Here is a 144,179-nt window from a genome sequence, read left to right on the forward strand (position 1 = left end):
TGCTCAGGGCAGCACTGGAGTCCACCGTGCTGCCTCCAAAGCGATCCTGTGGAGAGGAGGCATTGACCTCCATTGTACCTGGGAGTCCTGGGCATTCCCCACCGACATCTGCACCAGAGGAGACTCCAGCGACTCCTCATCTTGCTTCTCCTCCCTTTGTCCTCGCTTCGGTGGACTTCCAGGAGGAGCTGGACTGCAGGATGCAATAGGCAGTGCTCTGCGCCCTTCAGGGCATTGAACCACCGGCTCTACCGGTACCCCCGGTGTCCGAGTCTGCCCCTTCAATGCAAGCGCCATTGCTGGAGCAACTCAACGTCCTCTTGGGTGTCCTGCCCATGCAGCTGCTACCAGTGCCCAGGAGTCCTTCAATGCCACAGTGGCCACAGAGTCCTCCCGGTGTCATCCCCATCACGTAGTCCTTGGAGGATGTTGCCTCCTGTCTGAGGGCACCATCAGGGGTGCTGGTACCGTGCCCACACACGCCCAGTCCTGTTCCCAGTCCCTCATTGACTTGGTGCCTTCGAGGCCATTGGTGCCCTGGTTCCATCAGTACTCTTGATGCCTTCGGTTCTGAGGCCGGTGTTCTCAGGCAGGGGTCCTCCTCGGGGTGCCCCAGAGGATTTTAGTGAGGAGGAAGCCCCCGTATGATGCCTGGGGGATGATACCTCGGAATAGTCTTCACAGGACTCTGGAGACCTGGGGAGAACTTGGTTGGAGACGAGGTGCGGGATGCTGTGGCTCAGCTGAAAGACCACCATGAGACCCTCCAGCATCTCTCCACCAGCACTTTGGACCCTCTGTCCGAATGTCCTCACATCAGAGCGGCAGAAGGTCTTTTATTGCCAGAGGAAATATCCTCCAGCCCCGAGTACTCATGTACCGCAAGGGAATTCTAGGGGCCACTGTCATCAGCAATGGACTCCCAGACCTCAGTCGGCTCTCCAGCAAAGTCTCACCACGGATTTTGATTGGTCCTGAGGGAGCGTAAGCCCCATACTTGTACCCGGCCTTGGCGCCCCCAGTCAGAGGTCGGCTACAGTCCTTCCAGAACCGATGGCCACAGATCACCTCTGACCAGTGAGTCCTGTCCATCATCTGTCAAACCTTCTGAATGTCCCAACAGACTCTACCTCCCTCTCCCCCCCCCCCCCCCCCCCCCAGTTCATCATGGGACCAGATCCCACATCAGGATGTTCTTTGGACAGAGTTGTCCGCCCTGTTCATGGCAGAAGCGGTAGAACCCATTCCGCAAGGTCAGCAGGGATTGGGATTCTACTCCAAATTCTTCCTGATTTCAAAGAAAACAGGGAGGTTACACCCCCTTAGACCTGAGGGCCTTGAACAAACATCTTCAAAGAGAAAAGTTCAAGATGGTCTCACTGGGCACCCTGATTCCCTTCCTGCAAAAAGGGGACTGGCTTTGCTCCCTCAACCTAAAGGACACCCATGCCTACATAGGAATCTTTTCTGGTCACAGGAAGTACCTACGATTCCTGGTAGGTGACAATCACTTCTAGTACAAGGTGTTACCTTTCGGCCTAACCTTAGCGCCACGTGTCTTCACGGAGTGCTTGGCAGTAGTGGATGCATACTTCTGTTGACTAAGGGTGCATGTCTTCCCCCTACTTGGATGATTGACTGGTCAAGGTGGCCACAAACGAAGGGACGCGTCATTCCCTCAACTTGACCATACAGGTGCTGTATGGTCAAGTTTTGTCATCAACCTGAAGTCCCATCTTGTTCCTTTGGCTGAGTTAAACTTTATCAGGGCCTGCCTGGATACAACCCAGGGCTGGATCTTTCTTCCTCATGACCAAGCACTTGCACTAGTGTCTCTAGTGAGCTTGGTCCGCCACAGCCAACAGGTGCCGGCCCGACTTATGCTTTGGTTGTTGGGTCACATGGCCGTCTCTGTCCATGTCACCCCTTAGCCCGCTTATACATGCAGAGAACCCAGTGGACTCTGCATTCACAGTGGCGTCAGACCTCCCAGGACCTCAGTTAGGGTGCACGTCACGCCACTCCTCCAGGACTCCTTGTCCTGGTGGGAAATTCTGCCCAACCTGGAGCAGGGGGGGGGGGTGTTCTCTTTCAGACCCCTCCATACCAGGTTGAACTCACTCCGGATACTTCCACCCTGGGCTGGGGGGGTGCATGTGGACAGCCTCCGCACACAAGGTTTCTGGTCAGCCCAGGAGGCTTTATGCCAGATCAACTTCCTGGAACTTTGGGCAATCAGGTATGCGTTCTGGGCGTTTTGGGATCGCCTGACCAGTCGAGCGGTCCTGGTCCAAACAGACAATCTGGTAGTGATGTGGTACATCAACAAGGAAGGAGGTACCAGATCGCTCCTTCTTTGTCAGAGGGCTGTCCAAATTTGGTCCTGGGCCTAATCCCAGGGAATTCTGCTCCGGGCTGTATACCTAGTGGGGGTCAGAGGAAAGTGGTGGCAGATTGCCTGAGTCGAGCATTCCACCCCCATGAGTGGTCCCTGAACCAGGTGATGGTGGATCGCCTTCCCCACCTCTGGGGAGTGCTAGACATGGATCTTTTCGCCTCCCTGTGCAGCAACAAGATGAGCAATTTCTGCTCCCTACACAGGGGGATTGGGAGACCAGCCTCAGGTGCCTTTGCCCACCATTGGGACAAGGGCCTTCTGTATGCATATCCCCCACTTCTGCTGGTGATGAAGACTCTCCTGAAGCTCCACCAAGATGGGGGGGGGGACCATGATTCTTTTGGCCCCCACCTGGTGGCCAAGACAGGTTTGGTTCCCAGTCCTTCGGGATCTCAGTCAGGGAACTGATCCATCTAGGGCCCTCCCCCAATCTGATCACACAGGATCGAGGCAGGCTGCGCCATCCCAACTTCCAGGTACTGTCTGATGGCCTGGATGTTGAGAGGTTAGTCCTGCGGCCCCTTGACCTCTCTGAGGACATGTCTCGAGTCCTGGTAGCTTCTCGAAAGCCATCCACCAGGAAGTCATACACTCTGAAGTGGAGGAGGTATTTCATTTTATTTATTTATTTAGATTTATATTCCGCTTTTCGTACTTTTTTCAGCACTTCAAAGTGGATTACATTCAGGTACTGTAGGTATTTCCCTATCCCCAGAGGGCTTACAATCTAAGTTTGTACCTGAGGCAATGGAGGGTAAAATGACTTGCCCAAGGTCACAAGGAGCGACAGTGGGACTCTAACCCTGGTTCATTGGTGTGTCATGAATTGGATCCATTCTCTTGTCCCACTCCCAAGATGTTGGACTACTTGTCATCTCTTTCCGATGCTGGTCTGAAAACCAACTCTGTCAGAGTGTACCTCAGTGCTGTCGGGGCATACCACCATGCAGTGGATGGTTCGCCTATTTCCATGAATCCTGTGGTGAGCCAGTTCATGTTGGGGATGCTTCAACTGAAACCTCTCCTGCAGCCTCTTGTAGTGTCCTGGGATCTCAACGTGGTTCTGGCTCGTCTCATGTGAGATCCCTTCGAGCCACTGCATTCCTGTGAGTTGAAGTACCTGACGTGAAGGATATCTTCTTGGTTGCAGTTACTTTGGTACGCAATGTCAGTGAGCTTCAGGCGTTGGTAAATATCCACCTTACATGAAATTTTTCCACGACAGGGTGGTACTTCGCACCAACCCTAAGATTCTGCCTAAGGTGGTGACTGATTTCCTCTCAACCAGTCATTTGTCCTGTCTTTTTTTTTCCCAGGCCACATTCTCACTACGGCGAGCAGCTCTACACAGCCTGGACTGCAAAAGAGCCTTGGCTTTCTATCTGGAGCGAACAGCAGGCCACAGACAGTCCACACAACCCTTCAACTCCTTCAATAAGAACAGATTGGGAGATACGGTCACCAAGCATGCGTTATCCAACTGGCTGGCGAATTGTATTTCCTTCTGCTCTATGCAGGCGTGCCTTCAACTTGGAGGCCATGACAAGGCTCATTCCGTCCGTGCCATGGCATCTTTGGTAGCCCATTTGCATGCAGTTCCCATGGCCGACATCTGCAAGGCTGCGACATGCAGTTTCCTCCACATGTTCGCAGCCCATTACTGAATATTAGGTGCTACAACCCAAGAAAGAGATCTAGGTGTCATAGTGGATAACACATTGAAATCGTCGGTTCAGTGTGCTGCGGCAGTCAAAAAAGCAAACAGACTGTTGGGAATTATTAGAAAAGGAATGGTGAATAAACGGAAAATGTCATAATGCCTCTGTATCGCTCCATGGTGAGACCGCACCTTGAATACTGTGAACAATTCTGGTCGCCGCATCTCAAAAAAGATATAATTGCGATGGAGAAGGTACAGAGAAGGATAAGGGGAATGGAACAACTCCCCTATGAGGAAAGACTAAAGAGGTTAGGACTCTTCAGCTTGGAGAAGAGACGGCTGAGGGGGGATATGATAGAGGTGTTTAAAATCATGAGAGGTCTAGAACGAGTAGATGTGAATCGGTTATTTACTCTTTCGGTTAATAGAAGGACTAGGGGGCACTCCATGAAGTTAGCATGGGGCACATTTAAAACTAATCGGAGAAAGTTCTTTTTTACTCAACGCACAATTAAACTCTGGAATTTGTTGCCGGAGGATGTGGTTAGTGCAGTTAGTATAGCTGGGTTTAAAAAAGGATTGGATAAGTTCTTGGAGGAGAAGTCCATTTCCTGCTATTAAGTTGACTTAGAGAATAGCCACTGACATTAGCAACTGTAACATGGAATAGACTTAGTTTTTGGGTACTTGCCAGGTTCTTATGGCCTGGATTGGCCACTGTTGGAAACAGGATGCTGGGCTTGATGGACCCTTGGTCTGACCCAGTGTGGCATTTTCTTATGTTTCTTAGATGACTGTAGGGACAGCAACTTTGGTCAGGCTGTCCTGTGGAAACTCTCAGTGAGAAACAACCCAACTCTTTCTGCCTAGGGCCCAATTTTTTGGGCCAGGCTTCTCCCTAGTTTTTTTTCCACATCACCTCAGTTGTTGCACCCGTTGGCGCCAGATTCAGTGACGTGGATCTATGATAAGCTGCAGGCTGCTCCCAAACTTGGTATTCACCCATGTGTGAGGACTACCATCCTGCTGTCCTAGGAGAACACCTGTTACAGGTAAGCAACTCTTTTCTCCTTTATTGCGGTTGTGCATTGCAAATTGAGTTGTCATAACAAACTGTACAAGCATTTCTTGGGAGTTTGGGGGTGGGCATGACTTCAAATTGGCTAAATTATGGGGGGGGGGGGTAGTAAGGAGTTTGATTAAAGAGTGTTTTATACTATAGAGAAAACTAAGCCAAGCTGGCAAACTGCAGAAATGAATCTTTCAGGATTTCATCAGTGAATATCATGAGAGATATGTGAACACATGTGATGCAGAAACCAGCTGGAGTTTGCCATCAGTGAGCTGGCCGAGCTTCATTAACATGATTCCTCTTAATGAGGAATGATGCTGCAGTTATCGGATTACCTAAATTTCCAGTTATGGATTATCATCCTAGGAAGCCTAGGACTAGTTTTAGATCAAACACACATTCCTAAATTCCATAGGATAGGGGATGAAACAGACTGCACTGATGAGCCCAGCTTCGTTTGCAATGTGATTATTATAAACTAAAATCCCTCCACAGCATAGGTCATTAAGGCAAGTTAATGCCTGTTTTTTTGCTTTAGATTAATGTATCACAGTGTTTAATGCTTCTCGGGATGTGTAATGTTCTGGAACAAAAATGAAAAAAAAAATTATTACAAGATGATAATTCTGCGGCCAACTGCCTGTAACAGCAGTTTGCAGTATTATAAAAGCACTGTAAATTATTTATCCAACCAATCTGATTAGTATATCTTGCAGAAATGGCTCGCGGTGATAATGGAGCTCACATAAACACAATCACTAAAATGTTCTTACAGAAACAGTGTTTTATCAGAAGGCTCTTGGATAATTTGCAAGTCGTGGAGAAGGGGTCATTACTGAGATTCACACAAGATTATCAAGGGAATCCTGCTTTGCATTAGTATTATACTAGTGATACTCTATAGTACAGACCAAGTACATGTAGTTCTCCCAGGACAAGCAGGATGGTAGTGCTCACATATGGGTGACGTCATCAGGTGGAGCCCTATTACGAACACTTTTGTCAAAGTTTCTAGAAACTTTGACTCTCACGCTGAGCATGCCCAGCATGCCATGATCCCTGTTTCGACAGGTCTCCCTTCAGTCTCTTTTTTTTTTTTTTCCGTGCTGCAGTTTGCCTCGCGTTTAGGAGCTCTGAATTTTTCTCACACTTTTCCTCACAGAAACACTTGAAGTTTTACTTCACAAATAATTTCCCTACATGGGTCTCCCTTCGCGTACTTTTCATCGACGCTCAGTGAGTACCATGCCCTGTTTTCCGGTCAGTTCCTGTCACCTCACTATCGGTTCCCCCGGGTTACCAACCGAATTGCGGCCCTCTTTTCTCCCTCTGTCTGCCCCACGATGCCCACAAGTGTCCTTGCTGCGATCTTCCACCGGGTCCATCAGGGCTAGAGGGATTGGGACATCCACGATACCCATTACCGCCAGGGCTGCCGTCAATGCCGTCCATGATGCCTCCGTCGATGCTCTCGATTAAGAAACGCTCCATGCTTCGGGTTCTAAACCAGAGCCCTGTGTAATCCTTGGGCGACAGACAATGCCAGGAGCAAATTGCCCCTTCACAGTGAAGGAGTTTGCTCAATATTGCGGGTGCTCAAGGATCCACTGCATGCAAAGATCTGGCATCTATGCCATTCCGGTCTAGGTTGGGCTTCTTTAAGGTTGGCCTTACAGTTGCTTTTCTGCTGATGATGGCCTGGACGTGTCTTAGCAACTCAAGAGTTTGCTTACTCGATTATCCAGAGGAAGAAGAGCCTTTCTGGCAGGTGTTCGCTTTTTTCCCTTCCAGTTCAGACAGACAGGACTTCCTTGCTACAGTTCTCTTACTGGTTGGCTTTGGGGGTCCCTGCACCTCTTAGGACACCCCTGGGACCTGCACTGCTCCCCTGCGGGACAGACTCGTCACCTCTTTCTTTCTGGTACAGAGTTGATATGCACTCCTGTCCTCCGCATTGTGAAAGACCTTGTTGGCATCTCGTTACGCTGACCGGACTTATCAGCCTTTGGACAATCTGTCTCAAAGGTGACTCCTATACCGAATGGTCTGAACATTACCTAACCCCTATACCGAATGGTCTGAACAATACCCTCAATCTCTAGCTTGCCCTTGCTTAGCAAAGCTGGCCACAAACAGCCTGGATCCATATCAGTCCTATCATCCTGCTTGTCCTGGGATAAAGCAACATTGCTTACCCGTAATAGGCGTTATCCCAGGACAGCAGGATGTAGTCCTCACGAAACCCACCCGCCACCCTGCGGAGTTGGGGCCGATCCGTTTATTATTGTATTTTTTGCTAACGCTTATTGCTACACACGAGACTGAAGGGAGACCCCTGTGGCTCGAGGGATCATGGCATGCTGGGCATGCTCAGTGGGCTCATGTGCCAGTCAAATGTTTCTGGTAACTTTGACAGAAAGTTTTTCATGATAGGGCTCCGTCTAGTGACGTCACCCATGTGTGAGGACTACATCCTGCTGTCCTGGGATAACGCCTATTACAAGGTAAGCAATTTTGCTTACTGCCAGTTTTAAGAACATAAGACATGCCATGCTGGGTCAGACTAAAGTCCATCAAGCTCAGCAATGGCCAGTCCAGGTCACAAGTACCCAGCAGATCTGTTTCCTCTTCCTCACTCCCAGGGATAGCGATAGCTTTCCTTAGTCTGCCTAACTAATAATGGGTTATGGACTTTTCCTCTAAGCTTGTCCAGACATTTTCAACCCTACCCTGTTAGTTACAGTAACCATGTTCTCTGGCACCAGATTCCACAGCTGAATTGTGTGCTGAGTGGAAAAGTACTTTCTGCACTTTGTTGTCAGTTTCAGTTGTTAGCTCCCTTTCTTTTAGTATTTTTTGAAAAGGTAAATAACCCATTCCACCTCGCTCCTGATTTTATAAACTTCTATCATTTCCCCTCTCAGCTGTCACTTGTGCAAGCTGAATAGCCTGTGGTCATAGAGCTGTTTCATCCCATTTATGGTTGTTGTCGCCCTCCTCTGCACCTTTTTAGTTCTGCCATGGCTGTTATGAGATGGTGACCGGGCCAGCACACAGTACTCGATACCGAGGCAGTATAATATTTTCCATTGTATTCTCCATTCCTTTTCAGATCATTCCTAACCCTGTATCTGCTTTCTTGACCATTGAGCCGAGGATTTCAATGTATTGTCTACAAGTGCCCCCAAGGTCCTTTTCCTGGGTGGTGACTCCCATTGCAGAGCCCAGCACTGTGTACATGTAGTTGGGATGCGTCACTTTGCACTTTCCATGTGTATTTCATCTGCCATTCAGATGCCCAGTCCTTGTCTCACAAGGCCCTTCTGCAGTCTCTTACAATCTGCTGCTCCTGTAACAACTCTGAATAATGTTGTCTCTTCTGCAGATATTCCCACCTCACTTGCTCTCTTTTCCATATCATTTATGAATGTTAAACGGTACTCCTCTTTTTGGCCCCTTTGCATTTCATGTAGACGAGCCTAGAAGCTTTCACCCCGCTGCGTCTGACCCCTGCTTTTTTGCCCTGTCCCAAGCAATGCTTAGACTGCTGTGTCCTCTCTGGGCCCTGTTCTTTCTTTTGTCCTCATAGCCATTTTTAAGTTTTCATATTGCTTAGGAAATAGGATGTGCACTGCACCCCCAATTTTTAAATTCTCCTTCCCAGAATCCACTCTGGTTACGCATGTGGTCACTCACGCTGTACGCTGTCCTACTTCCGTGTGTGCATAATTTTATGTAGAGTCCTAATGAAGAGAGCTGCTGAGTAAGAATTTCTTCCAGAAATGTAAAGCAGAATGAAGGACTGTTTGTACTCCAAATGCAGGATCTGATTTTTTTTTTAATGCTTTCTCTTCCTTCTGGGTCTACAGGATGAAACCTTAAATCTATTTTATTACGATGCTGTTGCTGCTTTATTAACATTTTGGGTATGTATGGTTTTTTAGTATGGACAAACGTTTTCCCAGCTTTATGTGAATGGCTTCTTGTTTTAGGTTAATCAGCCCAAATTTAACCAGCGCCGCATCAGCAGTGCCAAGTTCTTAGGAGAGCTTTACAACTATCGAATGGTAGAGTCTGCAGTTATATTTCGAACTCTCTATTCATTTACGTCATTTGGTGTGAATCCTGATGGTAGTGCAAGTCCACTGGACCCTCCAGAGCATCTCTTCCGAATTCGACTGGTGTGTACCATCCTTGATACTTGTGGGCAGTACTTTGACAGAGGCTCAAGCAAACGGAAACTGGATTGCTTCCTTGTATATTTTCAGGTAATTGTTTTGTCTGTCTTATTTAAAAAAAAAATTATAGATCACCTTTCAGAATTTCTAGGTGGTTTACAAAATGCAAAATAGATACATTTATTTAAAAGTTTTGTTTATTTAAAAGTTTTTTATATACCGCACATGGGGTCACTTACGTGTCCGTCTAGGCGGTTTACAATTTACATACACAATAAAAACAATAAAACCAGTAGACAAATACATCACAATATATGTGAGAAGAAGTGCTCCAGCAGGCTCTGCACAGGGGGTCTTGGTTACAGGAGTCCCGTGCAGGAGAAGGGGCTTGCTCTGGTCCTGTGCTGTGAATCTTTTCTATCACTGCTGAAGCCGCCTAGGGGTTAGAGCAAAGGCTGCGAGCCAGAGAAGCCAGGGTTCAAATCCCACTGCCTCTCCTTGTGATCTTAGGCAAGGTACTTTACCTTCCACTGCTTCAGGTACAATATAACATAACATATAGTCATTTTCAAAAGCCACTTAGTGCTGGTAAAGTGCATTTATTTACACACGAAAAGCCCAGTTTTAAGCATGTGAATGCTCTTGAAAATCAGGCCTTTAGGTTGCCAGCCTTCTGAGGATAGGGAAATACCAATGGTACCTGAATGTAATCTGCTTTGAAGTGCTTGAAAGGCAGAATATAAGTCAAATAATAAGTAAAATGAAAAGGGGTGGAGAAACCGGAGGAGGACTGAAGCTGCGGTGGAAGAAGCCAGGGAGAGGCAGGATGATGATGATGCCAGGGAGAGGGAAGGAACTATTACTATGCCTGGAGTGTGCGGGTGAGAAGGAAGGGTAGATTATGTCTTCCTGTCCATTTTAATTCTAATGTAGAGTTTCAGAAAATCATAAAATAAGAGCTAGAGGGAGCCAAAAGAAGCCGTCTGATTGACCACGCTATGTAACTCCTTTCCAGCAGGGGTGGGCTTAGTGTCCGTGCCGTGCACCACCATGCGGGAGACCTGAGTTCTGTTCCCGAGCCCAGCTTCTACTCGTTCACAGAGCCCCAGTGATCACAAAACAAGACACCCTGTGGTCACTGGGGGATATTGTATGTGGCCTTTGACCAAAAACTGTCACACGGGTTAAAAATGTGGGAAATCCCCCAAGCAGTTATGGTTGAAGGCTTATGATTATATACCAGGGTCACTTAAAATGCCATACATACACAAAACAATCCAAGAAACATTCCTCTTTTTAAATATAATTAATATTCAAGTTTATATTGGACCATCGTACTAAGCACTGCTGGCTTAATCATCAGTCCGTTACCACATGTTTTTTCTTTTCTATCCTTTTTGCATATAAAATTGTTATCCATCTTATCTTATAATGCCGCTGTTGTGTTAGATTTCTTTCAGTTCTCCCGACGTGCCGCATTTTGAGACTCTCGTCTACATCAGGGGATATTCCATAAGTATTTTTCGTGCAGCATGTTATTACTTATTGTTAGATGCCATCATCCTCTGGTTCTGGTGAGGATGATGGCGTCTAAAAATAAGTGATAAAATGCTTTTTTGACCTGGCAGCTCTAATGGCAAAGCACACTATATTGTGTGTCTAGCTTTCCGCGGAAGCGCCAGCATATCAGCATTGGTTACATAAGATGTTAAAATTAGCTACCTTTGACTTTATTTCGACTAAGACACTGCACCCAAACGACAAAGAATCAAGAAACTATGGGACCCTTTTCTGGCGTTGCAGTCGGCGGAGATCAGGAAAATATTTACTGCTCTCTACTCCGAAACATAGTCTACTCATTACAGTACCTGCCATCTGGTCCATAAGGACGATCATAATCATTAATGATGGGACATTCAAAATTGGTTATTGATATGTATTATGGGATTCCTTCCTGTAAATTCTTGTTGAGAAATGTATTCTGCTTTTTATAGGATCAGTTTATGATTGTTCCACAGTTTCTCTTTAAAAACATACATTGAGAGCTAGTAGGGGAGGGGGGCACAGGGAGAGGGGAATAAAGACAAAGACATTAGACATATCTAAAGTTCAAGGTTCAAGTATATGCCATTGATGGCATACTCTAAAGGTATATTCCAAATTATCTTCACAAGTATGCTATGGATCTTATAGCACCTGGTTTGCTCCAGATTGAGTGTGTCTAGGGTTGACTATGAACTACTGAATGTCTACAAGCACTCGCATTGTATATTGGATTATTTATTCACTGGTTCTGCTATAGTTACTGACATCCATATGTTATGCTTGTCCAGTTTGTTACACCTGTTAACTTTTGTAACCACTCTTTATGAACAAATAACCAATTATGAATCTTAAATAAAAAAGATATAAAACAAAAAAAAGTGATAAAATGCTGCACGAAAAATACTTATGGAATATCCCCTGATGTAGACGAGAGTCTCAAAATGTGGCACATGTCAGGAGAACTGAAAGAAATCTAACACAACAGCGGCATTATAAGATAAGATGGATAACAATTTTATATGCAAAAAGGATAAAAAAAAAAAAAGAAAAAAAATGTGGTAACAGGACTGATTATGAGAAGCACTGAAGGTCTTTTGACAGGTAGTGCTTAGTACGATGGACCGATATAAACTTGAGTATTAATGATATATTTTAAAAAAGGGGACGTTTTCTTGGATTGTTTTTGTATGAAGGTTCTGATACCATAATCCGAGAAGAGGATGATTCTAGCAGAGCTGGAAGTCCACTGGAGCAGGAGGAATCTGCCAGTTTACTATATTTAAAAAAGGGAGTCTACAGTGAAATGAACCCATAGTGCCATAGGGTCAGGTTATGCAGGGGGAACAGATTTGTAAAAGGATCAGTAGGTGTATATGTTGATGATTAAATAATGGCTTTAGTCAGATGCATCGGCCCCATGCCTTTACTCAAGTTGTAGAGGAGTAGCCTAATGGTTAGAGAACCAGGGTTCAAATGACACTGACATTGTTTGTGATCTTAGGCAAGTCACTTCAGCCTCTGCTGCCTCGGGTACAAACTTAGAGGGTAATTTTCAAAAGGATTTAGATGCTTAAAATGGGTTTTATGGGCGCAAGTGAACTTTAAGCATATAAAATGGCTTTGAAGATTGCTACTTTTACACAGATCCTTTTGAAAATGGTCCCCCTTAGCCTGTAAGCCCTCTGGAGAAGGGGAATACTTACTCTACCTGAATGTAATCTGCTTTGAAGTGGCTGACCAGTCACAGAAGCAAAATATGAATTAAATGAATATTTATAGATAATGCAGGAGATGGTTATGTACTATTTTGGGGAGAAAGGGTAGAGGTGCACAGGAGCTTGCAAGTTCTAAAGGGGGCTGGGGAGGTTAAATGAGTCTCAAACCTTTAGAGGTGCAGAAATTGACTTATCTGTGGCATAAATGTAGATCCTTCTACATGGAAATGTGGCTTATACTGTGTGTCACGTGGTCAGTAAAAGTTACTTTGATTTTTATCTTTTTTTTTTTTTTTAATCAGCGATATATTTGGTGGAAGAAAAATCTAGACGTTTGGACAAAAGATCACCCTTTCCCTATTGACATCGATTATATGATCAGTGACACTTTGGAACTATTAAGGCCAAAGATGAAACTCTGCAACTCCCTGGATGAATCAGTCCGACAAGTGCAGGATTTAGAGCGTGAATTCTTAATAAAACTAGGTAAGTAATTACTGTGGCACAGGTCTGGCATTTCGTGTACCTTGATGGTGCACCCCATCTAATGCATGCCGCATTCTTCCGAAGAGCACAGCTGCCTCTGCCCCCTTGGAAATGTTAGATTCAAATTACTGTTCAGCAGGATTCTTGAAGGAACAAATGTAAAAGTGTGTGTCGCTTGGGATGCTCATCTGTATCTGCAGAACGCTGTAAAATGTTATTTGAGGTCTTCGATTCCTAAGCAGAATGGTTACACTGTTAAGTTTTGTCGTGTTTTATGGTGCAGATCACCAAATGAATTTCTCTCCTGACCCAAGTTAAACTGGAACTCGTCCATCCACAGTTGTAAAGCATGTTACACGAACCCATTGTGCTTTGCACAGTTTTTCTCCCACTGCTGCATGCTTTTTCTCTAACCCAAATTAGGAAGGGTTTTTTTCTGGGGAAAGAATCTGAAAGGAACCATGTGCAATAGCATGCAAACTGTAGCTTTTAAAAAGATCTTGGGGTTTTTTGTGTTTGGTTTTTTAATCTATTACAAAGTACCCTGAGCAATGGTTAGGAATGTGTGATCACCAAATATTGTGTAAGTAATTCTAGTACAGAACACAGATATGGGAAAACTTTGCTAGTTGGAAAAGTTTTGTTTTTTTTTGTTTGTTTTGTTTTTCCCTTTGAACACAGTGACATTAGACAGGTACAATTAATATGTAAATGAACATCGTTGCAATCATTTACAAAGTATCCCAAAACCAAATGACCTCCGTTTAAGTCTTTTAGTTCTAAATCGGTGTGATTCTCTTTTGTTCTTTGGCGTAGTTTAATAGCTGACAGTCTTGTGTTTCTGGAAGGATACAACACCAAGTATGAGCAAGCATATTGGGGGCTGGCAGAGAACTGTGCCTCTCTCGCACCATTCATAGGAAGGACTTGTAAGCTACTGGTTAAATCTCTTGGGGCAAGGACCGTGACCTTAGAAAAGTGCCCATGGATCCAGCTGTAATTTGATGATCATTCAGGAGTCCCTTTTTTAATTAACAGGCTGGGAACCACATACCACACAAATACAAAACCAAAATGACCCTGGGACACAAGGACTGAAACAAATTCTGAAGAAGGCTGTGGTTATGTTTACAGTTCAGCTGCTGCCTTGGGGTAGATTTTAAAAGGTGCACGCGCGCATGTTATAAAATCCATGGGCCACGCCGCAGGGTGGGGGGAGATTTTACCAAATTATGTGCAGCGACGCAATCGGGCCTCTCCCCAGGCCCCTGCTCCTAAGTAAAAGAATTTTTGTTATTTTTTTGTACTTGCTGCTCCATTGGAGCAGAAGCAACTTGTGTGCACCGGCCGACTGCTGACGCGCGCTTCCCCAGGACAACAGCTAATGGCCGCTGACCCAGCTGGCCTCCTGCCCACCCCTTTTTCAAGGCCCTGCAATCGAGCACATATTGGCGTTTATGCTCATGGCTGGGCCCTCTTGAAAATGCGCGCACAGGGCCCGCAGCCATGCGCATAAATGCCGATATTTGCGCATATGGCCATTCGAAAATTCAGCCGATAGTGAACTCTTCACCTCTGTAACTGGAATGCCTTTTATGAGTCACTTATATTTTTGGTAATATCTTTTGCTCATTCTATTCTGACCTCAGGAACATTAATTCCTGAAAGCTAGTCAAGAAGTGTATTAAGTTAGTCCAGTAAAAAGGCATCACCTTATCTATTTTTAATATTTATTTTTCTCAGAGTACAAACAGGATGGTAGTCCTCACACATGAGTGATATCATCATACGGAGCCCCGACACAGAAAACCTATGTCAGAGTTTTTAGAACTTTGAATTGGCACACTGAGCATGCCCTAAACCACACTTCCACTCGGGATCCCTCTCCAGTCTCTTTCTGCGGAGCTGTAAGCATCACGGTGTGAGTGAGCTCACTTTGGCTTTTTGGCCTTGTGGAAAACTTTCCCTCTATCTAAAGGACGCATACACTAGCATCGATATCTTCCCCAGTCACAGGAAGTATTTCTGATTTGTGGTGGGAAAATAGCACTTCCAGTACCAGGTGATGCCATTCAGGCTAGCATCAACCCCACGAGTCTTCACAAAATGCCTGGCTGTTATGGCAGCACACCTCTGCAGGCTGCGCATGCATGTTTTCCCCTATCTGGATGATTAGCTGGACAAGAGCACATCTCAGGTAGGGGCCATTGGGTCCATATGCTTGACCATCTGGGTGTTGGAGTCACTAGGGTTTGTCATCAACTACCCAAAGTCCCATCTTGGCCTGTCAACTCAATTGGACTTCAAAGGAGCCCTGCAAGACACGGCTCAGGCCAAGGCCTTCCTGCCTCGTCAAAGGGCTATCATTCTGACGACCATTGAGGCAGAGCCAGCAGGTGTCAACGTGATGTGCTGAGGCTGTTGGGTCATGTGGCTGCAACCATTCATGTCACTTCCTCGGCACGTTTTACACATGCGCAGAGCCCAATGGATCCTGAGGTCGCAGTGGTGCCAGGCCACGCAGAACCTCCTTAACTGCATCAGAGTCACTGGCACTATCAAATCTGGAATGGGGGATCTCTTTTCAAAGTCCTCTTACCCAAATTGTCCTAACCATGGGATGCGTCCACCCTAGGCTGGATAGCTCATGTAGGTGAACTCAGTACGCAGGGTCTCTGATCTACTCAGAAAAGCTGTTGTCAGATCAAGTTACTGGAGCTTTGGACGATCAGGTACGTGCTATGGGCTTTCAGAGATTGGCTGTCCAACAAAGTTGTACTGATCCAAACCAAGGAAAAGGTAGCCATGTGGTATGTCAGCAAGCAGGGACACATGGGATCGTACCTACTGTTGTCAGAAAGCAGTCCAGATCTGGTCATAGGCCCTGTCCCACAGGATGGTGCTCAGGGCCAAGTACCGGGCTAGGACGGAGAACATGGTAGTGGACAGACTGAATCAAGGCTTCAGGCCCCACAAGTGGTTTCTGGACCAGGGAGTAGCGAATCGGATATTCTGCCTCTAGAGGAGCCTGGACATAGATCTATTCATGTTACCTTGCAACAGCAAGTCGCCTCTGTTCTGGTCCCTGTCAAGGTCAGATGACAAACCAGCCTTGGATGCCCTTACTTGTCATTGGGACAAGGGTCTTCTGTACACATATCCTCAGATTTCCTTAGTGGCAAAGACTCTCTTGAAGCTTTATGAGGACAAGGGGACTGTGATCCTCATAGCCTCTTATTGGCCAAGACAGGTTTGGTTTGCACTCCTATGGGAGTAGTCCATCCAGAGACCAATCAGTCTGGGGACTTTCCCAGATCTCATCACGTAATATCAGAACAGGCTGGCATCCCAACCTCTAGACCCAGTCATTCACAGCCTGGATGTTGAGAGGTTAATTCTGCAACCATTCAATCTCTGAATATGTGTCTTGGGTCCTGGTGGCTTCTAGAGAGCCTTCCACTAGAAAGTCCTATGGACTGAAATGGAAGAGTTTTTCCATGTGGTGTGAGCAGAAGGCCCTAGATCCATTCTCCTGCCCCACACAAAAACTGCTTAATTACCTTCTACACCTGTCAGAAGCTGGGTAAAACCAACTCTGTTAAGAGTTCATCTCAGTGCAGTTGGCGCATACCACCAAGGTGCAGATGGTATGTCCATCTCTGTACAGCCTATTGAAGTATGATTCATGTGGGGCCTTCTTCAATTGAAGCCTCCCCCTTTGTCTTGGGACCTCAAACAGGTACTAGCTCAGCTGATGAAAGCTCTTTTTGAGCCACTGCACTCCTATGACCTGAATTACTTGACCTGGAAGGATGTATTTTTGATGGCGGTCATCTCTGCGTGCAGGGTCAGCGAGCTCCAGGCCTTAGTGACTTATTCACCTTGCACTAAGTTTTTTCATGACAGGGTGGTGATGGACTTCCATCTTAACCAGTCCATCGCCCTTCCTAAATTCTTTCCCAGGCATCATTCACACAAAGGCGAACGAGCACTGCACAGTTTGGACTGCAAGCAAGCCTTAGCCTTCTATCTGGAGCGGACAGAAACCCATAGACAGTCCACCCAACGTTTTATTTCTTTTGATAGGAATAGGTTGGGCGTTGCTGTTGCCAAACAAGACACTATCTAGTTGGTTAGCAGATTGCACCTCCTGTTATGCCCAGGTGGGACTGTATCTTAGGTGTCATGTCAAGGTTCATTCTGTAAGAGCCATGGCAGTGTCGGTGGCCCACTTGCAAGCAGTTCCCGTAGAGGAGATCTGCAAGGCTGTGACGTGGAGTTCTCGCCGCACATTCACATCTCACTAGGGTCTGGCCAAACATACTGTTACATCAGCCAACCCTATCCAGTCTGTCCTTTGGAATTTATTTGAGGTGTAGAACTCTGCTCTCCCCACCTAGGGCCTGTTTGAGTTCAGACTATCTCCCCCCCCCCCTCTATCTACCATTACACAGCACCTTTTTGTGTCCATTGGCACCTGGTTGGATGTCTGTTGGGGAGCAGCCTCTAGCTAGGGATTCACGCATGTGTGAGGGCTACCATCCTGCTTGTTCTCTGAGAAAGCAGAGTTGCTTATCTGTAACAGATGTTCTCAGAGGACAGTAGGATGTTAGTCCTCACGAAACCCGTCCGCCAATCCATGAAGTTGGGTTTTTCCGAATTTTTTATTTATATCTAATTTTATGTTAAGATTGGAGAGGACATGTGGTTTAGGGCATGCTCAGTGTATCAAGCCAAGTTCTAGAAATTTTGGCATAAGTTTTCCGTATCGGGGCTCCATCTGATGTCACCCATGTGTGAGGACTAACATCCTGCTGTCCTCTGAGAGCATCTGTTACAGGTAAGCAACTCCGCTGTTTTTCTTAACCTTTATATCTGTGCATTTAACAGTAAATTTTAATATAAAAGGGGTTAAATTTCTGTGGCACTTGTAGTTGTTTGTAAATCAGTTGGTATACTGACTCCAAATAATAAGAGTGATGATAGTTATTTCTTCCTCACCGTTTTAAGGTATTTACAATATCTGAGAAGAAAATGTATTAAACAGTTAAAAAAAAAAAAGGACTTTTCTGCCAGAGAATGGGTAAAGACTAGTAAATTAGCCAAATTTAAAAACATTTTGGCTATGTTTCTAGAAGATAGGTCCATTGACCATTGTTTAGCTGGATAGCCTACAGTGTGTCTGCCTCCCTCTTCATGGAATAGGCTCTTCTGGAGAGAGGATGCTGGGCTCAGTGAACCTCTTCTGTCTCAGCAGAGCACCACTGATTGTCCTCACTGTGTCTCCCAGGAATAAAAGTACATGGTCATCAATTTTTGTTTGTTTCTGGGGACCTTGACGAGTACAGTAATTGAAGAATGTGATCCTAGTCCATGTGGAGATGTATTTGTTTCTGTTTAATTAGGTAATTCACCATCCAGTTCTTCCCTTCTTAATTCCCTAACAGAGGGCTATCAAAAGCACTTATTTACGACTTGTATTTAGCATATTCCATAGTTCAAAGAGGATTCCATAGAAAGATATATCAATAAATGGTAATATATAAAGTAAAAATAAGTAAATTAACAAAAAACAAGTACATGAAACATATTAAAAGAACTAAAAATCATAACAAATAGAGTACAAACATACTGAGACATGAGAACTGCTGGTAACTCAGAAGAAAGTGTAGATGCGTAAGAGCCTAGGCCTGCTGATCCCTTCATCACAAGCCAGAATACTATTATCAGACACTAGACAACGTCCTCCTCAAAAACTGCCGAAAAAGAAATATCTTCAGTGCTTTTTTGAATTGAACAGGGTCTATTAGATGCAATTACTTGGGAAGGTTATTCAGAAATGTGGGACCTGCCACTAAAAAGGCACACACTCAGCCTCAACCAAGTGCACAACCCTGATGATATATGTATAAGAAATCTACTCTTAGAGTGAATGTAGGAACATAGATACGAAGAGTAACGTTGATCCAGGGGGTATTTCAGGTACCCCACTGCTTGAAAATTGGACCTCAAGTACAGAGTCCCAACAAGCTTTGGTGTGGTGCACTTGCCATACCAATCATTTGAATCTGCTATGAAGAAGGCAAAGAACCCACATTCACTCCAAATTCCCTCAGGTTAAAGTCATAAACTTCGGGACAATTTTAGATAGAATTTTTCAGAGGGTATGATTTTTGCTCACAATGATCCATCAGTTTTACACCTTCATGATGGTTTTCAGAAGCTAAAATTATGCCTACCTTCCTCTCACCAGAATACACATCCTCAACCTTTTTTGGGATGCAGAAGAGGATAAGAACATTATTAATTGCCATACTGGGTCAGACCAAGGGTCCATCAAGCCCAGCATCCTGTTTCCAATAGTGGCCAATCCAGGCCATAAGAACCTGGCAAGTACCCAAAAACTAAGTCTATTCCGTGTTACCGTTGCTAGTAATAGCAGTGGCTATTTTCTAAGTCAACTTGATTAATAGCAGGTAATGGACTTCTCCAAGAACTTATCCAAACTTTTTTAAACACAGCTATACTAACTGCACTAACCACATCCCCTGACAACAAATTCCAGAGTTTAAATGTGCATTGAGTGAGAGAGTTTTCTCTGATTAGTTTTAAATGTGCTACATGCTAACTTCATGGAGTGCCCCTAGTCCTTCTGTTGTCCAAAAGAGTAAATAACCGATTCACATTTACCCATTCTAGACCCATCATGATTTTAAAGACCTCGATCATAACCCCTCTCAGCCATCTCTTTTTCCAAGCTGAACAGCCCTAACCTCTTTAGTCTTTCCTCATAGGGGAGCAGTTCCATACCCTCTATCATTTTGGTCGCCCTTCCCTGTACGTTCTCCATCACAACTATATCTTTGAGATGCGGCAACCAGAATTGTACACAGTATTCAAGGTGTGGTCTCACCATGGAGCGATACAGAGCCATTATGACATTTTCCGTTTTAGTCACTATTCCCTTCCTAATTCCTAACATTCTGTTTGCTTTTTTGATTGCCACAGCACACTGAGCTGACAATTCCAAAGATTATCCACTATGACACCTAGATCTCTTTCTTGGGTGGTAGCACCTAATATGGAACCTAACATTGTGTAACTATGGCATGGGTTATTTTTCCCTATATGCATCACCTTGCACTTATCCATTAAATTTCATCTGCCATTTGGATGCACAGTTTTCCAGTCTCACAAGGTCCTCCTGCAATTTATCACAATCAGCTTGTGATTTAACTACTCTGAATAATTTTGTATCATCTGCAGATTTGATTACTTCACTTGTTTTATTCCTTTCCAGATCATTTATAAATATATTCAAAAGCATGGGTCCTAATACAGGTCCTTGAGGCACTCCACTGTGTACCCTTTTCCACTGAGAAAATTAACTATTTAATACTCTGTTTTCTATCTTTTAACTAGTTTGTAATCCACGAAAGGACATCGCCTCCTATCCTATGAATTTTTAGTTTTCTTTGAAGCCTCTCATGAGGGATTTGTCAAACTCCTTCTGAAAATCCAAATACACCACATCTAATGGTTCACCATTATCCACGTTTGTTAACCCCTTCAAAAAATATGAAGCGGATTTGTGAGGCAAGACTTCCCAGATACACTGTAATTTTGATCTTTAGAATAGTTTCTGCGATTTTTTTTTCCAGCACAGAAGTCAGGCTCACAGGTCTATAGCTTCCCAGATTGCCTCTGGAGCCCTTTTTAATATTGGGGTTACATTGGCCATCCTCCAGTCTACAGGTACAATGGATGATTTTAATGATGGGTTACAAATTTTACCTAATAAATCTGAAATTTCATTTTTAGTTCCTTCAGAACCCTGGGATGCATACCATCCGGTCCAGGTGATTTGCTACTCTTTAGTTTGTCAATCTGACCTACTACATCTTCCAGGTTCACAATGATTTGGTTCAGTTCATCTGACTCAACACCCTTGAAAATCATCTCAGAAACCAGTATCTCCCCAGCATCCTCATTAGTAAACACAAAAGCAAAGAATTAATTTAGTCTTTCTGCAATGGCCTTATCTTCCCTAGGAGCCCCTTTAAACCCCTCAGTCATCTAACGATCCAACTGACTTCCCTCACAGTTTTCTTGCTCAGATAATTATTTTATTTGTATTTAAGTTTTTTTATTATGAGTTTTTGCCTCTACGGCCAACTTCATTTCAAATTCTCTCTTAGCCTGTCTTATCAATGTTTTACACTTAACTTGACAATGCTTATGCTTTTCCTATTTTCTTGACATGGATCCATCTTCCAATTTTTGAAGGATTTTTTTTTTTTGCTAAAATGGCCTCTTTCACCTCACCTTTTAACCATGCCAGTAATCGTTTTGCCTTCCTTCCACCTTTTCCTAATGCATGGAATACATTTGGACTGCACTTTTAAGATTGTATTTTTAAGTGTCCTCGCCTGTTGTACTCTTTTAACATTTGCAGCTGCACCTTTCACTTTCAGGTTTTTTTTCTATTTTCCTCATTTTATCAAGGTTTCCCTTTTGAAATTTAGTGTTAGAGCTGTATATTTGCCTATTGTCCCACTTCCAGTCATTAGTTCAAATCTGATCATGTTAGGATCACTATGGTCAGTGGTCCCACCACTGTTACCTCTCTCTCCAAATCCTGCATTCCACTAAGAATTAATCTAAAATAGCTCCCTCTCTGATTTGGTTCCTGAAGCAGTCGTTTATTCCCTCCAGGAACTTTGTCTCTAGCATGTCTTGATGTTACATTTACCCAATCAGTATTGAGGTAATTGAAATCGCCCGTTATTTCTGCACTGCCAAATTGGTTAGCTTCCCTGATTTTCATCTGTCTGACCCATTTTGGCCAGGTGGACGGTAGTATACTCCTACCACTATATTCTTACCCAAAACACATGGGATTTCTACCCATATAGATTCTACTTAGCATTTAGTATCTTGTATGGTCTTTATCCTGTTGGACTCTCTACCCTCAGGACTTAGTGCCACACCCCCATCAAGTTGATCCTCCCTATCATTGCAATATAATTTGTACCCTGATTATAGCACTGTCCCATTGGTTATCCTTCTTCCACCAGGACTCTGAGATGCCAGTTATGTCTGTCTTCATTCACTGCTATACACTCTAACTCTCCCATCTTACTTCTTAGACTTCTGGCATTGGCATACAGACATTTTCAAAGTGCGATCTTTTGTTAACAACCTGCTTTTCAGTCGATAGGGTTAATTTGGAATTCTTTAGCCTCAGGTGATTCTTATAGGCACATGGACTATTTTTTGCTTTTATTGGAACCTCTGTTGGGATGCCCTAACTCTCCTGTTTCATTAGTATCCTTCAAAGATACATTCCTCCGAACCATGCACTGCTGAATAACTTTCGGCTTTCCCCCTTGTTCAAGACACCTGCTTTGTTCTGTGTACTAATCATTTGATTCTGCTGTGCATACCTCTGCAGCTTCCATCGGAGCACACCGCATGGCATGGCGTGAGGTCATCCATGAAAAGCTGATGGACCTCCCGTGCTTGGGAAACAACCTCTTTGGAGAGAAACTTTGAGAAGCAGGCTCCCAGATAAGACTGGAATGTGGCAGTGTAGTCTGTCTCTCCACAGCACCTGAGCTAGTCACTCTGCTGCAGTGTCCATATTATCTATAGAGTCCTTATTTTAACAGACCTCACCATCCTTTTCAGCAGAACAGACTTCCACTGCTTTTGGCCCCAGCAACAACAGCAGCTTCCAGCCAGGCCTAGACAGCGTGAGCGCTGTCAACTGAAACCGCTCAATAGGCCCAGCCTAAACCAGGGCCCCTCCTATTTGATCCCCTCAACCAATCCTCTTCCTTCCCTTTCGGTAGTGAGTTGGATCCAACATGTTCTGGAGAAATGTCATTGACCAAGGACTCCTAGATCCTCAAGATTGTGCCAGTATGGTAACCACTGTATTTCTCCCAAGCCCATCCCTTCCACACTGTTCACTTCCCCATCCTGATCCAGTTTCCTGCGATTGCTTCTCAAACATCAGGCAATGGAGCTGATCCCTTCATCACAACACATGCAGGGTTTCTACTCCAGATATTCTTCGTCGTCAAGGAGTTTACGACCAGTCCTAGACATGATGCTTCTCAACAAACACATTCTGTGGAGACATTCAAATGAACTCGGGATGTATGGATGGTTTCTGTGATGGTGTTTAATATTTATTTTACTTGCTAGTTTGTAGAATGGGTGGTGTTTAATATTTTGCTATGCTGTATTTTACAGGTTTTAGTATGCTTTGTATTTTATATGCAGTGTATTTGGGTTGGAGTGTTTTTCTCCCCTTTTTAGGTTGTGTTATATATACTGCCACTTCCCTAGTGAGAGTAGGGGAAGGGATGGGTCGTTTTACAGTTTTATTTACTGCTCTATATTTTTATATTATGTTATACTTCTGTAATTTTTATTGCTACTAGAATATATTCCACTTGGATTCTTTGTTAAGAAATAAGGTGATACATAAAAACAGAAATACATTTCATGTTTTGGTTAAACTGCTGTTTTAATCTCTGAAAATATTCATGTATATATAAACTGTGACACAATTGTATAAACATACTTAATACGTTGCAGAGTTTTGTAATAGCTTTTGAACTTTGCATCAGTCCAATAACAACAAAGTAAAGCCAAGAGAAGCTCATTTTGATTCTTGCCAGCTTACATAGTGTAGTTACTGGGATAATACATTGGTGAAACGAGTCAGACGTTAGTCAAGAATAAGTCTTTACACACAACAAAGAGCACATCACAGAGAAAAACAAGGTGGCACTTCTATGGAGGGACATTTTTTTCCAAGCCAGACCATTGAATGTGACTTATGATTAGAATATTTATTTCAAAATTTATAAACCACAATTCCAAATATTGGTCAGCATGGTGAACAACATAACTACACATAGAATTACTAAAACAGTAAAAATATAAATAAAATAAAAATCAGTCAATAGAATCATAAGAATAAAAAAAATAAAATAAAGAAGCATAATATAAGAGCACATTCTGAAGCTATTAAGTCCTAGATGAAAGGCTTATTGGAACCAGCATGTTGCTGCAAAGTTTGGTTGTAATTTGTTAAAGGAAGTCTCTCCCATGGGAGAAATGATTGTCTCTGACCAGAACTAGAAAAGGTGCATTCACATGTTCCCATTAGCCTATCCTCCCATGGAGAGTATCTAGAACATACTAGCAATGTGTTTGTTTTCATTTAGTGTGCATTGCACCTTTTATATAGAGACAAGCTAAATGATTTAATATACATCTAAACTTTTAACATACAATAATTTGAGGGTTCAATCCCCACCTCCTCTAAGGTTAGGGACTTGAGTCGGATCTATCATTACGTGCCCGAGTAAAAACTTCATGAAAGACAGCATCTTAAAATTAATGGTCCAGAAACCTGAAACCATTTTTAAATCCTTGAGATTTTTCGCTCTGTGTTGTAAGAATTAACGTTATCACCAGTGGACTCCTGTAACCACCTTTAGATCTCTTCACCAGTGTGAGCATTAATCCTGGTATGAGGGAGCATGTCTCACTAGCTCTTCAGTCGCTGCACTGGCTTCCTGTGACATGGCGAATGACATGTAAGGTGGTGTCCTTAATGGACAAGTTCTTGAACAATAATACCTCTCCTTGGATCTCTGCTATCATGCATTACGATTGGCTGACTGTAATCTGCTTGAGATCCCCCTCATCTGGTGGAAAGTCCCAGGATGGCTATCTGGAATGTGCTGCCCAAGAATCTGCAACTATTATCTTGTAGGTAGATGTTCTGAAAGCATTTTTCTTTACACGGTCATTTGAGGTGTAGGCATCATTATGTTGCTTCCTTACAGTCTCTGCGTTTTTTATTTGGGGATTTATTTTGTTGCAGGTTTTCTCATTAAGTAGTGTTCTGTATATTTTTATTCTCCCTTGCTTTGGATAATAGATGAAAGAGTATAAATCTTTTTAAATAAATAAATGGTTTAATGCGCACTAACGTTAAACAAATGATTTGAAAGGAACAGAGAATAAACGGAAAATATTGATCCATGGTGTGACCGCACCTTGAATATTGTGTGCAGTTCTGGTCACCTCATCTCAAAAAAGTCATAGCAGAACTAGAAAAATTATAGAGAAAAGCAACAAAAATAAGGCTTTCCTTTTATGAGAGGCCATGACAGAAGTTTACAAAATCATGAGTGGTGTGGAACGGGTAAATACAGTTATTTAGCCTTTTAAACACAGTAAAACAAGGGGACACTCCATGAAACTAACAAATTCAAAACAAAGGGTAGAAAATACATTTTCACTCTGTGCTTAATCAAGCTGTTGCCAGAGGGCGTGGTCAAAGCAACTTTCATAGCAGGGTTTGGACGAGTTCCTGGAAGAAAAGCCCGCTTTGATGTGCCTGTAAAACAGAACCTAAATAAAACATTATTAACCGGATAGACTAAAGAAAGCTACTTCTATTTCTGGGAGTGAGTAACCTTAAATAGCTCTCCTTTTTAGGATTCGCTGGATACCTGTGACCCAGACTGGCCTCTCTGAGTCAGGATGCTGGGCTTGAAAGGACCTTGGTCTGACCCAGCATAACATTTGTTACATTCTTATGAGCTGCTGGTGCTGATATTCTTGGCCCCATTTGCTGCTCTATTATCGGTCTATTGCTGTTGGAGCCCCTGGGAGGCTGCTGATAGAGCAGCACTGCTGCCTTAGGAGAGGGCTTGTCACTCCTAGAGAATTAGTGCATTATATTTAAAGTGTTTCCTCCCTTCAGAAGGCTGATCCCTTTCTTTGAGGGCCTGCTTTTAAGCCACCTATATGGACATCATTGCCTTGAGATTTTATATGAAAGGCAGTCTTATAAACCTAGCAAAATAAATACACTCGCACAGCTACAAACATTCTTTGTTCCTCCACTAGCAGGTTAGCTTACATCTTTCTGCCAGGAGAATGACCGCATCCTGGAAGTATTCTGTAATCCCATGGAGGAGGGTCTCGTAGTGCTGTGGGGCCAGTTCAGCTTTTTCCAATGTAAACAACCAAACATTGAGTGTGCAAACATTTTAAAATATCTTCCACTTTTCAGCAGTAAGGAAGAGTCGGCCTAGAATAAAACTGTTCCCTGGTGTGATCCTTGTGCAGAGCTTTGGAGATTGCGGTCTGATTTCTAATGCCTTGCTTCTCGTTGGCCAGGTCTCATGAATGACAAAGACTCCAAAAACTCCTTGGCAGCAGGAGAAACCCTGGAGTATGAAGACGAGGAGGAAGAGGATGACAGGGGAGCCGAGACAGAAGAACAGTCTGGGAATGAAAGTGAGATGAATGAACCGGAAGAAGAAGTAAGAAATCTTCACTGCTCTTTTATTTTGTTTTATATAAAATGACATATTGATGGAAAGACAAAGATAAGCTATGGAAAATATTCTTTAACACACACCTGAGTATGTGTTTAAGAAAAGCATCGCCTTAGAGGTTTTTCCAGCTGAGCTCCCATTTCTCCCATGCAGTCTGTTCAGACCAGAGCTCCTGTGTATGTAGCTGTGGCCATGTTATCTCCTTTCACAGCTGCTTTATCTTGGATAAATTAGTAGTAAAGGCTTGTAAAATCAGTTCCATTTGCGCAGTATCTGTGCAGCAAGCGTGCACTCTTTACCATCCTCCTTGATTGCAGTGTCAATACAGTTTTATTTTATTGCTCATACGCTCACTAGCAGCGGCAGATCAGGATCCAGTACAAATGGTGAATTCCACGCACTGTGCATGGCAGGTAAGCCTGGATACCTGCGGTAGTAGCAGCACATCAGGCCAGCCTTCCATTATCTCCCCGTATGTGGCCATCCTACCATACATAAGGTCATTCCTTTATTCGTATTCCTTGATTAGAAAGTAAGGGACTTTTTATTCCTGAAAATGTTTGTAAGAAAAATCTAGTCTTTAAGGGGTTAAATTGTGGTTTTCAATGTCAGTATGGTCAAGCAATTTGACTTAATCTTCAAAGAGTGACAAATTGCCCCAATAATAGTCATTGCTTGTACCTGAGATATTCTCAAGGATGAGCATGTGTAATTGTGGGGAAGGGAAATTCAAAACCAGCAGAGCAAAATTAAATGTGATTGTGGCATTTATTAAACCTACCTTTGTCTCAAATTGATTAAAAAATTCCGTTTACATCTTTCCCAGAGCAGGGGTGACTAAGGCTGCAGCTGTGGCCCTAATGTCTCCTTTACATAACTGCCTTTGATAAAAGCACAATCGGGCCCATACAGTACAGTTTGCTCCGATGGAGTGCACTGTTAACACGCCATTGGACGCGCGTTTTCCCTTACCCCTTATTCAGTAAGGGGACGAAAACGCGAGTCCAACCCGCCGAACCTAATAGCGCCCGCAACATGCAAATGCATGTTGATGGCCCTATTAGGTATTCCCTGCTGAAAGAAAGAATAGTGAACTATCTACAGTCAGGAGAATTGCTGGACCAGAGGCAGAATGGATTCACCAGATTTGTCCTGACAGACAAATCTGATTGACTTTTTTGACTGGGTAACTAGGGAATTGGATCGAGGAAGAGCGCTTGATGTAATCTACTTGGATTTCAGCAAAGCTTTTGATACGGTCCCGCACAGGAGGCTGGTGAATAAAATGAGAAGCTTAGGAGTGAGTGCCGAGGTGGTGACCTGGATTGCAAACTGATTGACGGACAGAAGACAGCGTGTGATGGTAAATGGAACTTACTCTGAAGAGAGAGCGGTGTTAAGCGGAGTGCCACAGGGATCTGTATTGGGACTGGTTCTGTTAAATATCTTTGTGAGCGACATTGCGGATGAGATAGAAGGTAAGGTTTCTTTTTGCGGATGACACCAAGATCTGCAACAGAGTGGACACGCTGGAAGGAGTAGAGAGAATGAGACTGGATTTAAGGAAGCTGGAAGAGTGGTCGAAGATATGGCAGCTGAGATTCAATGCTAAGAAGTGCAGTGTCATGCATATGGGGTGTGGAAATCCAAAAGAACTGTATTCAGTGGGGGTGAAGGGCTGATGTGCATGGAGCAGGAGAGAGACCTTGGGGTAATTGTGTCTAACGATCTGAAGTAAGCGAGCAATGTGACAAGGCAATAGCTAAAGTCAGACGAATGCTGGGCTGCATAGAGAGAGGAGTATCGAGTAAGAAAAGGGAAGTGATTATCCCCTTGTACAGGGCCTTGTTGAGGCCTCACCCGGAGTACTGTGCTCAGTTCTGGAGACCGTATCTCCGAAGGGACAGAGACAGGATGGAGGCGGTCCAGGGAAGGGCGACCAAAAAGGTGGATGGTCTTCATCAAATGACTTATGAGGAGAGATTGAAGAATCTAAATATGTACACGAAAGGAGGGGCAGAGGTGATATGATACAGACTTTCAGATACTTGAAAGGTTTTAATGATCCAAGGACAACAACAAACCTTTTCCATTGGAAAAAAAATCAGCAGAACCAGGGGTCACGATTTGAAGCTCCAGGGTGGAAGACTCAGAACCAATGTCAGGAAGTATTTCTTCACGGAGAGGGTGGTGGATGCCTGGAATGCCCTTCCGGAGGAAGTGGTGAAGACCAAAACTGTGAAGGACTTCAAAGGGGCATGGGATAAACACTGTGCATCCATAAAGTCTAGAGGATGTGAATGAAGAGAGGGTGGCTTGCGGAAATAATACCCTTATTGAATAAACATACACACGGTTAATGCGACTCCAACATTGCTCTATGCTTCAACGGCAAGAGGAAATGTGGCAAAAAGGATTTGCATTCACAAAAAAGCGGGGAGTAGCTTGCTTGATACGGTGGTTACTACCCCAAACCAAATAAGCCTGATACTTCACTTTCAATGCATATCCAGCGTAGCTCTCTGCTTCAACAGCAGGGGGAATAAAGAAAAGATGATTTATATTCAGACAGCAACCAACAAGGACTGAATTACATAGTCTGGGTAAACAAATAAGCGTGGAAGTAGCTTGCTTATTGTGGCAGTTACTACCCCTAACCAAATAAGCTAGATACTTCACTTAGATGCAGCACTGCTCTCTACATTAAGGCAGGGGTGGAAGGGAAATAGAACCAAAAGGTTACTAAGGGCCAAGAGTAACAGATAAGTATGAGAGAAAAAAAAGTGTGAAAGCTTGCTGGGCAGACTGGATGGGCCGTTTGGTCTTCTTCTGCTGTTGTTTCTGTGGGATTGGGAGTGGAGCGTTTGGGACAGAGGATATGGGCTGACCAGGGACACATGCCAGATCATCTGACAGATTATTTGTATTGTAAACCGTAACATTCACTTGCATGAAATGGTGGCAAATCACACAGACTCAAGATCTTCAGACAGTCATGAACTCTTAAAGCACAAGTTGCTCTCTTTTGCTTCTTGAATTAGTCACATTTGCAGGCAGTAATTTTATATGGACCCAAAAAGCAAATCGGAAGCCGATCCAGTTGGCTGTGATACAGTAAAGACAATGAGACAATGAGAATCGGACGATCAGAAGAAGCCCTTTATTTCAATGCCCGACTCTGGCCGAGTTTCGCTCATAGAGCTGCCTCAGGGGCAATTCAATTAGCAGGACTTAAAATATGCCTGCAGGGCTGCTGTCACACTGTCAGAAGGAATGTCAGAGTGCTCTGCAGACACTAATGATATTGTGACAGTGTGACAGCAGCCCTGCAGGCATATTTTAAGTCCTGCTAATTGAATTGCCCCTGAGGCAGTAATTTTATATGGACAGTTCTAGCCTCATCCATTTTTATGGCATTGTTTTGATACTGTTGGGTGTTTTCCCAGTGTGGTTTTAATACATCTGAACCCTGATTAACCTTTTTTCCCTTCCTCATTTTTTCCCCCCAGTAACTGTGGCCTGGGATTGATTGTATGTAGATGCTGTGTGCATAGAAACATAACAGCAGAAAAAGACCATACAAACTATCTCACATCTACAATCTCTGCCACTCCCTTCGAGGTCCCATGTTACTGGCCCTGCCCTAGCTACTGTTTTCATACATTCAGGGCTCCATCCACCCAAGAGATGGCAGCATGGATGGTTTTAGAAGTATGAAATAGCAAAGTGTGTGGAAATCTTCTTTCAATGAATAGAATCCAGATTAGCAGGGGAGGGAGGGAATGGTTTATCGCTCCTTCACCCCAGCTTTGATTGTTGCTGCTTGATATTGCACACTCATTCTTGGCGAGCGTCTTGGAAATGTCCAGACTATTGGCTCGCCAGTCCCTGTTTAGCTTCCATGTTGCATTGTAGCTGTATCTCCTGACCAGCCTGTAAAGTTACATCTGCCTTTGCATTCTCTGCATAGCGGTGGCTTCAGACACTGGTCTGATCTCCATAAAGTTCAAAGTCTTAATGTAAATTGGTTTCAACTAGTTTTATGGTGCTTGATGTCCTCTCCGAAGTATTTTGCTAGTGTGATGGTTCTTTGGGGCCTGCCATGTTTACTTAACTCGCTAGATAAAACCACCTTTAACTGGTTCTCTTTGCATCTCAGCAATAAAGCCTTGAGAGCCCAGGCTTGCCTTCTATCTTTAGCTGCTGTTAATGTATTTATGAGCCTCACAAACAAGCTGTAATTTCATGTGTAGTATTAAAAGCAGTTAACTGCTTGCTGAGGTCAATAAACCAAACAAATATAGCAAGGGCCTGGCCTTTTAAGTTTTAATTGATGAGAACAGAGGGTACCCTCTGATCATCAGTACGGAGGTTGGCAGCTCTGGTGCACCAGTCTTCTCTGTGCTCAGCTTTCCAGATCTTGACCATTTTTAATGTTATCGCCCCAAGCTGCTCTCTGGTCGTCGTCCCTCCCCTCCGCTCTCTTCTTGCTTTGTTCATGCTCTCAGTATTAAATTATTTAATTTGCCACCAGAGCCTCTGATTACATGAGAAGCAAATCTCATTTTCCTATTGGCAAGTTCTGCTCGGGTCCTTCATGTAACTTCACAGGCAATCCAGTGCTTTGCTTAAACAGAGCTTGCTTAGTCTGCTTGCTTTGGATTTGGTTTTATTTTCAAGCTGTTCTTCGTGCTTTGATAAAATAAAACGGGGGAGACTTTAAAAAGACTTCTTGCATGGCTTACCATTCTTTATGGTGCTGATGGGCTTTTATTCTGCACATGGAAATCTCGAGGTTTATACAACCCATCTGACTAAGCCCAGAGTTTTGCTACATTTCTTTTATCTGCCACCTCCTCCCTCCTCACCAAGATGTCTATTAGTGGGGAAATGAACCACAAAGACTTGAGTCCTAATTGTGAACTAGATGTTTAATGGGTCCACAAGAATTAATTGCCCCAGACTTAGCTTTTTACGAGAGCCTTCCTGGCCCTGGAGATTTTCCATGCGTCTAGCAGTCTGAGAAGGCTGCATTTTGTTTTGCTGTTCAGGTCCTGAATATTTGCCGCATGGAATGAATATCTGCATTGTAGCCACAAATAAGGTTGCCACTGTATAACTTACTATATATGTTAAGTGGAGAGCCACAGCGATTGATTTTGGGACCAGTACTGTTCAATATCTTTGAGTGATACTGTGGAAGGGATAGAAGGTAAAGTTTGTCTGTTTGCAGATGATACTAAGATCTGCAACAAAGTGCACATGCCAGAAGGAGAAGAGATAATGAAAAGTGATTTAAGAAAACTTGAAGAGTGGTCAAAGATTTGGCAGCTGGGATTCAATGCCAAGCAATGCAGAGTCCTGCACCTAGGATGTAGTAATCCAAAAGAGCTGTACGTGATGGGGGGTGAGAGACTACTGTGCATGGACTGGGAGAGGGACCTTGGAGTGACTGTGTCTGGTGATCTGAAGGCAGCGAAGCAATGTGAGAAGGCAGTAGCTAAAACCAGAAAGATGCTGGGCTGCATAGAGAGAGAGATAACTATTATTTATTATTTAGCATTTTTATATACCGAAATTCATGTAGCAGAGTTACAAATCAATTCGGTTTACATTTTAACATTAACATGCATGTAAGAATGCTATTACATAGAACAAGGAGTATATAACTAGCAGGAAAAAGAAAGTGATGATCCTCTTGTACAGGTCCTTGGTGAGGCCTCACCTGGAGTACTGTGTTCAATTCTGGAGACCGTATCTCGGAAGGGACAGAGACAGGATGGAGGCGGTCCAGGGAAGGGCGACCAAAATGGTGGGGAGTCTCCATCAAATGACTTATGAGGAGAGGCTGAAGGACCTGAATATGCATACCCTGGAGGAGAGGAGAAGCAAGGGAGATGTGATACAGACCTTCAGATACCTGTTAGATATTAACGATGCTCAAACTTCAAACCTTTTCCTTTGGAAGGGAAACAGTAGAATTAGGGGTCACGATATGAAGCACGGGGGGAGATGAATCTGAAGCAATATCAGGAAATAAAAACTTGGCTTTTTAAAAAAGCATTCCCAGAACTGGATTAAATTCTCCACCCATCAGCATAAACACAAAAGTTAGTGAACTGTAACAAAAACCCACTAACTTCACACGCAGTGACAACAACATATTATTATACTTCACTACAATTCATATTTGGTCAATCTTTCCTACCCATCTATATTTTATAATTTTATACATATTTATTAATTGATACAGTTGGCTAAAATGTTAATATTCTTTCTTTAATTTCCTCCCCTTTCAGATCCTAGTTATTTTTCCTTGTTTTTTGTAACTTCCTCACATCCTAAATATTGTTACAATGTTTTTATTTGTTAAGTTTCTTATTATTTTTGATGTCGAATTGGGAAATGTTCTACCATGTTACTCTCTGCAGTTATTCACATTGTTAATTGTAAACCGGGTTGATGTGATTCATATCATGAAACTCGGTATAATAAAAATAATAAATAAATAAATAAATTAAATAAATACATATTTCTTCATGGAGAAGGTGGGGGATGACTGGAATGCCCTTCGAGAAGAGGTAAAGAAGGCAAGAACAGTTAATGATTTAAAAAAGATATGGGACAAACTGCAGATCCCTAAAAACTTAAAGGCATAAGAACATAAGACTTGCCATACTGGGTCAGACCAAAGGTCCATCAAGCCCAGTTTCCAGGTCACAAGTACCTGCCAGAATCCCAAGGAGTAGATAGTATCCATGCTGCTTATCCCAGGGAAGTTCACCTTAATGGTTTATGAACTTTTCTGCCAGGAACTTGTCCAAATAGAAACATAGAAATGACGGCAGAAGAAGACCAAACGGCCCATCCAGTCTGCCCAGCAAGCTTCACACACTTTTTTCTCTCATACTTATCTGTTTCTCTTAGCTCTTGGTTCTATTTCCCTTCCACCCCCACCATTAATGTAGAAAGCAGTGATGGAGCTGCATCCAAGTGAAATATCTAGCTTGATTAGTTAGGAGTAGTAGGGGTAGTAACCGCCGCAATAAGCAAGCTACACCCATGCTTATTTGTTTTACTCAGACTATGTTATACAGCCCTTATTGGTTGTTTTTCTTCTCCCCTGCCATTGAAGCAGAGAGCTCTGCTGGATGTGTGTGTAGTATCAGTTTTTTCTTCTCCCCTGCCGTTGAAGCAGAGAACTATGCTGTATATGCATAGAAATTGAAGTAACAGGCTTATTTGGTTTGGGGTAGTAACCGCCGTAACAAGCCAGCTACTCCCCCCTTTGTGAGTGCCGATCCTTTATTCCACATTTCCTCTTGCTGTTGAAGCTAGAACGATGTTGGAGTCACAGTAAGCATGTGTACGTTTATTGAATAAGGGTATTGTCTCCAGGCAGTAGCCATCATTCTGGCGAGTCACCCACTCTTCATTGGCGGCCTCTTGACTTTATGGATCCACAGTGTTTATCCCACGCCCCTTTGAAGTCCTTCACAGTTCTGGTCTTCACCACATCCTCCGGAAGGGCATTCCAGGCATCCACCACCCTCTCCGTGAAGAAATACTTCCTAACATTGGTTCTGAATCTTCCTCCCTGGAGCTTCAAATCGTGACCCCTGGTTCTGCTGATTTTTTTCCTACGGAAAAGGTTTGTCGTTGTCTTTGGATCATTAAAACCTTTCAAGTATCTGAAAGTCTGTATCATATCGCCTCTGCTCCTCCTTTCCTCCAGGGTGTACATATTTAGATTCTTCAATCTCTCCTCGTACGTCATCCGATGAAGATCCTCCACCTTCCTGGTCGCCCTTCTCTGTACCGCTTCCATCTTGTCTTTTTGTAGATACGGTCTCCAGAACTGAACACAGTACTCCAGGTGAGGCCTCACCAAGGACAAGGGAATAATCACTTCCCTTTTCTTACTCGATATTCCTCTCTCTATGCAGCCCAGCATTCTTCTGGCTTTTACTATAGCCTTGTCGCATTGTTTCGCAGACTTCATATCATTAGACACTATCACCCCAAGGTCCCTCTCCTGCTCCGTGCACATCAGCCTTTCCCCCCCCCCCCCATCGAATACAGTTCATTCGGGTTTCCACTCCCCATATGCATGACTTTGCACTTCTTGGCATTGAATCTCAGCTGCCATATCTTCGACCACTCTTCCAGTTTCCTTAGATCCCGTCTCATTCTCTCCACTCCTTCCGGCGTGTCCACTCTGTTGCAGATCTTAGTGTCATCCGCGAAAAGACAAACATTGCCTTCTATCCCGTCCGCAATGTCGCTCACAAAGATATTGAACAGGACCGGTCCCAACACCGATCCTTGTGGTACACCACGTAAAACCGCTCTCTCTTCAGAGAAGGTTCCATTTACCATCACACATTGTCTTCTGTCCGTCAACCAATCTGTCCGTCAACCAATCTTTTTTTAAACGCAGCTACACCAACAGCTTTCACCACATCCTCTGGCAATGAATTCCAGAGCTTAATTATGCATTGTGTAAAAAAATATATATTTTCTCTTATTAATTTGAAATGTATCACCTTGTAACTGCATTTTGTGCCTCCTAATATTTGTACTCTTTGAAATAGTAAACAACTGATTAACGTTTATTCATTCTATTCCACTCATTATTTTATAGACCTTTATCATATCTCCGCTCAGCCGTCTCCTCCAAACTGAAGAGTCCTAACCTCTTTAGTCTTTCCTCATAGGGGACTCGTTCCATCCCCTTTATCATATTGGTCGCCCTTCTCTGTACCTTTTCTAATTCTGCTACATCTTTCTTTTATTTTATTTTATTTATTTAAGACTTTTATATACCAACATTCAAGACGAAAGTCCCATCATGCTGGTTCACAAGAAACAGGAGTGCAGTTATAATAAATAAAACTTAACAACTTGAACAATGGTGCAGAAAAAGCAGTTACATGTAACAAGGGAATATAGAACTTGGATTAAGAAGGAAGATGAAGATCAGATAACTACATATAATAACATTGTAAGAGGTGGCTATTAATGATATTGCTAGCGAAGTGTGTTGATTGATGGGAGTTAAATAATGTTGGAGTTAGGAAAGGCCCATTCTTGAGATGTGGTGACCAGAACTGCACACAATACTCAAGATGAGGTTGCACCATGGAGTGATACAGAGGCATTATGATATTCTCTGTTTTATTCTCCATTCCTTTCCTAATAATCCCCAGCATTCTGTGTGTGTATGATATATGAACACAAGATGAGGATGCACCATGGAGTGATACAGAGGCATTATGATATTCTCTGTTTTATTCTCCAGTCCTTTCCTAATAATCCCCAGCATTCTGTTTGTGTATGATATATGAACACAAGATGAGGATGCACCATGGAGTGATACAGAGGCATTAGGATATTCTCTGTTTTATTCTCCATTCCTTTCCTAATAATCCCCAGCATTCTGTTTGTGTATGATATATGAACACAAGATGAGGATGCACCATGGAGTGATACAGAGGCATTATGATATTCTCTGTTTTATTCTCCATTCCTTTCCTAATAATCCCCAGCATTCTGTTTGTGTATGATATATGAACACAAGATGAGGATGCACCATGGAGCGATACAGAGGCATTATGATATTCTCTGTTTTATTCCCAGTACGTACCAGGATCAGTCCAGACAGCTGGGTTATGCCTCCCCTCCAGCAGATGGAGTCAGAGAGAAAACTGAAAGCACCCCCTAGATATACTGGTGTGCCTCCTGCGGTCCTTCAGTATATTCTCTGACTCCAGCAGATTGAGAGGCATAACCTGCGGTTCTGGTCTGGTCAGTTTCTTGGTACTGGAAAAAAAAAAAAAAAGAAAAGGGGGAGACAAGGGACAAGATCAATTGGTTCGTCTTTTCTGTCCTCTGTCTGCCTGTTTGTCTTTGTTAATTGTCTTGCGCTGCGAGTTTAGTGGTTAAGTGTGGGGCAGGCTCGGAGGGTCATACCCTCCTCTTCTTCCCGGGATAGAGTGTCCGTGGGGCTGGGGGAGAGTTTACCGGTGGGCCGGTCACCCTCCCCCCCCATACCAGGGATTTGGCCCTGAAGGGGGTTTAAAAAAAAAAAAAAAAAAAAAGTCAATCTGAAGTGTCATTTAAGACCTGTTGGGGACAGGCAGTGAGCTCCCCTGCTTAACCCCGAACAAAAAGCCTGCCCGTGCCCTTTCGGACCCCGGAGGGGGTGGCTAGTCCACCCGGCGCGCGTTAGCTTCCGAATTTCTGCTCACCAGAGTTTTTTTCTTTTGGCGCCATTTTCGCCGTCACTTCAGGGCTCACTCCTAGGATGCCGCGATCCTCGGCTTGCCAGACATGTGGGGAGGCGGGGGCGCGACTCTCCCGCGAGGGTCTCTGCCCCCGATGTCTTCCCGGGGGCGAGGGACCCTCGGGGGGGCCGAGCGCTGCCCGCAGCCGCTCTCCTCGCCCCTCTGCGTCGCGGCAGAGCAGCGCCTCAGGCAGCCGGTCTTCGGCCCCTCCTCCCTCGGGGAGGAGTGCGGCGGCCATCTTGGCCACGCGGCAGGAGGATTTTTCAGCTTCGGAGGAGGAGAACTCCCCTCCCCCCTCGCCGGACGCACGCAGCCCGCGCTCTCAGCCCGATGTGGGGTCGCCTCGAGGCCCCCCCTCAGCGGATGCCCCGAAGAAAGGTTTTAAAAGGTCAGTGCCTTTTTCGTCGGAGTTTGTGCTTTTAATGCACAAGGCGTTTTTACAGGCAGAGTCCGGCTGGGAGCTGGAGGTGCCCCCTCCCCCGAAGGTGCCCAAAAAGTCTCCCCTACCCCAGGGGAGTCCTCCGGGGGTGGGGTCTGCCGGGGCTACGGCTCCCCGCCCGCGGGGGGGGGGGAGCTGAGGACCTGAGCGATACAGGGGCCGCTCCAGAGTCCCCGGGGGCTCCGGATTTGCTAACGACGGACGAGCAGGGGTCCGTAGAGGGGGATGACCCTCAGGTGCTCCGTCTATTTGCTAAGGAGGAGTTAAGTGCCCTTATTCTCCACGTGCTGCAGGAGCTAGAATTAACGACGCCGCCTCAAGAGGCGGACTCGTCCACGGGGGATATCGCGATGGCAGGGCTTCGGGCCCCTCCTCAGACTTTTCCTTTCCATCACAAGGTGCTGCAGATTGTCTCGAAGGAATGGGAACTGCCAGAGGCTTCCCTGCGCGTGACTCGAGCCATGGAAAAGTTATATCCCTTACCTAAGGATTCTTTGGAACTGTTGAAGACACCCGCGGTAGATTCGGCTGTCACGGCTGTGGTCAAGCATACGACTATCCCCGTGACGGGGGGTATAGCGCTGAAGGACCTCCAAGACCGCAAGCTTGAGGTCTTATTAAAGCGTATTTTTGATGTGGCGGCACTGGGGGTCCGAGCGGCGGCTTGCAGCAGCCTTGTACAGAGGGCCAACCTCCGCTGGGTTCAACAGCTGCTGACCATGCAGGAGCTACCTCCGGGTGAGGCTGAGCAGGCGAATTGTGTTGAAGCGGCGGTCGCTTATACAGCGGATGCCTTGTATGACTTGTTGCGCACATCGGCTCGTATTATGTCCTCGGCGGTCTCAGCCAGGAGGTTGCTGTGGCTCCGTCGTTGGTCGGTGGATGCCACCTCCAAGGCGAGGTTAGGTTCCTTTCCCTTTAAGGGCAAGTTGCTGTTCGGCGACGAGCTGGACCAGCTCATTAAGGATCTGGGTGACAACAAGGTTTACAAGCTGCCGGAGGATAAGCCTCGGCAACCTCGGTCGTTTGGTAACGCCAGGGCTCGCTTTCGTGGACAAAGGCGTTTCCGTGGGGGAAGAGGAGGTTCCTTCTCCCAGCGGCAGCAGGCGACGAGATCCCAGGCCTGGTCTTCTTCTTCCTTTCGTGGCAGGAGGCCTCTACGTGGAGGCTCTTCCCAAGGCTTTCCTGCCATCAAGCCCGCACAATGAAGGTGCGCGGGCCCACTCCTCCGTGCCCGTTATCGGAGGTCGGTTGTCCCGGTTCTGGGAGGAGTGGGCCGCAATTACTTCGGATCAATGGGTCCTCGACGTGGTTCGGTACGGCTACGAGTTGGATTTTGTACGTCCCCTCCGGGATCTCTTCCTGGTATCGCCGTGCGGGCCCATAGAAAAACAGGTAGCTATAGCCCAAACGGTCGCCCATCTACAGGCTCTGGGGGCGGTGGTTCCGGTTCCCTGGGACCAGCTCAGGACGGGTCGGTATTCCATATACTTCCTGGTGCCCAAGAAGGAGGGCACCTTCCGACCCATTCTGGATCTCAAGGGAGTAAACAAGGCGTTGCGTGTGCCCCGCTTCCGGATGGAGACCCTCCGGTCTGTTATTGCGGCCGTCCACAAGGGAGAATTCTTGGCTTCTTTGGATCTGACAGAGGCCTATCTGCACATCGGAATAAGAGAACGGCATCAAAGGTACTTGAGGTTCATGGTAATGGGGGACCACTACCAGTTTTGCGCCCTCCCCTTCGGGTTGGCCACCGCGCCGAGGGTGTTCACCAAAGTTCTCGTGGTGGTAGCGGCTTCCCTCCGCCGGCAAGGCGTCCTGGTACATCCCTATCTCGACGATTGGCTCATTCGAGCGAAGTCGCACGAGGCATGCACCCGGGCGGTCTCCTTAGTGGTGCGCCAGCTGCAGAGGTTGGGTTGGGTAGTCAACTTCGCGAAGAGCAGACTCGAACCAACCCAACAGCTGGAGTTCCTGGGAGCTCGGTTCGACACCTTGATGGGCAAGGTTTTTCTTCCGCAGCAACGCATGCTCAATCTCATGACTCAGGTACGACGTCTGTTAGAGCTCGAGATTCCCACGGTCTGGGATTATTTACAAGTCATTGGTCATATGGTGTCTACTATGGAAATGGTACAATGGGCTTTTGCGCATATGCGTCCGTTACAAAGAGCGCTTCTATCTCGCTGGGATCCCCGCTCGGAGGAGTACGGGATGGAATTGCCTTTGCTGGAGCCGGCTCGCTCCAGTCTCTCTTGGTGGTTGATTCCGGCCAATCTCCTACAGGGGGTGGACCTCGAACCCCCGTCTTGGTTGGTGGTGACGACGGATGCCAGCCTGTCGGGCTGGGGTGCGGTCTGCCAGTCCCGTGCAGTCCAGGGCACCTGGTCAGCACTCCAGGCGACTTGGTCCATAAACCGCTTGGAGACCAGAGTGGTCCGCCTGGCCTTGCGTTGTCTCCTTCCGCTGGTACGCGGACGAGCAGTAAGAGTTCTGTCGGACAATGCGACCACAGTGGCGTACATAAATCGACAAGGAGGCACGAAAAGCCAAGCAGTAGCGTCCGAGGCGGCGCTGTTGATGTCCTGGGCGGAAAGGCACATAGAGCGTCTCGCGGCCACCCACATCGCCGGCGTGGACAACGTTCAGGCGGATTACCTCAGCCGGCAGCACCTAGATCCAGGAGAATGGGAGATCTCGTTGGAAGCGATGGCTCTCATTGCGCGGCGTTGGGGGACTCCGCGCTTGGACCTCATGGCGACTCGTCAAAATGCAAAGGCGGCACGCTTCTTCAGTCGGAGAAGGGAGCACGCGTCAGAAGGGGTGGACGCGCTAGCCCTTCCGTGGCCTCGTCACATTCTTCTTTATGTGTTCCCTCCGTGGCCGCTGGTGGGGAAAGTGCTAAGGCGCATAGAGTCCCATCACGGTCCGGTGATTCTCGTGGCTCCGGAATGGCCGCGGCGCCCGTGGTTCGCGGATCTGGTCAACTTGGCAGTCGACGGCCCACTGCGTCTCGGTCATCTTCCCAATCTCCTTCGGCAGGGTCCAGTATTTTTCGATCTGGCGGATCGTTTTTGTCTGGCGGCTTGGCTTTTGAGAGGAAGCGGTTGAAGAAGAGAGGTTATTCGGACGCGGTGGTGTCTACTCTCCTTCGGGCACGTCGATCTTCCACTACTCTCGCCTACGCGAGGGTTTGGAAGGTTTTCCATGATTGGTGTGACACGGCAGGTACGTCGGCCAGACGTTCGTCAGTGGCGGATATCCTTATGTTCTTACAGGATGGATTGAAGAAGGGGTTGGCGTATAATTCGCTTCGAGTTCAGGTGGCGGCTTTGGGCTGCTTGAGGGGTAAGGTCGAAGGTTCTTCCCTTGCGAGTCATCCAGATGTGGCTCGTTTTTTGCGAGGGGTTAGAAACTTGCGTCCTCCCGTCAGGCTTCCCTGTCCGTCTTGGAACTTGAACTTGGTACTCCGCGGTTTGTGTGTGGCTCCGTTTGAACCGCTTAAGGCGGCTTCTTTGAAGGATCTCACCCTTAAGACTGTTTTCCTTGTCGCCATTTCCTCGGCTCGTCGGGTGTCGGAGCTTCAGGCTCTCTCTTGCAGGGAACCGTTTTTTGCGCATTTCGGCGTCCGGGGTTTCCCTACGAACTGTTCCTTCCTTCCTACCTAAGGTGGTTTCCACGTTTCATGTCAACCAAACGGTGGAATTACCTTCCTTTTCGGACGAGGACCTACAGTCTGCTCAGGGTCGGGACTTGAGGCGTTTGGATGTCCGTCGGATTCTCTTACGCTATTTGGAGGTTACGAATGACTTTAGAAAGTCAGATCACCTTTTCGTGTTGTGGAGTGGACCCAGGAAGGGTCTTCAAGCGTCCAAAGCTACGATTGCACGCTGGTTGAAAAGTGCTATTGCATCCACGTATGTTGGCTGTGGTAAGCCTGTTCCCGCTGGACTTAAGGCTCATTCTCTGCGTTCTCAAGCGACTTCATGGGCAGAGAATCACTTGGTTTCGTGCCAAGAGATATGCAGGGCGGCCACATGGAAATCCTGGCATACTTTTTCCAGGCATTATCGCCTGGATGTCCGGGGACCTCCTGCAGAGTCCTTTGGGAGCAGTGTGATTCGAGCGGGACTCTCAGGGTCCCACCCCAGTTAAGGCGGCTCGGGTACATCCCAGCTGTCTGGACTGATCCTGGTACGTACTGGGAAAGGAAAATTAGGTTCTTACCTTTGCTAATTTTCATTCCAGTAGTACCATGGATCAGTCCAGACGCCCGCCCTTGGTGCTTCTGGGAGTCCGCTCGTAGTCTGTCGTTTTCATTGCAGTTTTCTGTCTTGTGTCGGTCGCCTCAGTGTCATGGGGCCGGTTGCTATTTTATAGCGTTCTTGTTGTACACTTGTGGTGTCCTGTTTGTTGTTTCTGGTTTTTTTTACCTGTTTCAAGGACGTGGCTACTTGATCTGGTCACTGTTTTAAAAAAAAAAAAAAAAAAAAAAAATTTTTTGTGGAAGGACTTTGTGTGTAGTGCTTCTGCTTTGATATCACATATACTGAAGGACCGCAGGAGGCACACCAGTATATCTAGGGGGTGCTTTCAGTTTTCTCTCTGACTCCATCTGCTGGAGGGGAGGCATAACCCAGCTGTCTGGACTGATCCATGGTACTACTGGAATGAAAATTAGCAAAGGTAAGAACCTAATTTTCCTTTCTCCATTCCTTTCCTAATAATCCCCAGCATTCTGTTTGTGTATGATATATGAACACAAGATGAGGTCGCACCATGGAGTGATACAGAGGCATTATGATATTCTCTGTTTTATTCTCCATTCCTTTCCTAATAATCCCCAGCATTCTGTTTGTGTATGATATATGAACACAAGATGAGGTCACACCATGGAGTGATACAGAGGCATTATGATATTCTCTGTTTTATTCTCCATTCCTTTCCTAATAATCCCCAGCATTCTGTTTGTGTATGATATATGAACACAAGATGAGGTCGCACCATGGAGTGATAGAGACATTATGATATTCTCTGTTTTATTCCCCATTCCTTTCCTAATAATCCCCAGCATTCTGTTTGTGTATGATATATGAACACAAGATGAGGATGCACCATGGAGTGACACAGAGACATTATGATATTCTCTGTTTTATTCTCCATTCCTTTCCTATTAATCCCCAGCATTCTGTGTGTGTATGATATATGAACACAAGATGAGGATGCACCATGGAGTGATACAGAGGCATTATGATATTCTCTGTTTTATTCTCCATTCCTTTCCTAATAATCCCCAGCATTCTGTTTGTGTATGATATATGAACACAAGATGAGGATGCGCCGTGGAGTGATACAGAGGCATTATGATATTCTCTGTTTTATTCTCCATTCCTTTCCTAATAATCCCCAGCATTCTGTGTGTGTATGATATATGAACACAAGATGAGGATGCACCATGGAGTGATACAGAGACATTATGATATTCTCTGTTTTATTCTCCATTCCTTTCCTAATAATCCCCAGCATTCTGTGTGTGTATGATATATGAACACAAGATGAGGTCGCACCATGGAGTGATACAGAGGCATTATGATATTCTCTGTTTTATTCTCCATTCCTTTCCTAATAATCCCCAGCATTCTGTTTGTGTATGATAAATGAACACAAGATGAGGATGCACCATGGAGTGATACAGAGGCATTATGATATTCTCTGTTTTATTCTCCATTCCTTTCCTAATAATCCCCAGCATTCTGTTTGTGTATGATATATGAACACAAGATGAGGATGCACCATGGAGTGATACAGAGACATTATGATATTCTCTGTTTTATTCTCCATTCCTTTCCTAATAATCCCCAGCATTCTGTTTGTGTATGATATATGAACACAAGATGAGGTCACACCATGGAGTGATACAGAGGCATTAGGATATTCTCTGTTTTATTCTCCAGTCCTTTCCTAATAATCCCCAGCATTCTGTTTGTGTATGATATATGAACACAAGATGAGGATGCACCATGGAGCGATACAGAGGCATTATGATATTCTCTGTTTTATTCTCCATTCCTTTCCTAATAATCCCCAGCATTCTGTGTGTGTATGATATATGAACACAAGATAAGGATGCACCATGGAGTGATACAGAGGCATTATGATATTCTCTGTTTTATTCTCCATTCCTTTCCTAATAATCCCCAGCATTCTGTTTGTGTATGATATATGAACACAAGATGAGGTCACACCATGGAGTGATACAGAGGCATTAGGATATTCTCTGTTTTATTCTCCAGTCCTTTCCTAATAATCCCCAGCATTCTGTGTGTGTATGATATATGAACACAAGATGAGGATGCACCATGGAGTGACACAGAGCCATTATGATATTCTCTGTTTTATTCTCCATTCCTTTCCTAATAATCCCCAGCATTCTGTTTGTGTATGATATATGAACACAAGATGAGGATGCACCATGGAGTGATACAGAGGCATTATGATATTCTCTGTTTTATTCTCCAGTCCTTTCCTAATAATCCCCAGCATTCTGTTTGTGTATGATATATGAACACAAGATGAGGATGCACCATGGAGTGATACAGAGGCATTAGGATATTCTCTGTTTTATTCTCCATTCCTTTCCTAATAATCCCCAGCATTCTGTCTGTGTATGATATATGAACACAAGATGAGGTCGCACCATGGAGTGATACAGAGGCGTTATGATATTCTCTGTTTTATTCTCCAGTCCTATCCTAATAATCTCCAGCATTCTGTTTGTGTATGATATATGAACACAAGATGAGGATGCACCATGGAGTGATACAGAGACATTATGATATTCTCTGTTTTATTCTCCATTCCTTTCCTAATAATCCCCAGCATTCTGTTTGTGTATGATATATGAACACGAGATGAGATCGCACCATGGAGTGATACAGAGACATTATGATATTCTCTGTTTTATTCTCCATTCCTTTCCTAATAATCCCCAGCATTCTGTTTGTGTATGATATATGAACACGAGATGAGGATGCACCATGGAGTGATACAGAGACATTATGATATTCTCTGTTTTATTCTCCATTCCTTTCCTAATAATCCCCAGCATTCTGTGAGTGTATGATATATGAACACGAGATGAGGTCGCACCATGGAGTGATACAGAGACATTATGATATTCTCTGTTTTATTCTCCATTCCTTTCCTAATAATCCCCAGCATTCTGTTTGTGTATGATATATGAACACGAGATGAGGATGCACCATGGAGTGATACAGAGACATTATGATATTCTCTGTTTTATTCTCCATTCCTTTCCTAATAATCCCCAGCATTCTGTGAGTGTATGATATATGAACACAAGATGAGGTCGCACCATGGAGTGATACAGAGACATTATGATATTCTCTGTTTTATTCTCCATTCCTTTCCTAATAATCCCCAGCATTCTGTTTGTGTATGATATATGAACACAAGATGAGGTCGCACCATGGAGTGATACAGAGACATTATGATATTCTCTGTTTTATTCTCCATTCCTTTCCTAATAATCCCCAGCATTCTGTTTGTGTATGATATATGAACACAAGATGAGGTCGCACCATGGAGTGATACAGAGACATTATGATATTCTCTGTTTTATTCTCCATTCCTTTCCTAATAATCCCCAGCATTCTGTTTGTGTATGATACATGAACACAAGATGAGGATGCACCATGGAGTGATACAGAGACATTATGATATTCTCTGTTTTATTCTCCATTCCTTTCCTAATAATCCCCAGCATTCTGTGAGTGTATGATATATGAACACAAGATGAGGTCGCACCATGGAGTGATACAGAGACATTATGATATTCTCTGTTTTATTCTCCATTCCTTTCCTAATAATCCCCAGCATTCTGTTTGTGTATGATATATGAACACGAGATGAGGATGCACCATGGAGTGATACAGAGACATTATGATATTCTCTGTTTTATTCTCCATTCCTTTCCTAATAATCCCCAGCATTCTGTGAGTGTATGATATATGAACACAAGATGAGGTCGCACCATGGAGTGATACAGAGACATTATGATATTCTCTGTTTTATTCTCCATTCCTTTCCTAATAATCCCCAGCATTCTGTGAGTGTATGATATATGAACACAAGATGAGGTCGCACCATGGAGTGATACAGAGACATTATGATATTCTCTGTTTTATCCTCCATTCCTTTCCTAATAATCCCCAGCATTCTGTTTGTGTATGATATATGAACACAAGATAAGGTCGCACCATGGAGTGATACAGAGACATTATGATATTCTCTGTTTTATTCTCCATTCCTTTCCTAATAATCCCCAGCATTCTGTTTGTGTATGATATATGAACACAAGATGAGGTCGCACCATGGAGTGATACAGAGACATTATGATATTCTCTGTTTTATTCTCCATTCCTTTCCTAATAATCCCAGCATTCTGTTTGTGTATGATATATGAACACAAGATGAGGATGCACCATGGAGTGATACAGAGACATTATGATATTCTCTGTTTTATTCTCCAGTCCTTTCCTAATAATCCCCAGCATTCTGTTTGTGTATGATATATGAACACAAGATGAGGATGCACCATGGAGTGATACAGAGACATTATGATATTCTCTGTTTTATTCTCCATTCCTTTCCTAATAATCCCCAGCATTCTGTTTGTGTATGATATATGAACACAAGATGAGGATGCACCATGGAGTGATACAGAGACATTATGATATTCTCTGTTTTATTCTCCATTCCTTTCCTAATAATCCCCAGCATTCTGTTTGTGTATGATATATGAACACAAGATGAGGTCGCACCATGGAGTGATACAGAGGCATTATGATATTCTCTGTTTTATTCTCCATTCCTTTCCTAATAATCCCCAGCATTCTGTTTGTGTATGATATATGAACACAAGATGAGGATGCACCATGGAGTGATACAGAGACATTATGATATTCTCTGTTTTATTCTCCATTCCTTTCCTAATAATCCCCAGCATTCTGTTTGTGTATGATATATGAACACAAGATGAGGATGCACCATGGAGTGATACAGAGGCATTATGATATTCTCTGTTTTATTCTCCATTCCTTTCCTAATAATCCCCAGCATTCTGTTTGTGTATGATATATGAACACAAGATGAGGTCGCACCATGGAGTGATACAGAGGCATTATGATATTCTCTGTTTTATTCTCCATTCCTTTCCTAATAATCCCCAGCATTCTGTTTGTGTATGATATATGAACACAAGATGAGGATGCACCATGGAGTGATACAGAGGCATTATGATATTCTCTGTTTTATTCTCCATTCCTTTCCTAATAATCCCCAGCATTCTGTTTGTGTATGATATATGAACACAAGATGAGGTCACACCATGGAGTGATACAGAGGCATTATGATATTCTCTGTTTTATTCTCCATTCCTTTCCTAATAATCCCCAGCATTCTGTTTGTGTATGATATATGAACACAAGATGAGGATGCACCATGTAGTGATACAGAGGCATTATGATATTCTCTGTTTTATTCTCCATTCCTTTCCTAATAATCCCCAGCATTCTGTTTGTGTATGATATATGAACACAAGATGAGGTCGCACTATGGAGTGATACAGAGGCATTATGATATTCTCTGTTTTATTCTCCATTCCTTTCCTAATAATCCCCAGCATTCTGTTTGTGTATGATATATGAACACAAGATGAGGTCGCACCATGGAGTGATACAGAGGCATTATGATATTCTCTGTTTTATTCTCCATTCCTTTCCTAATAATCCCGAGCGTCCTATTTGCTTTCTTGGCTGCTGCTGCCCACTGAGCAGAGGATTTCAACGTATTATCAGCGATGACTCCTGGATCCTTTTCCTGAGTGCTGACTCCTAATGTGGAACCTTGCATTTTGTAGCTATAATTTGGGTTTCTCTTCCCTAAGTGCATCACTTTGCACTTGTCTACATTAAATTTTGTTTGCCATTTGCAGGCCCAATCTCCCAAGGTCCTCTTGCAATTTCTCACAATCCTCTTGTGATTTGACAACTTTGAATAATTTTATGTCATCAGCAAATTTGATCACCTCACTTGTTCCCATTTCCAGGTCATTTATAAATATATTAAAAGGCATCTGTCCCAGAACAAATCCCTGGGGCACTCAACTCCATTGGGAAAATTTAAATCTATTTTGCTTATTCTCTTTTTCTGTCTTTTAACCAATTCCCAATCCACAACAGGACACTGCCCCCATCCCATTACATTTTAATTTCCTAAGATGTCTCTCATGAGAGACTTTGTCAAATGCTTTCTGTGTGGTATGATATAACATTTCTGCATGGGGTAACCTGCATGGAGCAGCAGTTATTATCCTTAACATAATGCATGGGGTAACTTGCACAGAGTGGCAGTTACTACCATAAGCGAATTGCTGGGCAGAGTGGATGGACCATTTGGTTTTTATCTGCCGTCATCACTGTGTTACTAGGTTAGTTTTTTAAGGATAATTTTTTTTTCACAAGGTTGTAATTCACTTTGGAAGCTGAACAGCTATGAATTGGAGAGTGAGAGGTATTGTGTAAGCCAAATTCTGTACATAGGGTGCATAAAGGAATTGCACTGGGGAATCTCTCAGAAGTAAATCATATCCTGTCTAGGCAAGAGGGTGAACCTGCACCTGAGAGAGGATGTTCAGGAGCAGAGTGCCTGTCTGTAAAACACTGCCTGTAATAGAGGCAGAAACCCAGATTTATTTGCCAGGCACTGTGAAAGCTGATTTATTGATAACAGTACTGGGGCAATCTGTGGAACTGCTTATGTCACCATAGTTTCTCTGTCCTCTTCCATATGTTCAGACTGGGCTGCCATTAGTGGCTGTGCATCGGTCTATGGCTTAGTAAAATGTGATTTTTCCAGTTATGTGATAGGTTTAGAAGTCAGACATACCTATTACAGTATGAAATCTCAAAGATTTCATACTGTAATAAGCCATCTTAGCCACCCTAACATATTCGTGTCTCTCTGGGGATTAATGGTGTATTAAAATGAGTGTGGCTGCTATCAGGCATGGTTAGTGAATGTAGCACATAAATGTGAAACCGAGGGCAGCTGATGTCAGCAGTCAGTATTATTGGAATTTAATATTGCACAGAAAGAAAGCATCTTGTCATGTAAAACTCTGCAAGTCTTGGGGCGGGAAGCGTTCTCAGGTTTGCACAGTGCCTTGAGTCCCCAGAGGGACACAGTAAACACCTCCAACATCTGTCGGCCCCACCCACTTCTTCCAGGCCTCCAATGTAAATAACGCTCACTGCCCTGCGTGCTTCTGGCTTCTGCGCTTCAGATGTGATTTCATTCCGTGGCAAAGAAGGCTTTTGGCTGTTGCTGCCTGTGGCAAGACTAAACAGGGTTCCAATTACAGCAGATTTTTGTAAATAAGGAAACTACAAAAGGTCTTTGTGTACTTTCTCGGCTCAGGTCCCTGTCGTTTGCTTCCACACAACAGAATGTGGTGAAGGTAGTCCGCCCACGTTACTTTACTCTTGTGGGTGAAGATGTGCACGGCTCAGTTACACCCAAACTTCAGCACCGTTTTCACTGTTCTTGCATAACAAAAGGCACAGGGCTTGATTTGCCCCACGTCTGGGGCTTAGAAAATATTCCTCAGCTTGGGTGAGTAAAAATATTTATGAAAACACAGCTCTGAGATCCTGCATATCTCAAAGGCTGGATAAAGCTGTCGTCCTCCCAAGTTCACACAATATTTTTCAGCCTCATTATACTATTCATGACGGTCATTGGCCCTCTTTAGTCAGTTGTTCCCCTGGTCACCAACATCTGGAATTGGGTAGAAGAGCTCAGAGCATGCAACTCGCACTAAGGGCAAGAAACCTAAAGCGCTTTTCCACTACCATCATAGGAAGAAATGAATCTAAGCGAGCAATAGAACTCTGTGCAAGAAACTAAAAGCACTTTTGCACTACCATCGTGGGAAGAAATGAATCTAAGCACATTCCTAAGGCCGTAGTTACTCAGGCGCTGAGAAAGTGTCCTCATGTATGGAAGTCGGAAGGTTCATGACAACCTGCACACTTTGGCAGGAGCCTGAGGCAGAAAAACTTCAGTGAGCCTCTCACGGCAAAAGGATGATTTCAAGAGGCCAGAGGTGCAGTGGGCACCATGTCAGCACTCCGTTCCTCTGTTCATTTGCTTGCTCAGAAGACTTACATTATCATTTACAAACACACAGGACACATTGCTTAAATAGTGCCCTCTACCTTTCCTCACCATCTACATGCAAGGACTCATTTTCTACTACACATCTCCAGGAGAACCTCACCCCAAGGGTCACATATTCATGTTCATGTGGAGGTTGTGCTTAACATATGGGCTTAATATCAGGATCTAGGAGACTTAACCACTGCATCTTTCACCTAAGGTGTTGTGTAAGGAAGGGTTTGCATTATGTATGCATATGTTAGCTTGATGTTTGAGAAATGATTGTATGGAGTAGTGCTAGCTAGTACAGTAAGTAAGCAGTATGAATTTGTCCTGTTTATCAGTGTAGCTGTACAGTATTCTAGTACTATATGTGCCTTTTAATAACCTTCCATTTATGGGGATGCATAGTCCCATGAATGTGTGCTGTGGATGAGACTAGTACATGTTAAAAAGGGTTTGCATGCATTCAGAAAGTGTGTAGCGTGTGTATGTGGGAGATGTGACTGGCTCGGATTCACATGTTTTCTCATAGACAGATTGAGAATATTTCAGAGCAGAGGTTCTCAACCCCAGTCTGGTTTTCAGGATATCCACAGTTAATATGCATGAGCTAGATTTACATATAAAGTATATCTCACGCATATTTTTTGTGGATATTCTGAAAACCCAACTTGACTGACTGTGTCTATAGAATGGATTGAGAATCAGACCTTCTGTGAGCGAGAAGTAGAGCTGTAAAGTGCAAGCTGAATTAGATGCCAAATAGGATGAAATATGTTTGTGTAGGTTAATGTAGTCATTGAAGTAAGCCAGAATAGTTTGTAATAAGCAAGTGTGGAGACTCTTTAGCAGTATTTAAAAATAAGGGAAGTTTTGTGATAAAGTGTTAATAGAATCAACCAGTAGCTGGCTGTGTCTGGCAGGCTGCAGGTACAGTAATAACTAGAAGTCCTGGCAGAAAGCAGGTACTCATGTAACTGGCTGTCTGGCAGGCTGCAGGTACAGTAATAACTAGAAGTCCTGGCAGAAAGCAGGTACTCATGTAACTGGCTGTCTGGCAGGCTGCAGGTACAGTAATAACTAGAAGTCCTGGCAGAAAGCAGGTGCTCATGTAACTGGCTGTGTCTGGCAGGCTGCAGGTACAGTAATAACTAGAAGTCCTGGCAGAAAAGCAGGTGCTCATGTAACTGGCTGTGTCTGGCAGGCTGCAGTACAGTAATAGCTAGAGGTCCTGGCAGAAAGCAGGTGCTCATGTAACTGGCTGTGTCTGGCAGGTACAGTAATAACTAGAAGTCCTGGCAGAAAGCAGGTACTCATGTAACTGGCTGTGTCTGGCAGGCTGCAGGTACAGTAATAACTAGAAGTCCTGGCAGAAAGCAGGTGACTCATGTAACTGGCTGTGTCTGGCAGGCTGCAGGTACAGTAATAACTAGAAGTCCTGGCAGAAAGCAGGTGCTCATGTAACTGGCTGTGTCTGGCAGGCTGCAGGTACAGTAATAACTAGAAGTCCTGGCAGAAAGCAGGTACTCATGTAACTGGCTGTGTCTGGCAGGCTGCAAGTACAGTAATAACTAGAAGTCCTGGCAGAAAGCAGGTGCTCATGTAACTGGCTGTGTCTGGCAGGCTGCAAGTACAGTAATAACTAGAAGTCCTGGCAGAAAGCAGGTGCTCATGTAACTGGCTGTGTCTGGCAGGCTGCAGGTACAGTAATAACTAGAAGTCCTGGCAGAAAGCAGGTACTCATGTAACTGGCTGTCTGGCAGGCTGCAGGTACAGTAATAACTAGAAGTCCTGGAAGAAAGCAGGTGCTCATGTAACTGGCTGTCTGGCAGGCTGCAGGTACAGTAATAACTAGAAGTCCTGGAAGAAAGCAGGTGCTCGTGTAACTGGCTGTGTCTGGCAGGCTGCAGGTACAGTAATAACTAGAAGTCCTGGCAGAAAGCAGGTGCTCGTGTAACTGGCTGTGTCTGGCAGGCTGCAAGTACAGTAATAACTAGAAGTCCTGGCAGAAAGCAGGTGCTCGTGTAACTGGCTGTGTCTGGCAGTTTATGTAGTCCTTTTCGAATGAGTCTGTGAAGCAGGATGGTAGTGGTGCAAAACTGTTTGGAAAGGCCTCAGGATCCAAAGAGGCTGATTTTCTATGCAGTGGCCCTGCTGCTATTAGTAAATGTTTAGATTATTGCAAAGCTTTGTGGTTAGACACGAGAAGGGGGAGATGTGCTGAGGGTGATTTAAATAAAAGCTTTCCATGAAGTGGTCACTTTTAATAATGTTGGAGCCATCCTCTGTGGTATTAATGGAGGAACTGTAGAGCCTCAGTCTCAGATATATGTAAAGTTTTATCCTACTTTTTATTTAACTTGATTTTTTTTTTCTTTTAATTTCAGGATGGTTCAGAAAATGAGGATGAGGAAGGAGAAGAGGAAGAGGAGGAGAACACAGATTACCTAACAGACTCGAACAAAGAAAATGAAACTGATGAAGAAAACACGGTGTGCGGTGTTTATTTCATTTATTACATTTGATTGCCTGCGTTTAAATTACAAATCCCTAAAGTAGGTTAAAACAAAATCCTAATCAGTAAAACATTCATTGCAATCATTAACACATTTTCTCAGCAGACAGTAGACCTCACACATGGGTGACATCAGATGGAGCCCCAATATGGGAAAACCTTTGTCAAAGTTTCTAGAACTTTGACTTGCCACACTGAACATGCCCATCATGCCCTATACTACACAACCACACAGGATCCTCCTTCAGTCTCTTTTTCTGAGGAGCTGCAATGTCACAGTTTGTGAGCTCACTTTTGGCCTTCCTTGGAAAACTTCACTTTTTCACGTAACACAATTTTCTTCATAAATAGCATCTGCATTCAAGGCCGAATCCCCCTCTGTCATCCCTATAGTGTTCCTAGTAAGGGTTTTTGACATTTATTGGTAAGTTTCTTTCATGGTCGATTCCCCGTGGCAGTGGTGCTTCGATGCCTGCTGGCCATCGATGCCCATTGCCATCAATTTTGATGTTGCATCCCGTTTATTTCATCCCATCATACCGCATCCAGGTTTAACCAATGCCCTCGCTGGCCGAGAACTGTGTCCATCACTGATCCTCATGATGAATGTGTCCTCTGCCTGGGGACATCACATGACTTCCAGGGTTGCCGGAAATATGTCCAGATGACCCTGAAAGGGATGTAGTCTTTGTCTCGACAAGATGTAGTACATCTTCAGGTCGAGGAAGTCGGGGCCGTCGTCATCAGCGGACCACGGAGTTGCACTGATGGATGCTGAGCCATCGACATTGGTGGGACCATCGTTGCCGACAGCTGATGGGGCGCTAGAGACCACCATCTGGCTCCTTCAGGCTGAGGACAGCTGGTTCCTTGTCATCAACCTTCGCACCACGGAAAGACCATGTCTAGCATCGGGGAAGCTGAAGAAACATCTGCATCATTCTCAGTTGACCCACAGTGCCCGGCACGGGGATATACCAGCTCATGCTGTCATGCCCCCAAAGTGATCCCTGCAGCGAGGAGTGCCGGGGCTCCGCAATGGTCTCCACTGGTCCAGTTGCCAGTTACCGATCCTTTTTTTGGTTCTGAAAAGGATCTCTCACCCTTTCTTCCTCCCATTCGGTGTTGGCATTGGCAGTGTTTGAGGAGGAGCTCAAGAAGAGAGTACAGTACAATGAAGTGGGACATTGGTTCCCTGGCACTGGAGCCAGCACGGTCCGTCTTGGAGTCGCTGTTGGAGAAACTCCATGCGCTTATCAGCATGTTACCAACCCAGCCTGCATTGGTTCCCGGGTTGGCATCAGTGCCCATCAGAGCACTGCAGCCTCACCCTGCTGATAAGGTGGTCATGGCCGGTTCCTCAGAGGAAGAAGCTCTGTCTAGGCCGGCTGAGATGCTGAGGCCTGCAGACTCCTGTCATGCCCTGCCAGTGCTGTACCTCTGGATGAAGGCCAAGCACCTAGGGCCCTATTCTCTGTCAATATCAGTGAGAATGAGGGCCCCTATGACCACTGGAGGGATGACACCATGGAGTCCTCCACCAATGGCTCTGAGGGTCTCCCCTCAGACCCTTCTCCTCCAGAAGAGCGAAGGAGGTCCCCGCCTGAGGAACTAACCTTTGCTGGTTTTGTGCAGGTGATGGCGGAGGCCATCCCTTTTCAGTTGCTGACAGAGGAGGATGCCAGGCACAAAATGCTTGAAATCGTCCAATTCGTGGAGACCCAAGGAAGTTGTGGCAGTCCCAGTGCACAACATCCTTAAGGAGTTACTGCTGAGGATGTGGGAATACCTCCTCACAGTGCCTCCCATGAATAAGAAAGCTGGGGTTTACCTCATCCAGAATGCTCCTGGTGGTTGAGTGACAGCTTCCCCACCGATTGGTGGTAGTCTAATCCGCTCTCAAGATCCAAGTGGTCTCAGACCCATTCTTTGGCACCCTCAGTACAGGATCACAGAGTGATGGTCGCTCTTGGGAGAGACATTTTTTAGGGAGTCATGCTCATTGCCACATAGCTTCCTACCAGCTCTACATGAGCCAGTTCTCGCAGGACATCTAGAAATAGGTGCAGGAGATGGCCAAGCAGTTGCCTCAGCAGCAGCAGGACACCCTCGTGTTGCTGGTGCATAAGGGCCTGGAGTGCAGAAACAAGAGACCTAAGATGTTTTCGAAACTGCATCAAGGGAATCTCTCCAGTGGGAATCAGCGCCCGCAGAATGGAATGGCTGCAAGACTCTGATCTCCAACCAGAGGTACAAGAAAAACTCACTGATGTGTGTGTGTACTAGGGAGAATCTCTTCGGTGATATGGTGGCCCGAAGAGATGGCCCAAATCCTGGACCACCATGAAACTCTCCACCAGCACTCTGGACCCGTCCTCCTCTGCTAGGAGGTCTGTGAGATCGGGGTAGAAGTCTTTCTTTCACCTGAAGAAGTACTTACCTCTGCCCCCTCATTCCTATCAGCAGCATCAGGACTTCTGCAGCCGACCCAGGCAGCAGAAAGCTCCCAAGGCCCAGCCAGCACCTCTAGTCAGTTCCAGGGATGGGGTTTTGACTGGATCGTAGAGAGTGTAGTCCAGTTACGCATACCCAGGGTGATGGATCTGCCAGTCAGGGGCAAGATGCAGTTCTTTGCGAACCAGTGGCCCAGTATAACCTCTGAGCAGTGGATTCTTTCCATCGTCCATCAAGGCTACTGATTGAACCTATTGGATGCCCCGCCAAATTGCCCGTCAAGCCCATTTTGGGGGCCAGTAGCACATTAGAGAGGTGCTACCAATGGAGCTCTCCTCCCTCTTAATGGCCAGAACGGTCAAGCCTGTTCCATCAGGGCAAAGGTAGCGGGGATTTTATTCCAGGTACTTCCTGATTCCAATGAAAACAGCAGGACTCTGTCTCATTCTAGATCTAAGGGCCATGAACAGAATTATCAGGAAAAGTTCAAGATGGTTTCCTTGGGCACCTTGATCCTCGCCTTTTATAAAAAGGGAACTTGCTATGTTCCCTCGATCTGAAGGACGCATTCACCCATATCGAGATCTTCCCAGGTCACTGGAAGTATCTCCAGTTCATAGTGGGAAAACAGCACTTCCAGTGTTGGGTTTTGTGATTTGGGCTAATGTTAGCTCCACGGGTCTTTGCAATATGCCTGGCCATGGTGGCAGCACACCTCTGCAGGTTGGGGATTCATGTTTTCCCTTATCTGGATGACTGGCTGGTCAAGAGCACAGCTCAGGCAGGGGACGTCGAGACCATGTGTTTGACCATCCAGGTATTGGAGAAACTAGGGTTCATCAACGATGATTATTTGAAGTCCTGTATCAGCCAGTCACTTCAATTGCACTTCATTGGAGCCCTACTAGACATGACTCGAGCCAAGGCCTTCCTGCCTAATCAAAGGGCCACCCCCCTGATGACCATCGCAGCAGAGATTCAACAGAGCCAGCAGGTTTCAGCCTGGCACATGTTGAGGTTGTTGGGCCATGTGGCCGCAATCATTCAGATCACTCCCTTGGCACGACGGTACATGTGCAAAGCCCAGTGCACCCTGAGGTCACAGTGGTGCCAGACCACACAGAATCTCCAGGGTTGCATCCAAGTCACCTCACCCCTCCGGGACTCCTTGTCCTGGTGGCATGTACTTTCAAATCTGGAACAGGGGGATCTCTTTTCAAGGTCCTCCTATCCAAATCAACCTAACCACGAAGCGTCCACTGGGGAGCTCATGTAAATGGGCTCAGCACCCAGGGTCTCTGGCCTATCCAGGAACACTGTTGCCAAATTAGTTTCCTGGAGCTTCAGGCGATCGGTACATGCTGTGGGCTTTCAGAGATCGGCTGTCCAATAAAGTTGTCCTTATTCAAACAGACGTCCAAGTGGCAATGTGGTGTGTCAACAAGCAGGGAGGTGTGTCAGGACAAGGGAACCATGATCCTGATAGCACCTCACTGGCCACGCCAATACTTCAGGACCTCTCCATCCACAGGCACATTCCCTTGGGAAAGAACCTGCTTCTGATCACTCAAAGCGACGAGTGCCTACAACATCCCAATCTTCAAGCCTTATCCCTGACAGCATGGATGTTGAAAGGTTAATCCTTCAGCCACTTAACCTTTCTGAGCCAGTTTCCCGTGTCTTGATTGCTTCACGGAAGCCTTCCACAAGAAAAGCTTACTCTTACAAATGGAAAAGGTTTACGTCATGGTGCTCTTCTCAGTCCCTTGACCCCCTTTCCTGTCCAATCCCAAAATTTCTGGACTATCTCTGGCATCTATCAGTCAGGTCTTAAGATTTCCTCCATTAGAATGCATGTCAGCGCGGTAGCCGCCTTCCATATCAGTACACCCCCTTGTAACACGTTTTTTGAAGGACTTGCTCCACATCAAGCCTCCGCTACATCCTCCAGCCCCTTCTTGGGACCTTAATCTAGTTCTGGGTCGGCTCATGAAACCACCTTTCGAGCCTCTTCACTCTTGTGACCTTAGATATCTCACATGGAAAGTGATTTTCCTTTTGACAATCACTTCCGCTCGCAGAGTTAGTGAATTACAGGCTCTAGTTACCTATCTGCCTTACACTAAACTTCTGCAGGACTGGGCGGTACTCTGCACTCACCTGAAATTGTTACCTAAGGTAGTTTGGGATTTTCATCTTAATCAATCCATCATACTACCTACCTTTTTTCCCAGGCCCCATGCCAACCCAGGAGAACAGGCTCTGCATACCCTTGACTGTAAACAGGCTCTAGCGTTTTACCTAGACCATACAGCTCCCCACAGGGAAAACACTCAATTGTTTGTCTCTTTCCACCCTAACAAGTTAGGGAAGCCTGTGGGTAAGCAGACTCTCTCCTCCTGGTTGGCGGACTGCATATCCTTTTGCTATCAGCAAGCGGGCATTCCATTCCAAGACCGTGTTAAAGCACACTCTGTGAGGGCCATGGCAACTTCAGTAGCGCACCTACGCTCGGTGTCGCTTCCTGACATTTGCAGAGCTGCCACCTGGAGTTCTCTCCACACCTTTGCAGCCCACTATTGCTTGGACAAAGCCGGAAGACAAGATTCCATCTTCAGCCAGTCTGTCCTTCGTAACATGTTTACTACGTGACGTACCAACACCCTTCCGCCTGCCTGGTGGGGTTCAGGATGCCCTCTACCAAATTCCACCCCAGTTGTGCCTGTTGCACGCCATTGGGTATCTTTGGTGCATGTTCGGACATCCTCAGCTCGGTTCTCACCCATATGTAAGGACTACCATCCTGCTTGTCCTGTGAGAAAGCAAAATGTTGCTTACCTGTAACAGGTGTTCTCACAGGACAGCAGGATGTTAGTCCTCACGAAACCCGCCTGCCACCCCACGGTGTTGGGTTCGTAACGTTTTGTTTTATTTTTCGGCACTGCCTGTAGCGTTCAAATAAGACTGAAGGGGGACCCCTGCTGGCTGCAGGGTTAGTGCCATGCTGGGCATGCCAGTAGGGACCAGTCAAAGTTCTGGAAACTTTGACAGAAGTTTTCCGTGATTGGGTTCCATCCTGATGATGTCACCCATATGTGACATCATCAGGATGGAGCCATATGTGAGGACTAACATCCTGCTGTCCTGTGAGAACAGCTGTTACAGGTAAGCAACATTTTGCTAACTGCAAGCAGGGCTTGCTGAGATGATCTTTGGGACTAGTGCAACACTTTTTTGATTAGAGAAACCTAAAAAACGCACAGAGAATATTCCTTTTCTGGTCCACTGTAACTAATACCCATGTTTGAACTAAGAGTAAGTGAAGCAAACTTCACCGTACCACAGTGCTGTATTCCCCATTGACACTTACCACCCGCACACAGGCTCATTACATTATATGTTAGAGACTGTCAGCAAGTAAAGATGGAGACTAGTAGGAGTCAACACATTTTATCATAAGGTTCATTCATTGTATTTATTTATAATTTACATTTCTTTTTTTTCCATTTAAAATGTATTTGGTAATTAAAGAAACCAGCACAGCTTAATGTAGAACAATTCCAAAAAAAACAACAAACCACAAGAAAAGATTTTTTGTACATTCATATTATCAAACCCCTCTCAAGGCACTGTGTGTAAGCAATCATGAACATAGAGAAAAAGATCCCCCGAGTTCCCCGAGACTCAGTAAAATAGTACAGACATAAACACAAGTTATAGGTGAATAACAGGAGCAGGAAGCTAATAATAGAGCATGCACCCCCTTCCTCCCCCTAACTACCGTAAGATATCCCCTATACCTCCCCCTACCTTATTTCAGTTACATCCCTTTATTTGCAAGCAGATATAATGAGGCCACTTCTTTTCAAATGTATCCGCCAGTTTATGTTGCATCGCAGTTAACTTGTTCAGATAATGAGCTCTACTCAATCTTTGAATCACCCTTTGTAAAGGCAGAATTGTGGTCTCCTTCCAAGCGTGAGCAATCTCTCCCCTGGCAGTGAGGATTATTCTGTATAAGGAATATTTAAAAGAAAAAAATAGCAGGTCCTTGGGTATTTGCTCTCCCACCATCTCTGGGCATTCCCGCCACATGTGGGAAAAGGTCCCTACCATCCCACCCCCTCGCCAGCATGAATCTCCCAGTCCAGGAGACAATATGGACACCCAGCCGCTGTAAAATACCACCTAGAAAGCAACTATAGTAGCTGAAATTGAACTCAGTTTAGTACCGAGGAGAGACAAATCCCATTTCCTTTCCCCAAGTGCCCCTTTCAGATCTTTCTCCCAGCCCACAGAAGTAGCTTAAGGTCTTTATGTAATAAGTTACAAATTCTGGAGATTTTATTTATTTATTTATTTATTTATAAGCTTTTATATACCAACAAACATTGGGAACATCTCATCGTTTCACATCCCCTTGTCACAAAGATCCCCTTGTCACAAAGCCCATCAAAGAGAGATTTACCCTGAGTAAGACCTTCCCACACCCCTCTCTGAGGAATGAAGTGACGCACCTGAAGGCAGCAAATGAAATGCGTGCATTACCTCCTGAAAAGATGTTAAGCACTTTACCTTCCCAGCATTTAACCAATACTAAAGAGCAACCAGGAATGATTGGAAATGTTTTTATAGGTCTCCTTATCACCCACCTCTCCCAGACTTTGAATGTAAGAGCAATGGTTGGAGGGAGTACGCCCTGGCAATTCACGAGCCGAGACTGGTGAACCCACCTCCTACCCTCCCCGCTTCTAACTTACATTTCTGGGGTGCTTCTGCAGGATTGATTGGCTGTAACTCCTCTGATTAAAGTACAAGCTCTGAGGAGATGGGGACTTCAGCGCGTTGTAAAGGGGAGCAGTGTAGGAGTGAGAGGGTCTGCAGTAGTGTGTCCCTGTTTTGCGAAGATCCGCTCACGTTTGGGGAATCTGCGTTCTAAGAATGTCTTGCTTATCACAGGATAACAGCCCGAGTGATAGCTGGAACCTGAGGAAGGGAATAAGGAAAAGTGACTGGCAGGTATTCTGAGGCATGCTCACATCTTGGATGGAAGGGAGCCGGCTAAACAGATCTAAATCCAGAACAACAATTTCAGATCAGCCTCTCCACATATCCTGCCCTTTTTCTCTGTTACAAAGCACAACTTTAAGGGACTGCTAAGTTTTGCTACCAATCTGTTAAAAACGAAAAGGGTAATTTTCAAAGACCTCCACAGAGTCCCATGTATGCACGTATACGGCCGCGTGGAGATCTGCTACAGTATTTTATAACCTGCACAGATTGTAAAATGCACAAATGCCTGAAATGCATTGAAAGTGTATACACCTCCTACCTACATATGCGCGTGTGTTTTTATACACGCAAAGAAAAGTAGAACTTGCTGACGTAAACCCCTGATTTATCTGCAGAAGTTGGTACATTTTCAAACGTGTGCATAATTGAAATCACCAGTTTGCTGATACCTCCACCAATTCACCCAGACCTTCTCCAGGTCATTGAGACCCTCCTCGATCTTTTCATCCTGAACTCTCCCCCCCTCCTCCCCGTTATTCAGACCTCCCATCCGACAGTAGATGAGTTTATCAACTGCGCTGCTTAGCTGCTGTAAAATTGTGCAGATAAGTTGCCAGATGTACTCTCAGAAGCCTGTAATAAAATAACCACTTGGGCGCATAAGTCTTGGCCCTGCCTGGAATGCCGCTTATTTGCATATGTAAACCAAACGTATGCGCATGCTTTTGATAATCTAAAATAGCAGATGCACAGTTACAAGCTACTTATGCACATCTATGCTAATTTTGTGTGCATTAACTCTGAAGGGTGACTTCATATTTCCTATTTCACACACACCCCGCAGCGTAAAAAGGTCGTCTTTTCTGCATGTAGCTTCATATTGTGTTGTGAAGCTTTCCTCAGGGATCCATCAGGTACAGCCTCCATTGCTTTTTATTCTTTTCTCCCACGTCTCTTTCATACAGTGTAGCAGCCACCATGTAGAGAAATGTTCACTGCTGTCCTTTCATCACTGCCTGGTTTATTTCGCTTTCCATCTCGAGCCCCTCACCCCCAGGAGTTGGAGCGCACAGGACAGGAGCTTCCCAGAGGGGTTGTATGGGCTGCCGGTAGAAGCCACAGCTCCGGGTTCTGCTTCACATTAGGGTTTCTCTCATTGCCTGAGAAATAGCAGTCTTGCTTTTTTTTTTTCCCCCTTTTTCATCCTTGATGAAATAAACTTTTCAGAGCCTTAAAGAAATAAGTTCATTAAAGTAAATGTATTGATCAATAGTCTGTTTAATCCAGAGGATTTTATTTACTATGAGGATGTGTAATTAAGTGCTTTGAATGCACTGACTCATGGGTTTCACTTTCCCCTCCCAAAAAAAATCTTTTATTTAAAGTATCCATAACAGATTGTGCCCTAAATACAAGCTAACTGATATCTCTGGTTAGGTTTCTTATGGCCTAATAATGAAACTAGGGGGGGTTTCTGTTTTCTCCTAGGAGGTAATGATTAAAGGAGGCGGGATTAAACACGTCCCCTGTGCAGAAGATGAAGATTTTATCCAGGCTTTAGACAAAATGGTGCTGGAAAATCTGCAGGTATCCACACAGTTAATCTGTTCATCCTACTACTACTATTTAACATTTTTATAACACCCAACAACATACTCAGCGCTGTACAAACAGACAGAAAGACAGTCCCTGCTCAATAGAGCTTACGGTCTAATAAGACAAACATGCAGGACGAGAGACTTGGTTAAAACACAAAGTTAAGACAAAAGCAGACGATCAGGCATACGATTTAAAAACCTAGGATACTGAATTTTACAAATTGAGATATTTGTTTACCTGGCACTGTACTGGAGAATTTCCAAGGGTGCAGTATGCATTTAAAACTAATTTTTTACCACAACATTACAAACAAAAAAGCCAGTATCCTGTCCCAAAGAGTTTCGTCTAAACTGTGAACAGATGGAGGTTTAGGGACTTTTCAAGATCAGTATTTGGTAAATGGGAAACAATGAAGAGAGAACTCCAGTTTTATGGCTTTCTGCCTTCACATTACACTTTTTTGAAAGTCATTACGTAGATAAATACGTCTTCCTTGCCCAGCTGACAGAAGTACAATGTATCTAGATCCATGGGTGATATCACAAAAATTGCTCGCACATCCAGGGTAATAGCAGTGCCTTTTACTCAGAGCGAGTTGGAACATTTTCAGCTGCAACATCCTGTGCAGGATAAGAGCACCTTTGGAGATGGCCTGTAACAGGCTGTGAAACTGAAGCTGTTTACTTCCTGTGCCACGGTTTAATGGAAGCTTTCACCCCAGCCTTGTTGATGGGTGTCACAACTAGAAGATCAGACGTGTTAAAGACAAAAGTATGTCTGCTGATCCCACCTGTGACTTGTTCCAGAACCTAGAAACCAGTAAAACCTTGGTCCACTTGGTTAGTACTATGGCATCCCATTTTTATAATAGTCCTGAGCCAACCTACATTTTATAAAGTTATTTTATAGCAGAATTTGATGATGCAAGAAATAAAATACAGTAATTTCTGTACAGAGATTGCATTCCTTTTCCATAAAGGAGATCTCGGTTTTTTTAGAGTTTGCCTGTCCTGGAGCTGCAGCCTTGCAGTATATCAAGTAAACAAGCTAAGCCAGCATCTAATTATCATCTCAGTCATCCACCTTTTTAGGCCCTAATAAAAAGAGACACTGGGGCCATAGTTTTTCTGGTTCTTTAAGCCATCTTGGTTAGAGGAATACTGAAAGCAGAGTGCTGCCAGCTCGGTCTCACAGGTCAGATATATTAGTCATTATCTTACATTGAGCAAGTTGCTTACCCTCCCTTTGCTCAAATTTAGATTATAAACTCTTTGGGCTAGGACATGAATCATATTATATCAAGCTCTGTATACATGGAAACTATATCAAAAATTGGTATAGGAAAATTGGTTCTTGCCTACTAATGTTCGTTCCTGTAGTACCACAGATCAGTCCAGAGTCCTGGGTTTTGCCTCCCTTCCAGCAGATGGAGACAGAGAAAGTTTTGTAGGCACCGCCTCTTAACCCACTGTGCTACCTGCATCTCCTCAGTATTAATCAGTACCCAAGCAGGAAATAAAAAAAAGAAAATAGAAACTTTGAACCAAGCCCTACTCTAAAACTTAATCAGAACAAGCAGGGTAACTAATAAAAACAATTGATCAGAGAAAACTAGTACCATCCTTCAGAATTACGCCCCTGATAAAATAACCAGGTTGAGCAGATTTTCCATGTATTTTCCCCTTCCATTGGGCGGAACTCTGGACTGATTTGTGGTACTACGGGAATGAAAATTGGCAAGTAAGAACCAATTTTCCTTTCCCTGTACATACCCAGATCAGTCCAGACTCCTGGGATGTACCAAAGCTTCCCTAACTGGGGTAGGACTACAAGAGTCCCACTCGACTGGCACTTTCATTGAAATTACCAACATCCAACAAGTGGACATCCAACCGGTAGTGTCTGGTAAAGGTATGTAAAGACTTCCAAGTAGCCCCTCTACAAATCTTTTGCAGTGACACAAGCTGACACTACCCAGGAGGCTGCCTGCGAACGGGTAGAATGAGCCCTTAATCCCTCTGGGATAGGACAACCAGAACAATATGTATGTGGAACAAATTGCTTCCTTCAACCATCTTGCAATCGTTGCCTTTGAAGCTTTCTGCCCCTTTTTGACACCACTCCAGAGTATGAAAAGGTGATCCGACAATCTAAAGCTGTTAGTGATCTCCAGGTATCGTAACAAGGCTCTCCTGATGTCCAAATGGTGCAATTCCTTGGCATGAGGTGAGCCAGCCTCCAAATTTGGAAAAGCTGAGAGCTGCACTGACTGACTCAAGGGAAACTCCGACACCACCTTCAGTAAAGGATTTCCTCAGCCGACAGCAGCTGGATCCAAGACAGTGGGAATTATTGGAAGAAGCAATAACTCTCTTCTGGCGCAAGTGGGGTAAACAATGATATGCCAGAATCTGAAACTCTGAGAAGATTCCCTGCGTGAGAGGGCTTGCAGCTGTATTCGCCTGGCAGAGCAAATAGCCACCAGGAAAACTACCTTCAAAGTGAGGTCTTTAACTGTAGCCCTCTTCAGAGGCTCAAAAGGCGTGGCGCACAAACTCCCGAGGATGAGGTTGAGACGCCATGAAGGACAAGTCTTACGAAAGGGGGGGCCGCAAATGTTTGGCTCCTCGGAGGAAACGCACAACGTCCAGGTGCGCCGCTAGGGTGAACCCACAGACCTTGCCTAACAAGCAATCCCAAAGCCGAGACATGAAGCTTCAGGGAACTAAAGGAAAGGCCTTTTTGTAAAAAAAAGCTAGAGCCTGCACCACTGACGTTTTTCCAAATGTCCACACTGCTCTCAGCATACCAAGACTCAAAATCTTTCCAACCCTGACATACACCAAGGAAGTAGAGATCTTTCAAGCTTTTAGTAAGGTAGAGATGAAGTCCTCCGGGTAACCCCTCTTTCTTAATTTCCTCCTTTCTAAAGCCAAGCCACAAGACAAAAGTGATCCGCTTGATCTGAAAATATAGGACCTTGACTCAGAAGGTTATGCAGAAGACCTAGCTTCAGAGGCCTGTCCACTGCCAAGTTGATCAGATCCACAAACCAAGGCCTCCTTGGCCACTCTGGCGCCATGAGAATCACCCTTTCTGGGTGAATCTCTACTCTTCTTACAACCTTGCCCACCAGGGGCCACGGAGGAAACACGTACAGTAGAATCTCGTGAGGCCAAGGCAGTACCAGAGCATCAACCCCTTCTGCTCCCTACTCTTCTGCGACTGAAAAATCACGGTGCTTTGGCATTCCTCCTGGTCGCCATCCGGTCCAGATGAGGTTTACCCCACTTGCGCCAGAAGAGATTTATCGCTTCTTCCAATAATTCCCACTGTCCCGGATCCAGCTGCTGTCGGCTGAGGAAATCCGCCTATGTGTTGTCGGATCCTGCTATATGCAACGCTGCTGTCAAGGCCAGGGCATTAGCATTTCCGCTTTCAGAGCAACCGCTGAGCTCTTGGTTCCTCCCTGACAGTTGATGTAGGCCATCATCGTCACATTATCCGAGAGGACTCGGACTGCGCAATTATGCAGGAGGGGGAGAAATTCCAGGAGAGCCAACCGTACTGCTCTTGTCTCTAAACAATTGATGGACCAGGACACTTCCTCCGGTGACCACTGTCCCTGTACGAACTGGAATTGGCGAGCAGCTCCCCATCCAGACAGGCTGGCATCGGTGTCACCAAGATTCCAACAAGGCCTCCACAACAGACTGGATCGGGCAGACTCCAAAAGCGGCAGGAGAAGGTGAAACTGTTCCGACTTCGTAACCCACTGGGAAAGTAGGGCTGTCTGAAGTGGTTGCATGTTCCCAAATGCCCATGGGACTAACTCCGAGGTGGAAGCCATGGATCCGAGGACCTGCAAGTAATCCCAGACCGTGGGAACCTGGATCTCCAATAGCCTCTGAACTTGCAACTGCAATTTAGAAATTTGATCTTCCGTGAGAAAAACCTTCCTCACGCAGGTGTCGAAGTGTGCGCCCATAAATTCCAAGACCTGCGTTAGCGAGAGCTGGCTCTTGGTCAGATTTACCACCCAGCCCAAGGACTTCAGGTGGCATAATACCAGGTCCACTGCCTGAAGGCAAAGCTCTTCAGACCGCTCGAATGAGCCAGTCATCCAAATACAGGTGAGTGCTGCTGCCACCTCTTCCGTGACTTTGGTGAATGTTCTCGAAGCTATGGCTAGACCAAAGGGCAGAGCACAAAACTGAAAATGCTCCCCCAGAATCATGAACCTCAAATATTGCTGATCATCCTCGCTTATCCCAATGTGCAAATACGCCTCCATTAAATCCATGAATGCCAGAAATTCTCCGTTTTGGACAGCTGCTATGACCGATCTCAGAGTTTCCATCCTGAAACAGGAAACCTTGAGCATGATGTTCATCTTCTGCAAGTCTAGGATGGGTCGAAAGGTCCCTTCCTTTTTTGGTACCACAAAATAAATGGAATAACCTCCCTTCCCCCACCCTTGCAGGGGTATAGTGACAATGGCATCCAACATCCTTATTCTTTGGATGGTTTGGCAGACGATAACTTTCTTTGCTGGGGATGCACAGGGAGAGGACATGAAAAGGTTTCGAAGAGGCTGAGCAAATTCTAAAGCGTAGCTGTTTTCTATTATACTTAAAACCCACTGGTCAGACGTGATTTTGACCCCACTCACCATAAAACATGTCAACCGACCTCCGATTGTTGGCACTGGGGAGCGAGCCAGCCTTTCCTCATTGTGAGGGTTTGGGTCCACTGGATCCCAGGCCTGAGCCATCATGACTGGCCCTCTGGTTCCAAAAGGACTGGGACCAGGACTGCAACCTCCCCGAGGTCTGCTTCTGACCAGTGCTTGGAGCTCTGTTCTGTTTAAATCGTCTCTGGTTCCAAAAATGGGAACAGACTGGTTGAAATCCCTTGGACTCTTTCGGCTTATCTTCCGGTAACTTATGCGCCTTATTCTACCCCAAGTGGCAGATGAGCTGTTCCAGGGCCTCGCTAAAAAGCAATTTGCCCTTGAAAGGAAGTGCTGCCAACTGTGCCTTTCAAGAAACATCCGCTGACCAGTTGCGCAGCCACAAGAGCCTTCTAGCGGAGACCGCTGATAACATAGTTCTTGAAGTATGAATGGGGTCATATAGAGCATCTGCCCCATAGGCGACTGCTGCTTCCAAATGCCCTGCTTGTTCCACTTCTTGGGGCAACAAGATCATGGCATTCTGTAATTGCTGCACCCATCTCAAGCTTCTGCAGAGCATAAAGCTACTGCATACTGCCGACCTAATGCCAAGAGCGGATACCTCAAAGATCCTGTTGAGATATACTTCCAGCTTTTGATCCTGCAAGTCCTTCAGAGCAGCCGCGCCAACCACTGGAATGTTGGTCCTCTTCGTAACCGCGGATACCGAAGCTTCCTCCTTTGGTACTCTGAGGAGTTCCAAAGTCTCCTCTGGAAGGGGATAGAGCTTGTCCATAGCCCTACTGACTTTCAGGCCAGTATTCAGAGTGTCCCACTTCCTGACCACCAACTGCTTCACCATTCTGTGAAAAGGCAACTTTGTGGTAGGACCTCTTGGACCCACAATGACCGGGTCCACTGTGTCTTGGTCTTGCTCCTCCTGTGGAACCGTAATTCTCAACTCCACAAGCGAATGAGGGGACCCAGTTCTTCTCTCTGAAAAAGGCGCACTACCTTGGGGTCATCACCCTCCAAGGACTGGGGCTTCTCCGAACCCTCATCCTGAGGGCCTTGGGAGCCTGTGGGTATAGGAGCCTCAAGAGGGTCATTGAGGGCCACTCCTTGGTCCGACTCCTCTGAAGATACGACGTCCGCCGCACCACATCCACCCAGCGCCTTGACCATTCAGATCTTATTGGCTCCCACAAGGTCCGGATCTTTGAATCTCTTACTTGATGGGCTCCCAGAAGGTCTGCTTTTAAAAGGATAAGACCGTTTTGGCCTCCCAGGCCATGTAGGCCTGCTGCAAGAGTAAGATGAAATCTAGAGAAAAGGAAGGAAAATCCTGCCCATTCCCCCTCCAAGGGATCCAGCTTCTCATCCTCCTGCCCCTCCATGCCTCCCCCCGGGGCTCGAAACTGCTGAGGACAGCATTGGAGGGAGATCTCTCTCCCCCAGCTGCATGATCCTCCCAAGCAGAAACAGTCTCTCCAAAATGGCTGTCATTCCCGCGCTCAGTGGGACAGGTCAGTTGCGCTGCCTGAAGCAGCTTGCAGCTGACAAGGACCATGCTGCCGCAAAGTGGCTATTTCCAATCCCCACGAGGAGCCTTCTCCACCAGGGAGGCAGCGGGAGCACATCCCAGCATGAGAGAGCCGCGTGCCCAGCTCACCACATGCTGTGCAGTGGCTGGAGCGCACCATGATCGACCTTTGGGGAATCTCGCTCTCAGCACTGGATACCCACATGGCTGGAGGAAGACAGCCACAGTAAACTCCTCACCCCCCACAAGCCTCCTGGAGAGGAAAGGATCTGAAGTGCCGCTGCGATCCCGCAATGAACAAGCGCCTCAGTCAGGTGTTTGGTTTTTTTTTTTGTTTATTTTAAACTTGAATAAACTTTAATAAAAATGTGTACTTCCCTGAAGAAGAATGGTAGCAGTGTCCCAGTCAATAGTGCTGAAGAGGGAGGGAGCCAGACCATGGGCTGTCACTTCCGGCACCGAGACCCCGAGAAAACTTGGGGTCCCCAAGCCCTGCTCATTCTAGCCTGCCACCAGGAGGGATGGTCCCATCAGGACCTGCCAACCTCCTGGGAGGCACCTTGATCCAAAAAGTCTAAAAGCAAAAATCTGTGTTTTGTTTTTTTGGGGGTTTTTTTTAAATCAGATATAGAATAGCAGGTTTTGCACCACCTCCATCTGCTGGAGACAGAAACACTGAGGAGATGCAGGTGGCTCACCGGGTTAAGAGACGGCGCCTGCAAAACTGTCTCCATCTGCTGGAAGGGGAGGCAAAACCCAGGAGTCTGGACTGATCTGGGTACGTACTGGGAGCTAATGTTTGTAAGTATTGAAAGTAGAAGAACTCAAACTTATTGTTATAAGGAAATTGATTTTGTAGCAGGTTTTGTGATTTTGTCATCTTTCGAGTTTGTCCGAAATGGAAGATGCTTCAGACTGCGCTGTGTTTGCCACCCTCAGCAACGCAGCGGGGAGTCTGTGAAAGTGCACCAGCTGGACGTTGCCATTCCCCTGCACTTGAAGAGCCAGCTGAAGAAAGGCCCTCCTCTGGGCAGCGGGGAGGGGGATCCCGAATCTGCAGATACCATGCCGTTCGTCATGCTCACCCGAAGAGGCAACAAGCAGCAGGTAAGAAGAGAGGGCGTGAGTGACTGCTCCACGCCTACATTTTCAGGTCTTGAGAACCCAGCAGTGTGCGGTCTTCTTGAATCACAACTAATGCTGCTGTCTGAGCTACAGGGATATACGATGACAGCAAGAACCTTTAGCGGTATGTCGAATATCTGAGGGTATTTCTTTGAACAGCACTAACTAACACAAAGATGTCCCAGGTCTAGATACAAAGAAACAGTCAAGGGGTCAGTAAGGGTAGACCTCAATAAAGCCACCATAAGAGCTGTCACGCTCTGCAGAAAGACTGAAGACTGGCTTGAGGCAGAGCTCCTGAAATAATGGGGAGTTTCCTTAGTTTTCCATGGTTTAGTGAGTTTGTATGTTTGCTGATCACAATTCAACAAATGCAGTTCATGGGGGGAATGCCTGGATTACAGACTGGGTTTATGATCTCAATCACTAGTCTCAGTCACTGGACACATCTGCAACATGGGGTCCATTTAATATACTGCTAGGAGGAGGTCTGTAAAGGCAAGGGGCATCCAGCTCTTATTCTGAGATTTATTTATTTAACACTTTTCTATACCGACCTTCATGGTTAAATAACCATATCAGATCGGTTTACATCGAACTGGGTAAATTGTAACAAAAACAATCATATAAACAGAAGAAGCAAAGTTACATTCAACAAGGAGAGGAAACTTGGAAGCTTAAGCAGCTGGAAAGAGAGGCCTAAGAGGGCAGTTAACTAAGAACATAATACAATTGAGGAATAAGGACTAGTGCTTATTTAAGTACTTAGAAGAGGTAGAAAGTTCCATCGCTCATGAAGAGTGTTAGATGCACTAGAAGATGGGATTAGTGGTGAAGGACTTGGACATGTCTCCTCTAGGTTTGGCAATTAGTGCTTCACTTGCTGGTGTGAAAACATCTCATTGCAAATAGACCTTTTGCTCGTGTGGGTATGATAGCAAAGTGCTTGAGAGGAAATGGGGCAACCTATTAATGCATAGTCAGTGGAAAGGAAACGCTGGCCTTTGTGGGCTGAGAAAGAAGGCAGACCTTGTTCTGGAGAATTTGTTTGAATGTTTGCTTTAGGGAGTAGGTCCTTTCTGGCAGAACTCCTCTGTTTTCCTAGAAATGCAGACATTTGTAGGCTTACAGAAATGCTTTTTGAGTCTTGAGTTAATGAAGGATGTCTTTGTCCACAGCTGATGTTTTCAGAAGTAACACTGTATGTATGTTTTCAGTAGCTCATTGTATGCCGGGCAGACTCTGAGGTGTGTCCTCTTATGTCAGTGTAGCCTTAAGGAAGTCAGTGGAGTCTTTTCTTTCATAATTCTCATTTGCATTTGTTTCCATTTGGTTAGCAAAATTTAAGAAATCTTATGGCTTTAAAAAGCTTTGATCTTCAGTCAAGAGCAGGGTTTTTCACTTTTAGGCTATATTTCACCGACAAGCTTCTGTCTTGAAACTTTAAATGTTAGTTTAGATCAGTAGTCCTTAAAGGACTTAATAATCAAACTATCCAAATAAAGCTTTAAGCTCGGATTTCCTGCAATAATCAAAGCAAAATTATGCAGTGTTGTTTAGATGATTGCCCCCACCCCCTTTGAAAGTCCCACCGGCGGCTGAAGAAAGTAGAGGCCCAAGAGGCCACCAGTGGACACCATCCCACCAGCGGCTGAGAAGAGAACCCCACCAGGAGAGAGCCCGGTTGACTACTCCTCATTTATTTATTTATTTAAAGTTTTTATCTACCGACATTTGTGCGATCATCATGCCAGTTTACATCGAATAGTTAACAAAAGAGATGAAGTTACATAAAAACTAGGGTGGGAAGAACCGGGGATGCAAAGAGAGACAGGGATATCAAAGTTATGACAGAAAGTAGAGGATATAACCAAGTAAGTTCAATAAATTAGTTATTTGAGTATTTCAACCAGAAGATAAAACAATCAATAACCATGTAACAGTAACCATGTGCCGGCCCCACAGAATTCCAAACTCTTGCATCTACCACATGCTCTATGCTAATCTCGTGGGGGGGGGGAGGTGTAAATGGGAGGCTGCCTCGGGTGTGTTGGTATGAATGGGGGAGGTGAATGGGAGGCTGCCATGGAGGGGTGAGTTGTGAATGGGAGCCTGCTGTGGGATGGGACGGGAGTGTGAATGGGAGACTTCCTGGGAGAGTGTATATGAGAGAGAACATGTAGGAGTGAAACCTTATGTGTGTGTGTGGGGGGGGGGAGCACGTATGTGTGGTAGTAGGAGCCTGCATGTGAGAGCATAAGAGTAGGAGCCTCTGTTCGTGTGGGAGTGGCAGCCTTCTTGTGAGAATGAGAACCTGTGTGTGTGAGCCTGTGTGTTTGTATGGGAATGTGAACCTGTGTGTGAAAGAGAATGTACAAGTGAGAGCTTGTGTCTGTGAGATGGAATGGGAGCCTGCATGTGAGAGAGAGTTTGTGGGAGTGGGAGCTTGTGTGTATGTGAGAGAGAAGCATGCAAGAGAAGGGAGTGTGTGTGTGTGAGAGCACATGTGAGCAAGTGTGTGTGTGTGTGTGTGTGTGTGTGTGTATGAAGGAAGAAGGAAAGAAGAGGAGAGAGAAGAAACAAGATATCCTGAAAAAGGAATTACAAAAAGAAAGACAAGGGGGAACAAAGAACCTGGGACCAAACAATTAGAAAAATAAAACAGAGCAAAAAACAAAAATAAAAACGTTGGGCTTTCAGTGATTGAAATGTGCCATCTTCGGGAATATGCATTTCTTATATATTTGTATTTTGCTGTTTCTTCACAGAATCTAGTTTCTCATGCTTTTCACTTCATTTTTCTCCGCTTATTTCTAATTTGCAGTCCCTTATTCTGTATTAGGTAAGGATGTGTCTGTATTGCACATGTGTGACAGAGGGACAGTATTTTGGCTGGTGTGTAGTTTCTCTGTAGGGGGAGCACTTAGGGATGACAAAGCCATAGCAGAGACTAAATGAATTCTTTGCTTCAGTATTCACGGAGTAAGATGTAAGACACACCAGAAATGATATTCAAAGGTTATAATTTAGAGCAGGGCTTCCCAAACTGTGGGTCGGGACCCCAAATGGGATCGCAGGTGCTTCAAATGTGAGCACTCTTCAGGTGCCAGTAGCATTAATAGTGGGAGTCAGCACGAGGCCTATGCGCGAGCACATGCTGATAGGTCCTGCAGTGGCACTGGCTTTGCCTGAGTTTCTGTGGTAACAGGAAGCCCTGCATGAGGGAGGGATCAGGGCTGCTGCAGGCCCCATGCTGACTTTCATTAGTAAAGCTGCTGCAGATCAGTCAGGTTTGGGACTAGCCATGAGGGGAGAGGAGGAGGTTGCCACTGCTCCTTTCTCCTCAGCCCTCACTAAATCCACCCAAGTAAAATGTTGCTTGCCTTCTATTCCCACCAGTTGTCATTTACCTGTGGCCCAGGAACCAAATGAAAATGTTGCCACTGCCCCTGGCCAGGGGGGATGTTTGGCGAAAGGAGATGGATGAAAAGCAGGAGAGGTTTGAGAGTTGGATAAAGTGAAGAGGGATTGGCTGTGGAGGGTGAGGGAGGGAGGGAATGACAGAAGAGGTGGGAGTAAGAGGGGGATGTGCTGCATGGAATGTGAGAGAGAAGTCAGAGGGGAAGAGGCTCTCTTGGATGATGTCAGCAGCCCAGTCTTATATAAATGCTCTTCAGACCTAGCTGCTTTGCCTCAGCAACATGTCTCCTGCCTTTGCAGTCTATGTGGCCTTGAGTTCCCAGTTCCTGTCTCCTGTGTTCCTGATTCTTTATCCTGCCTTGCCTCACCTTATCTTCCTTGTACAGCCTGCCTTGCCCTTCTGTATCATCCAGTGTCTTCAGTGTGTATTTGTCTACCCCTGGCCTGACCCTTCAAACCTTGACCTCTTGCCTGGACCTGACCATGATTGTCTGCTGACTGGACCTGACCATCTTTTAGCTGCCTGCCCTGATCTTGGTGGTCTCTGACTCCAGTAAGCCGTTAGACTCTTGTTCTTTTCACTGCCCTAGGGACCCACATAAGTCCTGTTGGCTACCAGAACTCAAGGGCTCAACTTGCAGGAAAGGAGGCTAGCATAAGTGAAGCTCACCTATGAGGCTGTGGCACTACACTGCAGCGCAAAGAACTCACCCCCACACTACCTTTCACAGAGGAGGGTCCACTGGGGAGAGGAAGGAACCTCCTCTGTGAAAGGTAGTGTGGGGGGTGAGTGCAGGCAGGGTAAGAAGGAGAGATTGATGGAGGGGTTGCACTTCTGATAATTTGTTTTGGTTATCATTTGGGGTCATGTAAATTTTCAAGTGCTAAAATGGGGTCACATCGACTAAAAGTTTGGGAAGCCCTGATTTAGAGGAACTGAAACAAATCTCAGTGAACCTGGAAGATGTACCAGGGCAAATTGACAAAATAAATAGTAGTAAATCACCTGGACCAGATGGTATACATCCCAGAGTGCTGAAAATACTGAGAAATGAAATTGTGGACCTGCTATTGGAAATTTGTAATCTATCAATAACATCATCTATGGTACCTGAAGACTGGAAGGTTGCCAATTGAAATTACAGACCAGTGAGTCTGATGTCTCTGCAGGCAAAATGGTAGAAACTCTCATAAAGAACAAAACTGCTGAACATATAGATAAGCAGAGTTTAATGGGACAAAATATCATGGATTTAGCCAAGGGAAGTCTTGCCTCACAAATTTGCCACTTTTTTTTTTGAAGGTGTAAATAAACATGTGGATAAAGGTGAGCCAGTTGACATAATGTATCTGGATTTCCAGAAAGCATTTGACAAAGTCCTTCATGAGAGACTTATTAGGAAATTAGAAAGTCATCGGATAGGGGGCAGAGACCTGTTGTAGATTGGAAACTAGATAAAAGATAGAAAACAGAGTGTAGGGCTTTCCCAATGGAAAAAGGTGAATAGTGGAGGGACCCAGGGATCTGTTCTGGGACCGATGCTTTTTAACATATTTTTATAAGTGACCTGGAAAGGGGAACAACAAGTGAGGTGATCAAATTTGCCAATGACACAAAATTATTCAAAGTTGTCAAATCACAAGAGGATTGTGAGAAATTGCAAGAGGACCTTGGGAGATTGGGCCTGCAAATGGCAAATGAAATTTAATGTAGACAAGTGCAAAGTGATGACTTAGGGAAGAGAAACACAAATTATAGCTGCACAATGCAAGGTTCCACATTAGGAGTCACCATTCAGGAAAAGGATCCAGGAGTCATCGCTGATAATACGTTGAAATCCTCTGCTCAGTGAGCAGCAGCAGCCAAGAAAGCAAATAGGATGCTCGGGATTATTAGGAAAGGAACGGAGAATAAAACAGAGAATATTACATCTCAAGAAAGATATAGCAGAATTAGAAAAGGTACAGAGAAGGGTGACCAAGATGATAGAGAGGATGGAACAATTCCCCTATGAAGAAAGGCTAAAGAGGTTAGGACTCTTCAGCTTGGAGAAAAGACGGCTGACGAGAGATATGATAGAGGTCTTTAAAATGAGTGGAGTGGAACGAGTAAACGTTAATCAGTTTACGCTTTCAAAAAGTACAAAGACGAGGGGACACTTAATGAAGTTACTAGATCTATTTAAAACTAATAAGAGAATTTTTTTTTTTACTGAACGTATAATTAAGCTTTGGAATTCTTTGCCAGAGGATGTGGTGAAAGCTATTAGTATAGCTGCGTTAAAAAAAAAAAAAAAAAATTTTGGCAAGTTCCTGGAGGAAAAGTCCATTAACCATTATTAAGGCAGAGTTGCAGAAATCCACTGATTAATCTTGGGATAAGCAACTTGGAATCTCTCTGCCCCTTGGGAACCTGCTAGGCACTTGTGACCTGGCTTGGCCACTGTTGGAAACAGGATACTGGGCTTGATGGACCCTTGGTCTGACCCAGTATGGCAAGCCTTCTGCTCTTATTTGTAGTAAGTGGACTTGTTTTGTTTGCCTACTAGGTGGTGTATTAGTGTTGGAAACAGAGAGTAGGATTAAATGGGCAATTTTCTCAGTGGAAGGGAGTGGGCAGTGGAGTGCCTCAGGGATCTGTATTGGGACCCTTACTTTCAATATATTTATAAATGATCTGGAAAGAAATACGACGAGTGAGACAATCAAATTTGCAGATGACACAAAATTGTTCAGAGTAGTTAAATCACAAGCAGATTGTGATAAATTGCAGGAAGACCTTGTGAGACTGGAAAATTGGGCATCCAAATGGCAGATGAAATTTAATGTGGATAAGTGCAAGGTGATGCATATAGGGAAAAATAACCCATGCTATAATTACACAATGTTGGGTTCCATATTAGATGCTACAACCCAAGAAAGAGATCTAGGTGTCATAGTGGATAACACATTGAAATCGTCGGTTCAGTGTGCTGCGGCAGTCAAAAAAGCAAACAGAATGTTGGGAATTATTAGAAAAGGAATGGTGAATAAAACGGAAAATGTCATAATGCCTCTGTATTGCTCCATGGTGAGACCGCACCTTGAATACTGTGTACAATTCTGGTCGCCGCATCTCAAAAAAGATATAATTGCGATGGAGAAGGTACAGAGAAGGGCAACCAAAATGATAAAGGGGAATGGAACAACTCCCCTATGAGGAAAGACTAAAGAGGTTAGGACTTTTCAGCTTGGAGAAGAGACGACTGAGGGGGGATATGATAGAGGTGTTTAAAATCATGAGAGGTCTGAACGGGTAGATGTGAATCGGTTATTTACTCTTTCGGATAGTAGAAAGACTAGGGGGCACTCCATGAAGTTAGCATGGGGCACATTTAAAACTAATCGGAGAAAGTTCTTTTTTACTCAACGCACAATTAAACTCTGGAATTTGTTGCCAGAGAATGTGGTTCGTGCAGTTAGTATAGCTGTGTTTAAAAAAGGATTGGATAAGTTCTTGGAGGAGAAGTCCATTACCTGCTATTAAGTTCACTTAGAGAATAGCCACTGCCATTAGCAATGGTTACATGGAATAGACTTAGTTTTTGGGTACTTGCCAGGTTCTTATGGCCTGGATTGGCCACTGTTGGAAACAGGATGCTGGGCTTGATGGACCCTTGGTCTGACCCAGTATGGCATTTTCTTATGTTCTTATGTTCTTATGTTCTAAGGTTTGGTATAATGCTTGCCCTAGCTGTCTTTTTATAGATAAGGTTGCTGCTGTTTGAGTCCTGAGAGTTACTGCTGTTATGGTATGGCAAGGTTTTAGGCGTTGTGTTTTGTTTTTTTTTTGTACAGTTTTGTCTTACTTCACAAAGTGTTTGGCATTGGAGAGAGTTTCTTTTGCTGTGACTGAAGTGACACCATGATTTGAATATATTTTTTTTGCATGTCCTAGTTCTGTTCTGCACCTTTTGCAAATCTTTAAGTTCTCATGATGATTATTATGATTATTGCTGTTTTATTTTAGTTATGGTATTATCTGCACTTTTGGAAAGGATTCATAAAATAATACATTTTGTTTATTACGTGATTGGATCTGATGTTTCTGTTAAGTTTTTCTTTTCACAAGATGTGTATTTATAAACTGCAATAAATATAAAAAATATAGATAAAATAAGGTATTGTTGATGCTGGTATGTGCTTGAAATAATAGAATTAAAATATTTTAAAACTTTACTCATGATGAAACTATTTAGAAATCCATTGTCAGGTGCACTGTAAGGCCTTAATTATTGATAAGATAACTAGTAAGGCCCAGCCTGTATGTCAGTTACCCACTCATGTTAACCTCTGGCCCCCTCCAAAAAAAGTTAATTTCTGGCTATGCCACTGGGCAAAACATGTATGAGTGTTTTTTTTTTTCTTTTTTAAATATTCAATACAGTAGGCAGAGTTGCCTCCCCAGACTCAACCTCACCCTGGGAACGCCCATAAAATACATGCACTGTTGACATTCATGTGTACTTTTACCTGCATAGAGGGTGGGCAGTAATCGAACAGCCCATTTCCATGGATAAAACAGTGTTTTACATATGCAAATGGTTTTCAGTATTGTCCTTAACCAGCCGTATTTTAGCTGCTGTTTGCATTAGTCTGCCCCTCAGGTGAGATGTAACTGAAGAAATAAAACCTGCAACTGCCCTGGGACTTCTAATTGAAGAGTATCTTTTACTGAGGTCCTCAACTTTCTGCTGGAATATTTCATCTTCTGGACATTCATCAAGTATTGTTGCAGCACAGCTCATTTTATTCGGAGAAAGTTCTTTTTCACTCAACGCACAATTAAACTCTGGAATTTGTGGCCAGAGGATGTGGTTAGTGCAGTTGGTGTAGCTGGGTTTAAAAAAGGATTGGATAAGTTCATGGAGGATAAGTCCATTACCTGCTATTAAGTTGACTTAGAAAATAGCCACTGCTTTTACTAGCAACAGTAACATGGGATTGACTTAGTTTTTGGGTAATTGCCAGTTTCTTATGGCCTGGATTAGCCACTGTTGGAAACAGGATGCTGGGCTTGATGGACCCTTGGTCTGACTCAGTATGGCATGTTCTTATGAATGAATTTTCAAAGATGTTTCATGGTAACAGTAACATGTATGCATGTATGTTAGGTTATAACCCTCAAGTACCCACATAAGAACCACTATACTGGCTCACACTAAAGATCCATGAAGCCCAGTATCCTGTTTTCCAATAGTGGCCAGTTTACATCACAAATACCTGGCAGGATTTCACATAGTAGGTAGGTTCCATGCTGCTAATACTCAGGGATAAACAGTGTCTTTCTTCAAGTCTATCTGGTTAAGAACAGTTTATGGACTTTTTCTCCTGGAACTTGTCCAAACCATTTTTTAAACCCAGTACACTAACTGCCTTTACCACATCCCCTGGCAATGAATTCCAGAGCTTAATTGTGCATTGAGTAAAATAATTTTCTCTAATTTGTTTTAAATGTGCTACTTACTAACTTCATGGAGTGTCCTCTAGTTTCTGTGTTTGGTGAAAGCGTAAACAGCCAATTTGTGTTTACCGTTCCACTCCACTTAAGAATTTATAGACTTCTATCATAACTCCTCTCAGCCATCTCTTCTTCAAGCTGAACAGCTTCTTTAGCCTTTTCCTAAATACCTAAAGTACCTGAATGTAATCCACTTTGAAGGGTCTGAAAGGTGGAATATAAATCAAATAATAAGGGAGCTGTTCCATCCCCTTTATCATTTTGATTGCCCTTCTCTGTACCTTTTCTGTGTCCGTTATATCTTTATTGAAGTGCAGCGATCAGAGTAATACAGAGGCAGGCATTATGATATGCTCTATTCCTTTCCTAATAATTCCTAGCATTCTGTTTGCTTTTTTGACCGCTGCAGCACATTGAGTCATGATTTCCATGTATTGTCCACCACACTGCCTAGATTCCTTTCCTGGGTGGTGACTTCTAATACTGATAAGTGTGGGAGCTTGCTGGGCAGACCAGATGGGCCGTTTGGTCTTTTCTGCCGTCATTTCTATGTATTTATGTATGTTTCTATGAATCTAACATGGTGCAACTGCAGTTTGGATTATTTTTCCCTAATTACATCACTTTGCATTTGTCCACATTAAATGGTATCTGCCATTTGGATGCACAAGGTGGTCCTGCAATTTCTCACACTTCGCTTGTGATTGAACAACTTGGAATTGCAATGTGTGTCGCACATTTACTGGAGTGAAAGAGGTGTGGGGTGTTCGGGGACACGGTTCGGAAGGACACGCGTGTTTCTATTTTGTAAGAGGTATACTTGCATATATTACTGAACATCTATAAAATAGGTAGAGAAAGTAAGCGTCTTCTGGCACTACTACAACATACATGCATGCTTTCAGGGCAGAAATATGTGGCACCCACCATACAGTTTAGAAAGCATTTTCAGGAATCTCTCTGCATGCAAATTGTGTACAGCAGATAGGGGGGTTTTTTTTAAAAGTTGGGCTCAGTGTGTCCTTTATGCTGGTAATTTTCAGAAGCATTTCCACGTGCACAATGCGGCTTCCTGCCCACCCAATATGCGGATGAACTTGTGCACCTGTGTCCTGTATGCACATAAGTTTGTGCCCTGAGCATCCTTTTGCATTTCCAGCAGTTTGCATGTAAAAAACATCTGTACACAATTAGCAGATGTAATCTTGTGCTGGTAGTTTTGGCCAGACAATGCAAATTTGTTTCCTTTGAAAACTGGTGTTGTTTTCTGCACATATTTAACTTAAAACGAATGCAGGCTGTTACAAAATGATCCCCTTTTATATGCTAGAAAACTGCCCAGAGATAGTGGAATCCAGAGGTCCATGTGTGTTCTTCTACAGCTCTGATCAGCAACTCATAGGGCAAAGGGTGCCCTGTGATATCTGTTAACATGCCACCTTGTTCTTGGCCTGTACAAACTGAACAAAAGCATTAAACCAGCAGCACTAGGAATCTGTGTATATTCTTCTGTGTCATTGGGGAGTTAAACAATATTCATAAGTCTTGTTTTTCTTTGGTTTTGAATTTTATTGTTCAGGAGATGTTGGTGTTCAGTCTTTTAAAGCTCCTCTTACTCACATTTCTTACCAATATGACTCTAAAGTGTATAGTGGTGCTGCTGTGCTAATAATCATCAGAGCCACATTCAGGGAGGGTAGTATTTGGAAGCCATTTACCTGTGCCTGTTTGAATGTCCTTGCCCCTTACCCCCAGGTAAAAGTAAGCACGAGGATCAGCAGCAGACATGCTGAAGCAACGCTCAGATTAGATTTTCAATTATCCCAGGACAAGCAGGATGCTAGTCCTCACATATGGGTGACGACCCTGACGGAGCCCTGTAGCGGAAAACTTTCTGTCAAAGTTTCTAGAAAACTTTTCACTGGCTGTGTGAGCCTACTGAGCATGCCCAGCATGCCATAATTCCTCAAGCTACAGGGGTCTCCCTTCAGTCGTCTTTTTTCCGCGCTTCTTTTAGCCTCGCGGTTAGAGAGCCCTCTGTGGTAATTACCACAATTTATTTTCCTTAGCGGAAAAACTTTTAAAATTTATCCCTCTACAAGAGTCTCCCTTATTTTATTGGTAAAAAAACTTTTTTGATCGGGACAGTTTTTGACTAAAAGTTTAGTCAGAAGGCTGTTGATGGCTGTCCGGCCTTTACAGTGGCCACAGGTTTTAAGAAGTGCCCTAATTGTAATCGCACTATGTCCATTACGGACCCACACTCTGAGTGTGTACTTTGTTTAGGCGAAAAACATGACATCTTAACATGTCCTCAGTATGCTGAAATGACATCAAAGGGCAGACTGGCTCGTCTGGAAAAGATGGAGCATCTTTTTCATCTCCAATTGCTGCCATCGACTTAGACGTCCACGCAGTCATCTCCGGCCGGAGTGGCAAAAAAAGTTAGTAATAAAAACAAAATGCCGTCCAGATGGAAAAGGTGATCGAATATCACAGACTTCTTCTCGGTCGTCTGTCAAATCCACCGCGATACTCGAAAAGAAGGTCGTTGAACACGGTGAGAGGCATCAACATCATCGTCCTTCGATTCCCGATCCGACTCCGGTGCTCGATACACAACTAGAGATGAATTTCGTTTTTTACTACCGGGTCGTTTTTTTGAGTCGGACGCTTCAGGGTAAAGCTCGTTTTTCCTCAGTTTTTTGGAAAAACGAAACTGGCCCAAAAAAAGGCGCAGGAAAACGAAGCTAAAAAAAACCCACCCCAAGCATTAAAATTCACCATAATACATTAAATACAACCCCCCCTCCATCCCGATCCCTCCCCAAGACTTACTAACATCCCTGGTGGTTCAGTGGGGTCCCGCGAGGGATTTCTCTCTCCCTGCTGTTGAGCTGTCTGGCCTGCCTCGCTCAAAATGGTGCCGATAGCCTCTGACCTATGTCACAGGGGCTTCCGGTGCCATTGGTCAGCCCCTGTCACATGGCCATCGGGGCCATCTTGTGCTCCTACCATGTGACAGGGGCTGACCAATGGCACCAGTAGCCCCTGTGACATAGTATGGGCAAAGGCTATCGGCGCCATTTTGATTATTGGCAGCCGACGGATAGATTGCTCCCAGACCCCTGCTGGACCCCCAGGGACTTTTGACAAGTCTTTGCATGGTCTTCGCAAGTCTTCGCATGGTAGGGGCACAAGATGGCGCCGATGGCCATGTGACAGGGGCTGACCAATGGCACTGGTAGCCCCTGTGACATAGTAGGTCAGAGGCTATCGGCACCATTTTGAGCGAGGCAGGCCCGACAGCCCGACAGCAGGGAGGGAGAAATCCCTCGCGGGACCCCGCTGGACCACCAGGGATGTTAGTAAGTCTTGGGGAGGGATCGGGATGTGGGGGGGGGGGTTTGAATTATACTAAATTTTAATGCTTGGGGTGGTTTTTTATTTCAAAAAATAAAATGTGCTCCTTCCCCCCATACAAACCCGAAAAACAAATTTTTTTTGGAGTTCAGGGCAAATCTGTTTCGGAGGGTGGGGTCCCCGAACAATGACGAATTAGGCAATTTCATTGAAATTGCCTAATTCATCAAACAAATGCACATCTCTATACACAACTGCTTTTCATCAAGCAGATGTCAAAGAAACCTCTGATGGAGGACTCCTCGGTGCTTTCAAAGCCCAGCACTCCCAAGCCATCCCCACCGATATTGGTGCCGGGTACCACAATTCCACAGGGCTCTGTGGAACACCTGGTTGGGCCTTCACTGTACCCCCTATAGCTGCTCTGACCTCACCAGCTATTAGGGCGGAACTGGTCGGTTTCATCCACCAGGCAGTCCTCGAAGCTTTACGGGAGATGCTATCGATGCAGACATCAATGCCAATACAGGCACCGATGTCGATTCCACCGGTTCTGACTCCACCGCTGGCACCGTTGGTTTTACAGACTCCGATGCCGATTCCTGCATCAACACCAATGACAACACTACCATCGATGCCGGATCTTTCTTTATTAGCACCGATGCTAGCTAAGCTAGATGCCCTTATCGATGCCTTGCCGGTGCGCCTGCCACCATCGGGTGCAGAACCTCAATCTCCGATGCCCGATCCACTCCTGGGGCCATCGGGGATTTCGCAGCCAAGACCATCTTTTTCGCCTCTCCTTTCATCAATGCCACAAATCAATCCATCGATGCTTTCGGTGCCGCCATTCCACCCTCGCATGACTCCTCCACGACATTTTTCTCCAGATGTCTTGGATGATGGAGACACTGACACTTCCTCAGAGGACATATTGTCTAATCCATCCCCTCCACAGGAGACAAGGAAATCACCACCGGAGGACCTTTCCTTCTCAAATTTAATCAAGGAAATGGCAGATACCATTCCATTTCTACTGGTAACAGAAACAGACACCAGGCAAAAAACCTTAGAGGTTCTTCAGTTTGTGGATCCTTCTAAGGACATTTATTGCAATACCAGTTCATGAAGTGCTCGTGGAATTGCAACACAGATTGTGGGAACATCCTTGCACAATTTCACCAGTCAACAAATGTACTGATGCTACTTACCTTGTGCAGCAAATTCCAGGTTTCCAAAAACCTCAACTGCCGCACCAATCTATAGTGGTTGAATCCGCTCAGAAAAAAATCCAAAAGGATCAGGCCACACTCATCTACTCCTCCAGGGAAGGATCCATGTTAGTTTCCAGAATTGCGTCATACCAGTTATACATGACGCAATATCAGCGTAATCTATGGAAACAGGTCCAAGAATTTTCAACTTCACTTCCTCAACAATATCAAGAATCCTTTCAAAGCATCATGTACAAAGGATTAGAAGCAGGAAAGCACGAAGTCCGTTCAGCCTACGATGCTTTTGAAACCTCATCTAGAATGGCTGCAATGGGCATTAGTGCTCGCAGATGGGCCTGGCTCAAGGCTTCAGATCTTAGGGCAGAGGTACAAGAAAAGTTGGCTGACCTCCCTTGTAAGGGAGATAATTTTTTTGGAGAAAAAGTGCAGGATGCTTACTGCAGTTAAAGGAGCATTCTGAAACTTTGAAACAGCTATCTTCTGCTCCATCAGAAACACAACCTTCTACCAGATGAACTGTTAGGATACTAGATGGCCATATTATCATCCAAGACGATACTATCCTCCAGCAACTCGTGGCAGGGCATCAAGACCACCTCAGAGGAGCCAGACTAGGCAACCTAGAGCTCCTAGAACTCAACCTCCTCCTCAGAGAGGGCCTGCATTGGGATTTTGAGATATTGCCAGAGAACAACAGTCACGCCTCAAATCCATTTCCATACCTTCCTGTAGGAGGCAGGATTTCACATTTTCATTGCCAATGGTTGAGCATCACCACAGACCAGTGGGTACTCTCAATTGTATCTCATGGTTACCATCTCTATTTTCTTGAAATTCCAAACGACAGTCCACCAGGATCACATTGGCTACATCATCATTACTCCATACTTCCACACACAGAATTTTCCACCCTCCTGAGAGCCAGGGCTATAGAACCTGTACCTGTTATTGTTTGTAAGGTTTTGGGTGGACCCTTGGACACTGTGGTTGCTGACCACGCCCATGGGGGAAAGTCCCGTGAGGGGCCACAGGTCAGGCTCAGCTTAGGACACACAACACAGATAGATCTTTTATTAACAGTATTGAGGAGCCACCAGAGGTGGCAGTAGTGAGCAGAAATGAAGCCCGGCTGGGCTTGTAGTCCCTCAGGCTCTGGAACAGCGATCTCACAATGGCTGTGCTGTAGTGAAGAGAAACTGAGATAGTGAGTACAATGAAGTATATGCAGGGTTCTGGAATAGAGCCTCGTTGGTTGAGTACTCATACAGCGGTTTCTCTTGGTAGGAATCACAGGAGCTGGAATGGAGGCAGGCCCTCGAGGAGCGAGTACCTGGTTCCAGGGAACAGCTCTGAGAGAAGTAAATGGTAACTTACTGTTGGTGTAGGCAGCGGTATCTTCCAGGCAGACATGAAGTCCAGTCAGCGAGTCCGGGAACATGGGCCCTCGAGGAGCGAGTACCGGTTCCAGACAGCGACCTGAAAAAGAAGAGTGAGGCCCCCGAGGAGCGGGTACCCAAAATAGAGTAAGTCCAATAATGGAGAGGCAGAGTAGCTAGGTATGGAGAGCGAATCCCATCCGTAAGGAGTTCCAGTACGAATACCTGTCCTTGCTAACTCGATTAGCTAGCAGTAGTGTAGGCTTTTTGTATCCGGGATGCGTGACGTCATCACAGGGGGACACCCCTGAGGTTCGCGCCAAAGAAAGTATTTGAAGCAGGGCCGCATGGCGCGTGTGCCCTAAGGCAGCTGGACAGCATGGCGGGAGGCAGCGCCCAAGCCAGACCAGGCAGACGCCGTGGCAACCAAACATCCATCAACCACAGGAGGTGTCGCCAGAGAGGTAAGGAGGGCGGAGTGGAGACGTCGGGCAGCGACAGTTGAAACAATACCCCAACCTCGACAGGACAGAGGATTCTATTCCCGTTATTTCCTCATTCCAAAGAAAACCGGAGGCCTTCATCCCATCCTAGACCTTCGAAAACTCAACAAGTTTCTATGGAAAGAAAAGTTCAGGATGGTTTCCTTGGGTACAATGCTTCCTCTTCTTCAAACAGGAGATTGGCTCTGTTCTCTGGATCTTCAAAACGCATATGCTCACATCCCAATATTCCCTCCTCATCGCAAGTACCTACGCTTTTTGGTGGGACATCAACATTTTCAATATCGAGTTCTACCATTCGGCCTTGCCTCAGCACCATGGTTATTCACAAAATGCCTAGCTGTGGTAGCGGCACACTTGCGCAAACAAACCATCCATGTATTTCCCCATCTCGACGACTGGCTCATCAAAAGTCTTATCAAGAGACTTTACACTCAACTCGCTGACATATACAATCACACTACTTCACTCATTGGGATTTCTCATAAATTACAAAAAATCCCATCTTCTATCATCTCACATTCTTCAATTCATCGGCGCAGACTTGAACACCACTGTGTCCAAGGCCTTCCTTCCAAAAGACTGCGCACACATTCCTTTGACTTTAGCAAAAACTCTGCGTGCACAGAACACAGCGACAGCCCATCAGTTCCTCACTCTACTCGGTCACATGGCCTCCATGGTACATGTAACTCCCATGGCCAGATTAGCCATGAGAGTAACTCAATGGACATTGAGATCACAATGGCTCCAAGCCACTCAACCATTGTCACATCAAATCTAGATAACCCACCAGTTACATCTGTCCCTTCTCTGGTGGACAAACAAGGACAACTTGCTAGCAGGAAATTCTTTCCAGCAACCAGATCCACAAGTGACTTTAACTACAGATGCATCCACCTTAGGTTGGGGAGCTCACATAGGCAATCTCCAGACTCAAGGTACTTGGACAAAACTCGAAGCAACATTCCAAATCAATTTCCTGGAGCTTCGAGCTATACGTTATGCGCTTTGTGTTCAAGGACTGCCTTTCACACAAGACTGTTCTAATACAAACCGACAACACAGTTGCCATGTGGTACCTGAACAAACAAGGAGGTATGGGCTTGTATCTCCTTTGTCAAGAAGCCGCACAAATTTGGGGCTGGGCCCTGACACATTCCATGTTTCTCCAGGCCACTTATCTGGCGGGCATTCACAATGTAGTAGCAGACCGTCTCGGTCATCAATTCCAACCTCACGAGTGGTCCCTGGATCCTTTAGTAGCGACCAGGATATTTCAACAGTGGACCTCTTTGCATCAGAACTGAATCACAAAGTGGTCAACCTTTGCTCCCTGCACAAGCAGAGAAACCAGTTAGCCAAGGACACCTTTGCTCGCCACTGGAATGCAGACCTTCTATACGCGTATCCCCTGATACCGCTAATAACCAAGGCTCTAGTAAAGCTACAACAGGACAAAGGGGTCCATGATACTCATATTGGCCTCGACAGGTATGGTTTCCCATACTTCTCGATCAGGGAAACCATTCGCCTGGGCACAGCACTCACTCTCACAACTCAGGATCAGGGCCGGTTGTGCTATCCCACCCTTCAGTCCCTATCGCTGACTGCCTGGATGTTGAAAGCTTGATCTTGCAACCATTCAATCTTTCACCCAAGGTTTCTCAAGTGCTTGTAGCTTCATGTAGACCCTCCACTCGGAAGAACTATCATTCTAAGTGGAAAATATTCACCATGTTGTGTACATAAAAAGTATTGACCCTTTTTCCTGCCCCATATCATCTTTACTAGACTATCTATGTCACCTTTCAGACTCTGGTCTCCAGACCTCGTCAGTGCGAGTGCATTTAAGTGCAATCTCAGCTTACCATCGTACAATAGGGGATGCACCAGTATCAGTTCAACCTCTTGTTAGTAGGTTTATGAGAGGTTTAATTCACCTTAAACCCCCTATACAACCACCAGTCACAGAATGGGAACTAAATGTGGTGTTGACAAGTTGACAAGGCTCATGCATTCTCCTTTTGAACCCATGGCATCCTGTGATATTAAATTTCTTACATGGAAATCTCTCTTCCTAATAGCTATTACATCTTCTAGACGGGTTAGTGAGTTACAAGCACTTGTCACATACTCACCCTATACAAAATTCTTACATGATAGAGTGGTACTCCGTGCACATCCAAAATTCCTTCGCAAGATAGTTACGGAATTGCACTTAAATCAATCCATAGTCTTGCCCACATTCTTCCCAAAACCTCACACTCATCAAAGTGAGAGATCTTTGCACACCTTGGATTGTAAATGTGCACTTGCTTACAACCTGGATCGCACTGCAGTCCTCAGAAAATCCTCTCAACTCTGTTTCTTATGATATAAACAAACCGGGGTGGCAAACAAACACTCTCCAATGGGTTTTCACATTGTATAGAGCTCTGCTATGAAAAAGCAGGCCTTCCTCTCCAAGGGCGAGTAAAGGCACATTCAGTACGAGCAATGGCAACCTCAGTAGCACACTATCGTTCAGTGCCAATAGCTGACACATGTAACGCTGCAACATGGAAGTTCTCTTCACACCTTCGCAGCCCATTACTGTTTGGATAAAGAGGGACGACAAGATTGGACCTTCGGACAATCTGTCTTGAAGAATTTGTTTCCAACATAATCCCAACTCCTTCTACATCCAACCTGCTGTGATTCAGGCTGCCTCATTTTTCCCAACACTACACCACTTGTTGTGCCTGTTGCACAAGTTGTACGCTGTTGGTCCATTACAAATATGACTCAGCCTGTAGCTTGCTAATCACCCATATGGGAGGACTACCATCCTGCTTGTCCTGGGATAAAGCAAAATTGCTTACCTTGTAATAGGTGTTATCCCAGGACAGCAGGATGTAGTCCTCACGAAACCCACCCGCCACCCGGCGGAGTTGGGTCCGATCCGTTTTATTATTGTATTTTTTGCTAACGCTTATTGCTACACACAAGACTGAAGGGAGACCCCTGTGGCTCGAGGGATCATGGCATGCTGGGCATGCTCAGAGTGCCAATCAAAAGCTTTCTAGAAACTTTGACAGAACGTTTTCCGTAATAGGGCTCTGTCAGTGACGTCACCCATATGTGAGGACTACGTCCTGCTGTCCTGGGATAACACCTATTACAGGTAAGCAATTTTGCTATCTAAGTGCATTGTTTAAGGGGAAAAGTGGGTGCTTTTTCCTAGACTGGTTTTCGAAGGGGAAGGATGCCTGTGCGTTCCCTCTGGGAACTGGTGCAAAGTCTGGGAGTAAATGTTCCATGGTCTTTGCATCTTTTCAGAATTGCCCTGGTACAGTATTAGTACAGGGCAGACTCGGGAGCTTTAGAAACAGGTGGTGTAGCTAGGATTAGAGAGACACATTATGGGCTTTTTGGCTTTCTTTTTACCCTTTTTCAATCTCCCCTTCCCTCGGATAGCATACGCTTGGCAAATGCTGGAGAGGCTCTTCCTCCAAGACACCCCCTCAGTACCAGCCTCTGACCAGTAGGAGCCACCACTGCAATAGTCCTTCCTCTGTCCTGGGCCAAGCATATCCAGGCTCTGCTTGAGCCACAAGGTTAGCATGGGATGCAGCAAATGAAGCGGCCTGGGAATAAAACCTAAACAGGAAGCAACTGAGCAAAGCTGTTTCTGTAGCCAGTGTAGATTCTAGCAGCCTTTAAGTGTCAGGTTGGTCAGCACCAACTTCTATGTTCTTGCCAACTCTCTCAAACCACAAACTTGAGGTGGCGATGCAGGTTAGTAGGGCAACAAAATGCAAGAGCAAAGACTGAGATTGATTGACGTAAATCATATGCCTTCCTGTAAGCAGGTTTATGCTACAAAGGGGCCTCTGGGAGCCCTTAGTTAAATAACTTTATGGGAACCGTATTTCACCAAGTGGAGCATTGCTTATCAGAGCCATGGGATCAGTACATCACTTCTTGCAAGTGTGCAACACCTCACAGGGGAGAATACAGGCTTACAGAGAGTGGAGAATCAGTTAGGATGGATGGAGCATAACATCCAGTCTTTGAACGCTCTTCAAATAGTTATCCCTGCTTTTAATCAACAGGAAGGCTTAAAAAAAAAGTACAGTATAATCTGTTTCCAGTTCTTCCACACAGTGAAGGAAACATTTCTTCCTGACCTTAAGTAGAAAAATCAGTGCTTAACTGGTTAGGTTGGTCAGTGTAGCTGGGTTTAAAAAAGATTTGGATAAGTTCTTGGTGGAGAAATCCTTAAACTGCTGTTAATCAGTGGGGAATGGCCTCTGCCATTACTGGCATCAGTAGCATGGGATCTTCTTGGTGTTTGGGTACTTGCCAGGTTCTTGTGACCTGGCTTGGTCACTGTTGGAGACAGGATGCTGGGCTTGATGGACCCTTGGTCTGACCCAGCATGGCAGCCTCTTATGTTCTTATGAGTCTAATACATTGATAAACTCATTGATAGTTTTCCTTCCAATTAGGTGTTGTACTCATGAGTGTCTCCGCTGACAAAATATTCTGTGAATTTTCTTTCCTCCTTTGAATGAAGAATTGCTTTGAAATTGTCCTTCCACAGGCTCCATGTCTCTCAGTTTGTAGCGTGCCTGAATTCTCTGCCTGAGGAACAGTCCTTCCTGCTGGCCCATGAGGGTTTCTCTGTTTCCAGAGCCTGTAGTCTCTAAAACAGTCTGTTCACATAATGTAAACTGCCGAGCTCGTTCTCTTAGGGAAGGTTTGATGTGTCTCTCACCCTTTTTTTTTTCTTTCTTTCCAGTTTAAAATCCTTAATGTGCCCATGTCTTCCCAACTGGCTGCGAATCACTGGAACCAGCAACAGGCTGAACAAGAGGAGAGGATGAGAATGAAGAAGCTTACGCTGGACATCAATGAGCGGCAGGAACAAGAGGATTATCAGGGTATGCTAGAATTTACATAGCTCAAATACATCAGCTGTCGAGTTTGTCGTCTTCCAGTTACCTACATTGGGCCAATTAGTTTCCAGTTATCCAGAGAAAGACACAAAGCAGAACTTAATCCAGATGCACAGGTTAAAGGAGTGTGGCTGCAGCTCAGCACCGAGGCTCACAGAGGGGAGGAAGGGGGCCTGCGCTTCACTGACAGCCAGCGGTGCTGAGGAGGGGAGGGTGTGATGGGGAAAATCACTAGATTATAGAAGAGGTTTGTGACTGCACTTACAAGCTCATGCTTTTTGGCTCATCTCTATAAATCGTGTTTAGCGGACACTCCTGAATACCATTTTGAATAAAAGGATCAAATCTGTTTTTGTTGTAGGCTGTTTTGCTTTGACTTGAACCTGAGTAGCTTTGTGACGTTTCTAATTGTTGTTCATTAACGATTTTAATATAGTGGCAATATGATTGAAATTGGGCTACTCAAAACTTAGTCTGCTGCATTTTAACCATCATTGTCCAATTCAGTTCCAGTATTTGACTTGTTAAAATGTTTTCTGGACGCTGGCGATTTGGATGCAAGGATGCACCCAGTCGGGCACATGGCAGGAAGATGATTCTATAGTACAGCACAATGTTTCCTGATAAAGGATAACGAATGAAAAGTGCTGTACTGTAATGCAGGATCTGGTCATATCCTCTCAAAGAGGCAGGTGTAGGAAATGTTTTAAATCCCTTCAAAGTACTGGAAGAGCTGCCCATTTAAGTGGGAAATGGATTGGTTTTAATTAGTCCCAGAGTTTACACTCAAGGCTTTATCTAGGAAAGTTATTGGGTTACATTAAGGGATTTATGCTGATTTAACATGGTTTTACCTTGTTTGTGGTTTGTTCTGCAGGTTTATTGATGTGTTGGATTATATCATGGTTTTGCATTTACTCATTGTAATCCACCTTGTTTATTTTTTGTTTATTTTTATTTTAAAAGATGAAATATAAATCCCAGAAATTAAATCAGTGACAGAAATGGAGGTGAGGGGGCTTTCATCCATCCATCCATCCATCCATCCATCTGAAATGTCACCATGAAGAAGGGCATGAAAAGATAGACAATATTAATATCCCCAAATAAATAATGAAGCATGGGAGCCTCTTATTTTCCCACAAACCTTTCTTGGCTAGATCTAATGATGTGCTAAATAGGCTGGGATGCAGATCATCATATACACAATGATTCGTAACATAACTGAGTAAAATATTTAGAAGTCTTAATAACTTGCATGTATTTAGTGACTTTTATCCAATTAAGATCTTAAAATGCTTTGCAACATAATACATCAAAAAAATCAGGAGCACATTGCTGAGGCCTGGACTTCCTGAAAGCATGCGGAGAGGCACGGGGAAAAGAAAGCGTGTTCGTAATACTCAAGTACTGTTGGGTAATGTGAAACACTAGAGGAAACGGTGATGTCACTGCTGATAAAGAGGCTTGAAGCTGTACCTCAAGAGTTTTTCCAGTTTGTATTTCGCTACCTTTATCACCGGTGTGCTGAAGAGAGTAGCACGCAGTGACGAGGCGTGATGTATACGATAACTCCAAGGAGCGAGATGAAAGAATTACCTGCTTTGGTTTGATTCATATAGGCTGGGATTTCAGTGTTGGCACTGGTTTACTTGCATCTATTCATACTCGTCGTCGTCATCCATTGGTAAAGAAACAGTAACTGAAGAGGGAGCAGAACCGAGCCCATGCATGGACGGTAAAGCAAAGAAATTGATCATTAAGGCGCTGGAATATGCAATTGGAAAATAAGGGGATAATCTGAAAGGGAAAGTAGATGCAGATTTTTCCTTTAGAGAGGATGTAAATTAGGTACTGCCAGAATGCATCATCCAAAACGGCTGAAGTTTAATAAAGTGAGACACCCAAGGGGGTACAAACTGGTGGCAAGAACTTTCTAAGACAACTAGAAGGGGACAGGAAGTCTCTGCTTGAGACCGAGATATTTGGAGCAGGTCAGAACAAGGCATAGGATCAAAGGGGTCCATTAACTGCCCCCAATTTCTCATTTAGGTTCTGAGAATAACTGGATCTTCTCCCCTGCTGGCACTGCCTAGCACCATCCCCACTGCTGCAAGTTGTCCCCCCACGCTGAACGGCCATGTCAGTCTCCCCCTATCAAAAATAGGGAAAAAGCCAGCATTCCCCTGGCTTTGAAAGTGCAAAACTGAGCGTGCGTTTATCTCCCCGCTCCGGGAATGCCTCAGAGCGCGTGCAGGGCAGGACTGTTTCCCCAAGGTACATAGCCGTTTAAATGGTGTGCTTACATTTCTCTCTTGGATCCTTTTACATTCGGGAAATACAGACGTTGCGTTGGACACTGTGGGAGTTATAGAGCAGCAAAGCTTCCCACTGCGTTTCTAAGATACTTTAAATGCGTGTCTCGAGCGGGATTACTGGAGATTAGGAAAACAGGCAGAAAAGACGAGTAAACTTGTCATGTAAGCAGATGAGTCTCTGGCACGGGATCAGGAATACTTTAACACAATTGAGTGACTGTCAGAAGAGAGCAAAGGGGCATTTCACATCTCTGACAATTAATACAACTTCATTTATTAGCATTGCTGTCTGTTTTCTCAGTTTTCTAAGACCTTCTGGACAGCATTTCCCAATCATATTAAGTCTGAATGGAAGATTGAATGAAAAAGGATAAAACTAAATGAGTTTTCTATTTGGTTACATTAAAAAGAAAACCAGTAAAGTTGGGTTGCCAAAGAAAATACCTTAAAGCTTTCATCCCCAAGCCAAGAAGTGAGAGGCGGGAATATTTATAAAGAGGCAAAACTCCTGGGTAATAACGAAGGAAGCCTCATGGCTGGAAGGTGCTGCCAGGCCTCAAATAAACCATTGGAGCTATCTCCTGTAGTGAAAAAACAACAGATGGCAAGGTGCCGGACTGGGAGGTGTTAGCTGACTTTTTTGTACCAAGCTAACATGAGCTTGGTACATCCATCAGCCCAAAAAACTCATGGACTGAGTCTAACTGCTCAGAAGGAAGTAGATGGTAAAGTTTGAGCTTTGAAGTCCATTTATTCAGTGTTAGATCCCTGTCGCTTTTCATCATTAAGAACGAGATGATAAAAAGGATGGTAAACAAGTCTGAGTGACGGTGAGGTCTTCGATAAGACCTATTAAGAAAGACCTTAGTCTCTCCAGCTGAGCTGCTGAATTATCATCCTGTTTCAAGCTTGCCAATAGCACACATTGTAGAGAAGATAGTATTGGGTCAGTTGGAGGATTATGTGAATGAAACGCTAGTCTTGAATATTAGTCAGTATGGGTTTCCGTAAAAATCCTAATACTGAGTATTTCGTGCTGAGCCTGTTGGACTTTTTATGATGCTGTCTAGGTCATGGGGGTACAGGTATTCTCATTCAGCTTGATTTAAGTGTGGCGTTCGACACAGTTCATCATGAAACACTACTCCAGTGCTTAGCACTCTGTGGCCTGATTGGGTTAGATCACTTCTCACTAACAGGGTTCAAAGAGTGTCCCAGGGATCTGCTCTTTCAGTATTTTGTGTAATATGTATTTATTCTCCCTGGGAGGGCATTACCACACTCTTTATAGGTTTAAGTATGTGATTTATGCTGCTGATATTATTTTTTTTCCATGTGGTCCCAGAATGTAGGCTGCTGATTATTTTTAGTAGGGTAACAGAGTGGTTGACTGATCACTTTCTGTGAACATAAAGAAAACTAAGATTTTATGTGTTTGTCCTCCTAAGGTGCTGTGCCAGTTCAGACAGAGGTAAAATGTCTGGGAATCGTTTTAGACTCCCAGTTGTCATTGAAGACCAAGTGTGTCATGTAGCCAAAGTAGCATTTTAGAAGCTGAAGATGATTAGGCCACTGAAACGTCTTTTGCCCTCTGATCTTTATCGGACTGTGGTTCAGGCTATCGTGTTGAGTACCACCAGAAAAGTTAATTCATGTTCCTCAGTTAGTGCAAACTGCCGCCGCTCGGGAGGAGGCTAGAGAGCTGCACTGCTTACCAGTAAAATGGAGGCAAGATTTAGACGGCTGACTATGGTTTTTAAACAATTTTTAAATTGTTATTATATTTGTTAAGTTTCATTCTATATGTGACGTTGAATTGGGAAATGTTTTTACTATGTTACTCTCTGCCTTTACTAACATTGTTAATTGTAAACCGGGTTGATGTGATTCCTATCATGAAACTCGGTATATTAAAAATAATAAATAAATAAATAAATAAATAAACTGCTAAAAAAAAAGAATGCACAAGCTTGTGTTTTAAGAAATGCAATAGAGCTGTGTACCCCAAAACGGGCATTGAGATCAGGGAGAGCCTTGCAGTTGTGTGTTCCCTCGGCTAATCGGTATAAGTGCATACAAACCAGATTGGGAGCTCTCTCTTCAGGAGCAGCGATGGAATGGAAGAAATTGCCAAGAAGTCTCTGTGAGCAGCAGGATTTAAAACTGGTGAAAAGAGGGTTTTCTGAAGAAGCTTTGGATTGTTAGTGTATTTTATTTTTGTATTTTGGAAAGTATTTGTAAGTGTATGCTGCGATATATTTTAAGATATTTCTGTATGTTAATTTTGTAACCCGCACTGAACATACGATAGGAAGCTGCGGGCTAGAAGATATTTTAAATAAATAAAATGGGGAAAATGCTTTCCTCTTAAAATGTGTGTTATCCTAATAAAAGTATCCTCCCAGCCCTAAAGCAAGCAATAACAGGCCCAGGCCTCTCTTTGAGGTGGGGATTTGGCACCTTCAGCGTTTTGTGCCCTAGGATGGACAGAGCTCACTTATGTTTCATTATTGTCTTGGAGCGTGGGAGCAGCGTCCAGACGGTGGTTGAGGATTCGTAATATTTAACCTCCTTTTGACGGGTTTCCCTGTTGTAATTGAGCAATAATGATGACGTTAGAATCGCTAAGAGCATGGTGCACTTTGACCCCCTCTTTGAAAAGAAAAGTAATAGATTAATCCAAACTCACCATTAGAGTGTGTAAGAGAGAAAAGTGAGCATTTGTCCTTGTGCTTGGATTACAGAAATGTTACAGTCCCTGGCCCAGCGTCCGGCTCCAGCAAACACCAACCGTGAGCGGCGCCCTCGCTACCAGCATCCCAAGGGAGCACCAAATGCAGATCTAATCTTTAAAACTGGTGGGAGGTAAGTGGAGAGCCCAGCCCCTCTCTCTCTCCCCCCCTTTCCTCTAACGGACTAAGAAAAGTGAATTCTCTGTAAACTTGGAGCGTTGCTTGCAGGGGCTGTGCAGCCTGCTCTCTGTTAGGATCTGTTTGCAAGGCCCGACTCCCAACAGAAAATAAAATCATTTGTTGAAAGAGAGAGTGTGAGCAACTGAACGTTTAGAAGGTCTCTTATCTGAATATCTGGAAGTTCTTTATGAATGATAAATGGTAGTAATGGGGTCCTTTCCAACAGCGTTTCTGCACCTTATCCTCAACAATGGGCTTTTCCCAAGTCGTCCACCTGAGATGCAGGTAAACCCACCTAGGCCCAGTGCTGGGAAGAGGTTTACACTTACCTGTGCATACTTCTGCGTTTTCAAAACTATGCCTATAAACTTTTCTAGAAAACAGTCTGCGCACAAATAAGCAGGTGAACAACGTGCAAGTAAGAACATAAGAACATAAGAAATTGCCGTGCTTGGTCAGACCAAGGGTCCATCAAGCCCAGCATCCTGTTTCCAACAGAGGCCAAAACCAGGCCACAAGAACCTGGCAATTACCCAGTAGTTTTGGTAGAATAATTTTGGAAGGGAACGTATGCACATGCTTTGGAAATTGGGCATTTGATTTAAAATATATATATGCTGTTAGAAAACTGTCCCTTTAATTATCAGTTGTATAGGATGCAAAGTGCACTCAGTTTAAAAGGAACCAAAGTGATTTTTTTCCCCCTCTGAAGATATAATGTGCTGCATGTTCATGTCAGTCTGGCCCCTCTACTTATTGATAACCTGTCAAAGGATAATCTCCCCAAGTTAACTTTTCCCTTTTGCTCCTCCTTTAGGAGACGCTGATCCAGCGGCAAGGGTCGTTTTCACTGGGCCCTGAATCTCTGACGTTGTGGATAGTGGAATAGTGGAACCCTCCAGGAGTTGAGATGAGAGCAGTGGACACACCTCAGCATGTCAGTCAGCCGAGAGAGTTCAGAGCAGAGCCCTGGGGCAGGCTAGGGTTCATCTGGAGCAGAGACACCAGCCTCGGCTCTCAACTGAATAAGAAGCAGCTCCCAGCCTTGACAAAACCACCACCACCACACACACAAGCAAGAAACTTGTGAGGGTTAATCATCTTAAGAGAAGGAAGTGAAGCAGTGAGATGCTTAACTTTATTAGTAAGCAGTTAAGTTAAATATAGAAAGCAATTTTTTTTAAGTAAGGAAGCAAATTGCATTTCTGTTGAAAAAGTTTGGATGGCGTGGTATGGAAGGAATCAACTTTATAAGCTTTCAAGTGTTTAAACTTGATTCAGAGGTACAGGACATCACTGTATGTGGCAGAAAAAAAACTGAAAATCAGGGCTCCAGAGTGACAGCGGAGGAGCATGGAGTGGATTCGAAGCAGCAGAATCTCGCAGTAAACTGGAACATGGCAGAACGAACGAAGCTCGGAAGCAGAGATCCACAGGCAGCAGATGTGCTGCCCAAGAAGGCTCTGCTCTTTCACGATAAAATCAAAGCAGAAGGAGCACATTTTACCAAGCAAGGGCTGGAGAGAGAAAAGGTTGCTAATAAGGTAAATCCAAGATGTGAAGCTTGTTTGATTATACAGTGAATGTTCATCCAGAGTTCTTGCCCAATACCAGCCAAAACATAGGGGATGTACTCGAGGCCATTGCAAGTATCCTTGAAAACCAAAACGTGACAGTCAGCATGTCAAGGAGCAGTAACAGGAGAAGATCATCAGAGGGTTTTGTTGAACTTCATGGGTTTACTACCTTAATGTTTAAAAAAAAAGAAAAAGAAAAAAAAAAGACGAAAAAACCTTATGAAAACATAGTTTATATTTTTTTCCTTTTCTAAGTAGAAATTAAGAAGTCTGTTGGATTTCTTCCTCAGTTTGACAATCCTGTTATTTATTAGGCTAGTTGTGGCTTTCTTTGCTTTCATATAAATCTCATCCATTTACTTGGAAGAGAACATCTGGATGCTACTACATGATTCACTTTTTTTTTTTTTTTCAGGCTATTTTAAATTTTTGTTTCACCACCGTTTTTTGTTTTCTGCATGTAGAATGACACGTATAAAGTTGTAACATTTCACCCAGAAATGCTGCACGATCCTCACCAGCTTCAAAAATCCTACTTTTGTCAATGCTGCAATAAAGTGTTGTAATATTCCACTCTCGTGTCGCTGCCTTTCCTTTCATTTTTTATTCGTGCAAAACCGCACCCTATACGATACAGCTGTATTGCTTTCCCTTCGCATGGCACTAGGAGTGCACTGAATCCAGTGGTGGTGTGGAGGCAGACCCTGGCCCCTCTCTCTGACAGAGAGAGGCTTACTGACTGGCTGAAGGATGGTCCTGACAACTGATCTGAAGAAAGCCGCAGAGTGACTGATGCCTAACCTGAGGGGAAGAGAAGGTGGTAATGGTTTATTTAAATATTTATGTGCCTTAATCTATGTAATACCAGTTGTTGACTCCACTCTAGCCCTTCCCGTCTGGGCCCAACCCATAACAGAGCTGCTCTTGAGGCAGTTTTCCAAATGAGTGTGCGGCTCTAAATGTCAGACCTCAGTTCTGATGAGTAGTTGAAGTGAGGAAGAACGTGCAGTGAAAAGACTGGATCCAAGCATGTCTGACTGTGCAAGCATATTGTGACCTTACTACTTATTTACTACTACTACTACTACTACCTTATTTACTACTTATTAAGTAGTACTTACCTTACTACTTTAAGACTTATTTACTACTACTACTACTGCTACCTTACTACTTACTTACTAAGCAAATGTTTTACTGCTTCAGTCCTATTTGTGGACAATCGCCAAATCTTTGGTGTCATCTAATGAGAGCCCCACCTGTTCTGAAACATTGAGTGGATGTTTTAATAACAAGAGCCTGATTCGCAGCTCCCCAGCAATATGTAACAGCAACATCAATTGACCAAGATTGGGAGAACGGTTTACATGGCTCTGGGGAAGGTCGTAGTCTGTGGCTGAGGATTGTCGTTGGGCTAAACAGGAGGGGGAGAGTTAAATTGGGGGAGGGAGGCCCCAGGTTGCTGTTAATGAAGGCTCATGACACCATAGCTCTTGTAGGAGCAGGTCTCAGTTCAGCTAGAAGCTGAAAAGGAACAGAAGGATGTCAGTGGGAGCACTGAGAGGAGAGGATCACCTTGCTGGTGGCTGAAAGGAATCAGTAAGTTTTTGCTTGGGGCAGGGTCTTTTTTTTTTTTTTTAATTAAGGAGCGCAGCTGGAATCAGCATTTCCTGTAAGAACTTTGCACCTGTTTAGTGTTCACTGTGATGCCTCTCTCCCAGTCTCTGACCAGTCAGAGACTCCCCAATGGATGCCTGCCCCTACCTGCTAGGGCAAGGAGCTCCAAGTATTGGGGCAAAGTTAACTATTTGGGAATATTATTTAGTGTGTTTGTGTATTTGTGCTTTTAATAGTAAGGTAGCAAATAAACAGAAGTTAGACTGTTTTGTATTTTTTTTTAATAGTAAGGCAGCTAATAAGCAGTAATTAGTGTGTTTATTTTTAATAGTCTGTAAGGCAGCTAATATATAAGCAGAAGTTACAGTGTTTGTATATTAAACAGAAAAAAAGTATCCAGAAGCTAGAAATAAGCTAGGAGCAGTGTATACCTAAGTAAAAAGGTTGAAAAGTTCAGATCAGTTACTCACCTTGGAAAGGTGTTAAAGTAGTGTGATTTGGTTTGATTATGTACCAACATTTGTTAATCAAGAGAACAGTGAGTCACTCTGGCTGACTAACTGAAGTTAAACTGTTTGTATTTCCCAACCCTCCCACCCCTCATCCACTGACCCCTAGCTCATCCTTTAATTTATAGGCAAGTGCCACTTTAAAAAAAAAAAAAAAAACAACCTTATTGAGTTTGATCATTCCCCTGTAGGGCCCCTACTAGACATATAGTGAATTTACTAATACATTTAAAGGACATTAAACACATTCCTACTCCCATAGCAACCTAAAACTTAACTAGGAACTGATCAAAATTGAGATGAAGGCAGCAGTCCAGCAGCAAGAGAGGGCGCGTTCTAGTCTTTTGCATCGAGTGGCACATGTATGATTTTTTACCCACCGGTGAGAAGTTGTACATGTGCATGCGATGCAAAGAGCTCCTGGCTCTCAGAGAACTAGTCCGATCTCTGGAGGCTAGAGTGGCAGACCTGGAGGAGCTGAGGGAGACAGAGAGGTATATAGATGAGACCTTCAGGGACATAGTAGTCAAGTCCCAACTTCAGACTGGCAGCCCTGGTGCTGCCTTGGAGGAAGAAGGTCTCATGATGGGAGAGCATCAACCGGGTGCAGCAGAAAAGGATCCTGCAGCGAGGACCTGCTCTCCAGGTGATGCATTGTCCTTTCGCACCGAGGATATCTCCCCAAGGCCTACTGCCCAGGAGGGAAGGGTTAGGTCGGCCGTCATAATTGGTGATTTGATTATTAGGAATGTAGACAGCTGGGTGGCTGGTGGGAGTGAGGATCGCCTGGTAACTTGCCTACCTGGTGCGAAGATGGCGGACCTCACCCGGCACCAACGACAGGAAAATGTGGGAGGGAAGTTCTGGAAACCAAATTTAGGCTCTTAGGTAGAAAACTTAAATCCAGAACCTCCAGGGTAGCATTCTCTGAAATGCTCCCTGTTCCACGCGCAGGTCACCAGAGGCAGGCAGAGCTCCGGAGTCTCAATGCGTGGCTGAGACGATGGTGCAAGGAAGAGGGATTCAGTTTTGTTAAGAACTGGGGAACCTTTTGGGGAAGGGGGCGTCTCTTCCGAAGGGATGGGCTGCACCTTAACCAGGGTGGAACCAGACTGCTGGCGCTAACCTTCAATGGCAGTGGGAAAAGGGGAAATGGATTCATACAGCAACCAACAAGGACTCCAACTTTTACAGTTTGGGGAACAAATAAACATGGGAGTAACTTGCTGGGGCGGCTTTTACTGCCCTTAATCACTAAGCCTGATACTTTTGATGCGGCTCCATCATTGCTCTCTGCTTCCACAGCAATGGTTGAGGGAAATTGGATTCAAACAGCATCTGAGGGCCCCGACGTTTTACAGTCTGGGAAATTGATAAGCACGAGGGTAACCTGCACAGTGCAGCAGATACTGGCAAAAGCCTACTGGGCAGACTGGGTGGGTCATTTGGTCTTTTTCTGCCGTCATTTTTATGTTTCTATATATGTTCAGGTTAGTGATTAAAATTCACTTTTTTATACATTCAGGGTTTCCTATTCAGTGGCTGGCCAGCTAGCAAAGTTAGCTGGATAATATCCTCAGCTAACTTAAAATTAGCTGAGTAAGTTTATCTGGCTAAGTTTAGGGCAGCTCTGAAAACCGGCATTTATCTGGCTGGATAGCAGAATCCAACCATCCCTAAGTTAGCTAGATCATTGGTTCTCAGCAGGTGTGTCGCGAGGTCCTGGGAGGTGTCGCAGGGCCAGCAGATGGCTGCCTCCTTATCAGCCCGGGTGGGAGTTGGTGGGTGACTTCTCTTACATTGGGCCTGATGGGCGGTGACTCTCACTTCCTTCTCTTCTTTCTGGCCCACTGGGAGGCTGTTTCCTCCTTCACCCAGATCAGAGTGAGACATTGCCAGCTCCTGCTGTTCTGGGCCTGATGGGATGCAAACTTTATCTTCCCCTGCTGAGTCTGGGAGTGATGCTGCGGATGATCTCTGCATCTTGTGGAGGGTGGAGGAAAGGAGGTTGGGGATACCGGGAAGATGAAGGTGGAATGGAGAGGGAGTGTGGGGGCTGCTGAGCAGGAAGGGATTGGAAACGGGAGGCAGGGTAGCTGAGAGGCAGGGAGATGGGATGAAGGGAGTGGGGAGAGTCAAACAGGAGAGAAGGAGCACAGAGAAGAGGATGAGGGTCAGGAATGCTGGGCAGGGATATGAGTATGAGTGGGTGATTGAAAGGGAGTAGTAATCGGGGGAAAAGTGAAGGATGATGGAGGGGGAGTGACGGGGTGCAAGAGCCATAATATGTCAGTTTGGGGAATGTGCATTTCTTCTCTCTTTGTACTTTGCTTAGTGTAGGAGGGTATGTATTTCTGTTTCTCTTTTTGAGGTTTCCAGTCCAGATTTTGTCGCCACATTTGTAATTTGTGGTCTCTTATTCTGTATTTGGTGAAGGTCGGCTCTGTACGTGTGACGGAGGTGTGAGGTATTTTACTAGTAGGCAGGGATTTGGATCAATCTTCTTTGTTGCGTTTTCTCACTCTCAGTAGGACATGCATTGGTGCTGCACTGCTGCCTCTTCATAGGAAGGGCTATTGCTGTTTGAGTTCTGGGAATTAGTGTTGCAATGGTATGGAGGTTTGCTACCCAGGTGCTGAGTGTTTTTATCTTTCAGGTTTTGTATTTTACAATGCGCCTGGTAGTAAGGGAGTTTGTGTCTCTGTTACTGAGATAGCACCAGAATCAGAATATCTTTTTCATACGGCGAGTTGTATTTGAAATATCCTAGATCTGCTCTGCATCCATTGTTTGGGGATGGGTTCCTGTGGATGCAGGGTATATGTTTACATTTAGCCCCATGATGATCAGATGTGTCATGCCTGCCAGGTGTGTCCCAACAGTAAAAAGGTTGAGAACCACTGAGCTAGATAACTTTTCAGCTGGGTAAAAAGTTAATCTGGCTAACTCAGAGGCAATGCGGCAAGTTTCAAATTCCACCATTTTTCCGGCTGAGTTTGAATTTAGCCAGAAAAATGGCACTGGCTAGTAAAATGCCTTGGGAGACTTGATTATTGTTTGTTTAAAATGCGTGCGTCATTAGACAGTACTGCACTAATATTGAACATTGGCAGGTCCTGGAAGAAACTTCCTGAGCTTTTCCACGTTAGTGCAGGGGGTTTTTAAAGTTTGATAGTGGATGTTCCGGGTCTCTCGGCCTCTCAACTCCCTAAAGTCCTTACTATGTGCGAGTGTGTGATTATTTATATAGATCGATATCAATGATGCATATAATTTTTTTTTTTCACAGGACATAAACACCAAAATCATGTTTCACAAAAGAAAGAAAAGCTTAAGTTGTCAAGTGCAGGGAGTTTGCCTGCACAGTGGGGAAAAAAGGCCTGCTGGATCTGAAAGGGCACTACTGATCAGCCGTCTTACGTTACCCTGCGCCACAGTGCAAGAAGAAGAAATGTTAATGGAGCTTACTGGTTCTCAGCTTTTGTTTTCTGAAATAGGATTACATCCAAAAGTCTTCCAAAAGATGGTAGTCAACTGATTGGCAATTTAGATCTTCCCAAAGACCCTGTCCTCGCAATTTAAGAATCCCTTACTCTTTTTTTTTTTTTTCATTTCTATTATTTTAAGTACTACTTGACAAAGAGGCACAATAGTAATTATAATAATGTGAGTTAACCAAAACCAGATATGCCAGCTTCATTCAAATATCCACAAAAGAGAGGCGGGCCAAATAGAAAACCTGGGAACACCAGTAATTAAAAAGGAAGACTGATAAAAAAGCAATCTATTAATAGGAGAGAGCTGCCCCATCCTTAATTAGAACTGCTAAACAAAACGCAGGGCTTCTTCTGGTGAAATAGCCAAAATGGTGAGCTTATCAAACACAAACCCACTAGTGAAGGCCTATTAACGGTTATGGACTGGGAACAATCTGTGTCGGAACCAACCCATCATCTGGGGTGTACACCAGATCTAATCTCTCCTGAGATTAAGATTACTGGAGTGTTTACCACTTTTTAGATTACAATTGAGGGGATATTTTGGTCAGGCAAATAATGTTAATTGTGTGCAATATCCAAGGTGTAACCACATTGATGTAGACGGGCTTTGCTCCTGCTGGTTACCCCAAATAGACTATTCTGACTAAAAATGTTCACGAAGCTAACTGTTGGCATGAGACATTGCAACATGCACTGGATGAAGCTGCACCTTTAAAAAATGTTAAAAGTTAAGAAACTAAGGGGGGGCTGCATGATTTTCACAAGAAATCCGAGATGCAAGGCTCCATCGGTGCCCCCTTGAATAGTGATGGAGGAAAATGTGCTTAGATAATTCATTGGCACAGTTTACATGTGCCCTGAGCAATTACAGAGAGACGATACTAACTAAAAAAAAAAAAAAAGAAATTCAAAATGCTGTAGGAACTCTTGTGAGCTTTTTCAGGTGATCTTACATTAATCCAATATCCTAATAGCACCATGGCAGCGAAACCTGTCTACAAATCAATTATGTCCAGAGCAATCTGCAATCTTTTTTTCAAAACAAAATCTGTGATTTATGTTCAGAATTCAAAACCGTCTTTCCTAAGGCAGCTGTACAATGCCAGACCATCGAATCTAGGTGGGAGCATTTTGCTCCAGTATCTAAGAAGCAAGTCGTCATACTAATCAAAAGGATATTTGTGGCCACTTACTACATTTACTGAGCATCTCCTTAATGAAGGGACACTTGCCATCATTGCAAAAAAAAAAAAAAAAAGAGCCTTGATAAAACAGTTACTGAAGAAACCTAATCTTCATAAAGCTGATCGGGCAAATTTTTGCCCGATTCAATCTCATTTCTGGAAAAAAAATACATAGAAATGATTAGAGATGTGAATCATGTGATCGATTGTCTTAACGATCGATTTTGGCTGGGGGGGAGGGAATCGGATTGTCGTGGTTTTGGTTTTTTTTTTTAATCGTGTAAATCGTAAATCGGGGGAGGGCGGGAAAACCGGCATACTAAAACAACCCTAAAACCCACCCCGACCCTTTAAAATAAATCCCCCACCCTCCCGAACCCCCCCAAAATGTTTTAAATTACCTGGGGTCCAGTGGGGGGGGGGGTCCCAGTGTGATCTTCCACTCTCGGGCCACAGCTGCGTTAATAGAAATGGCGCCGGCGCTACCTTTGCCCTGTCATATGACAAGGCAAAGGTAGCGCCGGTGCCATTTTGGTTCCTGTCCCCCGACGTCACGAGTGCAGGAGATCGCTCCCGGACCCCCGCTGGACCCCCAGGGACTTTTGAAAACTTGGGGGGGCCTCCTGACCCCCACAAGACTTGCCAAAAGTCCAGCGGGGGTCCTGGAGCGACCTTCTGCACTCGAATCGTATTGCAAAATGGCGCCGGCCATACGGCCGGCGCCATTTTGCAATACTCAGGCCTGTCATATGACAGGGCAAAGGTAGCGCCGGCGCCATTTCTATTAACGCACCCGTGGCCCGAGAGTGGAAGATCACACCGGGACCCCCCTACTGGACCCCAGGTAATTTAAGACATTTTGGGGGGGTTCGGGAGGGTGGGGGATTTATTTTAAAGGGTCGGGGTGGGTTTTAGGGTTGTTTTAGTGTGCCGGTTTTCCCGCCCTCCCCCTTCCCCCTACCCCTTCCCCCGATTTACGATTTTTGACGATTTAAATTATATCGGACGATATTTTAAATCGTCAAAAAACGATTCACATCCCTAGAAATGATGGCAGAAAAGGACCAAACAGTCCATCCAGTAAGCTTTTAGGAGCATCAAAGTATCAGGCTTATTGGTTAACAGCCGCAGCAGCAAGTTACCCCCTTGCACTCTTTTCTTCATTTCCATCCTCTAGCCTTTAGGCATCCACAATGTTTATCCCATGCCCCTTTGAAATCTTTCACCGTTTTTGTCTTCACCACTTCCTCCAGAAGGGCATTCCAGGCATCCACCACCCTCTATGTGAAGAAATATTTCCTGATGTTGGTTCTGAGTCGTCCCCCTGGAGTTTCATTTCGTGACCCCTAGTTCTACTGATTTCTTTCCAACGGAGAAGGTTTGTTGATTGTGCATCATTAAGACCTTTCAGGTATCTGAAGGTCTGTATCACATCTCCCGTGTACATATTCAGATCCTTCAACTTCTCCTCATAAGTCATTTGATGGAGAGCCGCACTATTTTGGTCGCCCTTCTCTGGACCGCCTCCATCCTGTCTCTGTCCCTTTTGAGATAGTCTCCAGAACCTGTACAAGGGGATCATCACCTCCTTTTTCTTACTGGTTATTCCTCTCTATGCAGCCCAGCATTCTTCTGGCTTTAGCTATCGCCTTATTACATTATTTTGCCATCTTCAGATCACTAGACACTATCACCCCAAGGTGATAGCACAATAACCTTTCACCCCCATCACATACAGCTCTTTTGGATTACCGCACCCCAGATGCTGACTCTGCACTTCTTGGCATTGAATCCCAGCTGCCATATCTTCGACCACTGTTCAAGCTTCCTTATAATCACGTCTCATTCTCTCTGCTCTTTCCAGCATGCCCGCTCCTTTGCAGATCTTAATATCCACAAATAGACGACCTTTGCCTTCTATCCCTTCTGCAATGTCACAAAGATATTGACCAGAACCGGTCCCAACACCAATCGCTGTGGTACTCCACTTAACACCGTTCTCTCTTCAGAGTAGGCTCCATTTACCATCACACGCTGTCTTCTATCCATCAACCAGTTTGTGATCCACAACACCTTGGTGCTCACTCACAAGCTTCTCATTTTATTCATAAGCCTCCTGTATGGGACAATATCAAAAGCTTTGCTGAAATCCAAGGACATCATTGAATCCACTTTATTAAAACAATTTCTTAGGTCAGTATAATATCTTGGACCCATACTAATTTTGATTCCAGCCTAACTACAGTATAGAAGCACCAATGATTTCCAGTTGGACTATCTTTATAGACAGACATGGTGTTGATATGGATACAGAGCATATACTGGTTCTGTTTGACTTTTCAGCTGCATTTGATAACCCTAGATCATGATTGACAATCCAGTGGGAGCACTGAGAGGAGAGGATCACCTTCCTGGTGGCTGAAATGAATCAGTAAGTTTTTGCTTGGAAAATTTTCTTTTTTAAAAATATTGGGGCGAAGTTAACTAATATGGAAATATTATTTAGTATGTTTGTGCTTTTAATAGTCAGTAAGGCAGCGAATAAACAGAAGTTAGACTGTTTGTATTTTTTAATAGTCAGTCAGTAAGGCAGCTAATAAGCAGTAGTTAGTGTTTGTATAGTAAAAACAAAAAAAAAAGTAGCCAGAAGCTAGAAATAAGCTAGGAGCAGTGTATACCTAAGTAAAAAGGTTGAAAAGTTCAGTTCAATTACTCACCTTGGAAAGGTGTTGAGGTAGTGTGATTTGGTTTGATTAGGTACCAACATTTGTTAATCAAGAGAGCAGTGAGTCACTCTGGCTGACTAACTGAAGCTAGGGTAGCATTGTCTGAAATGCTCCCTGTTCCACTCACAGGTCCCCAGAGGCAGGCAGAGCTCCGGAGTCTCAATGTTTGGATGAGATGATGGTGCGAGGAAGAGGGATTCAGTTTTGTTAGGAACTGGGGAACCTTTTGGGGAAGGGAGGAGTCTCTTCCAAAGGGATGGGCTCCACCTTAACCAGGGTGGAACCAGACTGCTGGTGCTAACCTTTAAAAAGGAAATGGAGCAGCTTTTAAACTAGAACAAAGGGGAAGGCTGACAGTCGCTCAGCAGCGCATGGTTCGGAGAGAGGTATCTTCAAAGGATACTAATGATGCATTAGAATTAGGGCATCCTGACAGTGAGGTTTCAATAATTAGAAAAGTAGTCCAAGTGCCTGTAACTAAAAACTCACCTGAGCTAAAAAATTCTAACTCATCCCTATCAATTAAAAAGCAGAATGAAAATACAAACAAAAAACAAACTTTGAAATGTTTGTATGCTAATGCCAGAAGTCTAAGAAGTAAGATGGGAGAATTAGAATGTATAGCAGTGAATGATGACATAGACTTAATTGGCATCTCAGAGACATGGTGGAAAGAGGATAACCAATGGGACAGTGCTATACCGGGGTACAAATTATATCGCAATGACAGAGAGGAGCACCCGGGAGGCGGTGTGGCGCTTTATGATCAGGATGGCATAGAGTCCAACAGGATAAACATCCTGCATGAGACTAAATACACAATTGAATCTTTATGGGTAGAAATCCCTTGTGTCTGGGAAGACTATAGTGATAGGGGTATACTACCGTCCACCTGGTCAAGATGGTGAGACGGACAGTGAAATGCAAAAAAAAAAAAAATAGGGAAGCTAACCAAATTGGTAGTGCGATAATAATGGGAGAATTCAATTACCCCAATATTGACTGGGTAAATGTATCATCGGGACATGCTAGAGAGATAAAGTTCCTGGATGGAATAAATGACAGTTTTATGGAGCAATTGGTTTAGGAACCAACAAGAGAGGGAGCAATTTTAGATCTAATTCTCAGTGGAGCACAGGACTTGGTGAGAGAGGTAAAGGTGGTGGGGCCGCTTGGCAATAGTGATCATAATATGATCAAATTTGATTTAATGACTGGAAGAGGAACAGTGTGCAAATCCAAGGCTCTCGTGCTAAACTTTCAAAAGGGAAACTTTGATAAAATGAGAAAAATAGAAAAAAACTGAAAGGAGCAGCTACAAAGGTAAAAAGTGTGCAAGAGGTGTGGTCATTGTGAAAAAATACCATTCTAGAAGCACAGTCCAGATGTATTCCACACATTAAGAAAGGTAGAAAGAAGGCAAAACGATTACTGGCATGGTTAAAAGGGGAGGTGAAAGAAGCTATTTTAGCCAAAAGATCTTCATTCAAAAATTGGAAGAAGGAACCAACAGAAGAAAATAGGATAAAGCATAAACGTTGGCAAGTTAAATGTAAGACATTGATAAGACAGGCTAAGAGAGAATTTGAAAAGAAGTTGGCTGTAGAGGCAAAAACTCACAGTAAAAACATTTTTAAATATATCTGAAGCAGCCTGTGAGGGAGTCAATTGGACCGTTAGATGATCGAGGGGTTAAAGGGGCACTTGGAGAAGGTAAGGCCATCACGGAAAGATTAAATGATTTCTTTGCTTCGGTGTTCAGTGAAGATGATGTTGGGGAGATACCCGTACCGGAGAAGGTTTTCATGGGTAATGATTCAGATGGACTGAACCAAATCACGGTGAACCTAGAAGATGTGGTAGGCCTGATTGACAAACTGAAGAGTAGTAAATCACCTGGACCGGATGGTATACACCCCAGAGTTCTGAAGGAACTAAAAAATGAAATTTCAGACCTATTAGTAAAAATTTGTAACCTATCATTAAAATCATCCATTGTACCTAAAGACTGTGGAGGGTGGCTAATGTAACCCCAATATTTAAAAAGGGCTCCGGGGGCGATCCGGAAACTACAGACCGGTAAGCCTGACTTCAGTGCCAGGAAAAATAGTGGAAAGTGTTCTAAACATCAAAATCACAGAACATATAGAAAGACATGGTTTAATGGAACAAAGTCAGCATGGCTTTACCCAGGGCAAGTCTTGCCTCACAAATCTGCTTCACTTTTTTGAAGGAGTTAATAAACATGTGGATAAAGGTGAACCGGTAGATGTAGTATTACTTGGATTTTCAGAAGGTGTTTGACAAAGTTCCTCATGAGAGGCTTCTAGGAAAATTAAAAAGTCATGGGATAGGTGGTGATGTCCTTTTGAGGATTGCAAACTGGCTAAAAGACAGGAAACAGAGAGTAGGATTAAATGGACAATTTTCTCAGTGGAAGGGAGTGGGCAGTGGAGTGCCTCAGGGATCTGTATTGGGACCCTTACTTTTCAATATATTTATAAATGATCTGGAAAGAAATACGAGTGAGGTAATCAAATTTGCAGATGCTGAAAAATGGAGCCCTTTTTGTAAGTTTTACAAAAAGGGCTCCATTTTTTGGCATTTTCGGCATTTAACTCGTTGCAGATTATTTATTTATTTATTTGTATTTTTCTATACCGGCATTCACGGAGTTCGTTTCATGTCTGTTTACATAAAACAAGGGGTGAGAAATACATTATAACATAAATAACTAATAACATAAGAGTATACATTAAAAAGTAAAACAAGTGCATGGAAGAAAAAAGTTACAATAAAATGGGGGTCATTCTAACTGGGATTAGAGTTAGAGGAAAGATAAAAAGTTTAACGAGAAGTAAAACATTGTAATGATTGGTAGATAGAGACTGTTTCAGTTTAATAGGAAATGTTCAGTAATGCTGCATTTGATGGTAGTGAATCTTTAAGGGTCCGGAAATGCTTTCATGAACAGCCATGTTTTCAGTCTTTTCCTGAAGGTTGGAAGACATGGTTCCTGTCTTAGTTCTAGGGGGATGGAGTTCCACAGTGGGGGACCTGCTGTGGAGAAGGCCCGATCTCTCAATGTTATATGTTGGGTGGTATTGGCGTGTGGTACCTGTAGATATTCTCTATATGCTTCTCTGATGGGTCTGTTGGAGGAGTGTTTTTTAAGAGCTATTTGTAGATGGAGTGGAGCCAGTCCATGGATATTCTTGTAGATTGTGGTGAGGGACTTATGAATTATTCTGTAGTGGATTGGCAACCAGTGTAGGTCTTTAAGGACTGGTGTAATGTGATCTCTTCTTCTTTTGTTTGTTAGAATTCTTGCTGCGGTGTTCTGTATCATTTGGAGCGGTTTAGTATGTGATGATGGGAGGCCTAGTAGGATCGAGTTGCAGTAATCAATTTTCGCAAATATTATTGCTTGGAGCACTGTTCTATAATCATGGAAGTGAAATAGGGGTTTTATTCTTTTTAATACGTGCAGTTTGTGGAAGCAGTCTTTGGTTGTTTGGTTGATAAACGATTTCAAATTTAGCCTGTTGTCTATGGAGACTCCTAAATCTCTTACTTTTGAGGTTTGCAAGTTGGCTGGTGGGTTTGTAGTGATTTTGCAATTATCTGGAGAGATTAGAATGAATTAACTTTTTGATTGGTTTAGGATTAGATTTAAGCTGGATAAGAGCTCGTTAATTTCTTGAAAGCAATTTTCCCAAAGTTCTAGTGCTTTAGTGATGGATTCTTTGATAGGGATCACAATCTGGACGTCGTCGGCAAATATGAAGTGTTTTAGGTTCAATTTGTTTAGCAGTTGGCAAAGCGGGAGAAGGTATAAGTTGAAGAGTGTTGGTGAGAGAGAGGAACCCTGAGGAACTCCTTGTGATGGGTATCTGGAGGATTCTTTGTTGTGAATTTTAACTTTGAAACCTCTGTTTTCTAGGAATGTTTTCAAGGACTCTGTGTTACGTTAATAATTTCTGTGTTAATAATTTCAAGGACTCTGTGTTACGTTGTAGTGAGGATAACTTTTGAGACCAGCACACATAGCTGACCGTATCCGATGAACTTTGTAAGTGCTTTCCTGTCTACCTATAGCCATATATTAACTTGTAAGCACCTATGCGACAGCAACAGGCTCATTCTCATCCTTACTCTTTTCTGTACAGCATTGACAGGCGAGCTGTCCACACCAGAATAACCTTTACTCACAGGTAGCAGCATATTCCTGAAGCTCCCTGAAGAAGGAGTTGCCTACTCCGAAACCCTGCAGTGTTGAGAATTCAAGAACACAGTATAAGTGACCGATGATTAAATCAGCCTCTGTGCCTTAAGGCTTCCTCTGTAAGCCGTGCTTTGAAGGCTTTTCCCACAAGCCGTTCGCACAAAGAGACATTATATGATGGTCACTTTATACTTCTTTCGAAAGATGTGATAAGAGCCTTATATTATTAGCAGAATATTTATTATTTTCGTTACAGCAGTGGATAGCAGGATCCCTTCTTTATGGGGAGGGGGGGGGGGGGAATTTCAACCTTACCAGATATCTGTTTTTAGATAAGTGTGGAGGAGGCAGGGGGCATTCACGGCTTAACAGAAAGGGTCTGAAAGTGCTTATGGCAGAGGGAAACTTGGTAGACATGTGCTGCCTCTTCCATCCCTCGGAGAAAGATTATACTTTCTATTGGAAGACAGACAAGGCTTATTCTAGGATTGATTTTTTTTTCTCATTGACAAAGCTTTGGTCAATAAAGTGAAGACCATGAGGATCGAGACCATAACGTGGTCCAACCATGCAGCTATTTGGCTTTCCTCTAAGGGATTGGGAGGACAAATGGGGAGAGATTTTGGAGACTCAATGAAAGTCTATTGGATGATAGCGATTATTGCGAAAATCTGAGCAGGGAAATGGGGGCAGTATTTAGAGGCGAATGAAACTGAGGCAGTATCTGTTGGCAGCCTATGGGGTTGCTTTAAAGCCGTTGCTAGAGGCAAACTAATGGCAAGAGAATTATATTTGAAGAAAACTAAGGAGAGGAAAAGAGTGGACCACCTGGCACGATTGGGTGAATTGGAAATTAGACTTAAGAGAGAGGCAGATCCCCACATTGGTTGAGGGTGGAGTTGTGGGATTTAGGGGTGAGGGAGATTAGCCTTATCCAGCTGAAAAACAAACAAAAGCTTTTTGAAGGAGGGAATAAAACTGGTGGATTTTTGGCCAGGAGGCAAAGCTAGGGAAGTACATAATCAAATTCTTAAAATTAAGGCTCGATCAGGGGCAATGCCGTCAGACAGCAACAGTATTAGGACTAGGTTTACTCACTTTTATCAAGAATTATATGCCAAACGTGAAGATATTTCCCAGGTAGCTATAGACGCTTATCTGGCAGGAATTAATATGCCCAAGATGGACCACATTCAGCAAGAGTGCATTAATAACGAAATCTCCAATTTTGAGGTCACCCAAGTTATTAAAGAGTTGAAACCCGGGAAATCCCCAAGTGGGTTTTCAGTGGGTTTTTATAAGAAATTGAGTTCTGTGGTCGTCTGACCCCTTTTAATAGCTTGTTAGGGGATGGCCATATAGCAGATGATGTAAACCAGGCAGGAATTACCATATTAGCCAAACCGAGTAGGGATGCCACTTTATGTGGATTGTATAGACCCATCTCTCCCCTACATCTGAGCCTAAAAATTCTGGCTAAAGTTCTTGCTAATCGATTAAGCAGTATAGCATGCAACTTCTTACATCCGGATCAAACGGGGTTCGTGCCCGGTGGATTAGCTGCAGACAGCATGAGAAGAGTGATCAACTTAACCTGGTGGGCACAAGAATCTAAGATTCCTTTAGCTTTGTTCACAGAGGAAGCCAAAAGGCTTTTGATTTGGTTAATTGGGAGTATTTGTTTTCTGTTGGACAAATTAGGGCTGGGTGGCAATTTCTCACTTAAACAGCTTTGCCCTTTCCTGAATGAAGTAGATTTTATCAAAGTAGTCCATGCATTAAATCCTGCTAGACTTGACTTTTACGTACTTCCCTTTTGCTTGGCTTACCTTCTAAATATGTTCACTGTCTACAGTTTTAATTTAAAACATTCCTGCTGCCTTTCTTGGCTGCAGTTACAGCAGCTTCCATGTCCTTGATTCTTGCCTGTGTCAGGTTGTTTAAGATTTAAGATCACCTGCCTGACATTCAAGACTTTTTTTGAGGATGGGAGTGCCGCTTATTTACAAAACTGGCTTGCATCTTGTGAATGAAGAGCAGCTGGAGAGAAGGTGTTGTAGACACCACCTCCTGGAGTGGCACAGGGCTGGGAACAGAGTGTGAATAGTACAGTGAGGCTGGAGCACTGGAATATGGTACCAGCTGGGCTGAGTGCTGGTACAGGTGATACTGGAAGACAGGAACAGAGTGAGGGTAAGCGTGGAACTGGATGGAGGGAAGCGTGGAACTGGAACAGGAGCTGAGTGCTGGTACAGGTGATACTGGAACAGAGTGAGAGTAAGCGTGGGGCTGGATGGAGGGAAGCGTGGAACTGGAACAGGAGCTGAGTGCTGGTACAGGTGATACTGGAACACAGGAACAGAGTGAGGTAAGGGTGGGGCTGGATGGAGGGAAGCGTGGAACTGGAACAGGAGCTGAGTGTGGTACGGGTGATACTGGAACACAGGAACAGAGTGAGGGTAAGGGTGGGGCTGGATGGAGGGAAGCATGGAACTGGAACAGGAGCTGAGTGCTGGTACAGGTGATACTGGAACAGAGTGAGAGTAAGCGTGGGGCTGGATGGAGGGAAGCGTGGAACTGGAACAGGAGCTGAGTGCTGGTACAGGTGATACTGGAACAGAGTGAGCATAAGCGTGGAACTGGATGGAGGGAAGCGTGGAACTGGAACAGGAACTGAGTGCTGGTACAGGTGATACTGAAACACAGGAACAGAGTGAGGGTAAGCGTGGGGCTGGATGGAGGGAAGCGTGGAACTGGAACAGGAGCTGAGTGCTGGTACAGGTGATACTGGAACAGAGCGAGCATAAGCGTGGAACTGGATGGAGGGAAGCGTGGAACTGGAACAGGAACTGAGTGCTGGTACAGGTGGTACTGGAACACAGGAACAGAGAGAGCGCAAGCGAGGAACTGGATGGAGGGAAGCGTGGAACTGGAGCAGGAGCTGAGTGCTGGTACAGGTGATACTGGAACACAGGAACAGAGTGAGCGTAAGCATGGAACTGGATGGAGGGAAGCATGGAACTGGAACAGAGCTGAGTGCTGGTACAGGTGATACTGGAACACAGGAACAGAGTGAGAGTAAGCGTGGAACTGGATGGAGGGAAGCATGGAACTGGAACAGGAGCTGAGTGCTGGTACAGGTGATACTGGAACACAGGAACAGAGTGAGCGTAAGCATGGAACTGGATGGAGGGAAGCATGGAACTGGAACAGAGCTGAGTGCTGGTACAGGTGATACTGGAACACAGGAACAGAGTGAGAGTAAGCGTGGAACTGGATGGAGGGAAGCGTGGAACTGGAACAGGAGCTGAGTGCTGGTACAGGTGATACTGGAACACAGGAACAGAGTGAGAGTAAGCGTGGGGCTGGATGGAGGGAAGCGTGGAACTGGAACAGGAGCTGAGTGCTGGTACAGGTGATACTGGAACAGAGTGAGAGTAAGCGTGGGGCTGGATGGAGGGAAGCGTGGAACTGGAACAGGAGCTGAGTGCTGGTACAGGTGATACTGGAACAGAGTGAGCATAAGCATGGAACTGGATGGAGGGAAGCGTGGAACTGGAACAGGAACTGAGTGCTGGTACAGGTGATACTGAAACACAGGAACAGAGTGAGGGTAAGCGTGGGGCTGGATGGAGGGAAGCGTGGAACTGGAACAGGAACTGAGTGCTGGTACAGGTGGTACTGGAACACAGGAACAGAGAGAGCGCAAGCGAGGAACTGGATGGAGGGAAGCATGGAACTGGAGCAGGAGCTGAGTGCTGGTACAGGTGATACTGGAACACAGGAACAGAGTGAGCGTAAGCGTGGAACTGGATGGAGGGAAGCGTGGAACAGGAGCTGAGTGCTGGTACAGGTAATACTGGAACAGAGTGAGAGTAAGCGTGGGGCTGGATGGAGGGAAGCGTGGAACTGGAACAGGAGCTGAGTGCTGGTACAGGTGATTCTGGAACACAGGAACAGAGTGAGCGTAAGCGTGGAACTGGATGGAGGGAAGCGTGGAACAGGAGCTGAGTGCTGGTACAGGTGATACTGGAACACAGGAACAGAGTGAGCGTAAGCGTGGAACTGGATGGAGGGAAGCGTGGAACTGGAACAGAGCTGAGTGCTGGTACAGGTGATACTGAAACACAGGAACAGAGTGAGAGTAAGCGTGGAACTGGATGGAGGGAAGCGTGGAACTGGAACAGGAGCTGAGTGCTGGTACAGGTGATACTGGAACACAGGAACAGAGTGAGAGTAAGTGTGGGGCTGGATGGAGGGAAGCGTGGAACTGGAACAGGAGCTGAGTGCTGGTACAGGTGATACTGGAACAGAGCGAGCATAAGCGTGGAACTGGATGGAGGGAAGCGTGGAACTGGAACAGGAGCTGAGTGCTGGTACAGGTGATACTGGAACACAGGAACAGAGAGAGCGCAAGCGAGGAACTGGATGGAGGGAAGCGTGGAACTGGAGCAGGAGCTGAGTGCTGGTACAGGTGATACTGGAACACAGGAACAGAGTTGAGCATAAGTGTGGGGCTGGATGGAGGGAAGCGTGGAACTGGAAGACGAGCTGAGTGCTGGTACAGGTGATACTGGAACACAGGAACAGAGTGAGGAAAGGGTGGGGCTGGATGGAGAGATGCGTGGAACTGGAACATGAGCGGAGTGCTGGTACAGGTGATACTGGAACACAGGAACAGAGTTGAGCGTAAGCGTGGGGCTGGATGGAGGGAAGCGTGGAACTGGAACAGGAACTGAGCGCTGGTACAGGTGATACTGGAACACAGGAACAGAGAGAGCGTAAGCAAGGAACTGGATGGAGGGAAGCGTGGAACTGGAGCAGGAGCTGAGCGCTGGTACAGGTGATACTGGAACACAGGAACAGAGTGAGCGTAAGCGTGGAACTGGATGGAGGGAAGCATGGAACTGGAACAGGAGCTGAGTGCTGGTACAGGTGATACTGGAACACAGGAACAGAGTGAGGGAAGCGTGGAACTGGAACAGGAGCTGAGTGCTGGTACAGGTGATACTGAAACACAGGAACAGAGTGAGCGTAAGCGTGGAACTGGATGGAGGGAAGCGTGGAACTGGAACAGAGCTGAGTGCTGGTACAGGTGATACTGGAACACAGGAACAGAGTGAGCGTAAGCGTGGAACTGGATGGAGGGAAGCGTGGAACTGGAACAGGAGCTGAGTGCTGGTACAGGTGATACTGGAACACAGGAACAGAGTGAGAGTAAGCGTGGAACTGGATGGAGGGAAGCGTGGAACTGGAACAGGAGCTGAGTGCTGGTACAGGTGATACTGAAACACAGGAACAGAGTGAGCGTAAGCGTGGAACTGGATGGAGGGAAGCGTGGAACTGGAACAGAGCTGAGTGCTGGTACAGGTGATACTGGAACACCGGAACAGAGTGAGCGTAAGCGTGGAACTGGATGGAGGGAAGCGTGGAACTGGAACAGGAGCTGAGTTCTGGTACAGGTGATACTGGAACACAGGAACAGAGTGAGAGTAAGCGTGGAACTGGATGGAGGGAAACGTGGAACTGGAACAGGAGCTGAGTGCTGGTACAGGTGATACTGGAACAGAGTGAGAGTAAGCGTGGGGCTGGATGGAGGGAAGCGTGGAACTGGAACAGGAGCTGAGTGCTGGTACAGGTGGTACTGGAACACAGGAACAGAGTGAGAGTAAGCGTGGAACTGGATGGAGGGAAGCGTGGAACTGGAACAGGAGCTGAGTGCTGGTACAGGTGATACTGGAACACAGGAACAGAGTGAGGTAAGGGTGGGGCTGGATGGAGGGAAGCGTGGAACTGGAACAGGAGCTGAGTGCTGGTACAGGTGATACTGGAACAGAGTGAGAGTAAGCGTGGGGCTGGATGGAGGGAAGCGTGGAACTGGAACAGGAGCTGAGTGCTGGTACAGGTGGTACTGGAACACAGGAACAGAGTGAGAGTAAGCGTGGAACTGGATGGAGGGAAGCGTGGAACTGGAACAGGAGCTGAGTGCTGGTACAGGTGATACTGGAACACAGGAACAGAGTGAGCGTAAGCGTGGAACTGGATGGAGGGAAGCATGGAACTGGAACAGGAGCTGAGTTCTGGTACAGGTGATACTGGAACACAGGAACAGAGTGAGAGTAAGCGTGGAACTGGATGGAGGGAAGCGTGGAACTGGAACAGGAGCTGAGTGCTGGTACAGGTGATACTGGAACACAGGAACAGAGTGAGGTAAGGGTGGGGCTGGATGGAGGGAAGCGTGGAACTGGAACAGGAGCTGAGTGCTGGTACAGGTGATACTGGAACAGAGTGAGAGTAAGCGTGGGGCTGGATGAAGGGAAGCGTGGAACTGGAACAGGAGCTGAGTGCTGGTACAGGTGATACTGGAACACAGGAACAGAGTGAGCATAAGCGTGGAACTGGATGGAGGGAAGCGTGGGACTGGAACAGGAACTGAGTGCTGGTACAGGTGATACTGAAACACAGGAACAGAGTGAGGGTAAGCGTGGGGCTGGATGGAGGGAAGCGTGGAACTGGAACAGGAGCTGAGTGCTGGTACAGGTGATATTGGAACACAGGAACAGAGTGAGAGTAAGCGAGGAACTGGATGGAGGGAAGCGTAGAACTGGAACAGGAGCTGAGTGCTGGTACAGGTGATACTGGAACACAGGAACAGAGTGAGCGTAAGCGAGGAACTGGATGGAGGGAAGCGTAGAACTGGAACAGGAGCTGAGTGCTGGTACAGGTGGTACTGGAACACAGGAACAGAGTGAGCGTAAGCGAGGAACTGGATGGAGGGAAGCGTGGAACTGGAACAGGAGCTGAGTGCTGGTACAGGTGATACTGGAACATAGGAACAGAGTGAGAGTAAGCGAGGAACTGGATGGAGGGAAGCGTGGAACTGGAACAGGAGCTGAGTGCTGGTACAGGTGATACTGGAACACAGGAACAGAGTGAGGTAAGGGTGGGGCTGGATGGAGGGAAGCGTGGAACTGGAACAGGAGCTGAGTGTGGTACGGGTGATACTGGAACACAGGAACAGAGTGAGGGTAAGGGTGGGGCTGGATGGAGGGAAGCATGGAACTGGAACAGGAGCTGAGTGCTGGTACAGGTGATACTGAAAAACAGGAACAGAGTGAGGTAAGGGTGGAACTGGATGGAGGGAAGCATCAGAAGGGTCAGAAAAAGAGAGGCCACGGGCAGGCCACCAGGCAAGGAAGGTCAGAAGGCCCGCAGGTCACAGAGCAAGGCTTGGAACAGAAGGCCCAATGGCCACAAGATAAGCTGGGAATAGAAGGTCCAGAGGTCAGAGGTCAGTGCATAGGAAAAAGCAAGGCTGGAGTCAGAAGGCCCGGAGGCCACCAGACAAGGCTAGGAATAGCTTGAGAAAGCCACACGGCAGAGAGGGTTAGAGCAGGGAGCCAAGAAGGGACTCTATGCCGAAGCATTGAGACATGCAAGAGACAGAGTTAAGTAGGGCTGGAGTCTGGGTGTGCTACAGGCAGGGGAATGAACGCGTGGAGGCCCCCTGCTGGTGTGAAGGCAGAAGCACAGGCTGAGGACTGGAGCCTGAGAATGCTGGAGAACTCTTCAGAGCCGGGCTCGCTGGGGTTCTCTGCTGGAGAGGAGGCCGCGCAACAACCTTACACCCCTATACTTTTATTCTGTGTGCTCTCTTAGAGAAGCCTTCCTTGTTAAAAGATACCAGGAAATGGGCTGCTTCTTGAACGCCCCTCTGTTCTGGAACCACTCGCCGTCTGAGGCTCATCTGGCCCCCAATTATTTGCTCTTAAGGAAACCGTATAAGACTTTTTTTCTGAAGCCTTGGGATCATTGTTTTCTGCTTCTTTTGTTCTTGTGGTTTTTACTGTTGTTGGATGTATTTTGTTCAGTTTTGTTGCTATCTCATATTGCTGATGTTACTTTTTACTTGTGTCTTTGAACAAATGGGCATGTGCCAGATTAAATTTAAAAAAAAAAAAAAAAGTTTGTACTGTCCCTATAACCACTCCTAATTCTCTGCCTATAAATAGAAAACCAGTGAAAAGAATTCAAGAATTACCCTTCTCCCAGTTTCTTAAGTGAAGACTTTTCTTTGACTGAACTTCCTTTTAACCTGTGCAAAAGGTCAACACTTTGTAGCTTTAAATCTGACCTAGACGAATATTTGATAAACATGTTTGCAGAGCTCTTTGATAAGCTCTGTATGTAATTGTTAATATATTTCATGCATCTCCCAGGATGTCAATGAATCTGAATGAATGAGTCGACATCTCCTGTGCCCCACATGGCCACTGATATATGTTAGAGACTGAGTTATCTTTAAAAACCTGGTACTGTATGTAGAGTAATAAATCAAATCTTTAAATTGGATACTTTTCAACAATGTGCCTAAGCAGGTGCGCCTAAGGTTACACCTATGTTCTCCGATGGCAGTACTCACACATGGGTGACATTAGATGGAGCCTGGCACAGAAAACGTGTGTCAAAGATTCGAGAACTTTGAGCCTCTCTGAGCATGCTCAGCATGCATTATACCATGCATCTATGCGGGGTCCTCTCAGTCTCTTCTTTACCATGGAGCCTTATTCTTTCTTTTTCTAACTTAAAAAGTTGCTTTTTTTTATGTGAATTTTTTTTCATGGTTGCGATCCCTCCCATTTCTCCCCTTATCTTTAGCCAGGTTTTTTGGCATTTAGAGTAAGTTTTCTTTCCTAGTCACTCCCTGGGGCAGCGATGCCTTTGGTGCCCATCGGCCATCGTAGACCACCATTATAGAGTTTGATATTTCATCCCTTTTGTTTCGAGTTGACATGTCCACATTGGGTTTAAGCCATGCCCTTGGTGCTTGAGTACTATGTCAATCACAGACCCCCCATGATCAATGTATCCTCTGCCTGGTGGCATCACAACATCCAGGGTTGCAGCAAGTGCACCGTCCTAGATGGACAACTAAAGGACGTAAGATCCGGCTTGGTAAGATGGAATGACTCTTCGGGCCAGAAAAGACTAACCTATTGGCATCAGAGACATTGGCATCGAGGAGCTATGGAACCACACTGGACACAGAGCCATTGACATCAGTGGGATCATCAGTTCCATCAGTGTCTGTGGCTGCTAGGGATGCAGGAGACAGGCCATCGTCTGCATCTTCCAGGTCAAAGATGAGTTTGTTGTCTTCGACCTTGGCACCAGGGAAGAACAGATCTGAGCATTGAGGGAAGTAAAAGAAGCACTGGCGTCGGTCCCTGACAAAGCATGTGCCAAACATGGAGATCACAAGTTTCTGCTGTGATGCTCCCGAAGCGTCCCCATGATGAGGAGTGCCAATCTTCCATCGATAGCCAGGGTACGCAACAGTCTTCACCAGTTCCGTTGCCTGCCACTGATCCTCCTCTCAGTTCTGAAGTGGATGTGATTACACCATCTGGATTTCAGTCATTCTTGGCATTGGTGCTGTTTGAGGAGATGCTTGAGAGGTGTGTGCAGTTGGATGTGGAGAAGGTGGTGCAAAGCCTCTTAGGGCACTGACAACACCAGGACCAGTACTGTCACTCCTCAAGCCACTGTTAGAATCTCTGCATGCGCTCATCGACCGACGCAGCCTTTGTTCCTGGAGCGGAATAGACACCCAGCGGAGCATCAGTAGCACCACCAGCTGATCCGGTGTTTGTCCACGGTTCCTCATGTGTCTTCACAAAATGCCTGGCTGAGGTGGTGGCACATCTTTGCAGACTGGAGTCCGTTTTTCCTTACCTGGACACTTGGCTGGTTAAGAGTTCATCTTGGATAGAATTGAAGGATCCATGCGCTTGACCATCCGGGTGTTAGAGTTATTAGGGTTCGTCATCAACTACCCCAAGTCCTATCTCAGCCTGCCATTTCAATTGGATTTCATAGGAGCTCTGCTAAGCAAGGCTCAGGCCAAGGCCTTCCTGCCAAGACAGAGGGCCACCACTTTGATGGCCATCGCAGCAGAGATTCAAGTGAGCCAGCAGATTTCAGCATGGCACATGTTGAGGCTGTTGGGCCACATTGCCGCAACAGTACATGTCACTCCCTTGGCACATTTACACATGTGGAGAGCCCAATGGATACTACGAAACCAGTGGCATCAGGCCACTCGGGGTCTTTGGGACTGCATCTGAGTTGCACAGTCCCTCCAGGGCTCCTTGTCCTGATGGCAGGAAGATTTCAACTGGAACTGGGGGGAGGGGTCTTCTTCCAAAGTTCTCTGGTCCAAATTATACCGACAATGGATGTGTCCTTCTGGTCTGGGGAGCTCATGTAGATAGGCTCAGCACCCAAGGTCTCTAGTCTGCCCAGGAACAGTTGTCAAATCAACTTCTTGGATCCCCAAGCAATCAAGTATGACTGTGGTCTTTCAGAGATTGGCTGTCCAACAAAATTGTGTTTATACAAACCGACAATCATGTGAAAATGTGGTATGTCAACAAGCAAGGAAGTGTACGGGTTCTTATCTCCTGTGTCGGGAAGCAGTTCAGATAGGGTCATGGGCCCTCTCCCAAGGGATGGTGTTCAGGACCATGTATCAAGCTGGAATGAAGAATATGATAGCAGACAGTCTGAATCATTCCTTTTGACCCCACAAATGGTCTCTGGACCAATGGGTAGTGAGTCGGAATCTTTGACTATGGGGAAGCTCAGAGGTGGATCTGTGTGCTGCTCCTTGGACAGGAAGGTTCCTCAGTTCAGTTCCCTGTACAGGTCACTCGCCATTGAAGCGAGAGCCTCCTGTATGCATATCCTCCAACTCCAGTGGTGGCAAAAATTTTGTTGAAGCTTCGCGTGGACAAGGGGACTATGATTCTCATAGCCTCTCATTGCCCGAGACAAGTCTGGTTTCCACTCCTCCAGGAGATGTCTGTCAGGAAACTGATCAGGCTGGGGACTTCCCCAGATCTTGTCACCCGGAATTGAGACAGATTGTTGCATCCTAACCTCCAGGCCCTGTCGCTCACAGCCTGGATGTTGAGAGGCTGATTCTACAACCCACATGATCTCTCAGCTAGTGTGTCTTGGGTCCTGGTAGCTTCCAGAAATCTGAGTGCAATTAGCACATATCACCATGGCGTAGAAGGTAAGCCCAGCTCGTACAGTCTATAGTTGTACAGTTCATGCAAGGTCTGCTTCAGTTTAATCCTCCCCTAAGGCCTCCTGCAGTGTCCTGGGACCTCAATATGGGGTTAGCTCAGCTGATGTAAACTCCCTTAGAGCTTCTGTGCTCCTGTGACCTGCAGTACCTGACCTTGAAGGTCATATTTTTGATGGCGATCACTTCAACTTGCAAGGTCAGTGAACTCCAGACCTGAGAATCTTATCCACCTTACACTACGTTTTATCATGATAGGGTGGTCTTGCGTACGCACCATAAATTCCTGCCTAAGGTGGTGACTGATTTCCATCTTAACCAATCCACCGTCCTGCCATCATTCTTTCCCATGTTTCGTTCACACCAAGGTGAACGAGCCCTGCACAGTTTGGACTGCAAAAGAGCTGTGGCCTTCTATCTGGAGAGGACAGAAGCCCACAGACAGTCCACCCAACTTTTTGTTTCTTTTGATCAGAACAAATTGAGGATCACCATTGCCAAAGCAGCTGTTTTCCAATTGTTTAGCGATGATTGTGGGGATGGATAGCAGTGCTTTGGTGGGGATGGTATCAGAGCTGTGAGTTGCAGGTTTGATTTTTTTTTTTTAGTATGGATTCGATTTCATTGGCAGAAGTTAGGTTGAGTGACACTAGGTTGGCATTGGGATTTTTAGGGAGAGGGTTTGTCGGTGGGGGGTAGTGGGGAAATGGAGTAGGCTATTTGCTATTTTGTTTTTGAAAAAGTGGGCGAGTTCTTCGCATTTACTATTGGCTTCTTCGTCGGTGATGGGGGGGAGGGCTGATTTAGTGAGTTCTGTCACACATGCGAATAGGGCTTTTGCATTGCATTGGTCGTTATGGATTTTTGCAGCGTAATAGTCACGTTTAGTCTGGAGAGTGGAGAGTCTGTAGGCGTGAAGAAAGGATTTATAAGTGGCTGAGTGCCTCGGGGTGGGGTTTCTGGAGTAAAGTGCTCTTGCAACGGGCATGGGGGCGGGATCTGGAGGACGGTGAATGGGACCAGATCTTTTCTGCTATTAGTAGAAGCTCAGTGTCCACCACCATAAAAGAAAATGGATATAAAGTTCTATATCGCTGGTATCCCACACCAGAAAAAGTCGGCAAAATATACGATGGATCAAGCAGCACTTGCTGGCAAGGGTGCGGACAAACCGGGACTTTCTTGCACGTGTGGTGGGAGTGTCCGAAGGTAACAAAGCTGTGGGGGGAATTATCCGAGATTCTATATGTAAGACGGCAGGAGTAACTATACCTGCAGATCCAAAAGTGTGTCGTCTACGAGTCTCGTTTGAGGCGGGCTCTAAATCTGTTAAGATGGATACATCGGGTCTTTTCTGCGGCCACGTGCGAAATTGCTCTTTGGTGGCGCAAGGCTGATGTGCCATCCTCGAACCGCTTACTGTCCCGGCTGGCCGCTGTATTTCATATGGGGAAGCGAACAGCTGTCAGATGTGACAGATTACACAACAGTTTTGAAAAAATACGGAAGCCTTACCTGTTCTGGAAAGAGAGGGGTCAGTCCACTGCCGTAGGCTGGCTATGCGTAGCTTGTCCTACCTTACTACCCACCAATCCCCTCTGATATTAGGAGCTTGGGCCTTTGTTTATGGGGAAGTGGGGGGTCTCTTCCCACTAAGCTTGGGCTACCGATCTCTGATATGATTTGGTAACACACAGCTCTTGTTCTTTCTTCCATTCTTTCGTTCAGCGTGAGTGGCGCGTATGTACCTCATTGGGGGAGAGTCTATTTGCTTGCACACAGGTTGTAGAGTAAATGAAAATTGACACAACACTCAGTTTTGACTCCATGCTCTTTTATTGTATCCAGTTTTAACAATATATATTCATATTGCTGTCAGGTACAGTACGTTATCACTGTTTTTCTCTAGGTTATACATGACGTATGACAGGTTTATATGTAGGGCATGTATTACATTAATGCCACTTTGTTTAATATGTCATGTTGTATTCTCAATAAACTTTAAATTACAAAAAAATAATAATTGTAATGTGTGCATGTAATAATCCTCAGCACTGATGAGGGATAACCCACCCTTCACCATATGCTCTAGGTCCCTACCCAAAAACTGCAAACAAGCCAGATTTAATTTCTGTGACGTGATTAGCAGGTGTGAAAGCATGCATGCAAGTTTATAGTTTATTGATATTTATGTACCGTTGTATCAGTCAAAAACCTTAACGGTTTACAATAAAAAGGAAGCAATGAAATACAATAATTCAATAAAATATATAAATAATTATAAAATAATAAATTCTAAGAGTAATGCAGGTTAAGATCATAAAAAAGATATAAGAACAATGAGGTTTATGTTGTGAGTCTAAAATACAAATGAGAAAGTAATCCTTCGAGTTAAAAAGTTTCTAAAAGCTAGAAATCATTTATTAGTTATGTCTGCATGCGCACACTCCAAGAGCCATGTCTTAAGTTCGGTTTTAAATGTTTTTCTATCTGTTTGAAGCCTTATCTGGGCTGGTAGGGTGTTTCAGAGCTTCGGGCCGGCAATTGAAATGGCTTGATCGCGGACCTGACTGAGGTGTGTGTTAACTTTATTGATGGTATTGTTAAAAGGGCCTTGTTTGCCGACCTAAGGTTTCGCTGTGGGATATGCAATCGGAGAGCCGTAATCAGCCATTCTGTTTTTTTCACCATAAATTATATTGTGTATATTTCGTGTAACGTAATAAATATTCACCAACTGCACAGTTCATGTACTGTGCTGACCTTGCAATGACCTTCGCCTCCATGCATACTTTTCCAAGTGGCACTGGACGTCCATGAGTACTTGCAGCCTTCTGAAAACTCACTTGCCCTGCACAAAGGTTACGTCTACGCATATGCTGACCTTGTGTACACAAACCCCACGTAAGTGTTTAAAAATTCATCCCCGTATATACTATTTATGCCCTCCTGCTTGATAGAGGAAAGTTGCACACCCTCACGTGGGAATGGAGTGTGGTCTATATCAGATTCCCATGAGTGACTGTGAAAATATTTGATAGCATCTCCCAAGCAAATTCTATGAGTCTATTGAAGCAAGAGAATGCTTGGGAGATTCTGTACAGTGATATGACATGGCCTGGCGAAGGCACAAGGTCCGGCCAGGAAAAAAACCCAAGAGAAATGCCAGAGGGAGTGCGAATCAATTGGTCCTTTTGTTTTTTCTATATGATTGCCTTGCCTACGGAATAAGATTCTAGAAAGTGATCATATCTTGGATTCCTAGAATAACGCCAAGTTGGTCTCTCTCAAAAATTGGGACTGCTGGCTGTTAGGATACATGAGACTTTGGTCTCCTATGTGCTGACCGCAGCATCACGTACAGTAGCCAGCTTTTGGAAATCTTATAAAAAAAAATTTAAAAAACGTGGTTTTTGCAGCATTTGGGATACCTGTACTATACAAAAATTGATATATCCATTAATACGTGTCCTGGCACTGTGGTGGCTTTTCCTAGTGTTAGTGCAGGAAGGTATAGAAGCAGACTGGGCTCATTGCGTGGATATTAAACCACTCGGGGTGTGGTTCCTGGATCCAGGAATTGATTCTTTATTGCTCTCTGGTCCAGTGGGAGGAGAGGTAAGGTGGAGAATGTGTTTGGTGGGGTTTCATCTGAGCGCTATCTGTGGAACGTTCTGGCTCATTTTATTTCTTACGAATAGATCTTATGTGAGCTTGTTCTATAAAGATTCTGACTTTTGCACTGTCACTTCTTCTAAACTTATGAAAAGGGGAGGCATAAGCTTGGCAAGAGCCTGCTACCGTGTACCGAATGGGATGCATTTAAGGCTGGTTTGGATTGCTGGGCCTCTTCTTACACCTCCACGGCTGGGGATGTGGCCCAACATCTGCCCCTCTGTGCCAGCAGCTCCAAGCCTCTGCGTGAATGTCTCATGGATTTGCTGGTAGGTCACAAGCATAAAGCCCCATTACAGCTGCTTAAGCAGGGAAATCTAAATTACAAAGCAGAGCACCCTCTGCATGATTCATGCAGGCTGACGCGTCACTGATGTACTTCTTACTCACGTTTCCCCCTCCGCGCCTAGGATCTGTCAGAGAAAGCGCACACGTTCTGTACTGGCATGTAATCGCTTTCTGGAATGTGGTGCCAGTGACGGTGGCCTCTCGGCTAAGAGTGGTGGACTCAGCACATTGGCCTGCGCTTACCTGTAAGACACATGCACGCCCTCGTGTTGCAGTGCAAACATTTTAAGGTTATGTAAAGAACTTGGCTCCTCCCAGGTTTCCTGTTTAGTAATGGCTTCCTTACACTTGCTGATAATGGTGACCCATGCTTATTGGGTAAGTGCTTCTGAGTTATGTACAAATGTCAGGGAAAAGGTTCCCCTGGATGGTTCTGAGTGGGGATTTCGGGAAACCAGATGTAGATATTCTGCATCCTCCTTACCCATGTGTGTATCCCTGCCTGGCATGCTTTCTCTCATCCCGCTTCTGTAGGGCGATTGTGCAACCTCGTCTTTACCTCTTAGTCTATTGCACGAGTCACACAGCCTCCCTCGTGTCATAACTTAGGTTCTTTGCACGCACCGTTTCTCCCAAATGCTTAACGAAACACCACTCCCCCTTTGCAGGGCAGGGATAGTGTACCCTGAGCAACACATTCCTAGCATCGCAGCTGTGCCAGTGCCATCCTGCCTCTGCTTTCATTCCTAGATCTTTTATCCCCTTCTACTAAAATTACTACCACCACCCCCTCTTCCCCAATGCCTCTGTTTAACATTCTCTTTCCTGGTGTCTCCTCGGGGGCGGGGGGGAGAAGAGAGAATCTCTATGTGGGTAACTACCCTCCATGATTTACTTCAGCACCTCCACCATCACTGAGACACTCATCTCCGCAGCAATTACATTGAAATCAGAATACAAAAATGGGATCATAATAATTTTGTTTAACTGATAACTGAAATCTCTGAAAACTGTTTATGCAAGTCTTATTAAAAGAAGGAAAAATTGTCCAATCCTCCTCCTCCTAGGAGTGACAGGCTGGGTGATTGCACCTGCCCCCATGAGCTTCCTGTGTGTTCATGCCGAATACAGTACGGAAGAGGTCATTACTTACATCTCATGCCAAGGCTGCCCGAGGCTTGACTCATGAGAAGCTACATCTAAAAGCTGTGGCCCTCAAGCTTAAGGCTTTGTGTGAAGGCACGAGTCCCTGTTTATCTGGCCTGGGTAATAACGGAGAGGAATTGCAGGAGGATTCTTTGCTTGTGTGTAAAGCATAATGTTGGCATTAACTTCTTGTCTGATGAGTCTACGTTGCATGCTGTGCTTGTGCAATCTCCTCCACCTGCAACGCTGGGGCCTTCTCATTCAGCAAGGCTTGGTTGGTTGGGTGCTAAGCAGGAGGCAGTGGAAGGATTGTGCTGGCAGCCTGTGGTACTGCCGCAGGAGGGTGAAATCGAGCTGAGTCATTCCACATGCCGCAATCCTCGGGAGGCAGTGGCTGTGCCAGCAAGAGACGCCACCATGTAATAAATATTATTAGGTAATAGGCACTCGAGTAAAACTCCTAACCCAATGCAATGCAAACGAACCAACTGTCTTAAACAGTGGTTCTGTTGCTAAGAAAAAAAACAAACTTTTATAACCATTAACTCTAACACTAATTTAAAATTCTCCAATCATACACTGTCTTTTTTTATTTAAATTTTATTAAGGTTTTTTAATCATATGATACAAAAAGTCAGAATATCAGGAAATAATGATATCATACACAAACAATGCTCATTGTTCTTGATTAAGCCCCATTATCTGGAGCTGCTAGTGAAAAAGAGATATCTAAACAGCCAAAATAAAAACCAAACCCTGATCTATCCTTTGAAATACTCAATAATCCCATCAATCATGGAAGAGGTATTTGATCAGTAACGAAGGTTTGCAGGTGCATTGGATCAGCAAAGATTGATTGATTGATTTAAGGTATTTATATACCGGCATTCATGAAGCGATCACATCATGCTGGTTTACATATAAACAGGGGTGCAATAAATACATTAAAAACATAAAGATGAACATGTCATAAGATGAACGTGTTACCTTCATAGGTAACTATACATTTACATGGAAACTTCGAGAAGAGCGTAGCCCCTAGAGCCAATAACCTAGGTTTCAATTTAAAACAGAGTTTAAATAGGTAGTTTCCCCCCTGTTTACCAATTTGGGTTTCCACCAAATTCAGCCTCTCATCCAAATCAGAACATTTTTTAGAAGCATCTACTGTGTAAGTGCGTAACTGGGAGACTGCAGAGGATAAGTTATTCTCCATGCAGGTAACTACCCTCCATGTATCTCTAAGGGCAATGCCTCCAGCATCATCTATAGCATCAGTGCCACTTCCTTGAACAAGCCACTGGCAGGCACTGGTACGTGAAGATCTAAAAGTTCCTCTGAGAGAGGATCTTGCAAGAACACAGAAAGACGTTTCAGGAGCTTTTCCCTTCTGAAGTGCTTGTGGGATTGGAGGCGGCAGACTTGCCCTGGGACTGAGAAGATGTCCAGTTCGTTGCTCAGATCGGTCTGCAGTGATGAACTCGGACGATTAACCTGAAGATCCATAGCCCTCTGGGTGGAACGGACATCTGTGGAGAGAGAGCAACTCTCACTTTTCTTTACCTGCCCATTCTCAGGCATAAGAGGTGCGTCCCTTAGGTGCACCGTGGGACCCCAAACGTTAAGGCCCCTGGAGCTTGATGATGTCAGCGCCGGGTGGCCACAGTGGTCCCGGTGTGGGGAGGAAGGACCTCACACTGTCTCTTTTATAATTACAGTTCTAAAAATATAAAGACAGATAATTATCCGGAGCCTCCAAAACACAGTATCTAGCTGATCAAATGTTGCCTTTACAACTGTCTTGGTTGCATTTTGAATAAACCCACGTACTGCATGGTGTATTGTGGAAATGTCTGATGCCAGTGTAATTCCTTTAAATTCTTTCTTTCTTAGGCAGGAATAATGCACGCAACGTCCAGTGCTTCTGGGGTCAATGTTCACCCTCCCCGGGGGTTTGAAAGAGGACCGTGCAGTCCCCTGAAATGGGCCCTAGCACAGGCGTTTGCCCCTGGCTTTTATAATGTGCAGAGACTTGAAAGTGCAGCTTGTGGTTATATTCCAGTCCTGCCCAAAGCAATGCCCACGCCCCTCCCCTGGCACTCGTTCCCTAAAGGGAGCCAAACTTACACGGGCGCTCGAACAGTGCACGCAAGTAAAAAAAAACCAAACCCAGATCAATGGGCTCGCTTGCCCAATCATTGAATAAAAAAATTCACATAATTTGCCCCACGCTAATTGATGCTCATGAATAAACCCACAGAGAAGGGCCAGAGAGCAAACTGTAGCCAGCGCGTTTCCCGCGGGCTGATGTGGTGTGGACGTGTTGCGTTAGTCCGGGACAAAGGCAAGGCCCGTAACTCGTTTGCCGGCTCTCTGTTTCCATGTATTGCACTGGAGTAAATCGACAGGCACGGTGCTTTGCTCCTTTTACAGAAAATGTCCATTTCTCAGCATGAAGGCTGTCAAACAATTGCCTAGGCTAATATCCAGTATTTGAGGGGGAACTTTTGCAGTGTTTGGGGATGGAAGGCTGGCAGCAAGCAGATTTGTAGGGTTTATGATATCCCACAACAGGATCGGCTGGGGTGATTTCATGGAAGAGAGGACTTTTGTGTTTGTCTGAGCCTTCCTCTTATTAAGAAGAATTTTGACAGCCCTATTGTGTGTTCCTTTGTGGGCCTGTCCTAAATATGTGGTTACTATTTTATGTTTGATACCTGGAAACCTCCAAACTAGCCCCCAGAGTCCCTGGCACTTTTCAATAGCAGGAGTTTAGCCCCCCAGGGAAGGGAGCCCTGGTGATGAGCTAAGCCAGGCAGGGGAGAAATTGCTAGGCTGGCCTTCCCAAGATCAGGTTTCTGCTCCTGCTCCGTTTCTGCCCCTCAGCCCAGCTCCCAGAACAAAGGCAGGCCTGTGCTGTTTGTGCTAAGAAGGTAACAGCATCCGACTGCACAGGGCTGGGTCAAGCGCCAAGAGCAAAAAAAGCAAGAAAATCAAGACAGGGGAAGTAGGCTGCAGTGCTGCCTGCTCAGTTCTGTGCCAGAAATACAGGCTGACCCCGAAGCCCAAGGAAATTGTAGGGTTTCTATGCCCGGCCAGCAAGGAATAGAGCGGGGAGACTGCTCAGCCGGCGGCAGCACCGTCCCTGGTTTGGCCACAGGCTGGGATGCATTCGTGCTGAAAGGGGCGCAGAGTCCAGCAAGATATTGGGCAAAGATTGTTTGCAATGAGAAGAGAGAGGAGCACAGGCTGCTGGATGCAAGGGCACTTCGGACACCGTGTGACCTTGGATTAAGTCACTTTCGCTCCTTGTATATCGGATTCAGATCACTTATTAATTAGCGTGACAAGTTTACATCTGTTCCCAAAGTAATACCCAGAGTGATTGCAATAAGAGAAGGAGAAAATTACAAACTGAGTCACGTGATGGTGAGAGGGCAGCAGCGGGCCCGGGTCTCAGATTCTGGTGCTGTTTGCTCTCTGTTGTCCCTCCTCAGGTTTCGTTTCTGGCCCTGCTGCAGGATGCCACAGACTTTGCTGCAATAGCTGCTGCTTTTCCTCTTTCCCACAGACTTCAGGGTCTCTTTTTTTTTTTGGTGGGATTTTCTCTGTGTATCTCTGGTCCCTTTGTATTTTCATGGCACAGGAGGGAAATGCATTTCTGTTTGTGTGCAGTGCAAGACTAGAGAAACAGAGGGTTTGGATTCTTGGCGTTTCCAGCCCAGTTTTTGTCTGCCTCCTCCTGTTTCCAGTCTGGGATCATGTATTCTCTATAAGGCCGACACAGTACAGTGCGCTCCGGCGGATTTGGACGCGCGTTTTCAACATGCTAGCTTTACCCCTTATTCAGTAAGGGGTCGAAAACGTGCGTCCAACCCCCCCCCCCCCCCCGAAACTAATAGCAGCCGCAGCATGCAAATGCATGTTGATGGCCCTATTAGATATTTCCGCGCGATTCAGTAAGTAAAATGTGCAGCCAAGCCGCACATTTTACTTTCAGAAATTAGCGCCTACCCAAAGGTAGGCGCTAATTTCTGCCGGCACCGGGAAAGTGCACAGAAAAGCAGTTGTACACCCTCTGAATTAATATCATGGCGATATTAAGTCGGAGGTCCCAAAAGTTAAAAATAATTTAAAATTAAGTAAAAAAAATTTTTTAAATCGGCCCGCTGCTCGCGGGTTGAAAACCAGACGCTCAATTTTGCCGGCGTCCGGTTTCCAAACCTGTGCCCGTTTAGCGGGTTTGAGAACAGACGCCGGCAAAATTGATCGTCGGCTGTCAAACCCGCTGACAGCCGCCGCTCCTGTCTAAAAAGAGGCGCTAGGGATGCGCTAGTGTCCCTAGCGCCTCTTTTTACCGCGGGCCCTCATTTGAATACTAAATCGCCCGCACAGGAGAGTGGCTTTTACTGTATCAGCCCGTATATTAGGTGAAGGTCTGTGTTTTGCACCTGTGTCTGAGGTGAGGGAGTCTGCCAGCGCGTGGTTTGCACCTGTGTCTGAGGTGAGGGAGTCTGCTAGCGCGTGGTTTGCACCTGTGTCTGAGGTGAGGGAGTCTGCCAGCGCGTGGTTTGCACCTGTGTCTGAGGTGAGGGAGTCTGCTAGCGCGTGGTTTGCACCTGTGTCTGAGGTGAGGGAGTCTGCTAGCGCCTTTTTTTTTTCACCTGTGTCTGAGGTGAGGGAGTCTGCCAGCGCGTGGTTTGCACCTGTGTCTGAGGTGAGGGAGTCTGCTAGCGCGTGGTTTGCACTTGTGTCTGAGGTGAGGGAGTCTGCTAGCGCGTGGTTTGCACCTGTGTCTGAGGTGAGGGAGTCTGCTAGCGCGTGTTTTGCACCTGTGTCTGAGGTGAGGGAGTCTGCCAGTGCGTGGTTTGCACCTGTGTCTGAGGTGAGGGAGTCTGCCAGCGCGTGGTTTGCACCTGTGTCTGAGGTGAGGGAGTCTGCTAGCGCGTGGTTTGCACCTGTGTCTGAGGTGAGGGAGTCTGCCAGCGCGTGGTTTGCACCTGTGTCTGAGGTGAGGGAGTCTGCCAGCGCGTGGTTTGCACCTGTGTCTGAGGTGAGGGAGTCTGCCAGCGCGTGGTTTGCACCTGTGTCTGAGGTGAGGGAGTCTGCCAGCGCGTGGTTTGCACCTGTGTCTGAGGTGAGGGCGTCTGCTAGCGCGTGGTTTGCACCTGTGTCTGAGGGTGAGGGAGTCTGCCAGCGCGTGGTTTGCACCTGTGTCTGAGGTGAGGGAGTCTGCCAGCGCGTGGTTTGCACCTGTGTCTGAGGTGAGGGAGTCTGCCAGCGCGTGGTTTGCACCTGTGTCTGAGGTGAGGGAGTCTGCCAGCGCGTGGTTTGCACCTGTGTCTGAGGTGAGGGAGTCTGCCAGCGCGTGGTTTGCACCTGTGTCTGAGGTGAGGGAGTCTGCCAGCGCGTGGTTTGCACCTGTGTCTGAGGTGAGGGAGTCTGCCAGCGCGTGGTTTGCACCTGTGTCTGAGGTGAGGGAGTCTGCTAGCGCGTGGTTTGCACCTGTGTCTGAGGTGAGGGAGTCTGCTAGCGCGTGTTTTGCACCTGTGTCTGAGGTGAGGGAGTCTGCCAGTGCGTGGTTTGCACCTGTGTCTGAGGTGAGGGAGTCTGCCAGCGCGTGGTTTGCACCTGTGTTTGAGGTGAGGGAGTCTGCTAGCGCGTGGTTTGCACCTGTGTCTGAGGTGAGGGAGTCTGCTAGCGCGTGTTTTGCACCTGTGTCTGAGGTGAGGGAGTCTGCCAGTGCGTGGTTTGCACCTGTGTCTGAGGTGAGGGAGTCTGCCAGCGCGTGGTTTGCACCTGTGTCTGAGGTGAGGGAGTCTGCCAGCGCGTGGTTTTGCACCTGTGTCTGAGGTGAGGGAGTCTGCCAGTGCGTGGTTTGCACCTGTGTCTGAGGTGAGGGAGTCTGCCAGCGCGTGGTTTGCACCTGTGTCTGAGGTGAGGGAGTCTGCTAGCGCGTGGTTTGCACCTGTGTCTGAGGTGAGGGAGTCTGCCAGCACGTGGTTTGCACCTGTGTCTGAGGTGAGGGAGTCTGCCAGCGCGTGGTTTGCACCTGTGTCTGAGGTGAGGGAGTCTGCCAGCGCGTGGTTTGCACCTGTGTCTGAGGTGAGGGAGTCTGCCAGCGCGTGGTTTGCACCTGTGTCTGAGGTGAGGGAGTCTGCCAGCGCGTGGTTTGCACCTGTGTCTGAGGTGAGGGAGTCTGCCAGCGCGTGGTTTGCACCTGTGTCGGAGGTGAGAGAGTCTGCCAGCGCGTGGTTTGCACCTGTGTCTGAGGTGAGGGAGTCTGCTAGCGCGTGGTTTGCACTTGTGTCTGAGGTGAGGGAGTCTGCTAGCGCGTGGTTTGCACCTGTGTCTGAGGTGAGGGAGTCTGCCAGCGCGTGGTTTGCACCTGTGTCTGAGGTGAGGGAGTCTGCCAGCGCGTGGTTTGCACCTGTGTCTGAGGTGAGGGAGTCTGCTAGCGCGTGGTTTGCACCTGTGTCTGAGGTGAGGGAGTCTGCTAGCGCGTGGTTTGCACCTGTGTCTGAGGTGAGGGAGTCTGCTAGCGCGTGGTTTGCACTTGTGTCGGAGGTGAGGGAGTCTGCCAGCGCGTGGTTTCTGTGTTGGGGAATCTTTACCACTCCAGCGTGTTCTGTGATTCAGTTTGCACCTCAGGGCCCGTGTAATAAGCAGCAGTAAGACATCTGTGTGTTTTCCACAGGGGGATTTCGGGGCTAACCTTACTCATGCATGTAATAAAAGATTTTAGTGCTGAAAACCCCCCACGGTTAAGTTTAGCATGGGTCCATGCAAATGGCCTGTAAACGAAGCCATTGGGGGTAATGCAGAGAGCCTGCTCCCAGGGAGACCTGTTACTGCCTTTTTTTTGTGTGAGTTTTTAGCACCTGGGTCAGGGCAGGAGAAAAGGATAAAACAAAAAACAAAAAAAACCCCCAACCAAATGAAAAAAAACCCAAAAACCAGATCTGTGGCCATTTGACTCCGTTACTGGCATTTGTGCGCTTGTACGTAAGACGCTCCTCCTGGTGTAATCATGGACTATGTGCACACCTGACTCCGTTGCTGGCATTTGTGCGTTTGTACGTAAGATGCTTCTCCTGGTGCAATCATGGATTATGTGCACTTTATTTTGGGGGTCAGCCATAGATGCCTGCCCCCACCTTCTTTCCTCCCCCTCCCTCACCTCCTTCCCCATCTCCTCTCTCTGGCTGTGCTCATTCAACCAATTCTCTCACCAGACTCCCATCTAGTCTGTCACTTCTCGCTCATCTGTCACAGTCATTCTCTCACCCAATCGCACCCCCCCCCTGTCCTGCTCCATTCTCACCACAGCCACAAAAACTCCACTCTTTCAGTAACCTAAACAGGCAATCACAGACCAACCACCAGATGCACTCAAAAGAAAAAAGGAAAGGGATATACAGCAAGGGAAAACCCAGCAGCACAAAAGAGACAGCCATCGCAAACCAACTCCAAACAGCAGCTGCAACCACTGACTCCACCCAACTCCTGCCACCCACCACCCAGCCCTGGAAGAAGCTGCCCAGAACATCTGATGGACATCTCTGCACACCAATCGCACTGCAGATTGGCCCATGTCACTTTAAACAGCCAAGAAGGAACGCTGCAGCATTTTTTTCGTTTTGCTCCGATTTTTAGTGCCTGTTTTTCCCCATGAGTTTCTGCGTTGGGGCTTGCGCGTGTTGTTTGGCGAGCGCTGGTTTTTAGCGCAGGTCTTATATGCAGATCGTTACATTATTACCTCCCTGGCTGCCTGTTTTACCGTGCACGCTATCAAAAATACACTCAAAGGAATAGGGCTGAGTTTGGCACGGCTTTCATTACATCAACCCCAATCTGAGGGGTATTGCGGCCTCACTATTCAGCTCTGCCAGATTTTAACACCTTTAAGATAGATCTGTGTCCCCCAAAGCAGCACAATGAAGGAGGGTTTGTGTCAGGTGCCAACTGCCTGTAAAAGCCGCATTGCCAAATCTTTACTATCCCTACTAAAGTAGGCTTCACTCCTTTAATATCCTTGCATAGGAAGAGGATGCAAAAAAAATCCCAGGATTTTCTTCACTACTGTGGTGAGTGCAGACTCAGATGGAGTTCACAGAATGAATACATAGAAATTAAGAAGGCACTGGGAATGCAGGTGGAGGGGGAAAAGCCTATAGGAAGACCTTTCAGCAGGATTTTGAGGCATAGCTGAGAGGACCCATGTGTAGTGCGAGGAGGAGAAGCCCTCAGCGCTTGGTTGTCTTTGAGTAATGACACTGATCCTGTTCCCTTTCTGAAGCTGTCATGCACCACTCGCTCTGATACATCGGGACAATAGTCAACTATTGGCTCCTCTTAGAAAGTGTATTTGCCTCCTGGATGTTCTCACTGCCGTTGGCTCAGCCATGGTCATTGGCCCATGGCCCCACCCCTGATGACATCATCTGAACGAGGGGGGGTGAAGAGGTGGCATGCAGTGCTGCTGAAGGGCTCTGTGTTTCTGGCTGCACCACTCGCTCTGATACATCGGGCCATTTATCAACTATTGGCTCCTCTTAGAAAGTGAATTTTGCCTCCTGGATGTTCCCGCTGCCACTGCCTCAGCTGTCATTGTTGCCCCATGTCCCCATCCCGATTAGGTCGTCTGAATGGGGGGGACGAAGAGCCGGCATGCAATGCTGGAGGTGCTGCATGCCGAGGGTGCATATGCTACTTCGCTTGCATGAAAAGCACGACAAAGGAGCTCCTTTAAGTGCTCCTTTGTTTGTGCCGAGGGTCGATGCACCAATTAACGTTATTACTGCAATTCTGGAAAATACAGAACCTCAAAACTATTTCTTTCCAGTCATTATCAAGCAAGGAGAGTATGGAGACTTGTCCTGTGCTAAGCATCACACTGTGTCCCGTTGGCATCTTGTCTTGTTTCCATTCCATGTCAGGATAAGTTATATTCTGTGTCATTTTTAAACATTTCTCTCATGCTTAGGCTGTACTGAAAAAAGTTCAGTTGATTCACAACATCCTTCTGTATTACTGAAACTTGGTTGATGGACTCTGACATCACTATTTGCCCAGCTGGTTATTCCTGTGCTTCGCAACAATGCAAGAGAGGGCATTGTGATGGCCTACTTATAGTCTATAAAGACCATTGAAAGCTAAAGATTGAAAATCTTAATTAGGAGCACAAGAACATAAGGCTTGCCATACTGGGTCAGACCAAGGGTCCATCAAGCCCAGCGTCCTGTTTCCAACAGTGGCCAAGCCAGGTCACAAGTGCCTGGCAGGATCCCAAGGGGTAGAGAGATTACAAACTGCTTATCTCAAGAATAAGCAGTGGATTTCTGCAACTCTACCTTAATTAATGGGCTTTTCCTCCAGGAACTCGTCCAAACCTTTTTTAAAAACAGCTATACTAATAGCTTTCACCACATCCTCTGGCAACGAATTCCAGAGCTCAATTATGCATTGAGTAAAAACTTTTCTCTTATTAGTTTTAAATGTATTACCCAGTAACTTCATTGTGTATCCCCCTCATCTTTGTACTTTTTGAAAGAGTAAACAACTAATTGACATTTACTCGTTCCACTCCACTCATTATTTTGTAGACCTCTATCATATCTCTTGTCAGCCGTCGCTTCTTCAAGCTGAAGAGTCCTAACCTCTTTAGCCTTTCCTCATAGGGGAATTGTTCCGTCCCCTTTATCATCTTGGTCGCCCTTCTCTGTACCTTTCCTAATTCTGCTGCATCTTTCTTGAGATGTGGTGACCAGAACTGCACACAATACTCAAGATGAGGTCGCACCATGGAGTGATACAGAGGCATTATGATATTCTCTGTTTTATTCTCCATTCCTTTCCTAATAATCCCCAGCATTCTGTTTGTGTATGATATATGAACACAAGATGAGGATGCACCATGGAGTGATACAGAGGCATTATGATATTCTCTGTTTTATTCTCCATTCCTTTCCTAATAATCCCCAGCATTCTGTTTGTGTATGATATATGAACACAAGATGAGGATGCACCATGGAGTGATACAGAGACATTATGATATTCTCTGTTTTATTCTCCATTCCTTTCCTAATAATCCCCAGCATTCTGTTTGTGTATGATATATGAACTCAAGATGAGGATGCACCATGGAGTGATACAGAGACATTATGATATTCTCTGTTTTATTCTCCATTCCTTTCCTAATAATCCCCAGCATTCTGTTTGTGTATGATATATGAACACAAGATGAGGATGCACCATGGAGTGATACAGAGGCATTATGATATTCTCTGTTTTATTCTCCATTCCTTTCCTAATAATCCCCAGCATTCTGTTTGTGTATGATATATGAACACAAGATAAGGATGCACCATGGAGTGATACAGAGACATTATGATATTCTCTGTTTTATTCTCCATTCCTTTCCTAATAATCCCCAGCATTCTGTTTGTGTATGATATATGAACACAAGATGAGGATGCACCATGGAGTGATACAGAGGCATTATGATATTCTCTGTTTTATTCTCCAGTCCTTTCCTAATAATCCCCAGCATTCTGTTTGTGTATGATATATGAACACAAGATGAGGTGGCACCATGGAGTGATACAGAGACATTATGATATTCTCTGTTTTATTCTCCATTCCTTTCCTAATAATCCCCAGCATTCTGTTTGTGTATGATATATGAACACAAGATGAGGATGCACCATGGAGTGATACAGAGGCATTATGATATTCTCTGTTTTATTCTCCATTCCTTTCCTAATAATCCCCAGCATTCTGTGTGTGTATGATATATGAACACAAGATAAGGATGCACCATGGAGTGATACAGAGGCATTATGATATTCTCTGTTTTATTCTCCATTCCTTTCCTAATAATCCCCAGCATTCTGTTTGTGTATGATATATGAACACAAGATGAGGATGCACCATGGAGTGATACAGAGGCATTATGATATTCTCTGTTTTATTCTCCATTCCTTTCCTAATAATCCCCAGCATTCTGTTTGTGTATGATATATGAACACAAGATGAGGTCGCACCATGGAGTGATACAGAGACATTATGATATTCTCTGTTTTATTCTCCATTCCTTTCCTAATAATCCCCAGCATTCTGTTTGTGTATGATATGTGAACACAAGATGAGGATGCACCATGGAGTGATACAGAGGCATTATGATATTCTCTGTTTTATTCTCCATTCCTTTCCTAATAATCCCTAGCATTCTGTTTGTGTATGATATATGAACACAAGATGAGGTCGCACCATGGAGTGATACAGAGGCATTGTGATAATCTCTGTTTTATTCTCCAGTCCTTTCCTAATAATCCCCAGCATTCTGTTTGTGTATGATATATGAACACAAGATGAGGATGCACCATGGAGTGATACAGAGGCATTATGATATTCTCTGTTTTATTCTCCATTCCTTTCCTAATAATCCCCAGCATTCTGTTTGTGTATGATATATGAACACAAGATGAGGATGCACCATGGAGTGATACAGAGACATTATAATATTCTCTGTTTTATTCTCCATTCCTTTCCTAATAATCCCCAGCATTCTGTTTGTGTATGATATATGAACACAAGATGAGGATGCACCATGGAGTGATACAGAGGCATTGTGATAATCTCTGTTTTATTCTCCAGTCCTTTCCTAATAATCCCCAGCATTCTGTTTGTGTATGATATATGAACACAAGATGAGGATGCACCATGGAGTGATACAGAGGCATTATGATATTCTCTGTTTTATTCTCCATTCCTTTCCTAATAATCCCCAGCATTCTGTTTGTGTATGATATATGAACACAAGATGAGGTCGCACCATGGAGTGATACAGAGGCATTATGATATTCTCTGTTTTATTCTCCATTCCTTTCCTAATAATCCCCAGCATTCTGTTTGTGTATGATATATGAACACAAGATGAGGATGCACCATGGAGTGATACAGAGACATTATGATATTCTCTGTTTTATTCTCCATTCCTTTCCTAATAATCCCCAGCATTCTGTTTGTGTATGATATATGAACACAAGATGAGGATGCACCATGGAGTGATACAGAGGCATTGTGATAATCTCTGTTTTATTCTCCAGTCCTTTCCTAATAATCCCGAGCATCCTATTTGCTTTCTTGGCTGCTGCTGCACACTGAGCAGAGGATTTCAACGTATTATCAACGATGACTCCTGGATCCTTTTCCTGTGATTCTTCATATGAGATGCTTGTGGTTTCATCTAATTGTTTCTCATGGTGCTTAGTACATTGTCCTCCCAAATTTTTGCAGCCTAATCTTTCTCCTTTTTTTTGAGCAACTGTTGTATCTATGTTAAATCTCAATATTTTAGGAGATTTTAACATATATGTTGATGCATCCTCACTCTCCTCTCAATGTTCTTTCTTTTTGGATATCCTTTCATCCTTGGGTTGGCATCAATTGATTCATTCTGCTATTCATAGTCTCGTCCCATATTGCCTTAAAGCTACAGTATGTCCTCTTTAAAAAAAAAAATAAATAAAATAAATCTTGACAGTTCTGATCTGAACAATTATAGACCCATTTAATGTTTGCCCTTTCTTTCCAAGGTTCTCGAGACTGCAGTTTTACTACAACTCTCTGATCACTTAAAGAAACCTGAGTTGTTTGATCCTCCATCAGTTCAGGTTTAGGTGTTGCATGAACACTGAACTCTCATTGCTTTCACCTTAAGGAGGGGGATTGACAATAGCCATCAAAATATCCTTGTCTGCCTTGATATCTCTTCTGCGTTTTACACTGATGGTCGTGACATACTCCTCCATCATTTGCCGGAGTGTGGCATGACCGGCGTTGTCTTAAAACTGGTTCACCTCTTATCTTCAAAATCGTTCTCAGCAGATTAAGCTCGGGAACAAATTTTCTACAATTTCATCCACAATGTGGGCAGTTGAAAGGCTTCGACAACCCCTTCCACACACTCCCACCCTCCCCCCTTTCCCCAAATACAAAGGCTCACGCAGCTTAACGTTCGATAAGTTTTATTGGTTGGATAAAGAATGGCCGTAGCCCTTATAAATACAGTAACACCAAAATATAATACAGTACAACTATAATAGCATAATAATAACTTGTATAACTTCATTAAATTAACTACTGAATTGGCTCTTGGTGACCAGCGAGGAAGTGCTAAGCTTGAAGCCGGGCAGCTACCTCAGACACCTGGCCCTCGAAGCCACAGCCTCATTGCCTGAGACCTGACCGTAAAAGTCAGAGTCGTTTGGTCTAAGTGCCTCGGTGCTCCCTCATCCTCTAGGCCGACAAAGCGTCAAGGATCTGTGCGGGACCTGTTGGGCCGCTGGCCCCAGTCAAGGTTGCCTGTTTCAGCCCTCCGGGGGCCGCTGGCCCCTACTTAACTATGTGCGGGGGTGTGACTAGGCTGGTCACCGCGCAACACCAGGGGCTGGCGACAAGTATTGACTCGCCCTACTGAATATAGTGGGAGGGCGGGAGGGGCACAAATGAACCAGTGCCGGCCGTTCCTCGGGCGAAAAGGGGGGGGGGTCGCTCAAGCCGCGCGTCCCCTTTTCAACCCGGGGAACACCCGCCACTTCCCCGAGGAGTCGCGGGTTCTTTAAAGCAGGTGTTCTGCAAGGCTCTTCTCTTTCTTCAGTTTTACTTAATATCTGTCTTGCCCAATCTGTAAAATCTTTGCCAGTCTGAGTGATTGCTATAAAATCTATGCCGATGACATCCACTTTGTATTTTGTTTACATACCACTTGGAAGCGTACTCTCAAACACTTAAAAATCTGTATGCCAGCAATGAAAACATGGCTGCAATACAACAAACGTTTCCTTCATCTGGAAAAACCTGAACTTCTTCCAATCTGTAGCCCTCATTCTGTGTTTTCAAACTCATGGACTAGCTTTGACAATCATTAACTTCCCATCCAAAAATGTGTGAAAGGTTTAGGGGTTATTTTAGGCAGTAATTTGTCATTTCATTTACATATCAAAATGGTCGTTAGACTTGTTTTTTTTAAACTACATGTCATGCTGGCCTCAAGAAATGCTTCATGAATCAGATTTTCACGTTAATTGACTATTGCAATAGTCTTTATTTAGGTCTCCTAGATGCCACCTTACAGCCTCTGCAGTTACCGCTCAACGCGACAGCACGCCTTATCACTGGAATTAAACGCCATGATCATATCGCTGCCACTGTGATGAGCCTTCACTGGCTTCCTATACACCAACGTATCAAATATAAAATCGGGATCATTACATTCAAACTGATTAACAATGATTCTTGGGCACGGTCCAACGTCATTCTTAAATTATATCAACCATCTCTAGGCAGTCCAGATTCTCACAGAGAGGTTTGCTGGCCATCCCCTCGGTGAAATCTGCTCGTCCTATCTAACGAGCAAATGTGCTTTTCCTGTTGCAACTCCCGCTCTGTGGAACTCCTTTTCAGTAGACTACAGATGTCATTGTTTGAAGAAAGTCAGAGGGTTGTTAAAAGCCTTCTTATTTAGGAAGGCCTACACGTAACCTTGTATTATTTCCATCTATAAAGGCCTACCAAAGACTACTGTAACATCACCATTAGAAATATCCAAGTGGTGCAGGGCTCCTTCGTGCAAATCTCATTTAAAAGAGCAATGATGTGTCAGGGACTCCGTTGTTCATGAATTGTTTAAGTTATTCGGTGTCTCTGTATCGTTTCACTCTGAATTTGTATGGGGTTTTTTTTATTGTATCTCACTTAGGCCACTTTAGTGTTATTACATTTATTAAAATTAGCTAAGATATAAATGCAGTCTGTTTAGAGTTGCGCTACCTGGGCACTCACTCCAGAGGTGGCAAAAGAAGAAACCTGCAGTAATACACCTGCAAAGTGGGTTATATTCTGGCAGGAGGGATGGTCCTTATGATGACTGATGCGGTGTGCTGAACTGATTAATAACTGTGATCTAGCAAGGTAAAGGTTCAGGTACCAGGTATGCTGGTGGTGTTGTCTGGATTATGTTAGGACCGTGTGGTTGCACAGGGGTGGGGGGTGAATTTTGAAAAGGGTTCGTGCATGCTCACTTAGCCAGGAGGATGGACTACACTGCTGGAAGCTGACAGAAACTGTTCAGCCTTGGATAGGGAGTGATATCCTACAGCTGCTGGGATAGATCCTTAGCAGTGCGGCCGGTCTGGCAGCTAGTGTAGGCCACTTGGACATTTTATTTCTGTGGTCAGATGGCAGGCGCGATACAAATCCAAGGTATTACCTGCAGATATTGATTAGGGGTCTGAGGGCTGCGGCTGAGTTTAAATTAGACTCAGATTGACTTGAGACAGCTCGGATCTTGTGTCAGGTTTCTGAGTTTGAATTTATTAACAATGTATAGTCCCCCGTTGTCCCAAAAACAAGAATTGATGGTGGATTACAATAATAGAATCGGGCATAATTAGCCAAACATAACCAGTGACAGAGGCAGAGTTGGTTGTAACTGGTTTTAGATCAAACCACACCTTTCATTTAGTGCAGTGACTCATAGTCTGATTTTCAGGCACTGCACCGTGCATTACATGCAGGTACTTTATCAAGCAAATCAATAACAGGGGCTTGGATTGAAAGTTTGGACTAGAAGCAGGTTTAAATTTTCAGTAGCAGCCGTCCTGCTCTCAGCCGACTCACAAGGGCTGTGTGTGTGTGCTTTTCTGCAGGGGCTACTTGCCACGAGTGAGCACTGGCCTCGTTTTTTTTTATTCCCCAGAGCGCTAGCACTGGTAAAATGAAATGCTTCACTATTAACTTTTTCCACTGACTCAAGTGAGGCCAATCTGAGCAGAGCCGCCACTGCCAGGACACGCAGGAGGGGGGATGGGCCGAGAAGCAGGCAAGGGAGAACCAGAGGCGGAAAACTGCAGTCCAAATGCAGCGGTGGTTTGTAGCAGAAGGAAGGAAATACTGAGCGCAATGGGAAAGTTGTTTAACTCTGAAGCTTGCCCAGGTAAAGTTGTGCAACCATCATCACCTCCCTGAATGCCACATTTCATCATCGGGCCAGCTGCCACCGGTTCCTGCTCCCTCCCCTATTTTAATTAAAATAAAAGGTTCCTTTCTATCACCTTTCTGCATGAGAGTTTAAGCAGGGAAGAGGATGCTCCCTCGCTGTTTTTAAAAGCAATGCTATATATTTAAGTGGGTGATGAATGCACGAGCTAAGCTGATCACGCGTGTGGCCACGCAGCACCAATGAGGCCTTGAACCTTAAAATGCAGCCAGGACCACCGGCAGAGGCAGGCAGGCGGCCCATACGTGGAGGTAGAGCACGGCCGAAGCCTCCCGACCTCTGCGCCTGTTCCTCAAGGCGGGCATGGGCCGCGCCTGCTGTGGCTTCTCCGGCCCTCGGGATCGGGCCCCTGCCCAGGAAAGCTGGGGGCTCCACCGCAGAGGAAGACGATGCCGCTTGGACGTTGCTTACTGATGCTGACAGTGGTTGCGTGACCACTCGAAGAGGTCTGTGAGGGTCATCGGCTTTGGCCCGGCTCTCTCCAGCCAGGTCACGGTGACGGTGCTACCTCAGAGCTGCAGCTTTCTGCCTTACGCCCAATCCTCTCCTCCCTATCGGGCCATAGTTCTACAGCCCCCCTGGGCTGGTTCCATCTGCTGCCTCTCTCCCCTCCTTTATCAATCAGTCACCTCTTTAACCCCCTTTGCAGTCAGACGTGGCTTCCTGGGGAGGGACTGCACTTGGCATCAGCAGGGCTGGGTCTGGACTTTCCAATGCGCATTTTTACTAAGGAATCCCGCATCGCCCTCCCGGGGAACGCCTTGCCATGCACTTGGTGAGCATTAATGCTACTGCCCGAGTTCCTAGCCGGCAAGGGGAGGGCTGTGTTACAAGCCCAGCGGGATCTCCAGGAAGGGAGGCTCGTCCACCGCCCCCGAGTCTGACGCAGACTCAGACCCCCCCCTTTAGTCTGGGCACTTCATCTCGCGCCACCCTCGCACTCTCCCAGCAGTCCCCCAGCCCCCCCCCCCCCCAGCATCGCAGTAGTTAATTTCCTTCATCCCCAGCAGCGATGGTAAAACTGCACCACCCTGGCATTTCTGGGGTTGGTGGGAGCTGCCCCTATTGCACTACTGCTGCCTCCCTCACTCCTGGGGTGGGGGCATCTCCCCTCTGCTCTCAGTTCTCGGCTTTTAAGCTGAATGCCCCTCCAGATGTTGCCAGCAAGGTTCCCAGGCAGGTGATGCAAGCTCCCAGGTATTTGGAAGCCTGCGTGGGCAGGGAGTGTGCTCTGCGCTCAGATCCCTGTTCCCATCCAGCTGAGATTGTACCAGGGCCAGATTTAGGCACCAGCAACCCAGACACGTGCTCTGGGTGCCAAATGCTGAAGGGACCTGAACACTGGGCCTCACTGCTCTCTCCTTCCCACTAGGAGGGAGCTCCTTGCCCTAAGTGCTCTGGCTATGTGCGCTGTCACTTTAAATCCGGCCCTGGTCATAGGTCAGGGGTGGGCAGCTCCTTTCCTCAGGCACCACAGATCTATGGCATCTGTGCTCAGTGCAGAGACCTTGAAGGCCTGACCTCTTTACAGCACCTAAGTAGCGGCGTTGCCTCTCCCTGTAGTTACGTCTTCGGGTTTGAAGACCTCCTTCTGTATCAGTCAGGCAGTGGTTCTGAAACCAACCCACAGCCCACCTCGATTTCAGGATTTCCCTAAGAAATATGCATGGAATAGATTTGCACACATTGCACCCCCCCCCCCCCCCCAGTCTATGTAAATGTAGTTTATGTCACCTACCTGAGAACTTGTGTGTGCTGGATTCCCTGGAGAAGGGAGTGGGGGGTGCATGACCTTTCTCTCCCCCCACCCCCTCACTCCCCCTCCTGCCTGCAGACCCAACTCTTTCACCTCTTCAGCTGCTCCTCCTTCCATCCCAGCCCAGGCTGAGATCTTCTAGTGTTTCCCTGCAGACCCAGCAAGGGGTACAGATTCACAGGGGGGGTCGCCAGCTGGGTCTATCCATTAGGGACATCTTGCAACCCTGTCCGGCTGGGAGTGGGAGGTGGTGCAGACAGGCCACGCATGCTGACGGAGCATTAGGGGCAGGCGAGCCAAATGCTGAAAGCTGACAGCAGGGAGCTTTGGGCAGGATGCTGAGGAGGAGAGATGTGTCCACTCTGTCTAACACTCAGTATTTATATAAATCCTCTTTGCAAGGAGCAGAATTCACTTTGCATATAGTCCGATTTTAGAGTAAATCGTTCCCAGTGACAGCCAGTCCTGCTGAATCAGACCGGTGCCCAGGCACAATGATGTCAAGCGATAAGGTAGGATGCATGCTCCAAGCAGATAAACAGCTGATGCAATGTTTCTCTTCCAAGTGTGATAAACCTCGCCAGGGATAATTGCAGGGGAGTAGCTTAAAAATGTATAAAAGTAGTAATTTAACCTTAATTGGTTACCTCCATGTGCACTTTTAAAATATTGCAAAGGATACAAATGTCTTTGAGGCCTATTGAATGCGTTGGGTAAGGAATGTGGAAGAAAACAGAACTTTTTTTTTGCCAAATACAAGAGTTCTTCCTTGGAAGTTCTGGTCTAGGGCTCTTACTTTAGCTCTGCAGAGCTTCCTGTAGTAAAATACTACAAGCACTGCTCATTCAACATGTCCTAACTGATCTCTGGGCCGCCTCCCTAATTAATATACATACCTACGGGTCTATCCAGTACCGAGCGGTAGGAAGAGC

At 45.3% G+C, this 144,179-nt stretch overlaps 1 protein-coding gene across 1 annotated transcript; it reads left to right on the forward strand.

Annotated features, from left to right (window-relative positions):
- Positions 1 to 3,254: 3,254 nt before the first annotated feature.
- On the forward strand, positions 3,255 to 94,830 carry LOC115099014 (regulator of nonsense transcripts 2-like). The gene is made up of 10 exons (XM_029616254.1): positions 3,255 to 3,380; positions 9,123 to 9,398; positions 12,871 to 13,054; positions 26,270 to 26,415; positions 51,786 to 51,890; positions 60,869 to 60,967; positions 68,137 to 68,304; positions 88,506 to 88,647; positions 93,725 to 93,845; positions 94,710 to 94,830. The coding sequence occupies exons 1-10, from the start codon at positions 3,255 to 3,257 to the stop codon at positions 94,717 to 94,719; spliced, it is 1,377 nt and encodes a 458-aa protein (XP_029472114.1). The 3' UTR covers positions 94,720 to 94,830.
- Positions 94,831 to 144,179: the final 49,349 nt, after the last annotated feature.

The sequence above is a fragment of the Rhinatrema bivittatum genome, chromosome 9 (genome assembly GCF_901001135.1).
Source record: "Rhinatrema bivittatum chromosome 9, aRhiBiv1.1, whole genome shotgun sequence".
In the NCBI taxonomy this organism is placed as follows: domain Eukaryota; kingdom Metazoa; phylum Chordata; class Amphibia; order Gymnophiona; family Rhinatrematidae; genus Rhinatrema; species Rhinatrema bivittatum.

Bases quoted from the DNA above. Each gene is read 5' to 3' on its own strand.
- LOC115099014 (XM_029616254.1), top strand. From the start codon at position 3,255: ATGTTGGACTACTTGTCATCTCTTTCCGATGCTGGTCTGAAAACCAAC. The intron at 9,399-12,870 runs GTAATTGTTTTG...TTTTTTAATCAG, and splicing joins GCTTCCTTGTATATTTTCAG to CGATATATTTGGTGGAAGAA. The intron at 68,305-88,505 runs GTAAGAAGAGAG...CTTTCTTTCCAG, and splicing joins GAAGAGGCAACAAGCAGCAG to TTTAAAATCCTTAATGTGCC.